Here is a 144179-nt window from a genome sequence, read left to right as displayed (position 1 = left end):
AGATGGGATGAGGAATTAAATCGCATTACACATTTTGGGGATATTAAAGGTACTGATATATATGACGCCCAAAGTAAAGGCACATCTCAGGAAATCTCAATTTCAATATGTTGCATGTTGGTTCAGTAATTTTGATATGGAGACATATGGAGCTGCAACGACTACGTTGACTAGGTCATATTGTGAGAATAGATGAGGATATCCCAGCTCAAAAGGCATATAAAAGCAAGCCAACTGATGCGTCACGCAGAAGAGGAAGGTTACGAATCCAATGGAAAGATCAAGTGGAAGACAACATCTTGGAACATGATCTTTCAAATTGGAAGAGCAAGGCTGACGTGTCTGAAAATCTCTTTTAAGCTCGGTTTATGGAATAAATGTTCTGTCACAAGCCAGCTAAGTACGCTAAGTAATATGGCGCCCAACGTGTTAGTTGACGATTCTACGGAACAAATTGCCACAGCTAATAGTTTTTAGACAGCGGATTTATTTATCACTAAAAAAATACTCGCAAGATCTATGTGCCGATCTGCGCCGATGGTGAATATCGAGCTGCAGCGACTACGTTAGCTAGTTCATGTTGTGAGAATGGATGAGGATGTCGCAGCTCAAAAGGCATATAAAAGCGAGCCAACTGATGCGTCACACAGAAGGGGAAGGCCACGAATGCAATGGAAAGATCAAGTGGAAGACAACATCTCGGAACATGGTCTTTCAAATTAGAAGAGCTTCGCACAAGAATGAGGTGTCTGGAAAACGTTTTTAAGCTCGCCTAATGGAATAAATGTTCTATCACAAGCCCGTTAAGAAAATTAGTAATATGGCGCCCAACGTTAGTTCACAATTACATAATTACAAATTAAATTGTCACAGCTAATAGTTATTAGACAGCGGATTTATTTCTCAATACTTTAGAGAGACTAGCAAATTTATTTAATTATTTTCCAGTCATTCTAATCAATCGATCTTCCAGTCAGGGAATTGCTAATGTTGTTGACCAGGTCTCCGAGCCCAAAATTTATCAAAGTAGCAACCAAGGTAGAAAAAGGCTCGACCAATCGAAATGATTTTTCGTTGGAGTTTCAAAGTGAACCACCTAACGGGGGGTATCATGCGACCTCGTGCCCATCAGCGTTCTATGGTTTGCAGTCAGGGTCCTGACTGTATAGAACGGAGCCTTGTTGATACCTGGGAGCCTCAACAATATTATTCAGGCTTAGCTGCCAAGTCCTTGGTAAGAGGCTATGCCATGGTTGACCATAATCCCTCACAAACAGCACATTCTATGGTGCCGAATTTAAGGGTAGCGATTGAGCCGTATTCACACGGATGCAGTTGAGGAAGCAATTCGAGAATATCGTGAGAATACAATCCTTGGTGACACCCGCCAAGATAGCTGCAGAAGAGCAGCAGCTACCTCGACAAATCAGAGTGGTCTTGGCACAATTGGGATCAGGATGGTGTAGCCGCCTCAATTCATATTGGGCACGAATTGACGGCCCCGTCAATAATATCTGACCGGCAACCAAACCCACGTGTCTAAAGTTGGTTTACATGAGTGGGTTACCGATACAGATCGCAGCCTTTTTGAATTTGGAGTTAGAAGCAGAACGAGATTAAGAAGAGATACACCACATATTGACAGATTCTAAATAGATAGGATTTTGGTAGGGCAAATGGTGGTGAAATGGCGCCCAACGTTAATGAACACTTATTGTATAAACATATGACAAGTAGTAGTATAGCTAGCTTAGTCCAACAAATATTAAAGTTTGTTATCTAAAATGGCGCCCAACGTTTATGAACACTTTGTGTGTGCAATAATGTAAAATACCATCAAATTTTGCAACCAACGTTGGGTTAGTGCACCCTTTTTGTGTGTGTGTAATGATTAAAAATACCTTTAAATTTTGCGCCCAACGTTGGGTCATACATCACATGCTAAGCCAAACTTTGCCAATAATTGCGACATAAACAAACCTATGCTAAATTTTAAAGTCTTTGACAAATTAATATGGGTTAACAATTTGGCGACCAACGTTAGCACTTGTAAATAAATTAAATAGGCTAGTTTAGTCCGATACTCCTGCAACTTTCTATGTCGAAACATTGACCTAACAATTTTCCAAATTAAATTACTCACAATGATGGTTGCATAAATTCCATGGCCGTGGGAGTCCAAGCACCGCGAATCAAACGTTCCAACAATTTGGTAAATCCGGCACCATTACCCTTCAATGTACCAATGATAATCATGATGATCCAGGCATTCGGATACAATTTGGCAGCATGGGTAACACCGTCGTACACTTTCTTGGCACGATAGATTTCCTTCATGGCACTGGCCACAACCTTAATCGGTAGGAATTTGCCAATTTTATAACCAATATCGAAGGGAGTATAGAAAACCATGTACCTGGGAAAACAATAAAGATTAGAATCGTGAAAATTTGAAAAAAATCTACACCACTTACCAAACAGCTGTTCCGACCAATAGCTGTGGTGTATTTTTCAGTGGCGATAATATGGGTTCGCCCAATAACGCATTGGCCACCATAGCACCGGAGAATATCACCAACATTGTCGACAGCCAACAGGCCAGAGGATGTTTACGCGAAAATGCCTGAGCATTTGCACCCAAATCTTCGCGTACTGCCAGTGCGGCTAACAGACTGTGCGCAATATCGAAGTAAGGAAACATTTTCAATTTAATGACCTGATTGGCCATATCCAAAAAGGCTTCGGGATCCATGTTGCTAGGTTTATTTGTGCGTGTTCGTTATACTCCTAAGTGTGCGTTCGTTAGCTGCTGCTAAAAAGAAATATAAAAGAGAAAAAAAAAACAAATTAGTTTAAAATAGGTTTTTAAAATGTTTTTTTTTCTTTGGCATTTGTGTAGTTCCCTTTTTTGTTTTGTTGGCATAGCGCCTAATATTCGAAACATAAAAAAACATCTGTACAAACTCATGTAATAGAAACGGAAGGGAATATTATTGTTTATAGTTTGCTGTTGAAGTGTTGAAATTGAAATTGCGGAATATTTTGAATAGGTTTGTGGTATTTCAAAAAAAGTAAATATTATTATATATAGACTTCTTCCGAACTTTGCTCCAGCGGGCAGCTGAGTTAATATCACCTTTAATGGAGAGAATGGGGAGAGAAACGAAAAACTACCAACTTCGGATAAAAAGAAGACAAACAACACCATCATTGTCAAATTATCAAAAAGTAACAAACGCTTTAGAGATATGGGTCCTCGAAGTCCGTCAAAGTATATAAAATAAATCGAGATTTTTGAAATTTTTAAAATATTGAAAATTGTTGAGAACACGAGCAAATGGCGCCCAACATCAGTGCACACATTGAAAAATTAAAATAGGCTGATAATATGGCGCCCAACGTTAGTATATATCCATACGTCAGTCTGTTTGTTAGTATATTAGACAATGTTAACAATTACTTTAAATGTGGCGCCCAACGTTAGCACAAAATTATGACTGATGAAATAATCTAGCTTAGATTAGTCCTCGATACAAAAAATTTAAAATATTAAAGTTTATTAGGGACTTGACCAAATGTCGCCCAACGTTAGTGTACACTTTTTGTGTAAACATAATCCAAGCTAGCTCAGTCCGGTCATTAATATATTGACTATGGTAAAAAATAACTTCAAACAATGTAAAAATTTCTTCAATTGTTGCGCCCAACTTTACCTCAAAATTATCTGTGTTGAAATGATATACCTTTGTTTAGTCCACGGTACATACATTCTAAAATATTTAAGGACTGTACAAAATGGCGCCCAACGTTAGTGCACACTTTTTGTATGCCATATATGTATACCAAGCTAGCTCAGTTCGATCAATAATATATTGACTATTGTAAAAAAACTTCAAATATGGAGACCAAAGACCCATCAGAAATCGAAAACCTAAACCCTACCAAATAACCAAAAATCGAACTTTTCATAAATTTTAAACTATTCAAGTTTTTTTAAGAACTGGACAAAATGGCGCCCAAGGTTAGGGCACACATATTGAATAAACATATACAAAGTTAGCTCAGTCTGGTCATTAATGTATTGGCTATTGTAAAAATACCTTCAAATGACAAATTAAAACGGGCGATAATATGGCGCCCAACGTTAATGCACGACTTTTGTATAATTATATGCCAAACTAGTTCAACTCGATCGTTAGAATATGAAACAACGTAAAAATTCCTTCAAATGTGGCGCCCAACTTGTTGAAATAATGTAGCTATGATTAGTCCACGGCACCATTTACCAGATTTTCACTCTGCGCCAAATCCTGGAAAAGACCCAAGAAAAACACATCGACACCACCTATTCGTCGAATATAAAGCCGCATTCGGCAGCCCTATCCGTTCAGAGGCGTTTAAAGTCATGTCTACGTTCGGCATTCCTGCAAAATTAATACGGCTATGCAGTATAACTTTAAGTGACATAAGGTCAGCAATTAAAGTCGGAAAGGACCTATCGGAGCCCTTCAATATCTTCTGGAAAAGGTCATACGAGACGCAAAGGTGAACAGAAATGGCACTATGTACACCAAATAACACACATCGCCTACGCCGATGACATCGATATAATGGGTCGAACATTGCGAGCGGTAATAGCCACCTTTGAACGAATTGAAAAGGAGTCTGTCAAAGTGGGTCTGGCAATAAGCGGCGAGAAGACCAAGCTGATGGTATCAACGCGCAATACGTCCAGTAGACTCGGATCAACTTAAGAACTACAGCTTCGAGGTAGTTAAAGATTTTATATACCTTGGTACCGCCATAAATAAAACGAATGACATCAGTTTTGAAATTCGGAGACGGACTGTGATGGCCAACATATGCTATTATGGTCTAAATAAGCAGTTTAGAAACAAGGCCACTTCCCGCCAGACCAAACTCACTCTTTACAGGACGCGGATACTACCCGTGCTGTTATATGGAAGCATGGGTACTTGCGTAGGCAGATGAGGCAGCTTTTGCTGTGTTTGAAAGAAAAATTCTCCGAAAGATCTATGAGCCGATCTGCGCCGACGGTGAATATCGGCATCGAATGAACCACGAGCTTTACAATTTATACGTGGACATTGACATAGTCAGTCGTTTTGAGCTGCAGCGACTACGGTGTCTAGACCATGTTCTGCGAATGAATGAGATTGCCCCAGCTCAAAAGGCATATAGAAGGGGAAGGCCACGAATTAGATGGAAAGACCAAGAAGAAAAAAGCATCTTGGAACGTGGTCTTTCAAATTGGAGGAGATGCGCACAAGACCGACGCACTCGGAAATCTTTTTTAAGCTCGGCTTATGGAACAACCGTTCTGTATGTAAAGTGTGCACTAAAGACCCAGAGTTTGGCCGACCGACAAAAATTTCGTACAATGTACTGAAGTTACTAAAATTGAATGTTTTGTGTTTTTTCTGTATTTTTATTTACGCCTGATGTTTTTGTAGTTCTGCATTTCGAGGGAATTTTCGTGCCTTTGACATGGATACCTGTCCCTTCCATAGCTCGTGTGTTAAGTTTCGAGAAAATCGGCTTAGATTTAAGTTCGTTCAATTTCATGTCAATGTTCCTTCGAAAAAGCGACGTCTGTTAGGATACATATGTAGAATATATTCAAAGTGGTGAAGGGTATCATATAGTCGGCCCAGTCCGATTTTAAAAATTTCCTTATTGGTTAGATTTGGGTAGATCAGGAACAAACCAGTTCATTGGAACTATTCCGAGAAAGGAATGGAGCAGAGGTACTATATGGAGTAATGGAACACATTAAGGAACTAGTTCCTTTTAAAAAGGGCCGAGAAGGATCGAACCGCTACGATAACTAGATTGCAGCCTTTTAAATACTTCATACAGGGTCAAAACCTTCATTCCTTGATATTTGACAAAAAAATGATTTGAAATCAGTTTCCTCGCATCGACCAAAAGGCGTTTATTTAGCTCATTTTTTAACAAATTAAACCATTCACATTATCACTTAATTTAGATGAATACCTTTGCGTCACACTTTAAAACAAAATTTGCCCACATTATATACAGCAAACATAATCATCAATAATCATGTCATTTTGTGTTCGGTATTATATAATATTTTACGGAAAATTATGTTTCAAATTTTCTCCTTATTTTAATATATTTTTGATTCTGTTTATTTATTTTTTTTTAATTGTTATTTTAAATAATTCTAATAAGAACACAAAGGGTATTCACAATGAAAGCGCCAAATCGTTTGTCAATCTTCTCTGTGTATTATTTGCACTATTGTTGTTGCTCTGCTCAACGTCATTTAGATAACGGGGGATAATGACCAGCCATGTGATGCAAATTTGTGTTATTGTGAGATAAACATTGCGAGAGAGAGAACAGAGCTATTCTCCCCATTTTTGGCGGGGGGATAAATTAGAAAAAGAGTGACAGTGTACCAAATGCAATGAGAGAGCGGGAGATTGAGAGTAAAACAAACGTAAAACAACTGAACAAAAAAACACACAGAATCCCCGTGAGGCGGCTAAGGAGCTCCAAAAATAAACACACGACAGCGGTAATGATGGCAGCAGACGAAAATTTTTCGAAAAAAAATATGAACCATTAGAAAAAAAATTGAAAATCACACAAACAAATATACATTGGAATTTTTGTATATTTTTTTTAAATTATTTATTTAACTAATTGATTAGCACAATTTTGCAATTATTGCAAAACAAAACAAAATTTTGCACAGTAATAGATTTATCACATCACAACGAAGTGTGTGTGTGTCCGTGTGTTTGCTTTTTGATAATCAAATGTCACTAGAATCATATAATTCAACACTTTTTTTCAAATCACTTATCGGTATCTTTCACTTTTAATTTTTTGTTACTTTTTTGTTGTTGTTCTTGTTTGTTTTTATAATACATATATATGTATGTATAGGCATGTAATTATTTGTTTTGTTGTTGTATATTTACTTTATTTTTGTTGTTGAAAATTGAAAATTTATTTCAAAATATTATTAGCCAACCGCAGCGCAGCAGCTCTAACAATGTTGGATTTTGAAAAGAACTGAAAAATTTGCTATGGCTATAAAGTTTTTTTTTTTTGCTTTTTTTGGCAACGAACGAGAACGAAATTAACCGCAGCAAACACGTCCGACCACGAGAGCAAAATTCACAACACAGAGACAGAGACTTTTCGAGACTGAAGAAAGAAAATCGACCGACAATTGAGACACAAAACAAATGGCCCACAGCAACGCGTTTAGCGGCAGCAACAGACGCCAGAAGCGCACAGAAGTAGAGATAAAAAAACAGAATTGTTTTAAATTTAGAATCAGCCTTTTGCTGACATAGGAAATAAAACAACAACAACACAACGAACAGACGACCGGAAAATTGTAGTTGTCAGTTGTAGTATTTGTCTGCTCTCATTTGGTGTTGCCAGATGTGTCGGCGGTGGGTGAAAGAGAACAAATGGGATTTATGATAGAAATGGGGGCATTCGAAATAAAGGGGTTTCCAAATCGGCTTAAAACTGCTTGTACATTAGAACTTTTTACCGGGTTAACCTACTTTATGTGGATTTATTTGACATATATGCAAAGGAATTGACAATTGAAACCCACTGGGTTAACGAAATCCGGTTAAATGTAAACGTACTATAAGATCAGATTTTGTTTTAGAATTTTTTTCCAGGAGTAGGTATTTTTACCCTAATTATATATATTTTTCTTTGGGAAAATTCGAGTACCGGTTTCTACGGATATAATTTATACAAAATGGGTTAAAGCGTAGGAAAATATCTCTCCATTGAGCGGTGATATGGAGGGATTATCTCAAACCATTTGGGAGATACAGTAAAAAACTGGGTTTCGGACCCTGATGTTTTTGAAAAACTCCCTATAAGTCGAACTCAAATTATAGACTACAATTTGCTCTTTCCAAAATGGTCCGATATGTGGCAGTATCTGTTGTGGATCAAAAGACAAGGTGCTTTTGAACCCTACAAGAACAAGGAAATTCTTTCTACGAGATAGAATCTCCTTTTAAGGGGACCCCCCCCATTCTCGGGGTCAGTCTGTTTGTTAGTATATTAGACAATGTTAACAATTACTTTAAATGTGGCGCCCAACGTTAGCACAAAATTATGACTGATGAAATAATCTAGCTTAGATTAGTCCTCGATACAAAAAATTTAAAATATTAAAGTTTATTAGGGACTTGACCAAATGTCGCCCAACGTTAGTGTACACTTTTTGTGTAAACATAATCCAAGCTAGCTCAGTCCGGTCATTAATATATTGACTATGGTAAAAAATAACTTCAAACAATGTAAAAATTTCTTCAATTGTTGCGCCCAACTTTACCTCAAAATTATCTGTGTTGAAATGATATACCTTTGTTTAGTCCACGGTACATACATTCTAAAATATTTAAGGACTGTACAAAATGGCGCCCAACGTTAGTGCACACTTTTTGTATGCCATATATGTATACCAAGCTAGCTCAGTTCGATCAATAATATATTGACTATTGTAAAAAAACTTCAAATATGGAGACCAAAGACCCATCAGAAATCGAAAACCTAAACCCTACCAAATAACCAAAAATCGAACTTTTCATAAATTTTAAACTATTCAAGTTTTTTTAAGAACTGGACAAAATGGCGCCCAAGGTTAGGGCACACATATTGAATAAACATATACAAAGTTAGCTCAGTCTGGTCATTAATGTATTGGCTATTGTAAAAATACCTTCAAATGACAAATTAAAACGGGCGATAATATGGCGCCCAACGTTAATGCACGACTTTTGTATAATTATATGCCAAACTAGTTCAACTCGATCGTTAGAATATGAAACAACGTAAAAATTCCTTCAAATGTGGCGCCCAACTTGTTGAAATAATGTAGCTATGATTAGTCCACGGCACCATTTACCAGATTTTCACTCTGCGCCAAATCCTGGAAAAGACCCAAGAAAAACACATCGACACCACCTATTCGTCGAATATAAAGCCGCATTCGGCAGCCCTATCCGTTCAGAGGCGTTTAAAGTCATGTCTACGTTCGGCATTCCTGCAAAATTAATACGGCTATGCAGTATAACTTTAAGTGACATAAGGTCAGCAATTAAAGTCGGAAAGGACCTATCGGAGCCCTTCAATATCTTCTGGAAAAGGTCATACGAGACGCAAAGGTGAACAGAAATGGCACTATGTACACCAAATAACACACATCGCCTACGCCGATGACATCGATATAATGGGTCGAACATTGCGAGCGGTAATAGCCACCTTTGAACGAATTGAAAAGGAGTCTGTCAAAGTGGGTCTGGCAATAAGCGGCGAGAAGACCAAGCTGATGGTATCAACGCGCAATACGTCCAGTAGACTCGGATCAACTTAAGAACTACAGCTTCGAGGTAGTTAAAGATTTTATATACCTTGGTACCGCCATAAATAAAACGAATGACATCAGTTTTGAAATTCGGAGACGGACTGTGATGGCCAACATATGCTATTATGGTCTAAATAAGCAGTTTAGAAACAAGGCCACTTCCCGCCAGACCAAACTCACTCTTTACAGGACGCGGATACTACCCGTGCTGTTATATGGAAGCATGGGTACTTGCGTAGGCAGATGAGGCAGCTTTTGCTGTGTTTGAAAGAAAAATTCTCCGAAAGATCTATGAGCCGATCTGCGCCGACGGTGAATATCGGCATCGAATGAACCACGAGCTTTACAATTTATACGTGGACATTGACATAGTCAGTCGTTTTGAGCTGCAGCGACTACGGTGTCTAGACCATGTTCTGCGAATGAATGAGATTGCCCCAGCTCAAAAGGCATATAGAAGGGGAAGGCCACGAATTAGATGGAAAGACCAAGAAGAAAAAAGCATCTTGGAACGTGGTCTTTCAAATTGGAGGAGATGCGCACAAGACCGACGCACTCGGAAATCTTTTTTAAGCTCGGCTTATGGAACAACCGTTCTGTATGTAAAGTGTGCACTAAAGACCCAGAGTTTGGCCGACCGACAAAAATTTCGTACAATGTACTGAAGTTACTAAAATTGAATGTTTTGTGTTTTTTCTGTATTTTTATTTACGCCTGATGTTTTTGTAGTTCTGCATTTCGAGGGAATTTTCGTGCCTTTGACATGGATACCTGTCCCTTCCATAGCTCGTGTGTTAAGTTTCGAGAAAATCGGCTTAGATTTAAGTTCGTTCAATTTCATGTCAATGTTCCTTCGAAAAAGCGACGTCTGTTAGGATACATATGTAGAATATATTCAAAGTGGTGAAGGGTATCATATAGTCGGCCCAGTCCGATTTTAAAAATTTCCTTATTGGTTAGATTTGGGTAGATCAGGAACAAACCAGTTCATTGGAACTATTCCGAGAAAGGAATGGAGCAGAGGTACTATATGGAGTAATGGAACACATTAAGGAACTAGTTCCTTTTAAAAAGGGCCGAGAAGGATCGAACCGCTACGATAACTAGATTGCAGCCTTTTAAATACTTCATACAGGGTCAAAACCTTCATTCCTTGATATTTGACAAAAAAATGATTTGAAATCAGTTTCCTCGCATCGACCAAAAGGCGTTTATTTAGCTCATTTTTTAACAAATTAAACCATTCACATTATCACTTAATTTAGATGAATACCTTTGCGTCACACTTTAAAACAAAATTTGCCCACATTATATACAGCAAACATAATCATCAATAATCATGTCATTTTGTGTTCGGTATTATATAATATTTTACGGAAAATTATGTTTCAAATTTTCTCCTTATTTTAATATATTTTTGATTCTGTTTATTTATTTTTTTTTAATTGTTATTTTAAATAATTCTAATAAGAACACAAAGGGTATTCACAATGAAAGCGCCAAATCGTTTGTCAATCTTCTCTGTGTATTATTTGCACTATTGTTGTTGCTCTGCTCAACGTCATTTAGATAACGGGGGATAATGACCAGCCATGTGATGCAAATTTGTGTTATTGTGAGATAAACATTGCGAGAGAGAGAACAGAGCTATTCTCCCCATTTTTGGCGGGGGGATAAATTAGAAAAAGAGTGACAGTGTACCAAATGCAATGAGAGAGCGGGAGATTGAGAGTAAAACAAACGTAAAACAACTGAACAAAAAAACACACAGAATCCCCGTGAGGCGGCTAAGGAGCTCCAAAAATAAACACACGACAGCGGTAATGATGGCAGCAGACGAAAATTTTTCGAAAAAAAATATGAACCATTAGAAAAAAAATTGAAAATCACACAAACAAATATACATTGGAATTTTTGTATATTTTTTTTAAATTATTTATTTAACTAATTGATTAGCACAATTTTGCAATTATTGCAAAACAAAACAAAATTTTGCACAGTAATAGATTTATCACATCACAACGAAGTGTGTGTGTGTCCGTGTGTTTGCTTTTTGATAATCAAATGTCACTAGAATCATATAATTCAACACTTTTTTTCAAATCACTTATCGGTATCTTTCACTTTTAATTTTTTGTTACTTTTTTGTTGTTGTTCTTGTTTGTTTTTATAATACATATATATGTATGTATAGGCATGTAATTATTTGTTTTGTTGTTGTATATTTACTTTATTTTTGTTGTTGAAAATTGAAAATTTATTTCAAAATATTATTAGCCAACCGCAGCGCAGCAGCTCTAACAATGTTGGATTTTGAAAAGAACTGAAAAATTTGCTATGGCTATAAAGTTTTTTTTTTTGCTTTTTTTGGCAACGAACGAGAACGAAATTAACCGCAGCAAACACGTCCGACCACGAGAGCAAAATTCACAACACAGAGACAGAGACTTTTCGAGACTGAAGAAAGAAAATCGACCGACAATTGAGACACAAAACAAATGGCCCACAGCAACGCGTTTAGCGGCAGCAACAGACGCCAGAAGCGCACAGAAGTAGAGATAAAAAAACAGAATTGTTTTAAATTTAGAATCAGCCTTTTGCTGACATAGGAAATAAAACAACAACAACACAACGAACAGACGACCGGAAAATTGTAGTTGTCAGTTGTAGTATTTGTCTGCTCTCATTTGGTGTTGCCAGATGTGTCGGCGGTGGGTGAAAGAGAACAAATGGGATTTATGATAGAAATGGGGGCATTCGAAATAAAGGGGTTTCCAAATCGGCTTAAAACTGCTTGTACATTAGAACTTTTTACCGGGTTAACCTACTTTATGTGGATTTATTTGACATATATGCAAAGGAATTGACAATTGAAACCCACTGGGTTAACGAAATCCGGTTAAATGTAAACGTACTATAAGATCAGATTTTGTTTTAGAATTTTTTTCCAGGAGTAGGTATTTTTACCCTAATTATATATATTTTTCTTTGGGAAAATTCGAGTACCGGTTTCTACGGATATAATTTATACAAAATGGGTTAAAGCGTAGGAAAATATCTCTCCATTGAGCGGTGATATGGAGGGATTATCTCAAACCATTTGGGAGATACAGTAAAAAACTGGGTTTCGGACCCTGATGTTTTTGAAAAACTCCCTATAAGTCGAACTCAAATTATAGACTACAATTTGCTCTTTCCAAAATGGTCCGATATGTGGCAGTATCTGTTGTGGATCAAAAGACAAGGTGCTTTTGAACCCTACAAGAACAAGGAAATTCTTTCTACGAGATAGAATCTCCTTTTAAGGGGACCCCCCCCATTCTCGGGGTCAAAAATTTTGTTGACCCCGAGAATAATTCAAATCTACACTGATTAAAGAATGTCTCTACAAAATTTCAAGTGAAAATCTCAAGAACTCTTGAAGATATATTCGATTTATTGTGTCAGCATCAAGTGACGGCTGAAGGGCTTCTCAAACTTTAAACGCGTTTTTCTCTAAACATTTTTTTGCGAATGGCGGGCACGATAACTCAAAAACTAATAATCCAATCAGTTCCAAATTTTGCAACGTTTCTCTGGGAGTGTATAGCTCTCGTATGAACTAGTATAAAATCGGCGATTTTCCAAAAATATTTTTTCAAAGGTCCACCATTTTGTTAATTTTAGAGCGAAGTCAATAATCCTAGTTCATACGAGAGCCAGACATGTACTCTTTCCAACACCGTTGGAATTTTCGGATTCCGATGTTCCATTCCAGCCTATTGAAACTCTTGAAAAATTAAAATCGAGAATAGGGGGTTCCCTTAAATAGATCTTCTCGCCATTTACTACCAGTCCCACTATGGCAGACTTCTTCTCAATTCGTTCAAAGTTGGCTGTTACCGCTCGCAATATTCGACCCATTACATCGATATCATCGGCTTAGGGGAGTAACATATGCTGTTTGGTGTACAGAGTGCCACATTTGAATATCGTATAACCTTTTCCAGCAGGATGTTAAACAGGTATTAAAGGCTTCAAGAGGTCTTTTCCGATCTTAACTGGTGAACTTGTATCAGTTAAAATTATCCTGCATAGCCGTATTTATTTTGCAAGAATGCCGAACGCATACATGGCTTCAAATGCCTCTGAGCGGATTGGGCTGTCGAATGCGGCTTTATAGTCGACGGGAATGTGTCGATGTGTTTTTCGTGGGTTTTTTCCATGATTTGGCACATTCGAATTGGCTGACATTTAGTTATTCGGATTATCAATGAGTAACATATGTATCTAACAACTAATAACACTAGTACTATTAACAAATATAGGTCCACCGTTCAGATTAGCCTCCAATAACGATTTCTCTCAAATTTCCATATTTTGAGGAGTTTCGGCACATTTTTCAGCCGAATTGGCTGCAATTTGATATTTAGGGCTCTCATGGAGTAACAAATCTCCATACTACAAATTATAAATTTTGGTTTATTTTTTAGAGTAGCCCCCATACCTCCGAACCTTTGAAATTTCGAAATTTTGAGGAGTTCGTGTACTTTTTTTCACCCGAATTGGCTGTAATTTGACAAATTGGGTTCTCAGAAGGTAACAAATCTATTTCCTAAAGATTATTAATATTGATCTAATTCAGGGTAGCCTCCATAGAGCAATACCTCTAAAATGTCAGTATTTGGGCACTTTTTGCCACCGATTTGCTTGTAATTCGATATTTAAGGTTCTCGTAGAGTAACCGATCCCCATACTAAAAATTATAAATTTTGATTTACTTTAAACGTACCTTCAAAATTTCAAGTGAATTTTCGATATTTTGAAAAGTTCGTGAACTTTTTTCAACCGAATGTAATTTGACAAATTGGGTTTTCAGAGGGTCACAAATGTATTTCCTAAAAATTATTAATATTGATCCACTTTTCAGAGTATATAACAATATAACAATACCTCCCAATTTTGGGAATTTCGGTCAAGTTATTCAATCAAATTGACTGCAATTAAGTATTTTGAGGTCTCATTGGGTAATAAATCTCCATGCCAAAAATTATCAATATTGGTCTATTTCTTAGGATAGCCCCAATATAGTACTTTTTACTACGATAACGAATTTTCCTTTATGATATCGAAGAAATTAGTAAAATCAAGTAGATTCTTGCAGTACGGGAAAAGACCATATATGTCGAAATTATTATATGTCTATATAATAATAAACAGCGAAAAAAAAAAATTACGGCGCCCAAACTGAAAATTGGCTCAGATATTCCTTCATAAATAGAGGCAGTTATCCAGTTATCCCTCGAAACTTCCTTCTACATGTTTTCCTACATTTTAGATGTAAATTGACATTAAATTTGTTTTATATATAAATATATTATGATCTTCTGTTCCCATACTGCAAGAATCTACTAATTTTTACTATTTTTCCCGATATCATAAAGGAAAAATTGTTATCGTAGTAAAAAGTTGTATCTTCTGGCAGGTTCTGGAACAGACATGTAGTCTACTTAATAATTAAAATAAATATGTACTTGTTTTCTCTTCTTTCCGACCCCCACCAAATTTCCCAAATTTATAACATCCCCTGTTGAAAATATTTCCTATTGGCAACTCTTGACAACACATATGAAAGGGTTAAATGAATGGGGAGCACATTAGATAATTGTCAAATTCTCAGTCAGATAAACTAAATCTCTCATTGAATTGTAGACAATACCGTTACAACATTACGTTTCATTGCGTGTACCAATCGTGTTTTGACAGGCAAACACACCGCAATGAATGTAGGGGGTAATCAAATGCAATCACACAAGGGAGGTAGCGATTATGTACAAATTTACCCAATTGGAGAAGGTGGGGGGAGATAATCGTTTAATAGGTTGGTTCGTTAACATTAACATGGGGAATAAGAGCGTGTTTAGACTACAAAATTCATTCGATTTTAAATGTCAATTACATAGCGTATACGTAACGCTAAAGAGAACATTAGCACTTTTTAACGGGTTAACCACATGTGAACGACTGAAGCCAATGGTCAATGAAATTAGTGGGCCATACTAATGCGGCTTCAAACCTGGCAAATCCATAATTGACCAGATTTTCACTCTGCGCCAAATACTGGAAAAGTCCTGCGAAAAATGTGTCCACCTATTCGTCGACTGTAAAGCCGCATTCGACAGTCCTATCCGTTCAGAGGTGTTTATGCCATGTCTGGCATTGGCATTCCTGCAAAATTAATACGGCTATGCAGGGTAACTCTAACTGGCACAAGAGCAGCGGTTAAAGTCGGAAAAGACCTCTCGGAGGCATTTACTACCTAACGAGGATTCAGACAAGGTGAAAGTTTGTCGTGTGATCTTTTTAACATCCTGCTGGAAAAGGTCATACGACAGTCAAGGGTGAACATAAATGGCACTCTGTACACCAATCAATACATGACATCGACATAATGGGTGGAACATTGCGAGCGGTAATAGTCACCTTTGCACAAGTTTAGAAGGAGTCTGCCAAAGTGGGTCTGATAGTAAATGCCGAGAAGAACAAGCTGATGGCATCAACGTGCAAGATGCCCCGTAGACTTGGGCCAACTGTAGAACTTGAGAATTACAGCTTCGAGGTAGTCAACGTTTTTATATACCTTGGTACCGCCAGAAATAAAACAAATGACATCAGTTTTAAAAGTCGGAGGTGAATAGTGTGGGCCAACAGATGCTACTATGGTCTAAGTAAGCAGTTTAGAAACAAGGCCACCTCCCGTCAGACTGAACTCTTCGATCTGCGTCGGCACATAGAATATCGCCGTCGAATGAACCATGAGCTGTACTACCATCTATTCTCGGATATCGATGTAGTTAGAAGTATCGAACTGCAGCGAATACGTTGGCTAGGCCATGTTCATGGCATAATTATGGAATGTAGTCTCATTTGAGAAATTAATAATGGCAACACTTTTTAATCGTACTGCAATTTTTAATTTTTACTATTTTTTCCGATATCATAAAGTAAAAATTGTTATCGTAGTAAAAAATTTTACATTCTTGCAAGTTCTGGAATAAAAAAAAATGGGAATCATGGGCTTATGACAATAACTTTCCTTTGAGTGGTGATATGGGAGATACATTCAAAAAATCGGTATTTGGATGATAGACTACAATTTGCCTTTCTAAAATGGTGTGAAATGCGGCTGTATCTATTGTGGAATCTCCATAGTGATGTTGAAGCAGCTTGATGAGCCAGGAGTACAGTACCTTGCTAAAGTTCTCAACTTGTCGATAGCCACTCTAGTAGTTTCCGATGCCTAGAAAATGGGCAAGGTGGTCCCACTACTGAAGCCAGGCAAGGATGCCGGCAATGGTGAGTCATACAGGCCGATCTCACTTTTATCGCCAGTAGCTAAGACACTTTAGCATTCGTGAATGCTACTCAGTTGCTGATCATCAAAATGGGCTCGGGAAGCAGCATAGTACAACAACAGCTTTGCACGCAATTTACACACATAGCGAAAGGACTTAAACAGAACAGACCGTGTAACGGGACAGTCATGGTGGCGCTGGACCTATCAAAGGCATTTGATACCGTCAGTCACGCCAAGCTGTTCGAGGGCGTCGAGAGAACAACCATCCAGCCAAGTTTGAAACGTTGGATCGTGAAGTACGTGTGTCGAAGGCCCGTAGAGGTAAACAGGGAGTTCCCCAAGGAGGGGTGATTTCTCCGGTACTGTTTAACCTCTACCTTTCTGGAATTCCACGCCCACCAGACGGCAAAAAGATCGTAACATATGCAGGTGATTGTACGATTATGGCGTCAGGATCTAAAATTGATGACATTTGCAAGAGGTTGAACCACTATCTCGTGGATATCGCAGACTTTTCTGGTCGAGGAATATTGAAATATCCGCCACTAAGTCAACGGCCACACTGTTTACAACAAATTTACCCAATTGGAGAAGGTGGCGGGAGATATTCGTTTAATAGGTTGGTTCGTTAACATTAACATGGGGAATAAGAGCGTGTTTAGACTACAAAATTCACTCGATTTTAAATGTCAATTACATAGCGTATACGTATCGCTAAAGAGAACATTAACACTTTTTAACGGCTTAACCACATAGTTTATGTGAACGACTAAAGCCATTGGTCAATGAAATTAGCGGGCCATACTAATGCGGCTTCAAACCTGGCAAATCCATAATTGACCAGATTTTCACTCTGCGCCAAATACTGGAAAAGTCCTGCGAAAAATGTGTCCACCTATTCGTCGACTGTAAAGCCGCATTCGACAGTCCTATCCGTTCAGAGGTGTTTATGCCATGTTTGTGCATTGGCATTCCTGCAAAATTAATACGGCTATGCAGGGTAACTCTAACTGGCACAAGAGCAGCGGTTAAAGTCCTCTCGGAGGCATTTATTACCTAACGAGGATTCAGACAAGGTGAAAGTTTGTCGTGTGATCTTTTTAACATCCTGCTGAAAAAGGTCATACAACAGTCAAGGGTGAACATAAATGGTACTCTGTACACCAATCAATACATGACATCGACATAATGGGTGGAACATTGTGAGCGGTAATAGTCACCTTTGCACAAGTTTAGAAGGAGTCTGCCAAAGTGGGTCTGATAGTAAATGCCGAGAAGAACAAGCTGATGGCATCAACGTGCAAGATGCCCCGTAGACTTGGGCCAACTGTGGATCTTGAGAATTACAGCTTCGAGGTAGTCAAAGTTTTTATATACCTTGGTACCGCCAGAAATGAACGCCGTCGAATGAACCATGAGCTGTACTACCATCTATTCTCGGATATCGATGTAGTCAGAAGTATCGAACTGCAGCGAATACGTTGGCTAGGCCATGTTCATGGCATAATTATGGAATGTAGTCTCATTTGAGAAATTAATAATGGCAACACTTTTTAATCGTACTGCAATTTTTAATTTTTACTATTTTTTCCGACATCATAAAGTAAAAATTGTTATCGTAGTAAAAAATTTTACATTCTTGCAAGTTCTGGAATAAAAAAAAATGGGAATCATGGGCTTATGACAATAACTTTCCTTTGAGTGGTGATATGGGAGATACATTCAAAAAATCGGTATTTGGATGATAGACTACAATTTGCCTTTCTAAAATGGTGTGAAATGCGGCTGTATCTATTGTGGAATCTCCATAGTGATGTTGAAGCAGCTTGATGAGCCAGGAGTACAGTACCTTGCTAAAGTCCTCAACTTGTCGATAGCCACTCTAGTAGTTCCCGATGCCTAGAAAATGGGCAAGGTGGTCCCACTACTGAAGCCAGGCAAGGATGCCGGCAATGGTGAGTTATACAGGCCGATCTCACTTTTGTCGCCAGTAGCTAAGACACTTTAGCATTCGTGAATGCTACTCAGTTGCTGATCATCAAAATGGGCTCGGGAAGCAGCATAGTACAACAACAGCTTTGCACGCAATTTACACACATAGCGAAAGGACTTAAACAGAACAGACCGTGTAACGGGACAGTCATGGTGGCGCTGGACCTATCAAAGGCATTTGATACCGTCAGTCACGCCAAGCTGTTCGAGGGCGTCGAGAGAACAACCATCCAGCCAAGTTTGAAACGTTGGATCGTGAAGTACGTGTGTCGAAGGCCCGTAGAGGTAAACAGGGAGTTCCCCAAGGAGGGGTGATTTCTCCGGTACTGTTTAACCTCTACCTTTCTGGAATTCCACGCCCACCAGACGGCAAAAAGATCGTAACATATGCAGGTGATTGTACGATTATGGCGTCAGGATCTAAAATTGATGACATTTGCAAGAGGCTGAACCACTATCTCGTGGATATCGCAGACTTTTCTGGTCGAGGAATATTGAAATATCCGCCACTAAGTCAACGGCCACACTGTTTACAACATGGACAGCGGAGATGCGGCTATCTTTGAACGTGCAGTTCGAGAGTCCACAATTCCGACCACCAATTACCCCAAGGTTCTAGGGGTCTGCGTATGCCACAACTATTTGCTATAAAGTGAGGAGCAGAAACAAGGTTCTCAAGTGGCTAGCCGGCAGAACTTGGGGAGCTGACAAAGAAACATTGTCAACAACATATGGTCTGTTCCCGTACTGCAAGAATCTACAACTTTTTACTACGATAACGAACTTTCCTTTATGATATCGAAGAAAATAGTAAGATCTAGAAGATTCTTGCAGTAAGGGAACAGACCAATATAAAGCAATATGCCGGTTTGTGGAAAACTATGCGGCGCCAGTGTGGTCCTCTAAAGTCAGTGCAACGCAGTGGAAAAGTTTTCATTCCTTTCAGAATGCCGCCCTGAGGACTGCAACAGGGTGTCTCCTCATGACTCCAATAGACCACTTACATGAGGAGACGAATATCCTTCCTGAGCGTCAACACAAGAAGATGTTGTTTGATACAATACCTGCTTGGGTGTTATAGGAGTAGCAATCCAAACCGTTACCTAATGGATAGGCACCAACCACCTAGGTATGCCAGGAAGGATCTCCATGATCTGGAGAGAGTTCCAAAGGTACAAAAGGGAGCGGATGCAGTTGAGGAAACAATTTGAGAATATCGTGTGAATACCATCCTCGGATATCACGCGCCTACGAAAGCTGCAGAAGAGCAGCAGCAACCTCGACAAACCAGAGTGGTCTTGACACATCTTAGATCGGGATTGTGTAGCCGCCTCAATTCATATTGGGCACGAATTGATGTAGAGGTCGACAATATCCACCCGGCGTGTGGTAATGGACCAAATGACACGCTACACCTATTCAAATTCTCTTCTCTTTGGATTAAACCGATACTGGTCGCACCCTTCCTGAACTTGGAGTTAGAAGCAGAACCAGATTAAGGAGAATAAGAAGAATAAGAAAATTTTTACTACGATAACACTTTTTTCCTTTATAATATCGAAGGAAATAGTAAAAACGAGCAGATTCTTGCAGTACGGGAACATACCAATACACAGCAGTACAAGCATATTCCTTTTATTTTTGGTCTGTTCCCGTACTGCAAGAATCTACTCGATTTTACTATTTTCTTCGATATCATAAAGGAAAATTCGTTATCGTAGTAAAAAATAGTAGATTCTTGCAGTACGGGAACAGACCATTTATAATTTCATTTTTAGTCTCGTTTTCATGGAGTTCAATTTGTTATATGGCCACAACACTTAACACAAATATATCGATTACATTACGATAACACATTTACAACACCAATTGTTTTTATCGAACGTCCAAAAAACGATCTATAGATACCTAATCGTTTACAGCGACACAAAACAGTTCAACGCAAAACGCCAATGAGAATTAATGTCGTTCGGATGCGCGACGTCGGATATTACGGTTTTACAACGCACAGAGTGTCAGTGAAGAATATAACATAAAAACAAATTAACGAAAATATTTACAACAACAAAAAATAAACATAAGAAACAATAAGAAGAAGACGACGACAAAGAAACAACACAATTTTGTTTTGTTGATTCGTTGAAAAATTAAATAAAAATTTTACCTTAAAGCAGATAAAAGAAGCTAAACCGGTCATTAGCTTGAAAGTCAAGTAAAGTGGCTTCTTTATTTTCGTGTAAAAGTAATAACAACAAAAACAACAACAACTACAGCAAATAAACAAAAAAGTGGTGATTTCCATCCATACAAGAAATGTTAGTAATGTAGTGTAGTGCAGTGTGTGTCTGTGTGTATGGCTAGTGCCGTTTAATTTCATGATTACCATCAAAGGTTTTGGGTCGATCATCCATCCATTTGTAAAGGCGAAGACGGTCAACATCATTCCAAAAAAGTAGAAATTTTGGAAATTCGTGAGATTGGAATGTATGGTAATAATAACAACAGCAGCAACAACAATAACGTGTGTGATACGTGCTTAAAGCCAGACATACAACAAAAAAGTGCCCAACCAACAAAAAGACTACCAAACAAGTTGGCCACAAGTCACACACAGCCAACCAACCATTCGCATCCACATCCAACCATCCATCCAGCCATCCGCATTGTGTGGTAACCTGGCCCCAAACATTTACCATCTTTTATTATTTTATTTATCTTCTTTCTTATTGTAGTTATAAGCTTTGTTTGAGTGTGTGTGTGTTTGTGCCTGACTGTGCAAGTCGCGTCTTAAGCTTTTGAAACGAAAAGAAGCTGCTGTTGTGGTCCAAAATGTTGTGTTGTGGCAACAAATGCTTAAGACAAGTAGCTGACCATAACCACCACTACCACATCATCTATAGAAACGTTTTTGAGGGAATTGTTGTTTTTGTTATTTGTATGGTCTTCCTTATGCCCAATTCTTGAGCCAAAGACATTTTGGTATTAAAAAGTAGCAACCAAAACAAAGACAACTACCGGTTAATCAATGGCAAAAAAGATATTAAAAAAAAAACAAAGGAGAAACCCACAAGAAAATAAGGAAAAATCTTAGGTCTGATCGAACTTGCTATACCCTGCACAATGAGATGGCGGCTTAACTCTAGTTTAATTAAAACGATCAGATTTTTTCTGAAATTTTTTTCCAGATGTAGATATTTTTACCCTAATTATGGAAGTATATTTTTTTACCCGTTTACCCGGTTATTTGACCTGGAAGTTCGGGTACCGGTATCCGGTTATACCCGGATCTACGGATCCGATCAATATAAAATGGGTATCATTTTAAAGCTTATAAAAATACCTTCCCACTAAGTGTTAGTGATATGATGGGGTTATCTCAAACCGTTGTTGAGATACAGTCAAACACTGGGTTTTAGACCTCAATTTTTTTTGAAAAACTACCTTTAAGTCGAACTTGGGTCCATTATGGTCCCTCTCCAATCCTGACTCAAATGATAGACCACAATTTTCTCTTACCAAAATGGTGCGATATATGACTGTATCTGTTGTGGATCCAAAAATATGGGGCATAGCCGGTGTTGGTATCTGTCCATAGGTGAAAACTGGGTTTTAGACCTCAATTTTTTTTGAAAAACTTCCTTTAAGTCGACCTTGGGTCCATTATGGTGTCTCTCCAATCCTGACTCAAATGATAGACCACAATTTGCCCTTATCAAATTGGTTCGATATAAGACAGTATCTGTTGTGGAGGTGAATGTTTAAAACAGGCACGGGCAGAGCATAAAAAATTCTGTTCTCACGCACTTGTCTTTGTGTGTGTGTCAATGGTTTTTCAATTGGTTCAGTTGAATGTGTGTGAGAGAATAGTGATACTTACTCTCGCGAGAGTGCACGCGTGCGGTGCTTCGCCCGACTGTGGTTTAAAATCCCCGGCTGAAGGCCGCCATACCCAAAAAAACTTTCTATTTAAAAAGAAGATTTTGTCATTTAGAAAGAATTTCCTTGTTTTTGTAGGGTATAGCCACATGTCGCACCATTTTGGACTTTCGACTTTAAGGGAATCCACGTCTAAAACCCAGTTATATTTCCGCAATGGTTTGAGATAACCCCACTTTTATAAGCTTTAAAATTATACCTATTTTATATTAACCGGATCCGTAGAACCGGGTATAACCGGATACCCGCACCAAATTTCCGACAGGGTAGTCGGGTACGTCCCCTAAGAAAAAAAGATATTGCCATAATTAGCGTAAAAATACCTTCCTCTGGAAACAAATTTCAGAAAAATCTGATCTTTTTACTAAACTAGAGTTGTTCCGAGATGGGTATTTAAAATATTCAAAATCGAACGGTATCTTCATTCTAAATATTGTTTCCTCTGAAAAAATCAAATGGAACAAGTCTAACTTAGAACCAGGTCGCTTTTAGATGTTTACCATATTTATCTCTAAGGACCCTGATTACAAAGATTTAATGTATTTTGTTGCGGAATTCCATATTTTCTATAATATGGGAATCCATGATTCCGTTCCGTGCCCATTATTTACCCACGCCTTTCAAAAATTTTGCTTTTTCATAGTAGGAGGGGTTTCCGAATGTTTAAGGAAATCGAGAGTTCATCCATTTGACCTAGTTTAAAACGTTTGATAATCAGTTGAGGACATATGCAAAGTTGAACACCTATGTCGAAGCCTATGTCTTCCTCCATGTGAGGGATATGAAAATATTCGCCACGAAATTTTTGTCTGCATTGTTCAACACATGAACTGTGGAGATGAAAATGCCATTGGACAGCAACCCGAACTATCCCAAAATTCTCGCTCGAGAATTTGTTTAAAATTTGCGATAATTTGAAAAGTTGAAACAAGATTCTGAAGTCGATTACGGGAACTGATGAATGAAACCTGTTGACTTAAGTTGAAAAGTAGGAAAACTATCCTCAAGTCGATTACCGGAACTGATAAGTGTAATTCTATTGACTTCATATAAGGCGATAGGTTGGTCTATGGCCAGCTATATGCGGTGAGCTTTACGGGCAGCTATATTTTTCTAGGAGATTTTAATGCAAAAATCGGAAGGGAAAATGTTTTTTGTCCCACCTTCGGAAAAATCAGCCTCCATGAAGAAACATTCTACACGTTCGATCGATAGGAGGAGCGAATATCGATTTGGACAATTACCTTGTGGCAGCCAAGCTTCGCACCCGTCCTAATTTAGCTGCAAAGGTGCGAAAAGCTGCAAATACTACAGGTAGCATAGGCCTACTCCGCTCAATTTACCCACCTGCTTGACGAAAGCACTTCTTGTCCCGATAAGAGTACAGAAGCACAATGGCACAGCCCTATCCGTTGAGAGGTGTTTAAAGCCATGTCTGCGTGTGGCATTCCTGCAACCTCTCGGAGCCCTTCAATATCGATCGAGGATCCTGCTTGAAAACGTCATACGAGATGCAAATGTGAACATAAATGGCACTGTGTACTCCAAACAGCATATGTTACTTGTCTACGCCGACGATTGTGTCAAACATTGCGAGCGGAGAACGAGTCTGCCAAAGTGGGACTGGCAGTAAGTGTTGGCCAACAAATGCTACTATAGTCTGAGTAAGCAACTCAAAAGCAAGGCCACCTCTCCCCAGACCAAACTCACACTTTACAAGACGTTGATATTACCCGTGCTGTTGTATGGATCTGAAGCATGGGTACTTGCTCAAGCAAATGAGGTAGCTCTTGGAGTGTTTGAGAGAGAAATTCTCCGTAATATCAATGGGCCGATCTGCGTCGATGGTGAATATCGCCGTCGAATGAACTATGAGCTATACCATCTATTCTCGGACATCGACATAGTCAGACGGATTGAGCTGTAGCGCGTACTTTGGCTAGGCCATCTTGTGAGAATGGATGAAGATGCCCCCAGAGTAGTTTTAGCTAAATTACGTTCTTAAATACTATGAGCTCCATCATGATATCCCGAGACAGAGAGGCGGACTGACATGGCTAAATTGACAAAGAATTTTTATTCCGATCTCATATTTACGATATGATCTCAAAAGTATTCCAAACTAAATAACACATTGAATCTACACACCACCTGATGAGTAGGTGAGTAGGGTATGAAAAAAACCCATGCCAACAAATCGAAGGAGGAGACTAACTGAAAGCCAGTAGCCAACAAACCAATATATTTAACCCTACGGTCAATAACCAAAAATGTATACGTAGATCAATAACCGTGGTACATTTGTACCCATCCAAAGATAGCTCTGTAACTCATTAAAAAATTGGACTATCGTGAGGTTTTTTGTTTTAAATTAGTCTATGCAGATCTGGTCTAGATGTAGGAACTCAAAATTATATATACATTAAAATAATATATATTTAAATCCATGCTTAAATGATAATCTATCTAAAACAATCATAGTAAATTCGTTATAGCTTTCGAATGAGTTAAGCTTTTTTAGTTATTTTTTTATTGGGATCTTATTTAGGTGTTCCTCAACCCCTCTGCAAATTTTGGTGGCCCTAGACAACATGGGACCATCAGGGCGACTCGTGGAAATCAGAAACTACCCTGGTTTTCCTTTGGTATACAGGGACTAAAACAATTATTATTGCCAATTATTCACATTTTATGAGTTTAGAAATTGTGATTGACACATTTTTAACACTATTTAATACTTTAAAACGTTATTTAATGATAATTTATATATTTACGCCAATTTAGGATTGTAATAAATCAGACTAATTCGATTATAGAAAAAGTTTCAGGCCCAATATGAAGAATAATTGGATAATTACGCACAATAATCATTGTTTTTGTCCCTGTATACTAAGGGAAACCCAGGGTAGTTTCTGACTTCCACGAGTCGCCCTGATGGCCCCACGTTGTCTAGGGCCACAAAAAATTGCAGAGGGTTTGAGGAACACCTAAGTAAGATCCCAATAAAAAAATAACTAAAAAGCTTAACCCATTCGAAAGCTATAACGAATTTACTATGATTGTTTTAGATAGATTATCATTTAACCATGGATTTAAATATATATTATTTTAATGTATATATAATTTTGAGTTCCTACATCTAGATCAGATTCGCATATACTAATTTAAAACAAAAACCCTCACGATAGTCCAATTTTTTAATGAGTTACAGAGCTATCTTTAGATGGGTACAAATGTACCACGGTTATTGATCTACGTAGGTAATAACTTCAAAAAATTGTAAAAATTATATATATGGAAAATATTTATAATTTGTTCTTCGATTATGTGTGAAAATACCTCAAGAATAATTCCTCAAAATTTGATCCAAATATCTCCATTATTAAAAATTTTACAGCATTTTTATTCAAAAAAAGGTACAAATGTACCCGGTTATTGACCGTAGGGTTAATGACGGTTTAAATTGCAGAGCAACAAATACAACATACAAAGAGGAGGTGTGCGAAACAAAGACGAATTTAATTTGGATTTATGAGGATTTATTAGCTTTGACAAGTGAATTCCAAAAATAATCGGAATTCAGAATTTTTATTTTAATTGCTGGAAATCTTTCCCCCTAAAACTTCAGTAATTAATTTACCTTTAAGTATTTGTCGTTTTTATTATTATTGGCCTGCTGATTAACATTTTGTTTTTGTATTTGGGTTTTCTTATTAGAATAAGAAAGACCAGTTGGACTGGTTCTTAACGTGGTTAACTGGTATTTCGAAGACAGTTTTTGAAATTGTTGGTGTACGTTGGTTGGTTGGCTCTGTGGTTGGTTGCTGCATGACATCGTTGACGTTGTCGTTGTTATAAATTTGGTTGGTTTGTGGTGTTAAGAATGTTCTCATTTGTTGTCGCCTGTAATACCACACCATCGCCATCACATTAAGCCATTATTTATTTCTTTTTTGTGGTACCGAAAAAACTCGTCCCCATAAACATGATATTAATTTTTGTTTTTTTTTCAGATAACAGAAAACTGTCACCTCTCTCTCGCAATTATCTCGACAATAAATCTCAGCTTGGTTCCGCTAATTGCCGTTTAATGCTCAACGGCAGTCTCGAAGAAAATTATTCTCCATGTATAAAGTTTTATATCGATTCGATAGTAAAACACAGCAAATAATTGAATATAGGTAAGTTTATTTGGATTTGCAAAATTAAATTTAAAATTCTACTAATATCGTATATCATTCATTATAGCATTATATTACACACACACACACAAACATATATTACATTTAAGAATTAATGGAATTAATTTTGAAAGAGGATATTTTGAAAGAGGTTTATCAAATCTATCATATCTATGTTTTATTTGAATCATACGTATTCTGTATGCAAGTACATTGCAACAAAAGAAAAAGCTAGAGAAGAAAAGACCCTTGTCGTACAGAGCGGACAATACAATATCGTAAGATTTTTATACCCACAGCCTTAGGGCTAATGAAGGTATATCCCTTTTGATCCGCTGAAAATGTGCCTCATCGAAATATTGGTTTTAGACCCTATGTTTCTTTGGACCAAATCCGTTTCAGAAATTTTGGGGTCGATATACAAATGTCCGTCCGTCCGTCTGTCTTGCCGGCTGTTGCACACGATAACTTTTGAAGCGATTAAACGATGTCATCCAAACTTTGCACATCTTAATATTTTTTCCAAACCTAGTTCAAGTACGAAGATGTAGAATATCCTTCTGGTACCTACCCCACAAGGGTCAACATTTTGGAATGGAATGTCCGATATGAACCCAACTTTTCACAACGTATTATCTTTACCAAGCCTAGATCATTTCCCATTGGTCCACTCCTTCTGGTACCTCCCTCACAGATGGTCATTTTCTATATTTATAAATCCAATAGCAGGCGAATGGAATGTTCGATATGAACCAAACTTTGTACAACCTATTATTTTTACCAAGCCTAGATCATTTCCGAAGATGAGACCCATCGGTCTACCTCCCCCACAAAGGGTCAAATTTTTTTATTTTTTTTTAAAACAATTTTAGCCGAATGGAATGTCCGATATGAACCAAACTTTGTACAACCTATTATCTTTACATAGCCTAGACCAAATAGAAAGATGGGACCCATTGGTCCACTCCTTCTGGTACCCCACAAAGGGTTAACATTTTCCACATTTATAAATTCAATTCCAGACGAATTGAATGTTCGATTTGAACCAAACTTTGTACAACCTATTATCTTTACATAGCCTAGATCAAATAGAAAGATGGGACCCATTGGTCCACTCCTTCTGGTACCTCCCTTATAAATGATCATTATTTTCCAAATTTATAAATCCAATTTCAGTCGAATGGAGTGTTTGATTTGAACCAAACTTTGTACAATCTATTTACTTTACCAAGCCTAGGTCAAGTAGGCAGATGGGACCCATTGGTCCTTCTGGTACCTCCCCCACAAAGGGTCAAAATTTTCCATATTTTTAAATCCAATTTCAGACGAATGTACTATCCGATTTGAACCAAACTTTGTGCAACCTATTATCTTTACAAAGCCTAGATCAAGTGGAAAGATGGGATCCATTGGTCCACTACTTCTAATACCTACCCCACAAAGGGTCTATATTTATAAATCCAATATTCGGCAATATTGGCCCAAGTTTGAGGTTAGCCTCCATATAGAGGTAACCTGCATTATTCTACATTTTAGGGGGGTTTGAGCGCAGTTTTTAACCAAGTTGATTTATTTTAATATTTTGGAATCTCGTTGGTCCCAGTTCAGGGTAGCGCCCATATGAGATTATTTGCATTATTTGGTGTTTTGGGCTAGTTTTTCAAACGAAATGGCTGTAATTTTTTTATTTTAAATTCTTATTGAGTAGAAAATCTCCCTACCAAGAATTATTAATATTGGACCAAATTTCAGAATAGCCTCAATATGGAGGTACCCTGTAATTTTTGGTGTTTTAGGGGGGTTTTTTCTATAGAAAAATGTGTCCTTATTGATCCTGAGGATTTTTTTCTATAGAAAACTGAATCCTCAGTAAACTGAAGAATTTTTTTCTATAGAAGAACAGGCCCTGAGATTTTTTTCTTTGGTAAAAAAGTCCTCAGTGAAATTGACTAACATTACTTGCTATATTTGTTTCTGTAAAAAAAATCAACACCACATTTGTTGCTATTTTTTTCTCCATGACTGTATTGTTGTAATTACATGGCTAAACGACGTATGTCATTCCATTTGACTTAGCTGGGTGACATTTGAACAAACAGCCGAATATGGTCAACGTTTAAAACTAATTAAAGCAATTACAAAATTAAAGCAGAAATGGAATTCAAATTGTAATTTTCAAACGAAGTTCTAAAAATAGAGAAAATCTGTTTTTAAAACTAAGCATTACTTGAATTTTTTATACATATATTTTTGATCAATAGTGCACATTTTGTTTTTGTGCCAACTGTCATACTAGTTTTGCAATAAAAAGCAACGAAACAAAAAAAAATGCTCTACTTGCGTTTAACCCAAAGTTTGTCGCACTGAGATTGAATTTCACATAAAATAGGCAAAAACAAAAAAAGTAAAATATTGCATATACAATTATCGATAGCTCGTGCATGGCTTGTTGTCGTATTACTTTATTCATTTCAATATTTATTTTTAAATGTGGCCGTATTTATTTTTTAGTTCACATATTGGGGGGTTAGACGGGCGACCACGTTAGCAGTTGAGCAGCAACCAGGCTCGAAAAGGCCAACACAATAGTATGAAGTCCAATAAATTGTTTTGTATGGAATAAGAGTCCTGAGGTGAAATGAGGAATTTTTTCTATAGAAAAAACATCCTCAGTTAACTGAGGACTCTTTTTTTCTATAGAAAAAACATCTTCAGTTAACTGAGGACTCTTTTTTTCTGTAGAAAAATTTCCTCATTTCACCTCAGGACTCTTTTTCCATAAACAAAAGAGTCCTTAGGTGACATCAAGTTTTTTTCTATACAAAAAACAATCCTCAGTGAACTGCGGAAAATTCCTGATGTCACCTAAGGACTCTTTTGTTTATGGAAAAAAAGAGTCCTGAGGTGAAATGAGGAATTTTTTCTATAGAAAAAAAATGTCCTGAGGTGAACCGAGGACTTTTTTTCTATAGAAAAAACATCCTCAGTTCACTGTTTCTTTTCTATAGAAAAATTTCCAAATTTCACCTCAGGACTATTTTTTCCATAAATAAAAGAGTCCTTAGGTGACATCAGGATTTTTTTTGTATACAAAAAACAATGCTCAGTGAACTCAGTTCACCTGAGGACTCTTTTCTATAGAAAAAAAATCCTCAGTTCACCTCGGGACTCTTTTTTTCTATAGAAAAAAATCCTCATTTCAGCTCAGGACTCTTCCTCAGTTCACCTGAGGAATCTTTTTTCTATAGAAAAAAAATTCCTCAGTTCACCTGAGGACTCTTTTTTCTATAGAAAAAAATCCTCAGTTCACTTGAGGACTCTTTTTTTCTATAGAAAAAATTCCTCAGTTCACCTGAGGACTCTTTTTTCTATAGAAAAAAATTCCTCAGCTCACTGAGGAATCATTTTTCTATAAAAAAAAATCCTCAGTTCACCTGAAAAATATTTTTTCCACTACTCTTTAATAAATCCACGCCTCAGTTGTCCCTTGAAAAATATTCTTTAATAAATCCACGCCTCAGTTGGCCCTTGAAAAATATTCTTTAATAAATCCACGCCTCAGTTGGCCCTTGAAAAATATTCTTTAATAAATCCACGCCTCAGTTGGCCCTTGAAAAATATTTTTTTAATAAATAAACGCCTCAGTTGGTCCTTGAAAAATATTCTTTAATAAATCCACGCCTCAGTTGGCCTTTGAAAAATATTCTTTAATAAATCCACGCCTCAGTTGGCCCTGAAAAATATTCTTTAATAAATCCACGCCTCAGTTGGCCCTTGAAAAATATTCTTTAATAAATCCACGCCTCAGTTGGCCCTTGAAAAATATTCTTTAATAAATCCACGCCTCAGTTGGCCCTTGAAAAATATTCTTTAATAAATCCACGCCTCAGTTGGCCCTTGAAAAATATTCTTTAATAAATCCACGCCTCAGTTGGCCCTTGAAAAATATTCTTTAATAAATCCACGCCTCAGTTGGCCCTTGAAAAATATTCTTTAATAAATCCACGCCTCAGTTGGCCCTTGAAAAATATTCTTTAATAAATCCACGCCTCAGTTGGCCCTTGAAAAATATTCTTTAATAAATCCACGCCTCAGTTGACCCTTGAAAAATATTCTTTAATAAATCCACGCCTCAGTTGGCCCTTGAAAAATATTCTTTAATAAATCCACGCCTCAGTTGGCCCTTGAAAAATATTCTTTAATAAATCCACGCCTCAGTTGGCCCTTGAAAAATATTCTTTAATAAATCCACGCCTCAGTTGGCCCTTGAAAAATATTCTTTAATAAATCCACGCCTCAGTTGGCCCTTGAAAAATATTCTTTAATAAATCCACGCCTCAGTTGGCCCTTGAAAAATATTCTTTAATAAATCCACGCCTCAGTTGGCCCTTGAAAAATATTCTTTAATAAATCCACGCCTCAGTTGGCCCTTGAAAAATATTCTTTAATAAATCCACGCCTCAGTTCCCTTGAAAAATATTCTTTAATAAATCCACGCCTCAGTTGGCCCTTGAAAAATATTTTTTAATAAATCCACGCCTCAGTTGCCTCAGTTGGCCATTGAAAAATATTTTTTAATAAATCCACGCCTCAGTTCACCTGAGGACTCTTTTTTCTATAGAAAAAAATTCCTCAGTTCACCTGAGGACTCTTTTTTCTATAGAAAAAAATTCCTCAGTTCACCTGAGGACTCTTTTTTCTATAGAAAAAAATTCCTCAGTTCACCTGAGGACTCTTTTTTCTATAGAAAAAATGTCTCAGTTCAACTGAGGAGTCTTTTTTTCCATAGAAAAAAATTCCTCAGTTCACTGAGGATTGTTTTTTCCATTCCTGTTGTCCTTTCCATTCCTGTTGTAAATTTCACATTTGGTCTAGGTGGATCTCTTCGACTCATCGTATGTTTTGAATGTATTCGAAACGAAGTTCTCATAAATAATGAATCATATGCTTCTCCTTTTTCCATAAATCATGTACATTTTCCAGACAATACCAATCGGCCGGCGGTGTGTCATTTCAGATTTATGGATTTGTTTCCATTCAAACATTGATTTCCGTCTTCAGCCCGCCGAAAAAAATTATGCCAGCTCATAATGACGTCAAAGATAAATATTGACAATTGTTTCTTTTTGTCTTTCTAAGGTCTACAAATATTTGGTCTGAACAAAGAAAAGACGTGTGTCATCATAATGGAGGAGCCTTTCTTTGACAGAGATCTGAAATGACATTAGAAAATCGAAATGCTATCTCCTGACATGACTCCTAGACACACCATTCCCCCAAAATAATAATAAAGTTATTACAAAAATGTCGCAAAATGCTGATGAATTTTATGTCTTGAAGAAAACGTGAATGGGATTCGAAAAAAAGAAGAAAAAAAAAAAAAAATAGAACCCAAATTGACAGTAGAACCCCCCCTCCCTTCATGTGTTCCCAAACTTCATTTGCATTCATTTGTCTTGGGACCAGAGTGGTGGAGTGTATGCATTATGTAGATGAATGCATTCCTGCACTCGGCAATTACAATTACAACAGGTTACACAACAACAAAACTAATCTAAACAACAACAACTAGTTCCTAAAACAGATAAGAGGAGGGTGGCGTACGGAGAGGGAATTGGGTATTTGGTTTGAGAGCACACAAAAACCAATAAAACCACCCAACAATAATATTTTAAATAAATATTTGACAACAACAATAACAACTATTATTACGTTTGTCGCATGCCTCTAAAGTAGTGTCGACTGTTCGACAGACAGACCGACCGACCCGACAACCGAATGTGAAAATGTGGTTTTCAGCATTCAACAGCTTGGTGTTGATTTTTTTCTTGATTTTGTCTTTGGCCTGAGCCTTGTGTTTACATTCTCTTCTCTATGAAATGTGTCACATTTTAGTTGTTGTTTTTTTCTTCTTCTTCTTCTTTCAATTCAGCGTCAGACAAAATGTCGAACTTAAGGTTGATTTGTTTAAATAAGGTGTATGTGTGTGTGTGGGCATTTATAGCACAGGTGAAAATAATAGCAAATCCCCTATATCGTGCTCAACTTAAAAAAAACAGGGAGCGGAGTAGTATAGCCGGACGGGGCCGACCATATGATATCCTACACAACTACCCCTCAAATCTAATTTTCTGTGGATTTCACCCTGGCATAATTTTCCGAATCATATCTACATTTACGCCACAAGATTCAAAATTTTGTTATTTTGCACACAAAAGTCTAGACTCATTTGAGGGTACACCCCTAGGCTATGCACCATTGTATGGGGCATGGAAACAGGTTCCAGAACCTTTTCAATCTATTCAAAATAACTAAAGTTTCATAATACTTGGAACTGAAATTAAAACTGGTTCTATAAACTCTTTTCATGCCCTATCCAATGGTGGATAGCCATGGGGGTATATCCTCGTGCATTTTCGCACAGTGTTGAAGATCTGAAAGGAGCATTTTGCAAAGTGTCTGGTATCAAATAGTGGCAATGAAGAATATACCCCAGAACAAATAAGAGATGACGATATAGATTGTATACCACCTAGCCAAGATGAGGTCTGAATGGCAATCAATCGGCTGAAAAATAATAAAGCAGCAGGAGCCGATGGATTATCAGCCGAACTATTCAATACCGGCCCTCAAAACGCTGATCAGGAGCATGCACCAGGTGATTAGTACTATTTGGCTAGAGGAATGCATGCCCAATAATTAGAATCCTCAGCATCCCGTCTCCCGTGCACAAAAGAGGAGACAAGACGATATGTGCCAACTATAGAGGAATAAGACTCCTTCGCATCGCAAATAAAGTGCTATCCAGTGTGCTGTGTGAAAGCCAATGGCCAATGAATGACATTATTGGACTACAACAACGTGGCTTCAAGCCTGGCCTATCAGCTCTTGGAGAAAAATCACTGAGCAGATTTTCGCCAAATACTGGAAAAGACAAAAAAAAAAAACTCATCGATACATTCCACCTATTCGTCGACTATAAAGCCGCATAAGTCCTATCCGCGAAAGTCCTATCCATTCAGAATCGTTTAAAGCCGTGTCTGCGTTTGACATTCCTGCAAAATTAATACGGCTATACAAGATAACTTTAACTGGCACAAAGTCAGCCGTTAAAGACGGAAAGGATCTTTCAGAGCCCCTCAATACCGAAGGAGGATTCAGACAAGGTGATAATTTGTCGTATGATTATTTTAACATCCTGCTGGAAAAGGTCAAAGGTGAACAGAAATGGCACTCTGTACACCAAACAACACATGTTGTTACTCGCTTACGCCGATGACATCGATATAATGAGTGGAACATTGCGAGCGGTAACATTCACCTATGAACAAATGGATACCAACGCGCAAGACGTGTAGATTTCAAGGCACGTCGGTCTTGTGCAATTTGAAAGACCATGTTTCGAACTGTTTCCTTCCACTTGATCTTTCCATCTAATTCGTGGCCTTCCCTTTCTACGTGATCCATCAGTTGGTTCGATTTTATATGCCTTTTGACTTGGGCATCCTCATTCATTTATACAACATAACCAAGCCAACGTAGTCGCTGCAGCTTGATACATGCGACTTTGTCGATGTCCGAGAATAGATGGTACAGCTCGTGGTTCAGTCGACGCCGATATTCACCGTCGACGCAGATCGACTCATATATCTTTCGGAAAATTTTTCTCCCAAACACTGCCTCATCTGCTTGCCCAAATACTCATGTTTCTGATTTATACAACAACAGTACGGATAGTACCGGCGTCTTGCAGAATGTGAATTTGGTCTGGCGAGAGGTGGACTTGTTCTTGAATTGCCTACTCAGACATAGGGTAGCATCTGTTGACCAACAATATGCTTCTTCGAATATCAAAAATGATGTCAACGCATATCGACCCATAGATCTTCCGGAGAATTTTTCTCTCAAACATTCCAAGAGCTGCCTCATCTGCTTGCGTAAGTAGCTATGCTTCACATCCATATAATAGCACGGGTAGTATCAGCGTCTTATAGAGTGTGAGTTTGGTCTGGCAGGAGGTGGCCTTGCTTTTGAATTGCTTACTCAGACCAAAGCAGCATCTGTTGGCAAACACTATCCTTCTCCGAATTTCAAAACCGATGTCATTAGTTTTATTTATGGCGGTACCAAGGTATATAAAATCTTCGACTAACTCGAAGTTGTAATTCTCAAGTTCCACAGTTGGTCCGAGTCTACTGGGCATCTTGTGCGTTTATGCCATCAGCTTGGTCTTATCGGCCATTTACTGCCAGACACACTTTGGCAGACTCCTTCTCAATTTGTTCAAAGGTGATTGTTACCGCTCGCATTGTTCGACCCATTATATCGATGTCATCGGCGTAGGCGAGTAACATGTGTTGTTTGGTTTACAGAGTGCTATTTCTGTTCACCTTTGACCTTTACCAGCTGGATGTTAAAATGTTCACACGACAAACTATCACCTTGTATGAATCCTCCTTCGGTATTGTAGGGCTCTGAAGGGTCCTTTCCGACTTTAACTGTTATCAGTTAAAGTTATCTTACATAGCCGTATTAATTTTGCAGGAATGCCGAACGCAGACATGGGTTTTTTGAAGACTAAGTCAAAAATACTCTTCCTAATAAAGGCCTATATGGTAACCTGATCATATTTCCAAATTACTTTGTAGGTTTTCATTAGTCTAAAAAATTTGGTTTTTTTGAGATCTTTTAGATAATATTTCTTGATGGATCAACACAAGGTGCGGGTTTTTTTAGAATAGATGGTATTCTGTAGCTGAAGAAATGAGATGGTCCCTACCTGAAATCGGGTGTCAAAAAATTTTGAAGCTTATAGTAGGCAGCAATTTTCCCAGGCAGCAAATAACCCAGTTATTTCCATGTCCGCGTATAGATTGTAAAGCTCGTGGTTCAATCGACGCCCATATTCACCGTCGACGCAGATCGGCCCATAGATCTTTCCGGGATTTTTTCTCTCAAACATTCCAAGAGCTGCCTCATCTGCTTGCGCAAGGATCCATGCTTCAGATCCATATAACAGCACGGGTAGTATCAGGGTCTTGCAGAATGTGAGTTTGGTTCTTGGAGGGTGAAAATATGATTTTAGAAAAGAAAAAAACGTTCCGTCTCATGTTTTGGTATTTTGGAGGTTTTAGCCACATTTATCCATGGCTTTAGTTTGGCATTCCAGGTTCTAGGAAGACTGAACAATAAGTTCAATAATTTTAGAAAATATATCCATGGTATGACCTAGCTCCCATATAAAAGTACCGCACAATTTTCGGATTTTTGAAGAGGTTTAGCCTCATCTTTTCATCCAAAGTGGCTGTAATTTGGAAATTCAATTCCGTGGAGGGTGAGAAGTAATTATTGATACAGGTTCATGCCCATGTCTTTCAAGAGGCCATTTGTGATTTGTCCCCGCTCCCTCCAGCAAATCCAAACGAACGGCACTATTAATTCGCCTCTTCGTAACATTGACATCAATTAATTTCGTTTTGATACTGACATTGAAATAACTTTGGTGAGAAAAAATCCGACAAGATTTTTAGAGAGAGATAAAATTTGACAGCAAAACGACAATGACGACGACAACGACTAATGACTGAAACTCGTTTAAAGTGTGTAATACCCGTTACATTTTTTTGTTCGTATGGAAGGAAGGGGGGAAGAGGAGATACCAATGGATTCAAGTTTGAATCTGATGGGGGCTATGAAAATGCTGTCTCATTGAATGTTCGGATGTTGTTGTTTTTGTTAGCATTCAATCTTGATATAGCTTATAAATAATTTAAAATAATATATTTATTATTTACAACAACAACAAATTGTTGTAAAACTTGTTGTAAAGTTATCCACCACTATAAAAGAAAGAAAACGAGGAAGGGGGAGAGGAGAGGTAGATTTTGTGGTAACACAAGCTATATAGCATTGGCAAGCAACTTCTGTGAAATCTGTCTGTCTGTCACTTGAAGTTGACAAGTTGGCTTTATTGAATGTGACATTTTCAATGTGGTTTAGAACTGTCACTCTTTTTTTTCTGTAAATAAGACAAACAAGGTCCATGTCTGAAGAATTCAAGCATGACCATAATCAATAAAATAAAACAGAGAATTGAGATGACAATCAGAGATGTAATTAGCTGTCATATTGGCTGTATAGCTGAGATTTAATATCAATTCTCACATTTAGAGAATTTATCTTCTTTATAATGACATGCAGCCTATTGCAGTTATTTTGGGTGGAATTCTAGCAGGTCAAGAGTTTCGTGAAAAACGCAGCGTAAAGGGCAACCCTGCTGACAGTAATAACATGTTATGGCGATGGAGAATTATCGGGAGAAAAGGAGAGAGGAGAAACGTATTTTCCGAAAAAAAGAAGAAAGAACAAGTAAAACGTGAGCGCGAGCAAATCGAGATGTACAGGTTTCAGAATGAAGTCCGGAAATTTTAGCAATGAGTAAAACACCAAACCGAAGACTTTGGTGCAGACACACCCTCCTGTAGAAATGAAGATGGAAACCTGGTGACAGATACAGATTGAGGATCTGGAATGTTTCTGGTATCAAATAGTGGCAATGAAGAAGATACTCCAGAACCAATCGGAGATAACGGCATAGATTGTATACCACCTATCCAAGATGAGGTCAGAATAGTAATCAGTCGACTGAAGAATAACAAAGTAGCAGGAGCCCTTTGGATTACAAGCCGAACTATTCAGGACCGGTGGTCAGACGCTGATCAGGAGCCAGCACCTACTGATTAATACAATTAGGCTAGAGGAATGCATGCCCAATGATTGGAATCCTCAGCTTTCTGTATCCCGTGCACAAAGAGGAGACAAGATGATATGTGTCAACTATAGAGGAATAAGTCTACTTCCCATCACATATAAAGTGCTATCCAGCGTACTGTGTGAAAGACTGAAGTCAATGGTCAGGGACATTATTGGACCATACCAATGCGGCTTCAGACCTGGCAAATCCAACACGAAACATATAGCCACATACGTCGACTATAAAGCCACATACGACAGTCCTATCCGTTTAGAGGTGTTTAAGCCATGTCTGCGTTCGGTATTCCTGCAAAATTAATACGGCTATACAAGATAACTTTAACTGGCACTAGGTCAATAGTTAAATTCGGAAATGACCTTTCGGAACCATTCAATACGAGGGTTCAGACAAGGTGAGAGTATGTCGTGTGATCTTTTTAACATCCTGCTAGAAAAGGTCATACGAAAGGCAGAAGTGGCAATCTAGTAACACATGTCGATTGGTCGAATGAGATATAATGGGTCAAACATTGCGAGCGGTAAAGGCCACATTTGACGAAATTGAAAAGGACTCTGCCAAAGTGTGTCTGGCAGTAAATGGCCGATAAGACCAAGCTGATGGTAACAACGCGTAAGAAGACCAGCAGACTTGGACCAACTGTGGAACTTGAAAACTACAGATTCGACATAGTCAAAGATTTTATATACCTCGGTACCCCCTTAAGTAAAATTAATAACATCAGCTTTGAAATCCGGAGAAAAATAGTGTTGGCCAACAGATGCTACTATGGTTTGAATAAGCAATTCAAGAACCAGGCCCCACCTCTTGCCAGACCAAACTTACACTCTACAAGACACTGATACTACCTGTGCTTGTGCATGGATCTGAAGCATGGGTACTTGCGCAAACAGATGAGGCAGCTCCTGGAATGTTTGAGAGAAAAATTCTCCGGAAATCTATGGGCCGATCTACGTCGATGGGGAATATCGCCGTCAAATGAACCATGAGCTATATACCATCTATAGTTAGACGGATCGAGCTGCAGGACTATGAAGGCGAGGTCATCTTGTGAGAATGGATGAAGATGCCCCAGCTTAAAATGCATATAAAAGCGAGCCAAGTGATGGTTCACGCAGAATTGAGAAGGAGTGCACCAAAATGAATCTGGCAGTAAACGACCGTTAGACCAAGCTGATGGTAACAACGCGCAAGACGTCCAGTAGACTCGGACCAAATGCGGAACTTGAGAACTATAGCTTCGAGATAGTCAAATATTTTATATAATAACATCTGCTTTGAAATCCGGCGAAGAATAGTTTTGGCCAACAGATGCTACTAAGGTCTGAGTAAGTAATTCAAGAACCAGGCCACCTCTTGCCGGACCAAACTCACACTCTACAAGACACTGATACTACCCGTGCTGTTAAATGGGTCTGAAGGGATATGCGTTGACGGTGAATGGTGCATGCTCCTGATCAGCGTCTGATCGTTGTACATAACAGTTTTCGCTTTGCGGATGTGCTCAAGAAGTCCCTTTCCATAAAATGCAAGGAAAAGGGACAGGCGTAACGAATCCGATGGAAAGATCATGTAGAAGACAGCATCTCGAAAAATTGTCTTTCAAATTGGATGAGATGCGCACAAGACTGATGCGCCTGGAAATTTCTTTTAAGCTCGGCTTATGGAACAACCGTTCTGTCATAAGGCAGCTAAGTAAGTAACAGATGATGCTATGGTCTGAGTAAGCTATTCAAAAACCAGACCACCTCTTGCCAGACCAAACTTACACTCTACAAGACACTGATACACTGGGTCTGAAGCATGGATACTTACGCAAACAGATGAGGTAGCTCTTGGAATGTTTGAGAGAAAAAATCGCCGAATGATCTTTGGGTCGATCTGCGTTGACGGTGAATGGTACATGCTCCTGATCAGCGTCTGATCGTTGTTCAGAACAGACGCAGTTTTCGTTCGATATTATTGTCTTACAGGAAATGCGATGGAAAGGGATTGGCGTAAGTAATTGCGCAGACGATTGCGCCCTGTATTATTGCAGCCAATAAACGAGGCATGAATTTGGCTGTGGATTTACGGTTAACAGGAGAATAAAATACCTCGTCTCCAGATCCACTCCAGTAGATGAGCGAATTGTTGTTGTTATCCAAGATAATTTACTACGACATGGCTGAGATAAACAAATTTTGTTAAATAACCTAGAATTAGAGTGCGTTATGGGAATTAAAGCGCGTTCCACCAAGACCTAATTAATATTTCAAAGTTTTTTCTTTTTATTTTACCGCCACCCAATCGAAGTGGTCTCACCTTAGAATACAAATCAATTCCAAATACCCATTACAATGTTTGGAAATATTTTCATGCGTTACAACAACAACCGGCAACAACAAAGCTGAGGTGGAGTATTTCAGCTTTTGGTTTTTGTTGATCATTGCCCTGCGATAAGTGATGACGCGACCATGCCAACCATTCGCAAGGTACTTTTCAATTATTCAGTACTTTTATTTTTTGTAGTTGTCGTTGTTGGTGTGGTGCTACGTTTCTTCATTAAATTTCGAATGTAAAACGAAACGTGTTTGAATTTCGTGATTTTAATTTGTGGCAACGTCATTATTATCAAAAAAGCACTGACTGCCAGGTTGACTGATACCCTACCACCACCACCATCACCACGTTCATAATCATCATCTTCCTGTTCTTCTCTTGAGTTTTTTGTTTTCAGGGTGTGTCATGGTGGCAATAAAAATATGCTCTTTACCACATTATGGAAATGATCCAAACTGTGCTCCTCCTCACCTCTTCTTCTTCTAATAATTACCTTAGTTGGCTCACAAAATATTCAACATTTAATGATGGCGGCGGCGGTGGACCCACCAACAATTGAATTCCATTTGCAGTTGCGGGTCGAACGTTTTTATTATTATTGGTTTTTATTATTTTTCTCTTCTGGCTGCAGCATCGCTATCTTCTCCATGGTATCTTCCAACATGGAACACACACCTACTACACCCCATTACCCTTCGTCCTTCCTTTCTCCCCATGGCAACAACAACAACAATTACTTGCCATTTAAAAACTGGTTAAAGATCATCAGCACTTTTTTACCTCTTCATCTTCTTCTTGCATCCCATTGCTCCGTATCTTGGAGACATAACTGACACAAAGTCAGTAGATGTTTTTTGTTGTTGTTGCTGCTGTTAAGTACAAAACGCCACTCACATCAAACCGCAAAGCCAACCAGCCAGCCATCGAAGCCACCACACTTGAAGTGCATTGGGCAACATTCCATAGGTGGTGGCTGGTTGCAACATCCCCATCCCCATTCCGATTTCCATTCCCATTTGTTTTGCAACCTTTTCTTTGAACTCCAACTCATAACTCTTGGTCGTCGTCTTCTCAATGGATACTTTGCACCCTTCCTACACCTCGCACCTCTTCCCTCCACTCCATTCATTAGCAACAATAAAAAATTGCATACCACCAGCACACCAACAACAACCACAAGGTAAAGATATGCAGATTACATGTTTGCAAGTTTTGTTTTGTTTTTTTTTTTTGCATAAAACTTTTTAAAAAAGCCGCCACACAGAAGATTGTTGGGTTACTTTAGCTACAGTGCAGACTATTCGCATAGGGTTGGTTGACTAATTTAAATATAAAACCGAAAAACTTCAAGAGCACTTTCACATAGGGAAGGTAGACAAAATTATAAAGAACTTCGGTATAGGTCTTCTACAGGCGGGATTCCTTCTTAAGGTCTTGAAAAGATTTCCTGTTAAAATCGAAAACCTTCAAGAGAACTTTTGCATAGGGAAGGCAGGAAAAATTAAAACGGACTTCGGTATATCGAAGGTCTTCTATAGAACGGATTCCTTCTAAAGATCTTGAAAAGCGTAACTTTTAGATAACCTATGGAGATCGAAGAAATAATCTATGGTGATGTAGAGGAGCTTCATAAAGCATATTCTCTATAAGGGATGTCTAGAAGGTCTTCTGTCTATAGAAAACACTTAGAGAAGATATATTGAAGCAATTAGAAAGCATTCTGCTGATTTTCGAAGGACCTTTCAAGTGTCTATTTTTGAACGAGATAAATATAAATGCTACTGGGAAAATGGGTAAGGTCCCTCTGTGGAAATATGAGGATGGCATTTCCGGAAAGGTTATCGAAAATGCTCCTAGGACAATATTTTCCTAATGCTCTAACCTATTTTGGACTTCGACAGTGGCTTAAATAAAATTCCATATGAAGAGGATATAGGTTAGATCCCACTGTAGCAAAATGGCGAGGGTTACAACTTTTTAGTATGCATTTTCGGAAAGGTATACATTTTCCAAAAGCTCTAACCTATTTTGAGTTTCCATAGTTTCATTGGAGATCGAAGATATTCTACGGTGTCTTACAAATCCATATATAAAGACTTTCAAAAGCTGGATGATCTTCAAGAGATCTTCTTCAAAAGACAGAAGGGCATTTAGAGGCTTTTTGAAGATCGAAGATCTTTTATGGTGTCACATCCTACAGGAGGACGAATCGATAGAGATGTCTTTTTGAAGATCTAAGCTCTTCTATGGTGTCACATCCTACGGGAGGACGAATCGATAGAGATGTCTACTTCCACAGAATATCATTAGAAATAATGGTTACTTAAAAGCTGCAATAGGATCTAGTTCGGGTCTTTGGGAAGAAGATCAAAAGCTCGTATATACATATGCATTTTCGGAAAGGGCATCAATTATGCTTCTATGCCAATATTTTCCAGAACCTCTAACCTATTTTGAATTTCAACAGTGGGCTTGGCTTAAATTTCATATAAAGTTAAAATCGATTAGGTTCCAATGTAGGAAAACGGCGAGGTCCTCCATAGAAGACCTGTTTATATCTAGGGTTTAAAAAGTCGTTTGCCTAATTTAGATTTTATTGAAGGAAATCTGCATATAGAATACCTATAACAGATCCTTAATCGTTAGGAGATTTATAAAAACCCTTCAGTCAGCAAGATTTGGGGCATTTTTTTTCTTACCTACTTAGCTGGCTTGTGACAAAACATCTGTTCCATAAGCCGAACTTCAAAAAAGATTTCCAGGCGCATCGGTCTTTTGCGCAGCTCATCCAATTTGAAAGACCATATTCCGAGATGTTGTCTTCTACTTGATTTTTTCATCGGATTCGCGGCCTTTCCCTTTCTGATTGAACCATCAACTGTTTCGCTTTTATACGCCTTTCGAGCTGGGGCATCCTTACCCATTCTCACAACATACGTCTGACTATGTCGATGTCCGAGAATAGATTGTACAGATCATGGTTCATTCGACGGTGATATTCACCGTCAATGCAGATCGGCCCATATATCTTACGGAGAATTTTTCTCTCAAACACTCCAAGAGCTGCCTAATCTGCTTGCGTAAGTGCCCATGCTTCAGATCCATACAACAGCACGGTTAGTATCAGCGTCTTGTAGAGTGTGAGTTTGGTCTGGCGGAAGGTGGCCTTGTTCTTGAATTGCTTACTCAGACCATAGTAGCATCTGTTGGCCAACTTTATTCTCCTCCGAAATTGAAAAATGATGTCATTAGTTTTATTTGTGGCGGAACCGAGGTATATAAAATCGTTCACTAACTCGAAGCGGTACTTTTCAAGTTCCACAGTTGGTCTGAGTCTACTGGACGTCTTGCGGGTTGATACCATCAGCTTGGTCTTCTCGCCATGTACTGCCAGAACCACTTTAGCAGACTCTTTTCCAGTTTGTTCAAAGGTGGCTGTTACCATTCGCAAAGTTTGACCCATTACGATGTCCTCGGCGTAGGCGAATAACATATGCTATTTGGTGTACAGAGTGCCATATCTGGTCACCTTTGCCTCTCGTATGACCTTTTCCAGCTGAATGTTAAACAGGTTACTCGACAAACAGTCACCTTGTCTGAATTCTCGTTCGGTATTGAAGGGCTCTTAGAGGTCCTTTTCGACTTTAACTGCTGACCCTGTACCAGTTAAAATTATCCTGCGTAGCCATATTATTTTTGCGGTAATGCCGAACGCAGATATGGCTTTAAACTCCTCTGAACGGATAGGGCTGTCGAATGTGGCTTTATAGTCGACGAATAGGTGGGATGTGTCGATGTGTTGTTCGTGTGTCTTTTCCAGGATTTGGGCAGAGTAAAAATCTGGTCAGTGGTGGGTTTGCAGGCCTAAAGCCGCATTGTTATGGTCCACTAATGTCATTGACCACTGGCTTCAGTCGTTCACACAGCACTTACTTATTCCTCTATAGTTGGCATATATCGTCTTGTCTCCTTTTTTGTGCTCGGGACACATCATGTTGAGGTTCCAATCGTTGGGCATGTATTCCTCTAGCCAAATTGTACTAATCAGTTGGTGCATGCTCCTGACCAGCATCTGACCACCGGTCTTGAATAGTTCGGCTGGTAATCCTTCGGCGCCTATTGCTTTTTTGTTATTCAGCCGATTAATTGCTATTCCGACTTCATTTCTGCTGGGTGATATACAGTCTCTCTTATTGGTTCTGAGGTATCTTCATCACCGCCACTATTTGATACCAGAAGCTTTGCAAAATGCTCCTTTTAGATCCTCAACACGCTATCTGTAACTTTCACCAGATTTTCATCTTCATCTCTATAGGAGGTTGTGCCTGCGCCAAAGCCTTCGGTTTGGTGTTTTACTCGTTGTTAAAATTTCCGGAATTTTAGAGCGGTTCTAAAAACATTATAACGGAATTCCAAAAACAGAAGACCTCACCTATCAGAGATTTTCTGGACATCGAAAATGTATTCTGTAAAAATAAGGTATCTTATTGAAAAGCGACTTTCCACTTCAACATATAGAAGGCCTTCCGGGAGTAAACTACATACAAAAGGAATATTGAAGATTCATGCAACAACTAATGACCTTCGAGATGTATTCAACCAGGACATGGATGTCTTCCAGATACAGAATCCTTCAAATATTCCCAGGAGAAAGAATTCCCTGTACCTCTTTGCTTACCCTAAGCTTTCCCCAAAAAGCTATTCCATACCTAATAACATTTCCCTGAGTGTACTGCGGCATTGTGTGATGATGACGATGATGGACCCAGTAGAGAAAACAATAATGAAAATCACCATCATTTAGTGTCTATTCCATGATGCAATTGTGAGAGCCACAAAAGCCGAAAGCCAGCCAGCCAGCCCCTCCAAAATCTATAGCAAACGTTTAACTCTTCAATAAAATGCAGTTCAATACCGTCCCCGATTGCCAACCCCCCACAGCCCTTTCCCTGATTTGTATATTGAATTTTGCATTTGTTTTGCTTTCTGTCTGCTGCTCTTCTTCTACTTCTTGTTTTTCTTTCTGTGTCGCCCCACCAGTCCAAACAATGTTCGAAAATCGATTGCCAACAATCGATGAATGATGCTGATGCACAGAGACGGTGGTGGGGTGGTGGTTGTAGTCACATTGCCTTGTTGGTAAGATGTGTACCGGCTGTTTCGGGAACACAGACGGCCGGTTACCCTTCCCATTGCCGTATATGGTTGGAATTTTCTCCTTACAAGTTATTGTTGCAACATCTTAGCATCGTCGTCGTCTTCTTCGTCAAGACTGTTTCTCATAGCCTCAGCGATATCAAGAAGAAGAAGATGTATGACTTTGTTCGATGTTTTATGGCATAAGGCTTCGACAGTTGCCTTCTTTTTGTCGTCTTCTACTTCTTCGTCTTGTAGCCGATTTGAAAATATTGATATTTTAGTTTGCAGGGATGGGGGATCTTCTATGGGATATGAAGAAACTGATGCAGAATACATATGGAAACAAGATATATTGTTCGACAGGATCTATAGCGGGTATTTTGGAAAAAGATTATGGGCCTATCGAAAATCTCTGGAAGGCCTTAGACCTATAGAAGTACCTGATATAAGGGTTTATCTACATAGATAATCTACTGAAAGCCTGTTTTCTACAGGGGTCTATTTTTACAGAAGACATTTATAGGACTTATATAAGATCTTCTGCCTATATAATGTTCTGTTGAAGGTAACCTGTATGTGGGTTATCTATAGTAGGTCCTTCATCGTTAGAAAATTCATAGAAGATATTCAGTTAGTAAAATGAAAGGTTTACTGTCTACAGAAGAAACTTCGATGGCAACCATTTATTTATAGAAAGGAAAACAATATAAGACCTTTAGAAGACCTTCCAAAAATAGTGGACCCCTTCTAAAAGAAATGTGGAAGGCCTTCGAACTATCGAGAAATGAACCCATAGTGAGGACCTCTAGAACCCCTTAAAGAGCCTCTAGAAACATTTAAAGGATCTCAAGAACTCAATTAAACATCTCAAGAATCTTAAAAGGACCTTTATAGCCTCTTGAATAACCTCTGAATCCCTTGAAGGACCCTTAGAATCCCTTGAAGGACTCTTAGAATCCCTTGAAAATCTCAAGAACATCTTGAAGGATCTTCATAGCTTCTTCAATGACCTCTGAACCCCTCGAATGACCTCTAGAATACCTTGAAGAACCCCAAGAAACCCTTGAAGGATCCCAAGGACCTCTTGAAGGACCTCAAGAACCCCTTGAAGAATATCAAGAACCCCTTAAAGGATCTCTATAACCCGTTGATCTCTATCTCTAGAACCCTTGAAAGATCTCTAGCACCCCTTGAAGGATCTCAAGAACCTTTTAAATTATTTCTACAACCCCATAGAGGACGTCAGAACACCTCGAAGGACCTCTAGAAACCTCTTGCAGCCCTTGAATGATCCCTAGAACTCATTGAGGGATCTTTATAGCCCTTTGAAGGACCTATAGGAACCCTTGAAGTACCTCTAGAATATCTACAAACCTTGAAAGACCTCAAGAAACCCTTGAAGGACATTCATATCTTCTTGAATAACCTCTGAACCCCTTGAAGAACCTCTAGAATCCCTTGAAGGACCTCTAGAATCCCTGAAGTGCCTATAGAACCATAGAATGACCTCTAGAACCATTGAAGGTCCTCTAAAAAGAATCAGTTGAATACCTTGAAGGATATCTCTTTAAAAACTTAAAGAACACATTGAAATACTTCTACAACCCCTTGAAAGTCCTCAATAACCCCTCGAAGGACCTCTAAAACCCCTAGAAGGATCTCTAGAAACCCTTGAAGGACGTCTAGAACCCCTTTAAGACTCCAAAAACGCCTTGAAACCCCTCTTTAACCCCTTTGAAGGACCTCTAGAATCCCTTGAAGGAAATTTAGAACCCCTTGAAGGATCTCATCCCCTTCCTCAATCCCTTTAAAGACTTTTATAGCGTCTTGAATAATCTCTGAACCCCTTGAACGACCTTTAGAACCCTTTGAAGGACCTCTAGAACCATTGAATGACGTCTAGAACAATTTAAGTACTTATATAACCTCTTGAAGGATCTCTAGAATCCCTTGAAATATCTCTCAAACCCCTTAAAATACTGCTACCTTTGAAAGACCTCAAGAACGCCTAGAAGAACATTTAGATCTCCTTCAAGCACTTATATAATTCCTTGAAGGTCCTTGAAGGACCTATAGAACCATTTGAAGGACCTCTAGAACCCCTAGAAGGACTTCTAGGTATTATATCCCAGAAGAAAACTTATATAGCAAATTAAAAGAGAACCTCTAGAAGACATTCTATCTATAGTAGATCTTTTGAAGTTATTTTATTGAAAGAATGTCTATTGAGGACCTCATAAAGACCTTCTGAAGAGTAAATTTTCAAGAAGATATTCTCTGAAAGGCACCTACACATAAGTCCTAGAAAATCATTTAAATAATGAAAAATATCTATGGTAGAAGTCTATATGAATTTGTATAGGAGAAATTATTCTATATACTTAAGAAATTCAAAAGGCCTTTGTATAAAAGACCTCCGGCTCTCAATATAAGACCTTTGACCTCAAAATATATTCTATCATTTTGAGACCTCTGAAAGACCCTATATATAAGACCTCTGTGAAGCCCTCAAAATGTCTAATATTTATGCGGGACGTCTAGCCACACGTCTATATGTATGGAGGACCACAAAGAGGGTTTCCATACATATAAAAGCCTTCAAGTATATTGTGGAAAATTGTATATGCGACCTCATAAAACACTCAACAAGGTTTGCTATCGATGGGACTTCGATATATGTTTTCAATGTGATATTCTATATATTCAAGACCCAGACGAACATAAATATGTAGAATCCCATTAACCATAAGGATAACCTGGTGTACTAAAGTTTGGACACCCAGTGAACAAAACGAAAAAAAAACTAAAAACAAGGAGTCCATTGTTTTAATGGTACCTGGGAGTGGAGTTGTCGTTCTCCGTCTTCAACTCAGTCGTCGTCAAGTCAATTATTTTTGCTTTATTTCCCTGGGTCGGACAAAATGATGTTGCAACATAAATAAACAGAACAAATACAAATACAACAACACTCACACACACACACCCAGCCAGATCGGCTGAGAGAGATGATAGGCGACTGCAACGAATGATAACAGCATTCCGAAACTTGGGCTTTTTCTGGGGCGAGGTAGTGGTGGCAGACTAACGACAATTGTCAGTTTATAGGTAGGTCCTCGAAGACGTTGTATCTGATTGTCGCATTGGCCAAATTTTTTTCTTTTATTTAAACTCGTTTCGCGTTCGCCTTTTTTGGTTAGTCAGTGGTTTTTTTCGTATTTGGTGACAAAAAGGCCACAAACACACTCACACACACACCAGGTCGGTATGGTCGTAAGTCGTAAATCGTGTTCCTGATTAATGTCACGTTTATGTTGAATATCCAAAAACGAGAGAAAGGAGGCGAAAACCAGCAGGAACTGCTGCTGCTGTTGGTATGGGAACAAACCACAATGACATCGTCGTATGGAATTCATTATGGTTGTCACCTATCCCAAGACTTTGGGTTTTTCTATTTGGTCTCTTTTATATAACCTCCATCTTAAGATGGAGTGTATGTGAAATGTGTTACTCCGTTGGCAACATCTCAAAATATTTGTCGGAGACCAGGGATCTGAATAAAATTATATGGTCCAATATATGACACTTCCAAAAAGTGGGTATTTTCTGGTTTTCAACTATGATGAATAGGAAATCTGACTACCAAAAATGAATAATAATGGTCCGTGTTTTGAGAAAGGCCCTACATAACGGATCCGCTTCATTTTCGGTATTTCGAAGTTATCAAGCAAATTTATCGACCGAATTAACACTAATTTGATATTTAAGACACATATGGGGAAATCATCATACTAAAAATTATTAATAGAGGTCCAGATTTTATTTTTTTTCCTTCCCACTAAAAATTATGCATATTGGTCCATATTTTGGTATAGCCCCCATATAAGTGTACCTCACATTTTTCGGTATTTTGGGGATTTCACGCACTATTTTTAACATAATTGGCGGTAATTTGATGTTTTGGGTTCTCATTAGGTAGAACATGTTCCTACAAGAAATTTTCCATGTTGGTCAATGTTTCGGTATAGGCCCCATATAGGGGTTTCTTACATTTTTCGGTATTTTGAGGATTTTCGGAACTTCCTTCAAAAAATTATCAATATCGATCTACATTTCGGTATAGTCCCCATATAGGGGTACCTCGCATTTTTCGGTATTTTGGAAATTTTAGGCCCATTTTTCAATCGAATTGGCTGTAATTTGATATTTTGGGTTCTCATTAGGTAGAACATCTTCTTACTAAAAATTATCCATATTGGTCCATGTTTTGCTATAGCCCCCATATAACAGTCCTCCTAATTTTCGTTATTTTGGGTACGTTTTTCATCTGAATTTGCTCTAATTAAATATTTAGGGTTCTCATTGGGTGGGAAATCTTCTAACAAGAAATTATCAATATCGATCCATATTTGGGTATAGCTCCCATATAACTGTCCTCCTAATTTTCGTTATTTTGGGTACGTTTTTCATCCGAATTTTCTCTAATTCAATATTTAGGGTTCTCATTGTGTAGGAAATCTTCTAACAAAAAATTATCAATATCGATCCATATTTGGGTATAGCTCCCATATAACGGTCCTCCTAATTTTCGTTATTTTGGGCGCGTTTTCCAACCGAATTGGTTCTAATTTCATATTTTGGGTTAGCATCGGATTAAGAATGTTCCTTCCAAAAATTATTAATTTTGGTCCACGTTTTGAGGTTTTCTCGCATGTTTTTCAACCGCGTTTGCTTTTATTCGAGATTTTGGGTTCTCGTAGGGTGAAAAAACCTCCAGCCAAAAATGATCAATATCGAACCACATTTCGGTATAGCCGCCATATAACGGTCCTCCTAATTTTCGTTTTTTGGGCACGTTTTCATCCCAATTTGGCTCTAATTTTATATTTTGGATTCTCCTCGAGTTAAAAATCTTCCTACCAAAAATTATCTATATCGGTCAACGTTTTGTTATAGCTCCCTTGTAATGGTATCCCCGAATCTTCCGAACATTTGGGGTTTTCACACACTTCTTTCAATCGAATTGGCTATTACCGGAAAATTTGGGTTCCCATTGGGTGGCAAATTTTCCAACAAAAAATTACCAATATCGATCCACATTTCGGTCCTCCTAATTTTCGTTATTTTGGGCACGTTTTTCATCCGAATTGGCTCTAATTTTGTATTTTGGTTCTCCTCGCATGTTTTTCAACAGAATTGGCTCTTATTCGAGATTTTGGGTTCTCTTTGGGTGGCAAATCTTCTCAACAAAAAAAAAAAAAATATCAATATCGATCCATAATTCGGTATAACCCCCATATAACGGTCCTCCCAATTTTCATTATTTTGTGCACGATTCTTAACCGAATTGGCTCTATTTTCATATTTTGGGTTCGCATCGGATTAAAAATCTTCCTACCAAAAAATTATCAATATCGGTCAATTTTTTGGTATAGGTCCTTTGTAACGATATTCCCGAATATTACGAAATTTGAGGTTTTCACACACGTTTTTAACCGAATTGGTTCTAATTCGAGATATTGGGTTCTCATTGGGTGCAAATCTTCCTACAAAAGATTATCAATATCGATCCACATTTCGGTATAGCCCCCATATATCGGTCTACCTAATTTTCGGTATTTTGAGCACGGTTTTCATCCGAATTGGCTCTAATTTCATATTTGGGGTTCGCATCGGATTAAAAATCTTCTTACCAACATTGATCCATTTTGGTCCACGTTTTGGCATAGCTCACTTTTAACGGTATCCCCGAATAATCCGAACCTTGAGGGTCTCTCGCATGTTTTTCAACCGCGTTTGCTCTTATTCGAGATTTTGGGTTCTCGTAGGGTGAAAAAACCCCCAGCCGAAAATTTTCAATATCGAACCGCATTTCGGTATAGCCGCCATATAACGGTCCTTCTAATATTCGTTATTTTCTTCAGGGTTTTCATCCGAATTGGCTCTAATTTTATATTTTGGGTTCTCCTCGATTAAAAAATCCTCCCACCAAAAATTATCAATATCGGTTCAGGTTTTGGTATAGCTCCCTTGTAATGGTATCCCCGAAACTTCCGAACTTTGAGGTTTTCAAACATGGCTTTCAACCTAATTGGCTATTATTGGAGATTTTCGGTTATCATTAGGTGGCAAATTTTCCAACAAAAAATTATCAATATCGATCCATATTTCGGTATAGCCCCCATATAACGGTCCTCTCAATTTTCGTTATTTTGGGCACGATTTTCATCCGAATTGGCTCTAATTTCATATTTTGGGTTCGCATCGGACTAAAAATCTTCCTACCCAAAATTATCAATATCGGACAATTTTTTGGTGTAGGTCCCTTGTAATGATATTCTGAAATTCGAGGTTTTCACACACGTTTCAAACGAATTGGTTCTAATTCGAGATGTTGGGTTCTCATTGGGTGGCAAATCTTCTTACAAAAAATTATCAATATAGATCCACATTTCGCTATAGCCCCCATGTACGTTCCTCCTAATTTTCGTTATTTTGGGCACGTTTTTTATTCGAATTGACTTTAATTTGATATTTTTGGTTCGCATCGGATTAAAAATTTTCCTACTAAAAATTATCAATATCGGTCCACGTTTTGGTATAGCTCCCTTGCAACGATATTCTCGAATATTCCGAACTTTGAGGTTTTCAGACATGTTTTTTCAACCGAATTGGATCTAATTCGAGATTTTGGGTTCTCGATCTTTGTATATCCATACTTTGCTAGAAAAAATGAGGAGCTGAGGTTCACTCAAAAGGCTAATATTTTGATATCTATCGCCATCTATTAACCAATTATAATTTCCCACAAATAATCCCAAAATAGTCAGCTGAACACTATCTCAATTTTAGCACAAACTACTCCCTCCCTCTACATAATATCACACATTCCAGTTTATCTTTTTATATCAAAATTTTGGTTTTTGAAAATTTTTAATTTTTCCCCAATTTTTTTCTCATTTTTTTATTTTTTCAATTGAAATTCTTAAAAAAAAACTCTAGTTGTGATGGCATCACGTAACAGTAAAAATTCTGGTATGCGTCTATTATGGATACCAGGTGGCGGTCGCAAAGGTCATACCAAGGGACGTTTCGATTCAACAAATAAACGAATTTCCTATTCGACCCGACAGAAAAAGAGTGAAGTTTGGTCGCTGGGTGGCAGTAAGGCCCAAAATGAGTTGTTAAATGCGTAAGTCAGTTATGTACTAATTAAATTTGATTGCAAGGGGTCTAAACGATTTATTCTCAAAAAATTTCCAAAAAAACATAACCTATAGCTATGGTGTGGGTTTGTTTCTCTTCACACACTTCACACTTCAATTTTCACACACCTCCACTGCCACTCTTCTTTGGTACTTGGGACCCGACACATGCTGTGTTGCCCACACAACAAATTGCACGCACAATCACAATTTCACTTCACATTTCAAGATCACTTCAAGTGTCATCTAAACCACAAATCTACCATTTACCAACCAATGAATCTCCATTCCTAACCCCATTTCATATGAATTTGTTTTCACAGCCTATTTTACTTACCCGGCTGCAAAAGTCGTGCATTCAAATTGCTTTATAAAACACAACAACAACAAACACAATTTCATTAATACTCATTTAATGATACTTATTTAACCAACAAAAACAACAACAAAGCGATTCTCATACTCTCGATAGTCATTCATCCATCCAACCATGGAAACCACAGTGGTACCAGAGATTTTTTTGTAATTTTTTTGGCATACCCAAAATTATTATACCTCTACCTCTAGTGATACTGTCATGTATATATGTATACAATTCAAGAATGTCATAATTTTGATTCTAAACCTGAATTTTATACTTTTAATACCTTTACGACATATTTTACATTTTCGACAATCATCTTAAATTATCTTCATATTAATTCTACAACCATTTTTGTTACAAGTTTAGTAATTTTAACAGATGTTATAATTTTTAGACAATAATATGACGTTTACCACATTTTTTATATTTTCGCTTTTTACAGAAAAATAATGTAATTTTAATTGTACAACCATTTTTGGTACATTTTTATGAACTTTTGTTTATGCATTTAACTGACTTTTACGACATATTTTACATTTTTATGACGTTTACAACATTTTTTTACATTAACAAATATTATCATAAAATATTATACAACCACTTTTGGTACATTTTTACTAATTTTAATACATTTTATACTATTTGGATGATTATATGACATTTACGACATTTTTTACATTTTCGACAATCATCGCAAAATATCATAATTTTAATTCTACAGACATTTTGCTAGATTTGTATTAATTGCTATGGGTTTTATACTTTTTAGACAGGTTTATGACGTTTACGACATTTTTTTACATTTTTCGCTATCGCCTTAATTCTGCAGCCATTCTTGGAATGTTTTTATTTATTGCTATGAATTTTGAACTTTTTAGACAGGTTTACGACGTTTACGACACTTTTACAATAACGCTTATGATTGAAAAGTATTGTAATTTTTATTCTGCAGCCATTCTTGGTACATTTGTATTATTTGCTATGAATGTTATACTTTTTAGACAAGTTTATGACATTTACGTTTTATTCTGCAGCCATTCTTGGTACATTTGTATTATTTGCTATGAATGTTATACTTTTTAGACAGGTTTATGACATTTACGACAAATTTTACATGATCAACAATCATCGAAAAATATCTTATTTTTAATGCTATATTCATTCATGGTACATTTTAATTAATTTATGTGAATTTTATACTTTTTAGACAGGTTTATGACGTTTACGACATTTTTTACATCTTTCGCTATCATCATAAAATTTTGTAATTTTAATTCTGCAGCCATTCTTGGAATGTTTTTATTTATTGCTATGGATTTTAAACTTTTTAGACAGGTTTACGACATTTTTTACATTTCCCCTTATGAAAGGATAATATTGTAATTTTTATTCTTCAGCCATTTTTGAAACAAATTTTAATATTGAACGCATTTTGTACTTTTTATACAATTTTATATTTTTACGACATAATTTACACTTTCGAAAATTATCGAAAAATATCATAATTTTAAATATTTATTATTTGTCATGAATTTTATACTTCTTAGACAGGTTTATGACGTTTACGACATTTTTACATTTTCGTCAATCATAGTAAAATATTGTAATTTTTATTATACATTAATTTTTTTGTACTTTTTTACTAATTAAAATACATTTTTATTATACTGTAATTTTTTGTACTTTTTTGGTAATTAAAAAACATTTTTTACGTTTTCGACAATTTCGTGTCGTTTACGATATTTTTTACATTTTCCACTATCATCGTAAAACATTGTAATTTTAATTCTGCAGTCATTCCTTGTACAGTTTTATGGATTGCTCTGAATTTTATACATTTTAGACACTTTTACGACTTTTACGACATTTTTTACATTTTCGATTATACATTCAAATTTCCACAAATTTGAACCCATAACAAATTTCGATACATTTTTAAAAATATTAACATGTTTTATACTTATTATACTAGTTTATGACGTTTACGACAATTTTTTACATTTTCTACATTTACCCGATACTGTCAAAAATTATTAACAGTTTCTTGGAATTTGAAACCACTATGCCACTCCCCCAAACTAACGTCTACAGTTGTGATCAAGTTCAGTTATTCAACTGAGCTGCAATTGTGTCGACAAGTGTGTGTGTGTGTGTGTGTGTGCGTATATGCATGTGTGGGGTCCATGATGTGTCTGCTATGACCCCATTATCTATCCAACCACAAATCAATTTGTAAATCTTTTAATTTTCATACTTATTTTATTACGCATAATAATATTTCAAAATATTACAAGACCATCATATTTAACAAAATTGTTTATTATTCGTTCAGGTTCAAGAACCGCACAGTGGTCTGGGGTTTACTATTATATTTTTTTCATGGTTATAGCACAGCACACAGGTATTAGGTATTATAGCAGAAAAATCCACAGGTATTTTTTCAAGGCCCATCAAAGGCATGTAAAAAATATTTCTTAAGGTCCGTGATTTTTTTAAAAAAATATTTTTTAAGGTCCACTAGAGGCGTGGATATATATATATATATATATATATATTTTTTATGGTTCCCCAGAGGCGTAGATTTTTTAGAGAATACTTTCTCATGGTCCTTCAAGGCGTGGATTTTTTAAAGAATATTTTTTCATGGTCCTTCAAGGCGTGGATTTTTTTAAGGAATATTTTTTCAGGGTCTTCCGAGGCGTTGATTTTTTAAAGAATATTTTTTCATGGTCCTTCAAGGCGTGGATTTTTTAAAGAATATTTTTTCATGGTCCTTCAAGGCTTGGATTTTTTAAAGAATATTTTTTTAGGGTCCTTCAAGGCTTGGATTTTTTAAAGAATATTTTTTCAGGGTCCTTCAAGGCGAGGATTTCTAAAGAATATTTTTTCATGGTCCTTCAAGGCGTGGTGGATTTTTTAAAGAATATTTTTTCAGGGTCTTCCAAGGCATGGTGGATTTTTATTAAAGAATATTTTTTCATGGTCCTTCAAGGCGTGGATTTTTTAAAGAATATTTTTTCATGGTCCTTCAAGGCGTGGATTTTTTAAAGAATATTTTTTCAGGGTCCTTCAAGGCTTGGATGTTTTAAAGAATATTTTTTCAGGGTCCTTCAAGGCTTGGATTTTTTAATGAATATTTTTTCAGGGTCCTTCAAGGCGTGGATTTTTTAAAGAATATTTTTTCATGGTCCTTCAAGGCGTCGATTTTTTAAAGAATATTTTTTCATGGTCCTTCAAGGCGTGTTGGATTTTTTAAAGAATATTTTTTCATGGTCCTTCAAGGCGTGGATTTTTTAAAAATATATTTTTTATGGTTCCCCAGAGGCGTAGATTTTTTAAAGAATATTTTTTCATGGTCCTTCAAGGCGTGGTTTTTTTAAAGAATATTTTTTCATGGTCCTTCAAGGCGTGGATTTTTTAAAGAATATTTTTTCATGGTCCTTCAAGGCGTGGATTTTTTAAAGAATATTTTTTCATGGTCCTTCAAGGCGTGGTGGATTTTTTAAAGAATATTTTTTCATGGTCCTTCAAGGCGTGGTGGATTTTTTAAAGAATATTTTTTCATGGTCCTTCAAGGCGTGGTGGATTTTTTAAAGAATATTTTTTCATGGTCCTTCAAGGCGTGGATTTTTTAAAGAATATTTTTTCATGGTCCTTCAAGGCGTGGATTTTTTAAAGAATATTTTTTCATGGTCCTTCAAGGCGTGGATTTTTTAAAGAATATTTTTTCATGGTCTTCCAAGGCGTGGATTTTGTTTGTAACAGGCAAAAGGAATCGAGATAGACACATGGTTCTTTTTGAGAATATGCATAGAATCACTTTCTGAGTCGATTTATACATGTCCATCTGTCCGTCCGTCCATTTATTTTTGTGAGCAAAGTACAGGTCGCATTTATGATCCGATTTGGATGAAATTTGGCACAGCCATTTTGTTTGACCCAAGGACGAAGCCTATTGAATTGAAGAAAATCAGTTCAGATTTAGATATAGCTCCCATATATAGTTTCGTCCGATTTTAGGTAAACCTTGCACCAAACTTTCAATATTTTTCCAATTGAAAAAAAATTTTGCACAGCGTACTGAATTAGGTCCTGATTGACGTATGCGACGTTTTGTGGAAATCGAAGATTTGTGGGAATCAGATTTAGATATAGCCCCATATATAGTTCCGTCCGATTTTAGGTAAACCTTGCACCAAACGTTCAATATTTTTCCGATTGAAAAACAATTTTGCACAGCGTACTGAGTTAGATGTGTGCGACGTTTTGTGGAAATCGGATTTGAGATTTAGATATAGCCCCATATATAGTTCCGTCCGATTTTAGGTAAACCTTGCACCAAACGTTCAATATTTTTCCGATTGAAAAACAATTTTGCACAGCGTACTGAGTTAGGTCCTGATTGATGTATGCGAAGTTTTGTGAAAATCGGTTCAGATTTAGATATAGCTCCCATATATAGTTTCGTCCGATTTTAGGCAAATTGTGCACCAAACTCGCAAAGTTTGTCCGATTGAGAACAAATTTTGCACAGCGTACTAGATTAAGTCCAGTTTGATGTGTGCGAAGTTTTGTGGAATCGGTTCAGATTTAGATATAGTTCTCATATATAGTTTCGTCCGATTTTTGGTAAATGGTGCACCAAACTTTACATATTTTTTTCGATTGAGACAAAATTTTGCAGATCGTATTAAAATAGGTCCACATTGATGTATACGAAAATCAGTTTGTGAAAATCGGTTCAGATGCACCAAATTCCCAAGGATTGTCCGATTGATACAAAATTTTGCACGTATTGAGATAGGTCCTTATTAATATATACGACGTTTTGTGAAAATAGGTTCAGATTTTGATAGGGCTCCCATATATAGTTTCTTCTGGTTTTTTGGTAAATGGTGCACCGAGGTGCCGACGTCTGTTCCATATACACGAGATAAAATTGTGAACAGCGCCCTGTGCTGCAGCATACCAAACGGTATAAGCCACGGTTGCTCTATTAGGTCCAGATTTACATATAGCTCTACATACATTATTTTGCTCGATTTGATACAAATGGTACCCAAAAGAATCCGATTGACATTGAGTATTAAAGTGGTGAAGGGTATCATATAGTCGGCCCCGTCCGACTTTTGAACATTTCTTACTGGTTTTGTTTGTGTTTTACCCGACCCATCCTAATATTGCTTACCTATTTTGTCGTATAAATTACACGCTTTAAAACATGTTAAATAACTCATTATTCCATTATGTAAATTGGTTTAATTTTATATATGAACATAGACCACCCCACCCACTCCCCCGCTCGCGCTCCGCATGTTTAACGCTAATTCAAGTGTGTAAAATAAACGTGTTTAGGTTGTTAAAATTTATTAGTTTTGAAAAAAATAAGCTTTCATGGTTATTAGGGTGTAATAAATAAACGATAAAATAAATAAAAATAAATAAATTATAATAAAAAATAAATTATAAAAAAATAAAAGTAGTATTTTTATTCAAATATATATTTTTATTGTTTTCACAACTTTTCAAAATTTATTTTACAAGGAAAATATTTTGAAAAAATACGCATTCAATACAAAAACTCAAATAACTTCATTATATCATTGCTACAATAACATCACCTTTGTCTTTTGTATTATTTATTATTTAATACGAAATTGAATTTTCACATCATTCTCTCTTTTGTCGTTACACTCTAATGTAAATCGATTTAAGCTCTGGAGCTCTCTCTCTCTCTGTCGCTCACTCTATCTTTCTCTTAATAGTTTTGATGATCATTTATCTTTCTCAGTATTTGTCTTTTCTTCGTTTTTTCTTAGTTCGCCGACAAAGCTTACCCAATTACAAGTTTTTTTGTTTTATCAAAATTAACCTACATTTTTGCCGAACACAGCAATTCCATTAAAAAACATTACAAACAAATGACAAGCTTCAAATCATATCGAATTTTACAATAAAACATGTGTGCGTGTGTGTGTTTATTTATTGCTATTTGTTGTTGTGTGACATTCGTTGTTAATTTATAGTTTATATTGTTGTGTTGTCCGGTTTTTATTTCTGAATAGTAGTTGATTTAATAAAAAATAGGAAGAGATAGATCCAAAATAGACTCCGGATCTATATAAGATCTTCCATCTATAGTAGAGGCCCATCTAAAGAATAGGATATATATTTGTGAGAGACTAGAGTATTCGGAGCTATGAGTTTGGATTATTTGAAAAATATTTTTTTAAGACTAGCAATTATATATGGGGATTTTTTATGCAATATTTTAAAATTTTTTTCAGGGTCTTTCAAGGTTTGGATTTTTCAATGAATATTTTTCAGAGACCTTGAAGGCATGGATTTTTAAAGAATTTTTTCAGGTTCCTTGAAGGCGTGGATTTTTAAAGAATTTTTTCAGGTTCCTTGAAGGCGTGGATTTTTTAAAGAATATTTTGCCGAGATCTGACCGATCGAAAGGCATGGATTTTTATAGAATATTTTTCCAAGGTCTGACCTGTGAAGGCGTAAATTTTTAAAGAATATTTTTTTTTCAGGTTCTTTCAAGTCTTGAATTTTTTAAAGAATATATTTTCAGGGTCTTTCAAGGCTTGAATTTTCTTAAGGATATTTTTTCAGGGGTTTTCAGGGCGTGATTTTGTAAAGAATATTTTTCAGGATCTCTAAAAGCATGTATTTTTTAAAGAATATTTTTCAGGATTTTCAAGGCGTGGTTTTTTTAAGAATATTTTTCAAAGTCTTTGAAGGCGTGAATTTTTTAAAGAATGTTTTTCAAAGTCTTTGAAGGCGTGGATTTTTTAAAGAATATTTTTTCCTGGCATTTCAAGTCGTGAATATTTTTTCATGACCTTTCAAGGCGTGAATATTTTTTGAAGGCGTGGATTTTTTAAAGAATATTTTTTCCTGGCCTTTGAAATCGTGGATTTTTTAAAGAATATTTTTTCCTGGCCTTTCAAATCGTGGATTTTTTAAAGAATATTTTTTCATGACATTTCAAGGCGTGAATATTTTTTTCAGCACTTTTTCAAGGCCTGGACATTTCAAAGAATATTTGGAGGGTCTTTCAAGGCGTGGAGTTTTTAATGAATATTTTTCAGGGTATTTCATGGCCTGGATATTTCAAAGAATATTTGGAGGGCCTTTCAAGGCGTGGAGTTTTTAATGAATATTTTTTCAGGGTATTTCAAGGCGTAGATATTTTAAAGAATATGTTCTCATATTTTTTCAAGGCGTATTTATTTTAAAGAATATTTTTCAAGGTTTTTTTAAAAGTTTTTTTTTAAAGAATACTTTTTTATTGCCTTTCAAGGCATGAATATTTTTTCAGGTGTTTTTCACGGCCTTTCAAGACGTGAATATTTTTCAGGGGTTTTTCAAGGCCTGGATATTTCAAAGAATATTTGCAGGGTCTTTCAAGACGTGGGTATTTTAAAGAATATTTTTCCGGGTTTAATGACTATTTTTTCAGTGCCTTTTCGAAAGAATATTTTTTTCAGTGTATTTTAAGGATTGGATTTTTTAAAGAACAGTTTTAGGATCTTTCAAGAATATTTTTTCAGCGTCTTTTTAAGAATGTGTTTTTCAAGAATACTTTTTCTCGGTCTTTCAAGGGTTCGATTATCTTAAAGAATATTGTCAGGGCTCTTCAGGTGAGCATTTTTTTAAAAAATATGTTTTTCGAAGTCTTTCAAGGCATTGAGTTTGTAAAGAATATTTTTTCCAGGGTCCTTCAAGGCTTGGATTTGTTAAAGAATACATGTACTGGCCTTTTAAGTCGTGGATTTGTTAAAGAATATTTTTCTTGGCCTTTTACGTCGTAAATTTTTTTCAAACCCTTTTTTTAAGAATATTTTTTCAGGGTCTTTTACGTTGTGATTTTTTTTCAAAAAATATTTTTTCAGCGTATTTCAAAATGTGAACGAATATTTAGAGGTGTTGTAAACTGAACGAAGTGTACCTTTTTGTGTAGAAAAACATTCTTAAAGGTCTGGGGACTAGATTTGTTTTAATATTCCTCTTGCCCTGAGGACTACTTTTTTCTATAGCAAAAAATGCCTAAGGACCTGAAGAATATTTTTTCTATAGACAAAATTCTTCAGGGATTGAGGACTACTTTTTTCTTTAGAAAAACATCTCCAAGGCCTGAGTATTACTTTTTTCTATAGCAAAAAATTCCTCAGGGTGTTGGGCATATAATATTTTATCGTTACTTCTGGTGATGTCGTTTCCTTGAATGAAAGGCAGTTCTTTTCTCTTTGGCGTCTTTATTGAGAGTGATCATCTTTTTCTACTTTACTGTGAACGAAAGATCCCTTCAACACATGAAGTAGTTACAACACATGTGCGTGCAATTACTCTTCTAATTTCTTATTAATGACCTTATGTGTGTGTGTGTTGCCAGAACGTAACACATACGTATGCATATATATCTCCAATACGGGGCCTGAGGACTATTTTTTCCTATAGAAAAATTTCTCAGGGCCTGAGGACCTCTTTTTTCTACATAGTCTATATTATAGTCTATATAAAAAAAAATCCACAGTGCCCGAGGACCTCTTTTTTCTATATAAAAAACCTCGGGGACAGAGGACCAATTTTTTCTATGGAAACAATTCCTCAGATACAAGGGAATATTTTTTCTATGAAAAAATCCTCCTTTCTATAGAAATAAAATTCTAATTTTTTATAGAAAATGCTCAGGGCCTGAGAACTACTTTTGTTCTTTAGAAAAAAATTCCTCAGGACCTGATGACTAATCTTTTCTATATAAAAAATCCTCAGGGCCTGAAAATAATCCTCAGAGCCTTAGGACTACTTTTTTCTATAGAAAAAATTTCTCTTTTTCAATAAAAAATCCTCAGGGCCTGAGAACGAATTTTGTTCTATAAAATAAATTCTCAGGGCCTGATGACTACTCTTTTTTATATAAAAAAATCCTCTAGGCCTGAGACCACTTTTTTCAGAGCCAGAAGAAAATAGAAATAAAAATTCTCTTTTTCTATAAAAAAAAATCCTAAGGGCCTGAGAACGAATTTTGTTCTATAAAATAAATTCTCAGGTCCTGATGACTACTCTTTTTTATATAAAAAAATCCTCTGGGCCTGAGACTATTTTTTTCTATAGAAACAAACTTTTTCTTATAGAAAAATTTCTCAGGGATTGAGGACCTCTTTTTCTATAGAAAAAAATCTTCAGAGAATAGAAAAAAAATTCTCTTTTTCTATAAAAAAAAAATCCTAAGGGCCTGAGAACGAATTTTGTTCTATAAAATAAATTCTCAGGTCCTGATGACTACTCTTTTTTATATAAAAAAATCCTCTGGGCCTGAGACTATTTTTTTCTATAGAAACAAACTTTTTCTTATAGAAAAATTTCTCAGGGCCTGAGGACCTCTTTTTCTATAGAAAAAAATCTTCAGAGTCTGGTGTCTATAAATTTCTTTATACTGCTTATAGGAAAAATCCTCAAAACCTCTTGACTACATTTTTTAAAGAAAAATTTTTGCTCACTACTTGTTTTATACAAACATCATTCTTTAGGGACTGTTTTCTATCAAATAAAAATACTCTTTGCATCAGGACTATATATAACAAAAATCTCAGTACCTCCGGACAATTTTTTCCATAAAAATCAGGATGGGCTATTATAATATTTGTTTTTGTTCTTTGGATTAAAAAGATATTCAATATTCCCCTGACTTCAATATAATCTGGCATCTCTGTTCCCTCCATATTTTGTATTGTTTATCAAATCAAGTAATATGACCCAGCTATAGACGAGGGATCATTAATATTGCAGATTTTGCAAAAGTTGACAGTTTTGATATTTTTTATATCAATATGTTGAGGAGAGTTTTTTTAAGAAGACCAGTTTGGCAAAAAAGAAAGAAAAAACATCTTAATATTCATCCAATCATTGATCCAAGAAATAATTTTGTAAACAACATAAATATAAATAATTAACAATACATGTTTGTCGTCGGTCGGTATCGAAAGCTGCCCTTCTCCTCAAATCATCCCCACCCTCCCCCTTTAAATTGGCATCAATATCAACTTCTTTGCCTCCAACAGCAACATCATCAAATAAAATGACATTGTTGTCATTTATTTATTTTTATACAATAATTTTGTTATTGTTGTTGCTGCTGCTGTTATTGTTGTTATTATTAATATTGTTTATTCAAGCTTTGTTGCTATAACATTTCAATTCACTCGCTAGCTTGCCGTCCATATGATATCCATCCACATTTGGAGGAAAAATGTGACGTCCGGCCATCACCTAAAATCAGTATTCAACCAACGACGGGCTTCTCTCTTTAAGTGTTCGCGTGTGTTTTCCCCTGATTCGATCGCTTGATCATAGAAAACAAAAATTACATATTAGGGATTTCCTTTTGATCGGTTATAAAATCTTGTTCGGAAATATTTCAAAATGAAAATGTTCTTCCACCATTGTCTGTAATATTCGATTTTTGTTCGCATGGAGGTGGTTTTCCGTCAACATTTTTTTATGTCATTGTCGCCACTTGATATTAAACTGACTAACTGCCTCTCGCCAATCGGAATGTTTAATATTATCTATATATTTGTTGGAATTACATCAATTTGCTGGTACTATTTCATTAATCAACAACGTCAACAACGGCGTTTAACATGGAGGTGTGTATGTGTGAAGTGTCGTGTTAAATCTCTCTCTCCATGGCTCAAAACCTTAATTTGCTAAATCATGGAGATATTCATTTAAAAAGTATTCAAATTAAAAAGCTTTAATGATGTCTTAATTCGAAACAAATCATAGAAAAGTGTTTTTTGTTCTGTAGATTTGTATTGTGTCTGTTTGTGTGTGTGTGTTATTATGATCAAACACCTACTCAATTGGAATTTGAGAAAACAATGCCAATGAGTTTCAATCCAGGTTTCGAAAACAAATTAATTTACATATCGTTCTTTATTGGATTGTATCCACATTTGATCGAAAATCGATGTAAATAAAATTTTTAACATTTGAAAACATAATAAAACCCGTAAGGAAAGTTCAAAATTCGGACGGGGCCGGCCACTTTAGGTACATACAAGAGATACTCATATTTACAATATCAATGAATGGGACGAAATTAACTGCGTGAAGTATATAGATATTTGAACGAAAACCCCCACACATACCAATCTGAAATTTATGAAATATTGAACGTCAATCATCGAGCAAAATATGTATAAGATCTATATATAAATGGTCGTATTTGAGCAACCGTGGCATCCATCATTTGGTGTGCTGCAACACAGTGCGCTATCCAATATTTATCTCGACACAAAGTCCAATACACTAATTAGTCCTAAGCGTACAAACTTTCATAAAATCGGATGAAAATATATATGGAAGTTTTTATCTTCAATCCAATACGCTATGGAATATTTTATGTTAAGGGAACCACCCCCCCTTCTCGATTTTAATTTTTTAAGACTTTCAAAGGGCTAGTAATTCAATACCAATGCTCGTTAAGGTTTGTAACTTTGCATATATATCGAGCCATATTCGCCAAAAAACGTAACCCTCAATTTGAAATTTTACAGGAGAAGGTTTGGTTTTAGTAAATTCAGATTTAATAGAGCTATTATTTTGAAATTTAGAACTATCGTTTTGTTACAAACTAGTATTGTTTTAAGCTATAATTCAAAATTTCAAAATAATAGCTTTTTTAAATCTGAATTTATTAAAACAAAACCTTCTCCTGTAAAATTTCAAATTGAGGGTTACGTTTTTTTTTTTTGGCGAATATGGCACGATATATTTGAAGATTTAAAATAGAGGAAAAATAATTTACAAAAAAATTTTGTTATTGTTTTGTTGTTGTTTTTTGTAATTAAAGAAAAGTCCTTATTTTTGATGGCGGGCATGATAACTCCTCACTGGAACATCGGAATCCGAAAATTCCAACGGTACACGTCTGGCTCTCGTATGAACTAGGATTATTGACTTCGCTCTAAAATTAACAAAATGGTGGACCTTTGAAAAAATATTTTTGGAAAATCGGCGATTTTTTACCAAAAACCAAGTTAAAAAATAAGGAAGATCTTTACCGATTGGCTTTATCCTAGTTCATACGATAGCTATACACTCACAGAGAAACGTGTAAAAATTTGAAATGGATTGGGTTATTAGTTTTTGAGTAATCGTGCCCGCCATTCACAAAAAAAAATTTTAGAGAAAAACGCGTTTTAAGTTTGAGAAGCCCTTCAGCCGTCACTTGATGCTGACTCAATAAATCGGCTATATCTTCAAGAGTTCTTGAGATTTTCACTTGAAATTTTGTAGGGACATTCATTAATTAGTGTAGATTCGAATTATATCAAATCTATATCAAAGGCTCCTTCATTAGCAAAATTTTGTCTCAATCAAACAAACATTGGGGTTTGGTGTACCATTTACATAGAATCGGACGAAACTATATATGGGAGCTATATGTAAATCTGAACCGATTTTAACAGAACTTCATTGTGTCAACCTGTATTATTTTCAATACGCAACGCAAAATTTTGTCCCGATCGGACCAATATTGGCAATATGGAGCTCCATTTACATAAAATTATGTTATGTGGGAGTGTGAACCGATCCCAACAAAACTTGGCATGCATCAATATAGACCTAATTCAGTTCTCTGCGCAAAATGTTGTCTCAATCGGACCAATATTTGCAGTAGGGTGCTCCATTTACATAAAATCTGACGAAACTATATATGGGAGCTATATCTAAATCTGAACCGATTTCAACAAAACTTGGCATATACCAATCTAGACCTAATTCCATAATCTGTGCATAATTTTGTCTCAATCGGACAAATATTGACAGTTTGGTGCACCACTTACATAAAATCGGACGAAACACTTAGCATACACCAATCTGTACCTAGCAATCTGTGCAAAATGTTGTCTAAATCGGACCAATATTGGGAGTTTGATACACCATTAACTTAAAATCCGACGATGCTATATATGAGAGCTGTATCGCAATCTGAACCAATTTCAATAAAACTTAGCATACATCAATCTGGACCTACTTCAGTAAGCTGTGCAAAATTTTATCTCAATTGGACAAATATTGACAGTTTGGTGCACCATTTACATAAAATCAGACGAAACTATATATGGGAGCTATATCTAAATCTGAACCGATTTTCTCCAATTTCGTCCTTGGGCCAAATAAGTGACATGTGCCAAATTTCATCCAAATCGGATCATAAATCCGACATAAATGTTCACAAAAATACATACAGAATGTGATTCTTCATATTCTCAAAAGGAACCATGGGTCTATCTCGTTTCCTTTTGCCTGTTACAAACATATGCACAAAGACATAATACCCTGTACCACGGGGTATAAATAGTACTAGTGTGGTGTATACTTTTAGGCGGCGGTAATGATTTAATATCCTTAGTTATTCTAAACAATTAAGAATATTGTTGAAATTAATATAAAATTCCACATAGGGCCCATATAGTTTCATTGAAAAAAAAATCAAAAAGAAAAATTAAATTAAAACATTTTTATGTGTACATGTAAAATTCGTAAATAGATGCATACTTTTAGCCGGCCACATTTTTTATTTGCTTTTAAAAATAAATATGTATAATATGAATCGGCTTATGTGTGTTGGTTCCATATTCCCAAAAATGTTCAAAATGGTGGTGCATACTTTTAGGCAAACATACGTTTCTATTGCAACAAATTCCCAGGGCCTGAGAGCTAATGTGTTTAATCAAGAAAAATATTTATTAACTGCTGCATTTAAGCGGTCACATTTCTTCTCAAGAGAAAAAAATCCTGACAGCTATTATTTTTCTTCAAAGAATATTTTAGGCGGTCAGATGTTTTTCTCAATTCAAATCTGAGGACTTGTTTTTATCTAAAAAATAATTTACAAAAAATCTAGGAGCCTGACAGCAATTATTTTTCATCAAAGAATATTTTTTAGGCGGCCAGATTTTTTTCTCAATAGAAAAAAACAATATAGGAAAAGAATTTCATTCAAACCTGAGGACTTGTTTTTATCTAAAAAAATAATAATTTACAAACAGATGCTTTTGTTTAGGCGGCCAAATTTTTTTCTTAATAATCATACAAAAATTAATCTGTGGATCCATTTCTAAACGACCATAAGGTCCTGGTGCTCAATTAATAGGTAATATAATTTCAAAAATAGTATTCATCTATATCTAAATGTATGTGTCCGCTTATATGCATGTGTGTCTATATATTCAAACATTTTCTGGTGCATACTTTTAGGCGACCATACGTTCAATTTGCATAGGAAAAAAGCAAATCTTCAGTGGAATAAATTTCGTAAGGTTGGAAGAATATTTTTTTCCTCGAAAACAAATCCCTGAGACAATTTTTTCTAAAGAAAAAATCCCCACATCTTGTAGACTACTTCTTCTATGGAAGGCGGTCACATTTTTTTCCCCCAATAGAAAACAATTATAGAAACTTGAGGGCTGTGTATTTTTAGAGAAAAGTCTAATATATGTTTTCTTCAAAACAATCCTCTTTTAAGAATGTCCACCTTTTCTATAAATGTCTACCTACTCTATACTTTTTAGAGAAAAAATCGCCAGGACTAAGAACTACTTATTTATAAAAATCGTCAGGCCCACACAACTAATTGTGCAGGACATGAGAACAACTTTCTAAACAAAATGATTAGATCTTAAGAAAAAGGAACTTGCTCAAGGACTGAAGGCTATTTTTTATTTTTAGAGAAAAAAAATCGTCGGAATTCTTACTACTTTTCATAAAAAATACACAGCCGGAGGACTAGTTTTTCTTTATAGAAAAAATTTCTCAGAAATCATACATATTTGCTTAAACATTCCTCGGGATTGAGGTGACTTTTTTTTTATAAAAAAAGTAAAAAGTCCTATTTTTGTTTATAGAAAAAAAATCTCGCATCTTGTAAACATTATTTTTAGAGAAAAAATTCCCATTTTTTCGAAAATAAAAAAGATTTTGTTCTTTTTAAAAAACTCGGACCTGAGAATTATTATAATTCGGGGCCTAAGAACAATTTTTTTAACATAAAACTATTCTAAGATATTTCAGAGAATCTGAACTATTTGCTTTATTTGAAAAAAAAACGTCCAGTCTAATAGCTTATTTTTGTATAAAAAATACCCAGACCCTGAGATCTACTCGTTTTCTTAGAAAAAATATTTCTTTACATCATGAAGCCGTGAGTTCATTTTTTAAGAACAGAAAGTTCGAGTCTGAGAACTTTCTGTAAAATATCCTCAGGGTGTGAGGGCATTTTTTTTTACAGAAAATATTATTTTATAAAAACAAAAAACAAATGAATCTCATGCGAATCATCGCGCAGGAGCAAAATGGTTCGGCAAATAATTCACCAATTAAAAAGAAAAATCATCATCGAAAAAAGGACAGAAAATATACTGTCTAGAGCCAATGGAATTTTGTCTATAGAAAGAAATGTTTTTAGGTACATCGACTTTTTTCTATAGAACAAATGGGAACATTTTACAAATTATCCGATACCCTTCCAATGTAGCAAGTGTAATTTTTACATTTAACCCATTTTTAATTTTTAACGGTACGATCGTGATGCTATGCATAAATATGTTATTTAAAATTTCAAATATGATCCGCACCCTGTCTTTAATTTCAATAACTCTCTCTCAGTTTACGTTTTTTCAAATTGTTTGTTGTTTTTGTTTTGCTGATGCCTTTTCGTTGAACTTTAAATCCCAGACCAAAACAAAAAAATATTTCACTCGCAACTTGCAAATATTATCATTAATAACCAGAAATGTGTTGAAGCAACAACCTGTCGTGTTTTGTTTTGTTATTTGTTACTGCTATTATTAACGCGAATACGGAATTTACACAAATTTTTATTAGTCATCATCTATCTCTTTGGGTCGTAAATTGTGAAGACAGTTTGGTGGTCATCGAAAAAATGTCGGTTTAATTTTTGAGGACAGAGATTTTATTAAAAAAAACGTAAAGTGAAAAAAAAAGAAATCTATTTCAAGCCTGACATCATCTGTCCATACAGCCATGGGGAAAAAGAAACGTAAATCACGCAAAAAGTTCGTTCGTTTCGTCATGTTGTAATTATTGTAAAAATCTCAGCATGTCAATATAAAATTTTTGTTTTGCTCTAATTTTGTGTGTGTTTGTATTTTCTGTTTAGCGGAATAGAGTTCCGCTTCATACAGTTAAAGAGTGACGTCAGTAAAGATCAAAGCACTCAACACAATTTCAATTCATTCATTCATTCATTCATTTATTTTTTTATTTCGACATTCATTCAGTGTCACGTAAACAAAGTCTGGCTCAGAAAACATTCTTGAACGCTTTTTTCTCATTCTCTCTTTTTGTGTTTTGTTTTCATTGCAGAGAACCCGATGTTTCATTACTGGATGGTCCTTCGACTTCTGGTATTGCCAGCATAGCTTGTGCCACAGCGGTTGGAAGTTCCGCAGCCGTTATAGCCAAAAACTCCACTTCAACATTTCCGTCCAATGAGGGAGCCACAGCAGCCGCTGAATGTTTAACGGATGCCTCAACAAGTGATTCATCACAACAACAACAACAAGACAACAATAATCAAACATCTCCCACAACCCCGAATAGTACCGCATCAACAGCTCAGCTAATATCACCGCCATTATCGCCTTTAATCCATACGGATCAATTCGAACAAATTGACTCAGATACCGAATCATCCAATATGCCGGCAAAATCTCATCAACCAATACCGGTCATAGTTACCACCACAACAACGGCTCAAATAATGGATGTAAGTTCCACAAATTCCGTCTTTTTTGCTCTATTACTAATCGTATTTTTTTTCTCTCCTTTTTCCAGGAAAATCGCTATTCCATATTGGGCAAAGACATAACCACAAATGAATTTGATATTTATACATTGCCATCACCGCCCAACAAAGATGCCACCCACAATTCCATAGAGAATTTGAATAGTTCGTCTGGTACGACAGCATCACAAAAATCGCCATCAGGATCTCCAATACATAAAAAAGAGTCTATTATAACAACAACAGCAATAACAAATGAATCTCATAATGCGAATAATCATGCACCACAACAGCAGGAGCAAAATGGTTCTGTAAATAGTTCACCAATTAAAAAGAAACATCATCATCGAAATCATAATAATAATCAGGTAAGAAATTAGAGGACATAAGCCAACCTTTTTGATAGGATGGATAGCTTTGATAGGATAGCTTTTAAAGAACTCTTATATACATATTAGACTTTCTAAAGACCATCCGCAGGCTGAAGATCTATTAATAGCCTTTAAAAACAGTATACTTTCTTAAGGCATTTAGAAGACAGATGATCTTCCAAAGGCAGATGACCTCTCGAAGGTCGTCCATAAACATAAAGAGTCCTAAATACTCTTGAATTTTTATTTATTTATTACTCAATACCAAAGTTCGAAGACCTTATTTAGCATATTTTAAGTATATTTTATTTAAAAGAATTTCTAAAAATTTGTTTGACCTTTTAAAGGTTCTCTATAGACAAAAGACCTTCCAAAGGACTTCGATGGACATAATTGATTATAGAAATTATATAGGGAGTCTTTATATACGAGCTGAAGCTGGGAGTCTTTATAGACGAGCTGAAGCTGGGAGTCTTTATAGACGAGCTGAAGTCGGGAGTCTTTATAGGCGAGTTGAACGGCAGTCTTTACAAACGAGCTGAACGGGAGTTTTTTGGTAGACGAGTCTTTATAGACGAGCTGAATCTGCAGATGACGAGCTGAAGAGAGTCTCTATAGACGTCTTTATAAACATAGGGTGATGTAGGTTGTCTTTTAGACGAGCTGTAGGGGCGCCTATAGACGAGATGTTTTGTTGCCTAGGTGGACGACGCAGTGCTACTGATTTCCGGTAAATTTCCGTCAAGCATTTCGAAGCTTATACAAAAAGCCTTATAGACGCTGTCACGTTGGGCAAAGACTAACGGCCTTGACGTTGATTCAACAAAAACAGAACTGGTAATGTTCACTAGGAATCTTAGCTCGGCCTCTTTGTTCCACCAACACTGGATGGGGTGCAGCTTCAGCTGGTAAACAAAAACAGAACTGGCAATGTTCACTAGGAATCTTAGCTCTGCCTCTTTGCTCCACCAACCATGGCGTACAACGCTGTTGTTGTACTGTGTTGCTTACGGAATCCATGTTGATGATCCGCAACTGGATAGCTTTCTCTAATGCTGGGGAGGAGTAAAGCCTCAAGGGTCTTCGCTACTGGCGACAAAAGTGAAATCGGCCTGTAAGATTCACCTTTGCTGGCATCCTTGCCCAGCTTCAGTAGCGGGACCACCCTGCCCATTGTCCAGGCTTCGGAGACGACGTGGGTGGCTATCGACAAGTTGAGGACGTTGTGCAAGTACTCGACTCCTGGCTCGTCCAGCTGCTTTAGCATACACTTAGATATTCCGTCAGGGCCCAACGTTTTAGATGTCTTCACGTTACGGATGACACATGCAACATCACCCATCGTAAACTGTGGTAGTACCTCCTCGGCTGGAAGAGACTTTATACGACAAAGTATTCTTCTCTTCGCCCTGTCGCTCTCGGGATGCTCGACAAACTGTCGGTTAAAATAACTTGCGCATCTCTTGGGATCAGTCACAGTTTCGTTGTTACCAGGTTTTTATCCTTCTTACCAGGGTTCGAGAGCGACTAACCGTTGCCCACAGCTTACTTACTCCGGTACCAATGTTGAAACTCTTCAGGTGCTCCAGCCATTTATTCCTCTTGTGCTCCGCAACTAATCTGTTGACCTCCAACGTAAGTTCCCTGACCCTGGGATCTGCTGGGTTAGATCGACGGAGCTCATCACGCTCGTTTGCTAGACCAACTGCTTCTGCTGGGAAATTAGTTCTCATTTCTGGTATTCGACTAGCAGGTTAGGTTAGGTTAGGTTTGGGATGTACGGCTGTTGTAACAACCGTCCACTCGGAGACTATGTCCATTGTGATCATCCATTATTTATAGGTGTACCTATAAAGAGAAAGAAGAAAAGATAGTGGAAGAGTAGAGAGAGAGGTAGTCAGAATAGGAGGGAGCGGAAGCGGAAGAGACATTATTTTAGCCAAGTCAATTTTTTGACAAAGCCTAGAATTAGGTTAGGGTCTATTTTGGAGAAGAAGACTAGATTATCAATTTCATAACATCCAAACTGTTTATGTCTTCTGCTGATCAGCGATGGACATTTGCAAAGGATGTGCTCAATTGTTTCCACTTCTTCTTCATTCTCACATAGACGACAGTAATCCTCTCCACTGGAGTCCCACTTAGAAGTGAGAGATCTGACTTTGCAGTGACCAGTAATGATCCCCACAACGATCTTAATCTCCCTCTTGTTGTGATCCAGCAGCGAAGACGTTCTTTTATGAGAGAATTCTGGCCAGATAGATTTAGAGATTCTGCATGCAGGTTCCCTTAGCCATCTGTTGCCGACTACCTCACAATAGAACGCGCGGATTCTGCCAATGAAATAGCTAATAGGGGGTTTCACAGATCTCTCAATCAGAAGACTGGACGACTGTGACCCCCCTCGAGCAAGCTCGTCGGCTATCTCATTCCCTTCAATATCGTTATGTCCTGGAACCCAGCATAACCCAACTATTTGACGTATATCATTCAGAGCGGTCTTACAATCATGAACTGCTTTCGAGTTTATAGTATGCGACTTCACCGCTTTCAGGGCCGCCTGACTATCTACGTAAATAGTCACCGGTCCTGTAAAGTCTGTATTAAGTGCTTTTACTATCTCGGCCGCTTTCGTGATTGCAAGAATCTCTGCTTGAAAAACGCTACAATCATTGTTGAGTTTATATGAGTTTCGTATACCTAATTCCCTGCAGTAGACGCCTGCGCCAGTGCCTTCTTCCATCTTGGACCCGTCTGTGAAGATTGACAGACCTGGCAGAGGTAGGGAGCCACTAGTCCAGGATTCCCTGTTAGGAAATTCGACTTTAATGTCATTAAAATCCCTGTGGGGGGGAATATAATCACTGATATGACTATCCCCCCTAAAAAGGTCATTACTTGGCGTTATGTTTAGAATGCTGGCATGACCATAGTTCCGCGATTTCAAGGCATCTGTTTCCCGGAGTCTCAGGGCACACCTAGCAGCCTGGAATTTGATCAGAATGTCCAATGGTTGGAGATTCAAGATTGCGTTCAAGGCTGCTTGTGGTGTGCTTCTTAATGCTCCAGTGATCAGAATTGAAGCCGATCGCTGTACTAAGCTCAGTCTTGTCAGCAGCTTCTTTTTATTCACCCCCTGCCACCAGACAAGACATCCATAGGTAAGTATGGGTAAGACAATCGTCGTATACAGCCAGTGTATAATTCCGGGTCTCAATCCCCAACTCTTGCCTATGGAGTTCTTGCATGAATAGAGTGCCATCAATCCCTTCTTAGAGCGTTCCTCGACATTCCTATTCCACAGTAACTTGCGGTCTAGGACAGTGCCAAGATATTTAGCTTCATCAGAGAGGGTTAATGTCACTCCACCAAGTGATGGCAGACGGAAACTAGGAACTTTGTATTTCCTAGTGAAGAGTACCAGTTCGGTTTTTGTGGGGTTTACACCAAGACCTTTGGTGCAAGCCCAATTTGACAGGGTTGAAAGAGCACCCTCCAGGATGTCTGATATTGTCGTAATAAACTTACCCCCAACCAACAAGACTACATCATCGGCATAGGCTACAACCTTTATCCTGAGATGATTGAATTTCATAAGTATCTCATTTATCACCAGAAGCCACAAAAGGGGGGAAAGAACTCCACCCTGAGGTGTGCCTCTGTTGACAGATTTCCTCACGGAACTCTCTCCTAGGGATGAGTTGATAATTCTGCTTTCCAGCATTCTATCAATCCATTCCGTAAGGAGTGAGGGGATACCTATGTCTACGAGAGCAGAATGGATTGCCTCTAGCTTCACATTGTTGAAAGCTCCTTCGATGTCGAGGAATGCTGCCAACGTGTAGCCAGAGGACTCCATATTCTTCTCGATGTATCCAACCACCTCATGCAGAGCTGTATCCACTGATCTGCCCTTGATATAGGCATGTTGGGATTTACTAAGTTTATTACGGTCAATGGTATCTCTAATTTCTGAGTCTAGTAACCTTTCTAAAGTTTTTAGTAGAAAGGAAGAAAGACTAATCGGTCTATAGTCTTTAGGTACCGTATGACTCGGCTTCCCGGCTTTCGGGATGAAGGTCACGGTAACCTCTTTCCATAGACTGGGTATGTACGACAAAAGTAAACAAGCCCTAAAAATGTCCTGCAGATATGATATTATCCGTTCATCTGCGTGTTGCAGCATGGCCGGTGTTATACCATCTGGACCAGGAGATTTGTAGGGTTGAAAACTATTTATCGCCCATATCATTTTTGGGTATCTTATAGTGTCTTCTATCATCTTCTCCTCTTCCCTCGTCCGAACTGTAGGCTGATGCACACACTGCGCATCTTCCCTATAGTCCTTACAACCAGGAAAGTGGGTTGATGATAGAAGATCAAGAGTCTCACTGCCAGAGTTTGTCCACGTTCCATCACTTCGCTTAATACTTCCTATGGATTTTGGATCCTTAGAGAGTACTCTGCGGAATCTGGCCGCTTCGTTGACTCCTTCGATCGACTCGCTATAGCAGACCCAAGACTCACGTTTAGCTTTCTTGATTTCGCCCTTGTACTTATTGAATTGTCTTTTATAGACATCCCAATCTGTACTGAGCTTTGTCTTACTAGCTCTATTATAAGCTTTCCTTGCAGCCTTCCGCAAGGTTGCAAGGTCCTGTGACCACCATACCGGCTGAGATTTCTTCCCAGGGTATGTCAGGGGACAAGATGCCTCATAGCTCTTCAGAAGAGTGGCCGTGACATTTTTCACAGCTAATTCAACATCCTCAACCGTTTTGAGATCATTACGATCCCGAAAAGAGGCTGCTGTTTTAGCTTTGAATTTGTCCCAGTTCGTCTTCCGAGGATTCCTATAAGGTTTCTGTTTAACTCTAGAGGTAGGAATCTGGAAGGATATGAGTCTATGATCCGAAAAGGAACATTTCTCAGACACCTCCCAGTTTACGACCCCAGAGTCGTCCATATTTGTGAGGGTTATATCGATGACTTCACCTCTCACCCTATTTACAAAAGTTGGTGTATTGCCTCTATTACAAATTCTAAGATTATAGCTAAGTATAAACTCGAAGATGGACTCACCTCTTGTGTTTGTGTTGCTGCTTCCCCAATAGAAGTGATGTGCGTTGGCGTCACATCCCAAGACGAGGTCACCAACTCTACTCATCTCCTCCAATAGGCGGCATACAACAGTGCCGGGTGGGTCAGGAGCTTCGTAGGGAAGATAGACGGCAGAGACTATCAGTGGCTTCGTGGTACCTCTGTCTAGTCTTGCTGTCGTCATATCTCCATTGCTGAAATTAGAAAGAAGCATTAAATTTAACTCCTTTTTAGCAAGAATACACGTTCTCACCTTCTCTCCATTGGAGGTAGACAAAAGCGTGTATTTGGTGTCGCCCAGTCCAGTCACCTTACCTTTGTACAGGTAAGGTTCCTGGATGAGCGCCACGTCGATGTTTGAGGAAGAAAGGGTGAGTAGCAGTTCAGCAGCTGCTGCTTTACAGTGATGCAGATTTATCTGGATCACGTTAAGCGCTTGCTGCTGCCTGCCTATTGTTTTGGAGTGGTGAGACGGAAACAAAGTTTCCCCATTCCATAAACAAGCTCACCCTTGTTCTTCCTCAAGTACTCCTCTCCCGCAGAATCGGTAGCGACTACACCGCCGTTCCTTTCAAACGAGGCGAGGATTCTCCACCTCCTCGTCTGAAGGCCGTCGTTCTGCTTCTCCAATAACCTCAGTGTCTTCTCCAGCCCCTTGAAAGGTTTTGGGATAAACACCGAGGTTACCATACCGCTCGGTATCTCTTGAACCGCTACGGCCGCCAGACGACCACCCTCCCAAAGGGGGTCCAGGCTGTTGATTGTCTTCTTAAGAAAATCTGAAGTCTTCTTAGTGCGACAATCAACAACCTTTACTCCTTTGTAAGAGGAGGTCAGGCCAAACCGCAGGCTCTCACGATCAACCTCGTCGGACAGGAAGAGGTCCTTCAGATAGCTGTCGACCAGCTCCCATCTCTCCTCACTGATAAACCCGTCAGGGTCAGCTCGGTCGATGATCGCTACCCGCAGATCTTCCGGAACCTCTTTTGGATCAGCAGAGTCGCTTTGCTTAGTTGTAGGTGTCTGGGCTACCTGCTTCGAGACAGCGTGTTTGGTTTTCACCCCACAATCGCTGCTCTTGGCAGGTTTCTCCTTCGACGCTACCACCGAAGCAAAGGAAGCAGAGCTCTGTACGGCCGACGACTGCGTGGGCCTCTTTGCAGCAGGTTGTTGCTCCTCCGAGGACCTCATTCTCTTGACAGCCGTGGGCTGTGGCCGAGATTTGGCACCCGGGGTAGCAGCTACCGCAGAGGTATGCCCAGCAGACGCAGGCACCTGCTTCGCGTCCGCTACCTTCTGCTTGACCACTGACGACTGCCCAATTGTCACCGCCTTGGCTGTCAGCTTTGGCAATTCGGCAGAAGGTGGATTGACAGAGGGCGGTTGTGCCTTATCGGTCTTCTTGGAGGCCTTTTTGCGGGCTCTCTTTCGGGCCGACTTCGACAGTCCCCTGCCTTCTGTCTTTGTGGATTCTGATGTCTGAGACGTCTCAGTACTCAGTTTACCCTTTGGGGGTGCTGAGGGCTTAGACGTCTCAGGCATCAGCTTCCTGGATGTACCGGGGCCATCAGCAGGTTTCTCCTTCTTAGAAGGGACTACCGCCGTGGTCTTAGTACTGGGTCGGGGGATCCTGTCAATCAAGAAGTCCCTCTCAATGTCATCAGGATAGTTCCTGGGGAACTTCCTAATGAGTTTGAGGTTCCTCTTGATTAACAGGAACTCCTTACCCGTGATGGAGTCGCTGTCCCGTCCAATGTACCGTTTGCAGAAATTTACTGCTCTCCGATACATTTTCTTGGCAGCGATCTCCTTAGCGTCAGCTTGTCTATCAGATAATGGTACCGATGAATCATCCATCTTAACGACGGGAGCCTCATCGGTGCCAGCATCTGCTTCGACAGCCAACTGCCTTAGAAGCCTCGCGACGTCACTGCAGGCCGTGGAGGTTGAGTCAACGTCTTCAACCTCGCCAGGGTTTGCCTCATTAGTCAGCCGAGGGGACCCTCCTTGCTTCAGGGGAGACATCATGGTTTCTACCGTGCTTATCACCGTGGTTCTAATAACGGTGGTTTCCATAATGTCATCCTCGTCCGACAAGAGAGAGTCATCCCAGAGCTGATTTGGGATGCTCTCCTGACTGAGGCGGAAGGAGCCGGTTTCCTCTAGAAGGTCGAGGAGAAGATTCGACTGCCTCTCCAGGCTCGCATTTACGTCATCGAGAGATGGACAGGTGGCTAAAGATAGGTCCAGGGGAATTGCTTGGGTCGTCAACACTTTGGGGGAATTATTGATGTCTGACCTTGTAGAGTTCGGGACTGAGGGTGCCAAGGCAGCCACACCAACATCAGTCGAAGATTCGCATTCATTGTTTTGTTTTTTGGGGGGGGGGGGGTATTAAAAATTGGCTCCATAGAAAGTGCTGTTTGTGAGGATTTGAGGTCGACCATGGCATAGCCTCTTACCATGGCAAGGACTTGGCAACTAAGCCTGAAACACTTGTTGAGGCGCCCAGGTATCAACAAGGCTCCGTTCTAATACAGTCGGTACCCTGACTGCAAACCGACTAGCAAGTATAAATTTAGCAGCTGCAGCGGTAATGATGCCTCGGAATTTCCTTTCTGCTACCCGTACGTCAGAAGGAATTGAAAGGTCTCTGGTTGGTGAACTCTCTGAATCCTTACCAGTTGGCTTTTCTATGGTTATGGGCGGTCTGCTAATGGAGACGATTATGGGGAGGTGGTCTGAACCAAGAGAAATTATGGGCAGCCAGCTGACGGGGTTTTGTTCAATACCGGCACCCAAAACAGAAAAACAATACAAACATATATAACTGGGTGGGCAGCCGCTGGCGGAGATGAATCGGGTCAATCCGCTATCGTAGAACCCGCTGCTGTGGGATTGGTGGACCTCTTGTTCGGTGGCACTGCCTACGCTATAAGTCGACATCCAGCAAACTAGATAATGTACAAAGAGCAGCCTCGATGCTTATAACTGGAGCCGCGAGGAGCACTCCCCAAGCAGCTCTCAACGCAATGCTGAACATAAGCCTCTGGGTTTAGCATTAAGAGTCGCGCCATAAGGCTGCATGAACAGAATCTTTGGCGAAGTTGTGCCTATGGGCATGGACCAACGTGGAAAACAAAGCGACTATATATCACCAGTCCTGAGATTTGATGATGTAGATGTCGTTATTCCTCAGTAGAGACGACTGGAACCGTAGTAACCCTCCACTGGACGGACGGTCGGTCTTTTTATACAGACGTTTCCAAGATGGAAGAAGGTACTTTATCTGGCGTCTACTTTGAAAGGCTAGACCTTGAGCTTACCCCTGGATAGCAACTGAAGTGTTTTCCTAGCTGAAATCTTTGCGATTTGGAAGGCAGCAGAATTAATAAAAAGTTTGGTGCTGACTATAGGGAACATACCAAAAAGTGGGTATATACCGATAATTCTACAAACCGATTTATGTAAACCATTATGTACACCAAACACAAACTTCAGCAATTTTTAATGGAGATTTTTCCTAAAATCTGCAAGATCCAAAAAGTGGACTGACACTGATAACGCATGGTAGAGTATAAAATCCTCAAACTACTGTAATTTAGATTACAAAGTTATATGAGGCTATGCCAAATTTCAACGAATTCGGTTAAAAAAACGCTCTCAAGAACCTCAAAATATCGAAAATTGCAGGTACCCTTATATGGGGACTACCCGAAAAAATTGATCTCTATTTATAATTTTCTGTGGAGAGATTTACTACCCAATAATAACTGAAATTACTAAATTACAGCCAATTCGGTGAAAAAATCCGGTCAAAACCCCCCAAAAACTGGAAATTGGGAGGTACCCTTATATGGGGGCTACCAGAAAAAGTGGACCTATATTTATAATTTTTAGTGGGGAAATTTGGTACCCAATAAGAACCCAATGTACCAAATTTCAACGAATTCGGTTGAAACCCGCGCTCAAGAACCCTAAAATACCGAAAATTGGGGGGTACCCTTATATGGGTGCTACCCGAAAAAATTGACCTATATTTATAATTTTTAGTATAGAGACTTGCTACCCAATAAGAACTCAAAGTACCGAATTTCAGCGAATTCGGTTGAAAACCGCGCTCAAGAACCCTAAAATACCGCAAAATTGGGGGGTACCCTCATATGGGGCTACCAAATTTCCCCACTATAATTTTTAGTGGGGAAATTTGGTACCCAATAAGAACCCAATGTACCGAATTTCAGCGAATTCGGTTGAAAAACGCGCTCAAGAACCTCAAAATACCAAAAATTGGGGGTTACCCTTATATGGGAGCTATGCCTAAACGTGGACCGATAAAGTCCATCTTCGAACTTGACCTGCCTGCAGACAAAGGACGACTCTATGCAAATTTTTGGCGATCTATCTCAATTCGTTTCGACGCTAGAGTGATTACAACAGACAGGCGGACATGGCTATATCGTCATAGAATTTTACGCTGATCAAGAATATATATACTTTATAGGGTCGGAAATGATTATTTCGATGTGTTACAAACAGAAAAACAAAATTAATATACCCTCCATACTATGGTGGAGGGTATAATAATAACGACTGTAATTCGACCATATAATTATTTTATTATATTGTCCATAAAAATGTCTGGGGAATTTAAAATTTTATGAGGAGTTATAATTTTTTATTGTTTTAAAATCCCCAAGAAATTACTCTGATTTTTTTTATTGTGCTAATAAAACTATTATTGAAAATTAATTAATAAACCATAACAATTCTTGATATCTGCTAAATAAAACTATAAACAAAATAGTGATAAACAACTTTAAACGCCTCTGAGTGTTAATTATAATTAACACTTTTCTAAACCTTTTTTTATTTTTTGTTGCTGTCTTGGCTATTTTACAGGGTGATGTTAATTCCATTGAAAGTATAACAGAAGATACAACAAGCGATAAAATTCCAAGCGCTGATTTAGATTGGATCGATTCAGCGATACAAGATCGTAACGATCGTGTATTCCTAACCAAAACGAAAAAGAAAAAGAAGAATAAACTTGCAGCGAAGGGCAAGGGTTTGGATCAATTGGATGGTGTGCCCGCGGCCACCAAGGAGGATACAAAAAGCGAGGCAGCCGAAGATGATGAGAAGGTGGTCAAGTGTTTGTATTACACCTTGATGTGTTGTGATTGTACGCTACAATAGAAAACAAAACAAAAACACAATAGAAATAGAACAATAAAACAAAACAAACAATGCATTTATATTTACCATAAAATATATAATTTGATTTTGTTTTTTTTTTTTACAAACAAAACATTAATAAATATGTTTTGATTTTGATTATAATTTAATTTATGTAAAATGCACACACACACATAAAAACACTTTTTTATAAAGAATTTTTATATTGTAATTTAATTTAATTTCGTTAAAAAAATATTCCATGAAAAAAAAATTAATGAAAATGAAATGACTGAAAATTTAATAAAAAAAAACTTTATAAAAGCAAGAAATTGAAATCAAAACTATTTAAGATAATAAATAACAAACGAACGAATATTATATATATGTATTAAAAAAAAAAAACAAATTTGATACTTTTTGAGTCTGTGAAAAACAATAGAAATAGAATTTAACAACATCTAGTATTTCAATATTCCATTAATAAACCGAGAAACATGCCAATCACATTTTTTCTATACAAAAATATGCCAATTATATAAGAGGATTTATTTAATATATATATGTAAACTTAATAATAACACGATGTACTCTAATGTCTGAAACCTTAAATATGTATGTATATATATTTTTTTGTAAATGACCGAGCCCAAAATGTAGTTTTGAAATGTGTCCACGGAAAAAAATGGGGTTATGTATCAGTATAGATTATTTGCATTAGATTTTTTAGGCGAACAAATTGTGGAGTTTTTTTTAGAAGAGTCAAAAAAAGTCTTTATGGAAAAGACAAAACTATAGACAAACTGAAGACAAGGTGTGGTTATAGGCGAGCCGAAGGGAGACTTTTTAGACGAGCTGAAGGGAGTTTTTTAGACCAGTTGAAGGTAGTCTTTTTAGACGAGCTGAAGTGAGTCTTTATAGTCGAGCTGAAGGGAGTCTTTATAGACGAGCTGAAGGGAGTCTTTATAGACGAGCTGAAGGGAGTCTTTATAGACGAGCTGAAGGGAGTCTTTATAGACGAGCTGAAGGGAGTCTTTATAGACGAGCCGAAGCAGAGACTTTAGAGGCGAGATGAAGTAGAGTATTTATGGAAGAACTGGAAGATGTCTTTATAACCACCTAAAGGAAGTCTATATTACGAGCTGAACGGGAGTCTCTATAGACGAGCTGAAGGGAGTCTTTATAGACGAGCTGATTGGAGTCTTTATAGACGAGCTGAGTTTTTTAGACCAGTTGAAGGGAGTCTTTATAGACGAGCTGAACGGGAGTCTTTATAGACCAGTTGAAGGGAGTCTTTATAGACGAGATGAAGTTGGGAGTCTTTATAGCCGAGCTGAAGCTGGGAGTCTTTATAGAAGAGCTGAAGCAGGGAGTCTTTATAGACGAGCTGAAGTTAGTCTTTATAGAGGAGGTGTACGGAAGTATTTATAGAGGAGCTGAACGGGAGTCTTTATAGACGAGTTGAAGGGAGTCTTTATGGACGAGTTGAAGGAAGTCTTTATAGACGAGCTGAAGGAAGTCTTTATAGACGAGCTGAAGCTGGGAGTCTTTATAGACGAGCTGAAGCTGGGAGTCTTTATAGACGAGCTGAACGGGAGTCTTTATAGACGAACTGAAGCAGAGACTCTAGAGGCCAGCTGAAGTAGAGTCATTATGGAAGAACTGAAAGATATCTTTATAACGAGCTAAACGAGGTCTATATTACTAGATTAAGGGAGTCTCTATAGACAGGCTGAATGCATTCTTTATAGTCAGATGATATGCATCTTTAAAGACAAGCTTAATTGAAGCCTTATAGATGAACTGACGAGAGTATTTATGGGCAGACTGAGGAGAGATTCAATAGCCAGCTAAACGGAGTCTTTATAGACAAGTTGAAGACAGTATTTTTTAGACGAGCAGAAGGGGGTCTTTCTAAGACGAGCTAAATGCAGTCTTTATACACAAACTTATGGACGTCTTTATAGATAATCAGAAGGAAATTAAATACGACGATCTGAAGGTAGTCTTTATAGGCAAGCTGATGGTATTCTTAAAAGATGAATTAAAGGGATTATTTATAGACGAGCAAAGGTCGCTGTAGGACGTTTTAAGGGATATGCTAAATGAAGTCTGTAGACGAGCTGAATTGAGATTATGTAAGTGAGTCTTTATAGGCGAGCTGAAAGGAGTTTGTATAGGGGAGCTGAAGATGGAGGTTTTTACAGACGAACTGAGCTGCTAGTACTTAAAGATAACCAGAAAGTAGTTCGTTTAGACGATAAAAAGTAATCGTATAGATATACAAACCCAGATAACAGTTTTTAAATATTAATCGAATGTATTGAAGCGAGTCGTTTTTAGAGGTTTTATTTTTGGTACGGTAATTTTTGCAGAAGTCATAAGAGGATTACTTGTAGAAGAAGTCTGAAATTACTAAATAATAGAGAGAATGAAATACTCAATTTGTTTGTGTAGAACACATTTGTAAAATTTCAACTCTGCAATATCTACATTTTATGGGTTATGTCTCTAATACAGGCATTTGGACACTTGTAACAACATCGTGTGTAGAATGAAACCGATAATTCCTAACAACAAAATATATTAAAAAAAAACAATACACAATATTTGAATTGAAAAACAACAACAATAATTACTATTAAAAAAAAAACAACTAAATAAAAATAGCACAAAAAAGATCTACTAAAAACCAACTGAGCAATTTTTTTATACATTATTTAGGGGAAACAATAACATACAATTTTTTATAAATATATACATCAAATAATAATAATACATATTGACTATGGTAGTTTATATATATACAAAATAAATAATAACTATAATTTATATAAAATGTCCATAACCATTTGTATGTAAAAGATATATACATGAAATCTAATCTCATCATCCTAATTAAAATATTTTTAAATGAAATATCCATCCTGAATGAACGATTTTATAAATAATAGTTTTTTTATGATTGAAACTTTTCCCATTGGGAAATAGTTCAACAAATAGTTTATAGGATTTTTTTGTATTTAATATTTTTATACATTTGTATATCAAAATATATATACTTAATATATTAACAACAAATAACTATGAATGCAGCTACTACTTTAAATGAAAACTAAATTCAATAAAAGAAAGAAGAAGAAAAAAACGAAAGAAACAAAAACCGAAGGAATTTAAATTGTTTTATTTTTATTTAGGCGTGACAAAAAATCTCAATAAATGATTCTCTGTTTAATTCAAAAAATCCACGACTTAAAAAAATGAATTTAAAAAATCCACGCCTTAAAAATTTAATTAAAAAATGCACGCATTAAAAATTTAATTTAAAAAATCCACGCCTTAAAAAAATAATTAAAAAATTCACGCCTTAAAAAAATTAATTAAAAAATACACGCCTAAAAAATTGAATTTAAAAAATCCACGCCTTAAAAAATTGAATTTAAAAAATCCACGCCTTAAAAAATTGAATTAAAAAAATCCACGCCTTAAAAAATTGAATTTAAAAAAAAATCCACGCCTTAAAATTGAATTTAAAAAAAAAAATCCACGCCTTAAAAAATTGAATTTAAAAAAAAAATCCACGCCTTAAAATTGAATTTAAAAAATCCACGCCTTAAAAAATTGAATTTAAAAAATCCACGCCTTAAAATTGAATTTAAAAAATCCACGCCTTAAAAAATTGAATTTAAAAAATCCACGCCTTAAAAAAATAATTAAAAAACTCCACGCCTTAAAAAATCCACGCCTTAAAAAATTGAATTTAAAAAATCCGCGCCTTATAAAATTGAATTTAAAAAATCCACGCCTTAAAAAATTGAATTTAAAAAATCCACGCCTAAAAATTGAATTTAAAAAATCCACGCCTTATAAAATTGAATTTAAAAAATCCACGCCTTAAAAAATTGAATTTAAAAATCCTCGCCTTAAAATTGAATTTAAAAAATTCACGCCTTAAAAAATGTAATTAAGAAATCTACGCCTAAAAAATTTAATTTAAAAAATCAATGCCTTAAAAATTTTAATTTAAAAAATCCACGCCTTATATAATGCCAAAACCAGAAAAATGCTCATGTGTTGCCAGATTGTTTGCTTAGTGTACCATGGACACTAAGCAAATGCGAAATTATGAGCATACTTTTTTTTTGCACCAATAAAACATATTTTCATTTGTGTTTCTTTAAAAAAAGTTATACAAATTTATTTCTTATACAAAATATTGCAACATAAACATAAAACACACTTATTTAGATATCTTACAAACTATAATAGAATTCTTTATGATCTAAATATAAGGCAATACCAATCCATAGCAGAGTATTCCAAACGGCTTCCAATAGTAAGAGGAAATGAGTATTCATAGCACCAATACGCCAGTGCCAGGGTAACATTTTATGCATAACCGTATGACCGACATACATAATGATGGCATTCATGCCGCATGCTTCAAATGGATAGCCGGTCCACCAATGCCGTACATCAATAATGTAATACAATAAACTGAGGAGCGTAAAAGCCAAGGCAGTGGTAACACAAACAAATGAGAGTGACCTAGTAGGTGGAGATTTCAAATGAATTTTATTTGAAATCGAATATTATTATATTATTTTTAAATAATTACCATAAATTCTTATTGATAGGTATTATTCCCGACTCTTTGGAGAATTCACTTAAAATTGCTGTGAGAATGGTTAAAAACATGGACCAAAGTAACCAGCGTGTTATGCGTGCTCTCCAATCGGTGTGTATTAGTATTATGACACCCGTTAGAACGCCAAAGAGGACTTGGACAATTGTCAGCAAGCAACCTAGAAAGAGAATGTAGATTTAAATGAATAATTTTTTTTTCTATAAAAAAAACTTCCAAAATTAAATTATATTTGAGGATATACATAGCATAGAAAATACAGGTCGCATTTATTATCCGAATGTCATGAAATTGAGGCTAGAATGACGTGTATAAAGTATCGTTGAAATCGGTTCAGATTTCGATATAGCTCCCATATACATATATTCCCGTCCGATTTCATTGAAATTGTTCAGCAAATAGCCAACGTTTTTCCGATTGTGACGAAATTTTGCAGATCGCATTGAAGTAGGTCTAAAATTCCCCCATCGCCTTCGGGGAGCAGAGATGAATGCTAACGGACGCGTCCACAGGTTGCAGATAGTGCCCAAGCCCAATACTATTCATTGGGTAACTTCGAATACCAAATAAACAGTCGCGGACAATCAGCCGAGTGCCTATGAACCCTGAGCTGACGAGGCGAGAATGGCGCCCCTAAATAACCATCTTAAAAGTCTGGGTCACCACCTCTTAAAGTGGCCCTCTGACGTTGGGGTGTCATGCGACCTCGTGTCCATCAGCGTTCTATGGTTCGCAGTCAGGGTCCTGGGCGCCTCAACAAGTTATTCAGGCTTAGTTGCCAAGTCGTTGAAATGGTAAGAGGCTATGCCATGGTTGACCTCAATCCCACTCTAAAAGCACATTCTAGTCCTGTTACTCTCGACGACGTGAAAGAAAGCCTGGAGAGGCAGACGGATCTTCTCCTCAACTTATTAGAGGAAACCGGCTACTTCCGCCATAGTCAGGAGAGCATCCCGAATGAACTCTGGGATGACTCACCCTTGTCGGACGAGGACGGTGACAAACACGGTAGCTACCTGGTGTCTCCTCCCAAGCAAGGTGAGTCTTCCCAGATGATGAGTAGGGGTGTAAACCCTAACGAGGTTGAGGATCCGAACTCCATCTCCATGGCCTGTAGTGTCGTCGCGAAACTTCTCAGGCAATTGGCTGTCGAAGCGGAGACTGGTACAGATGAGACTCCCGTCGTTAAAATGGATGAATCATCAGTATCAGTAACTGCAAGGCAAGTCAATGCCAAGGAGATCGCTGCCAAGAAGATGTACCGGATAGCGGTTAACTACTGCAACCGATTCATCAGACGGTTGATCAAGAGGAACCTCAAATTCATCCGGAAGTTCTCCAGGAACTATCCGAATGATATTGCGAGGGACTTCTTGATTGAAAGGATTCCTAGACCTACTAGGAAGACTACCACGGTAGTCCCTTCAAAGAAGAAGACTATCGGAGTTCCGAGTACACCTAGGAGGCTGGTGTCTGAGACGTCTAAGCCCTCAGTAACTGAGTACTGAGACGTCTCAGACACCAGCATCCACGAATACGGAGGGTAAATCGGCTCAGATTTATTTATTTTTTATTTTGGTCGATTGCGCCTTAACCTTTGTCCGATAGAAAGAAATTTTGTTCCGATATATGTATAATTCCCAAGTTCATGAATCTATACGATTTATATGAAATTTTGCTTTCATTGCCGATTGACTTGTGTACAGATTGATTGAAGTAGGATATCATATGACCCGGACTCGTCCGATTTTTCTCATTTCCTTACTGTTTGAATATTTTGTCCCTTGGTCATAAGAACAATTTTGTTTTATATACCAAAATTTTATCGACCACTAAACCTGTTTACGAAAAAATTATCCTCTTTTACTACATTATTTTATCTATAAAATCCCTATTAGGAATTCGATTTTTTGTCTTTGCAATTAAGATCCCTTCTTACCAAATATTCCCTCCGGATCAAATGGCTTTGAATCGTATATATATTTAGCTGTGGGATGTTTATATATATGAGAATTGCCCAAAATCTGTAAATCTATGTAGCCAGTGGCACCACCAATACAATCCGGATAGGCGGCATTGGAATGTTGACCGCCAGGACCCAAATAACCCCTAAAAATATATAAAAAGCAAAATATTAAATATATAAATCTATTAGTATATGGCTCAAACTAGATGTAAACCTACTTGGGACAATTGGGTACATTCAATCCAAAAACAATAGACAAATGTACAATGACCAAAATCAATGCAACCACAAGTTCTCCTTTGAAGGTTATAATATCATATAGGGCACGTTTCCAAGTGACCTAAAAAGTGACGAAAAATTTCAATTAGTTTAATTCAATTTTAGAACACAACAAACACACACTTGGGGCTCAATACGATCCGTTTGCGTCAACAGTGTGTGGACGATGCCACATATCAGATATGCTATGCCGAAGCGTTGCAGAACACCCATTATTCGCAAACTTTCCAAATTCGGACCATTTATGGAGTTCAAACAAAGGCCAATGGAGAATAATTTTATGGATCTCTGAAAAAATAAATAATTCGAAATTAATTTAGACCTATTGAAGACATTCATTTTTATGTATTGGAACAGTAAGACCCTCATGAAAAGTCTAAATGAAGGTGGCCTTGAAAGTTTGCTATCTTCTGTACTCACCCATATTATCCTTAAACAAATTTGCATTTTTGTGGTGCCTCGGGACAACTGTGATTTTACAGAAATCGGTATGCAGACACCCATGATCCATAGGAATGATGGAAATACAACATCGGCCAAATGTAAACCATTCCATGGGGCATGCTCAATCCACCAATAATCGCCACCACCACTATTTACGAAAATCATCAAAACAATTGCCATCCTGAAAGAGAAGAGGGATTAAAATAGGAACTCTGAAAATAAATTTAAATACTTTTTTAAATAGAAGCAGTAAGGAATGTTCAAAAATCGGACGGGGCCGACTATATGATACCCTTCACCACAATGGGTACATACAAGAGGCGCTAATATATACAATATCCTGTAGATAGAAATATATATATGTACTTTGTACTATATATGTACTTTGGTACTTTGAAAATCGAAGGAATATATATATATATATATATATATATATGCATCTAAATCTGAACCGATTTTCACGAAACATAACACGCATTACTCTGGACTAAATTCAGTACGCTATTCCAAATTTCGTGCAAATCGAAGAAAATGTAGGGGCTTTCGTACACTATTTACATAAAATCGTACGGAAATATGTATGGGAGCTATATCTAAATCTGACGGGGCCGACTATATGATACCCTTCACCACAATGGGTACATACAAGATGCGCTAATATATACAATATCCTGTAGATAGAAATATATATATATGTACTTTGGTGATCCAATAACAGAAAATCGAAGGAATATATATATATATATGCATCTAAATCTGAACCGATTTTCACGAAACATAACACGCATTACTCTGGACTAAATTCAGTACGCTATTCCAAATTTCGTGCAAATCGAAGAAAATGTAGGGGCTTTCGTACACTATTTACATAAAATCGTACGGAAATATGTATGGGAGCTATATCTAAATCTGAACCGTTTTTCACGAAACTTAACACACATTACTTTCGACTCAATTCAGTACGCTATGCCAAATTTGGTGCAAATCGAATGACATTTAGGGGCTTTCGTAAACTATTTACATAAAATCGGACGAAAATATGTCTAGGAGCTATATCTAAATCTGAACCGATTTTCACGAATCATAACTCACATCATTCTAGACTGAATTCAGTGTGCCAAGCCAAATTTCGTGCAAATCAAAAGATATATATGGACTTTGGTACAGCATTTACATTAAATCGGACGAAAATATATGTGGGAGCTATATCCAAATCTGAACCGATTTTCACGAAACTTAACACACAATAATCTGGACTCAATTCAGTACGCTATGTCAAATTTCGTGCTAATCGAAGGAAATGTAGGGGCTTTCGTACACTATTTACATAAAATCGGACGAAAATATATATGAGACCTATATCAAAATCTGAACCGATTTTCACGAAACTCAACACACACCATTCTAGACTGAATTCAATGTGCTATGCCAAATTTTGTGCAAATCGAAAGATTTAAAAGGTCTTTTGTACACCATTTACATAAAATCGGACGAAAATATATATGGGAGCTATATCTAAATCTGAACCGACATTTAACACACATCATTCTTGACGAACGCTATGCCAGTACGCTATGCCAAACTTCGTGCAAATCGAAGAAAATGTAGGGGCTTTCGTACACTATGTTAGTATGGTATGTATGGGAGCTATATCTAAATCTGAACCGATTTTTACGAAATTTACCACACATCACTCTAGACTCAATTCAGACGCTATGCCAAATTTGGTGCAAATCGAAGGAAATTTAGGGGCTTTCGTAAACTATTTACATAAAATCGAACGAAAATATATATGGGAGCTATATTTAAATCTGAATCGATTTTTCCCAATTTCAATAGGGTTCGTCCTTGGGCCTAATAAGTGAGCTTTGCCAAATTTCATCCAAATCGGATCATAAATGCGACCTGCACTTTGTTTACAATTTAACGTGGACAGACGGACGGACGGACATGTATAAATCGACTTAGAAAGTGATTCTATGCATATTCTCAAAAGAAACCATGCACAAAGACATAATACCCTGTACCACAGTGTGGTGAAGGGTATAAAAATTGGAAGCTTAAAACCTGTCGATTTTTTTCTAAAAAAATCTTGAGTAATTTATGTTCTATAAAAAACGAGCTTCATTTTTAAGTTCAGTTCCTGAGGACCAGAGTATTTTTTCTATAGAAACAAAACGAACTGCAGTCACTGAGGCATTTTCTAAACCTCAAAACACAATTCCTATAGAATAAAATTGAACCTCAATTCCTGAAAAACGTTAAGTTCCTGAGGGGAAGAGAACCTAAGTTATTGAAATGTTCTTTCTATGGAAAAGAAATATCGATATTTAGTTCACAAGGAATTTCCTTCTATAAATATAAAAATTGAACCTCAGTTCCTGATGTTTTTTCCTATAAGAAATTGGTTCAATTGCGTTCTTTGTATCGACTTTGTTTGTGAAATATTTCTTACCCCCGAAATACATCCAAACTTCGCATACGATTACGCGACGTCGGCTGGGTAGTGGGCGAAGGTGGGGTATTATCCAAAATTTCATCCTCGTAACGATATGAACGCCAGGCACACAGTCCTATTTTTAAAACAGTCAATACCAATGACACCAATACGAATACAGATAGCAGTGCTGTAATAAAAAAAAATAATAATAACAAAGAGCAAAAAAATGGCATATAAATTATACATCGATTGGAAAGCGGTTCAGTGACCAATTATTTTATTATAAATCTAATTTTATCGCTCCCCGTCTTTTTTTAACATTGTAAACTTACAGTAATTGACATTCACGCCGTCTTTATCGATCTCCAATCGACAGGTACCATCCACATTTACAGTCAGATTATATACACCGAATTCCTTTAAGTTTCTTTGCTCGAATTCACATAAAGCGCTTCTGTAATAAGGAAGAAGAAGAACGAATGTTTGATGAGTGATTCAAGGGGTAATTTGTATGTAAATAAATATTATGTAATAAATATTGTAAGAATTTTTACTATACTAAAAAATAATTGTCATATAGAAAAGGCCGAACCTCAAATTATGAGGATTTTTTTCTTACACTTTAAAATCGAATCTATGTTTAAATGGATCCTTTTCTTTTCTACAGAAAAAAAAATCGGGAACCTATATAAAAATCGAACTTCAGTTTCTGAGGATGTTTTTCTAAAGAAAAACTCGAATTTTTTCCTCAGAACTCAGTTTCTGTGGAAATGTTTTCTATAAAAAAATCAAACCATAGTTCTATAAAAACAAATTGAACCATCAGTTTCTGAGGTATGAATGAATCAAGCAAACATAATTAATTTGTTTAGATAGAAACAAATCGATTGATGTTACTTAGGTTAGGTTTGGGGATGTCCAGTCACTTATGAGGCTGCAGCACTTAGATACCGTTAGGTCCGTTGTGATCATCCACGAGAAGAAAATATATAAGGAGAGATCTATATTGGATAGAAGATTGGGGAACTAAAGAGAGATGAGAAACATACAGAAAGATATAAGAAGGTAAGTTTGGAATAATGTCGAAGGCTATAGAGATAAGACAGAAGATATATTACGTGTCAAGGTTGCACTTTAATTATGCTGTAGATTAGAACAGGTTCGGTTGTTGAGAAGAAGCTAAGACCCGGTGGAAAATGAGCACCCACTAGTCTGTGCCGCCTGTAAGCCAGGGTTGGACAGTGACACAGAAGATGCTCAATTGTCTCCGTCTTCTCCTCGTCAACACAGAGTCTACAGATATTGCAATGATAAGTAATGATTCCTGTCATTACTCTTATTTCAGCTTTGCTCAGGTTCAACAGTGAGTGAGTCCACTTGGCAGACAGAGTCGGCCAAATGGATCTTGACACATTGCACATAGGTTCGTTGTGCCAAAGTTCATAGGGTCTTTCGCGAAGAACGCCTCAAAGTTCCGGTAAAGATGACATATGGGTGGTTTGATTTAGTCATCAATTGCTAGATTGGGATCCTCGTCTAGCTAATTCGTCTGCTCTTTCATTACCCAAGATGTCACGGTGTCCTGGTACCCAACACAGACGATAGCTGTAAGTAAGTTCTTCCAAAGCTGTTCTACACTTGAGGACTGCCTCAGATTTGATATAACACGATTTGGTGGCTTTAAGAGCCGCTTGACCATCCACGAAGATAGTCACCGGTTAAACGACCTCTGCATCCAGAGTTTTTATCAATTTCGGTACCTTTCAAATCGCGAAGATTTCACCTTGGAAAACACTACAGTTGCAATCCAGCTTGTAGGTTAACTCAAGGCCTAGCTTTTCAAAGTAAACGCCCGCCCCTGTACCTTCTTCCATATTGGATCCGTCTGTATAGAAAGCCAGACCGTCCACAGGAGGGATAAAATGTTACTTACTCATTGCTAAAAGCATAACGTCCCACATCATTATCGAATATTTTAAATTTTAATGGGTGTGCCACATTTAGTGTTGTTGTAACGTCTACATAGTTGGCATCACCATTGGCCAGGTGCTGTGGCACAGCTTTCACCTTTGTATAGGGACACTGTAACAACAAAAAGAAATTTAAATTAACGCCATTATTTTGAATATAAAAATAACTCGGCGAACAACTTACCGTATAACACTCCTCGGATAGAGTGTACAAATATGTGACGGTATTATACAAGCTTTTGGGTATTAGGTAAGCTTCGTCAACTTTTAATTTACGCATATCAAGACCACGCCAGGTGGGTTCAACATATTCCGTAAATTCGGACATGATGTGAAAACTGAAATGAAACAATAAAAAAAAGAAATGAGAGAGAAATGCATTAGTATGTAAATTTTGAAAAAAAAACGACAGACAGTAACTCAAAGCTATTTAATTTGGAAAATGTAAATCTTCGAACATGTTCGAATGAAAACTGAAAGAATTAATTAAAAAAAAATGTTTTCTTTGAAACAATGGTGTTCATAAGTTACACCGGTTTTGGGAAGAAGATTATTTGTAATTAAAAAGTATTACGGGAGATTTCGATAATACCATTTTCAATGAAGGATTTTCATAGAAACTTGTTTAACGTTTGTTGTTGTGATTTTGTTTATAATTCTCATTTAAGTTTTATCGGTCATTGAAACCGGCGTGTTCATCAAGTTTTTTGTTTTCAAAACAAGAACAACTTGTGCTTATGTTTTGTTTATTTATTTAATTAATAGCAAATGGGCGTATATACAGTGGCTCAAAAATATTTTATTGCACCAAAAGAAATCAAGAGGAATTGGAGGCGGAGTATCCATTTTTTTTCATAAAAAATGTGAAAAAGTGTTCAGGGCCTGAGGAAAAATTGTTTCTATGGAAACAAATGTTTATGAGCGTTTTTACAGTGGCTCCAAAAATGAAATATATAAACAGAAGATAATATGTTTTCAATTTGTGAGATTAAATACATTAAATTGTCCAAAAAATTTGTTACCGGTTTTTGGTGATTATTTTAAGGGTACCTGTCTTAATAACTGAAATTAAATTTGTTGAACCTAAACCTTTGTTTATGAGATACTTGACGTAACACTGCCAAAATATTGAAAATAGGTTAACCAAATCCCAATTTAACGTCATTTATTTTGAAAACTTCGCCTAGAACCATCTATGTATACTTAAAGGTTAGTTTTGTCAACATAATTTTTTTTACCCATCAAGAACTTCGAATCCCAAATTACACCTACTACGGTTGGCCTTCAACATTTTTAAAATGATGCTGGAAATTAGTCTGCGAAGATATTTTTTGCTGATTATTTCCCGCACCATGAAACCGAAATGCCACATAAAAACCACTTTGGTTGTATAGGACTATGCCAAAAGTTGGACGTATATTGAACCCGGAATGCCAAACTACAATCACTAAGTTTGGAAAATCCGGACCATTCGAATCAAAATACCTGGAGACGACACCTCTGTATGGGGCCTATATCAAATATTGAATATTTTCTACGAAGATTTTTTTCTACCGTCCACTTTGGTTGAAAACGGGACGTACCGTTATATGAGAGCTAGTCAAAACATGGACCAGTGATGTTTGGCCATAATTGCGGCCTCTGGATCAGCTAGATAAACCGACAAAAATTAAGTATTTGGTCCATTTCATCCCCTTAATATTAACCGATCTTTACCAAAATAGGGGTCTTCATTGGGCAGAACCCATCCTACATGCAAAATTTCATGAAGATTGGTCCATAACTGTGGATGCATCATGTTTACAAATTATAATGGACAGACGGACGGACACACATGTCTAGATCGACTACAGCTAGTCGAGATATGACGATCGGTATACTTAAAAGTGGGTCTATGACCAATATTTCGCGGCGTTACAAACTCTTGGGGCTGCACAAAGCTATAATACCCTGACAACATAGTTGTGTAGGGTATAAAAAATGACTAACATTAGACGTAACCTTTCAAAATTTGGACCTTTATTGGAAATCTGACCTATACAAAAAAGTTTTTCGCCATACCCAAACCAGGAATGCTGAAAAATAGCAACTTTGAAAATTTCATTAAAATTTTTTAAAACATCAAAAGAGGGGCAGGGTGTACCTTTATATAAAGGCTAGTTAAAACGTGGACCAATATTATAAATTCTATGCGAAGATTTTTTCCACCGCCCACGATTGAACGTGTCCTTTGCATGGGGACCTATGTCAAAAGTTGGCCTATTATAAAGAACTTTCTGCAAAGATTTGAATCCACCACCAAATCGGAATAAAATGCAACATCTATTGGAATATATGCTTCAAAGTATTTAAAAATGTGGCGAGACCTCTATTTGGATCGATTATGTTTTGCGGCCTCCACAATCCTGAAATAACCAATTATAACCACTTCAGAGAAAAAGGCGACGGGGTACCGTTAAACGTCGATTATATCAAAACGTGGACCGACATCGCAATATATAAGATGTAGATTTTATACCCAGGATATTTGATATCTGAAATGAGTTATATTGGTATTTGTTATGACATAGCCCCCAATATAAGTGTGTTTCCATTATTAACTTGTTTGGTAACACTTTTAAACGAAATGACTTTTTAATTTGATATTTTGGATGTTTATTGGGTGACACATCTTCCACCAAAAATTATCAATGTCGGTCCCGGTAGAGGTGGAACGAAATTGGATATTTCAATATGGTCTTCATATAATGTTAACACCAAATTATGCGGATTTTAGACATACTTATCGATCGAGTTAGTTCTAATTTTATAATTAAAGTTTTCGTGGGATTTCAAAGTTATTCTACGAAAAATTATAAATATCGGTCGATCTTTGGGTTATCACACATTTAATAATCTAAAAATCTATTTTATTTTTAGATATTTTCATTTTCCAACTTATGTTGGAGCCGGCCGAAACGAACCGGTTTTGATACGGCAAAAATGTGCCTCATAGAAATATTTTACACGCCATGTTTCTCCGGACCAAATACGTTTCAGAAAATTTAGAATCGATATGCAAATGTACGTCCGTCTGTCTGCAGCGCACTATAACTCTCCAAATGTGTAAGCAATTTCATCCAAACTTTGCACATTGTAGTATTTCTTTCAAACATAAATCAAGTTTGAATATGGGGAATATCGGGGGAATATATATGTATGTAACAATCTTGAAGATGGAACCCGTTGGTCCACTCCTTGAAAATTTATTAATCCGATATAAAGTTATGGAATAATTCGATTTAATCCGAACATTGCAAATCGCAATATTTGTTTTTCCAAACTAACATTAAATTTTTACTAATTTGTTTCGTAGAATCGGATATACGCGGTAGCCGTATACGATCTTCCGGGTACGTCGCCCAAGAAAAGTCATATTTCCATAATTAGGGTAAAAATGCCTGCCTCTGAAAATATTAAAAAAAATGTATTTGAAAGCTCTGCACCAATATCTGTCCTGATGCATCTTCCACATAAATTTTACCTTGCTTTTCACTTTTTAATGATTTCTTTTTCGCGTTTTTCAATTATTGCATTGAGCCACTGTAATCAAATAATAATCATTTTAACTGCAAGTGTGTCTGGCTCTGTTTATTTCCTTTCAAGTTCCACTTACATTTGTTGTCTTTGTTGTTGCTGTTGTCCAAAGCGTAATTATTCGAGAAGTTAATGCCAAACACAATTTAGGAAACTTTTTTTGCTTGATTTTGTTAATATTCCATTGGTGTTTGTTGTTGTATTGTTGTTTTATTTTATAAACATAATATTGCTTTTATTTTAATATCGAACAAAATGTGAATAAAAAATATCACTGAACAAAATATTTTCACTTTTTTTTGTTGTCTACCGCCCCACTTGAACCCGCAATTTTTGTTTTTGTTTACGCGCAACGACAGTTAATAAACGAATGACAGCCGAACGTCAACTGTGTTGTGGTGGAGCTGTTTGTTTTGGAAATTAAATGGGAGGAGAGCGAGCCCCCCAAATTGTCATGCATTGCATTGAAGAGAACGGGAATAGAGAGAGCGCGCGAGTACATTTGTTGATTGCGGCACAGTGGATTGTTACAGCAATGGAAATAATAATAGGGAGGAAGTTTTAAAAATCTATTTTTCTTAGATTTTGAACTCTACAAGACTAACGAAAAATCGGTGCAGAGCTGTAGCATGAAAAAATAACTAATGGTACAAAATGTTTTTTCTCCAAAAATTTGTGAAAAAAGTTTCAAAAATTAATTCACAGCCGAAAAAAATAACCAGTATGATACCAACTTCCACGAAAATCTAATATTTGGCGATTCTATATTGAACAATATTTCGAGATATTTACACTCTCTTGATCGATTATAGGTCAACACCTCCACCTCTCGAGGTGAGTATTTACGCAATGAAATAAAAACTAGGTCACTTTAGGTTTTGGTTCATTTCATCCTCGGAATATTGACCGATCACCATCTTCACATTCTGCGGTTCTATATTGAACAATATTTCGAGATATTTACACTCTCTTCATCGATTATAGGTCAGCACCTCCACCTCTCGAGGTGAGTATTTACGTAATAAAATAAAAATTAGGTCATTTTAGGTTTTGGTTAATTTCATCCTCGGAATATTGACCGATCACCATGTTAACAGCTGTTCTAAGCATTCGGTCAGATCCCCCTCAAATATGTGAGGTTCGGTATATTATAATGACCTCTAGAGAAAATAGAAACTCGGTTCATTACACCTCCTAATTATATTTTCAACATCACCGAAAATTATAGGTGTCGTCCTTGACCAAAAGCAGAAATTCATGTAAAATTTCAAAGCGATCAACGCAACAGTTCCGCCCTCCATTGTTGTAATAAATAGTAATACCTAGCAATATTATAACACACAGACACCTTTAAATATTTAGACGTAACTCTCACATCCGAGTACATACAGCCAAAGGTCAACCATTCCTCTTGGATATAATATCAACTTCTCGGGTCTATGTCCTTCAGGAATAAAAATGACAAATTTTGTCATTTTCACAAACAAGTCTGGGTTCATTTGACCCGCATATTCTGTGGGCAGATTACCTTCCTGTTATAAAATTTCGTGGTATTCTAGAGCGACCTGAAAAACAGACAAAAATAGAGTTTTTGTTCCATTTCATCCTCTAAATAGTAACGGATCATTATAAAAAACAGTAGGGGTCTTATTTAGCCACAACCCATGATACATGCAAAATTAATGAAATACATTCCTTAGATTCTGGCAGAATTCACTCTCGTATACGAGCAATGGAAGCAAGGAAGCAGGTCCAAGGATCAAATTGAGCGTCTTATAGATTCAGTGCCTCATAGGTGTGCTGCCGCAATCAAAAGGTATGGTTATGCTGTCGTTCACTATTTAAATTTAATTATTTAGTGGAAAAAATTACTTTAGTTTTGACCAATTGGGCCGAGTTAACTATTCATATATTACACCCATCCGTATTCATGAATGGTTAAGGGCATCAACGGCGAAAATGTTCTACAGAGTCAGCATAAAAAGGTAACTCGTCATGTTCGGTACGTTAAAAATTCATAGTTCAATTTTTTTACTTTTTACTTCGTTCGTTTACTCAATAATTTGTACAAATTATTAAAAAATCTTATTCGTTTACCCAAAAGTCAAGTAAAAGAGATTGCATTGAGAGAGCAGATTTAACAGTTGTGTTACTGAGTATTTGCAAATCCTTACAGCAAAATTTATTCAGTAAGAATTTTCTTGTAGCATCAGCTGATATTTAATCAGCTGTTATGTTTTGTAAACAAACAACAAAATTGTTCTCAAGCAAATAGATTGTTTTCAGAATTTTATATGGATTTTGTATTATTAAACATAAAAATGGATGAAGAAAATAAAAGGTTTTAAAAACAACATAGATTTTCCGCTTGTTATCCATTTTTCTAATAAAAATTGTTTGTTGTTGTAATCAGCTGTGTCGATACAACCTTTTTACTGAATGTTGTTCGTTAAGTTTTTGCAATTTTCTTCCTTGAAAACGAAAGATTCGTATTTTAAGGTACGTTTAGATTTACGAAATGCACTCGACCTCAAATGTCAATTCCATTGCTTATACGTCAAATATAATCCACTGGATTTGTGAATAGGATTAACGTGACGTATACGCAATGGAATTGACATTTGAGATCGAGGGATTTAGCAGTCTAAACGTAGCCTTACTCTCTGCAAATTCTTACTGAGTAAATAGGTTCGTTCGTTTACTCAATAATTTGTACGAATTTGTACAAATTATTACAAAATGTTGTTCGTTTACCCAAAAGTCCAGTAAAAGAGAGTGAATTGAGAGAGCAGATTTGACAGTTGTGTTACTGAGTATTTGCAAATTCTTACAAGGAAAATTTACTCAGTAAGAATTTTCTTGTACCATCAGCTGATATTTAATCAGCTGTTTTGTTATGTTTTGTAAACAAACAAAAAATTGTTCTCAAGAAAATTGATTGTTTTTTGAATTTTATTTTGATTTTGTATCATTAAATACCAAAATGGATGAAGAAAACGCAAGTATTTAAAAATAAGGTAATACAAGAGTAATTGGCGAACGATTTTTTAGGTTCCAAATCCAAACAAAAAAGTGTGTATCCCTAACATGTCTGGAACACCATCACAACCAACCCTTTTAAATGTTTGTGGGGAACAAACAACATCAATTTTGCGCTTGTTATCCATTTTTCTAATAAAAATGCTGTTTTTAGTTTGCGCCAATTTGTTTGTTGTTTTAATCAGCTGTGTCGAAACAATCTTTTTACTGGATGTTGTTCGTTTACTTTTTGCAGTTTTCTCTCTTGAGAAGGAAAAATTCGTATTTACTCTCTGCAAATTCTTACTGAGTAAATATTACTGGAAAAGTAAACGAACGAACCTAATGTTACTGGGAAATAAACGAAGGAACTTCAAATTAGTGAAACAAACCACTGTGCATATATGCAAAACAAAAACATCTCTTAGCGTACACTCTCTCTCTCTCTCACACACTTTCCCATGTTGTGTGGTATCAGCTGATTTTGACAATAACTAATGTGGACAAATTCAGATACATTCCACAAGTTGTTACACTTAGGCCTCGATTAACATCAAGGTTAGGGCACTGTCGCGGAATATTTATCACATGTATTCCTGAGGGATTTAATTTCAAAGATATGTTGTTTTTTGTGAGATTTGGGAATTCGCCGGGAACCTTATACTTGCCATAAATTTTTAAATTTACTAGTAGTACAAAGTCCTCTTCATTGCTATCACAGAGGCGTGATGAGACCAAACTTACTATAAGAGGTCAGTCCTGGATCAGCCCTCTCACCTCCAATTGGAAGGTGAGAGGGCTGATCCAGCCTTTATTATGAAATTCTGAAATATCGAGCTATAGTTAATCAGGTGGGAAATGTGCTCCAAATACGGAATATGCCGAAACTTAAGGGGACCCCCATCTCCGTTTCAAAGAATTTAATTTTGTATTTTAATTTAATTCGAACTTACACTAAATCAAGAATGTTTCTATGACATTTCATGTGAAAATCTCATCAACTCTTAAAGATATGGCCGATTTATTATGCTAGCATCAAGTGACGGCAAGAGGGCTTCTCAAACTTTAAACGCATTTTTCTCCAAACAGGGTTTTTGCAAATGGCGGGCACGATAACTCAAAAACCAATAATCCGATCGATTCCAAATTTTGGTACGTTTATCTGTGCGTGTCCGCCATTTTGTTGATTTTTGATCACCATTGGAATTTTCGAATTCTGATGTTTCAGTGAGGAGTTATCATGCCAGCCATCAAAATAAGGACTTTTCTTTAATAACAACAAGATTTTTGTAAATTATTTCTCTTTTTTTTAATCTTCAAATATATGTCTGGAAAGTTACAAACCTTAACAAGCTTTGGTATTAATTTACCACCCCATTGAAAATCTTGAAAATTTAAAATCGAGAATGGGGGGTTCACTTATGCCAATATTTATACTTTTTGGTAAGGAGATTTTCTACCCAATGAAAATTCAAAATACTTAATTACAGCCAATCTAGTTGAAAAACTTACCCAAACTTTCCAAAATGCCGAAATTTGGGAGTGTCGATTGCTTATTTTTGCAAGGAAGATCTGCTCCCAATGAAAATCCAATATACCAAATTTTATTCCATTTTTATTAAAAAAAAAACCATAACTAACCAAAATTTTTGAGTTACTGTTGTGATATTGCGAGCTCCATCGTGATTTCAACAGACAGACATGGCTAAAGTGATATGGAATTTTATTCCCATCAAGAATAAGAACTTCGAAGGGTCTCCAGTGAATATTTCGAATTAAGCTTAATCGAATTATTAGATTGAATTTTGGTTATTGACTTGTAGATAGGACATTGTTATTGATCGATTTTGTTATTTTTTTGAAATTTCTTACCTTTGAATATCGTTAGAAATCACAGTATATGTCTAAATATGCATATTTTTCTTTCGGTTTTTAATTTGTTTAATATTAATTGTTTGTTATTGTAATATTTATTGTATACATGTATATATCTCGTATTAAATATTATCGAGTTTCGATTTAATTCCTCAATTAATTATTTCCTTATTTATAATACAAATACAACATCTAAAAAAATTTGTTATTTAGGATTATTATTGTGTATATTTCTATATATAGTATGTAAAACATTGATACATACAGAACATCATACAAATATGAATGAAATATACACTGATTTTGTATAAGCATGCACATAGTAATGTTAAGATTTAATAACGATTTAGTTTTGTTACAATTCAAGAGTTTACATCATAAATAGGAAGCTTCCTCTTATTTGTATTGATTTATATAATTTATAAATGTACCTTTTTATATGGTGTTTTTTATTTATTATTTATTTATTTAATACTTTTTTCGCTCATGGATTTTTATGTTGTGTATTTGAATATATATACAACAAAATTTTCACAGAACTATTTATAAAAAAATAACAAATATATGCGAAAAGATTTATGACAGAAACGCACTTATAAAAAAATCCAAATTACAGCCAATTCAGTTGAAAAACGTGTTTCAAAACGGGTTTCAATTGTCAATTCCTTTGCATATATGTCAAATAAATCCTCATAAAGTAGGTTAACACGGTAAAAAGTTCTAATGCCGTTTAAGGGAACCCCCCCCCCCCCCCATTCTCAATTTTAATTTTTCAAGATTTTCAATGGGCTGGTAAATGAATATAAATGCTTGTTAAGGTTTGTAACTTTGCACATATATATTTGAAGATTTAAAAGAGAAGAAAAATAATTTACAAAAAATGTTTGTTATTGTTTTGTTGTTGTTTTTTGTAATTAAAGAAAAGTCCTTATTTTTGATGGCGGGCATGATAACTCCTCACTGGAACATCGGAATCCGAAAATTCCAACGGTGTTAGAAAGAGTACATGTCTGGCTCTCGTATAAACTAGGATTATTGACTTCGCTCTAAATTTAACAAAATGGTGGACCTTTGAAAAAATATTTTTGGAAAATCGCCGCTTATTTAACAAAAACCAAGTTAAAAAATAAGGAAGATCTTCACCGATTGGCTTTATCCTAGTTCATACGAGAGCTATACACTCCCAGAGAAACGTTGCAAAATTTGAAACCGATTGGATTATTAGTTTTTGAGTTATCGTGCCCGCCATTCGCAAAAAAATGTTTAGAGAAAAACGCGTTTTAAGTTTGAGAAGCCCTTCAGCCGTCACTTGATGCTGACACAATAAATCGGCTATATCTTCAAGAGTTCTTGAGATTTCCACTTGAAATTTTGTAGAGACATTCTTTAATCAGTGTAGATTCAAATTATATCAACAAAAATTTTGACCCCGAGAATGGGGGGGGTCCCCTTAAGTCAAAATTGATCATTTTTGGTAAGAATATTTTCTACGCAATGGGTGTACAAAAATTTTTAATTTTTGGTAGGAGAATCCGTAGTACTTAATTACAAGCAATTCGGTATAAAATCTCGACCAAACTTCCAAAAATATCGAAGTTGACCAATATTAATAATTTTTTGGTAAGGAGGTTTTTCTCTCCAATGCGAATCCATAATACTGAATTACAGCTAATTTTGTTGAAAGAGAGAGACTAAACCGAATATTTAGGGGTGCCGTTATATCGGGGCTATTTTAAACAAGTGAAAAAGCGTTAAGTTCGGACGGGCCGAACTTTGGATACCCTTCGCAACAGGTATACTGACTGATACTTGAAATGAAAAAATAGTGAACATACTAAAAAGTTAATCTATACCGATAATTCTACAAACTGTACACCAAATACACATTTCAGCAATTTTTAATGAAAAAACCCCAAAGTGTGGACTGATACTAATAATGCATGGTAGAATATACAACCCTCAAACTTCTGCAATTTAGATTACAAAATTAGATTACATACTGTGAAAATTAGCAAATATTTCAGGTTATAGTTATATGAGGGCTATGCCTAATTAATGACCGACATATGTCAATTTCGAACCCAATATTTTAGTTTTGTTTCCTTCAGGAAATATAATTATATGAGGGAAATGCCTAAATGCTGGCCGATATATTTCATTATCGTCAGGTTAGAGTTTTTTTTTATCACGACTACTATGGTAGAATACGCCTACATGCGGACAACCCCAACACACGGAACTAATCAGCTAACTATTTTAATATAAGAAGGGGGTTATATGGGAACTACCCCTAAAAGGGGGGCGAACATTTATAATTTTTGGTAGGAAGATTTGCTACCATATGCGATATTTATAATTTTTAGTGGAGAAATTGGTATCTAATAAATACCCATTTTACCAAATTTCAGCAAATTCGGTTTAAAAACGCGAATAAACCCCCAAAAATACTGTAAATGGGGGAACCGTTATATGGGGTCTACCAGAAAAAGTAGACCGATGTTTATAATTTTTAGTGGAGACATTTGGTACCCAAAAATAACTCAATATACCAAATTTCAGCGAATTCGGTTGAAAGCCGCGCTCAAGAACCCCAAAATACCGTAAATTGGGGGTACCGTTATATGGGAGCTACCAGGAAAAGTGGAACGATATTTATAATTTTTAGTGGAGAAATTTGGGACCCAAAAATAACTCAATTTACCAAATTTCAGCGAATTTGGGTGAAGAACGCGCTCAAGAATCCCAAGATACTAAAAATTGTGGTTGTTCTTATGTGGGGCCTTCCCAAAAAATGGACATATATTTAAAATTTTTAGTGGATAAATTTGGTTAAGAACCCATTGTACCAAATTTCAGCGAATTCGGTTTAAAAACTCGCTTTAAACCCCCCAAAATACCGCAAATTTGAGTGTATCGTTATATGGAGGCTACCAGAAAAAATGGGCCGTATTTTACATTTTTAGTGGAGACTTTTGGTACCCAAAAATAACTCAATATACCAAATTTCAGCGAATTGGGGTGTACCGTTATATGGGGGCTACCAGAAAAATGGGCCGTATTTTTCATTTTTAGTGGAGACTTTTGGTACCCAAAAATGTCTCAATATACCAAATTTCAGCGAATTCGGTTGAAAAGCGCGCTCAAGAACCCCAAAATATCGAAAATTGGGCGGTACCCTTATATGGGGGCTATGCCTAAACGTGAACCGATATAGCCCATCTTCAAATTTGACCTGTCGGCAGACAAAAGACTCTATGCAAAATGTTGGCGATCTATCTCAATTCCTTCAGAAGATATCGTGAACATGCGGAATTTCTAAGCATTATCGTAAAGATTGCGAGCACTTTTACTATTACAGGCGGATAGGCATGTTTATACTGACATAGAATTTTATTCTGATCTGATAGTATATTAAATTTATGGGGTCTCGGCCGAATATTTCGATGTGTTGCAAACGAAATGACATATTTAATTTGTCAATAATATTTTCGATATTCGTTATTTTGATGATGCTGGGTATACTCGTTTTTTATCAATATTTTCAGGAAAGAACTTTCACCAACAGCCAACCTTTTACAACAAAAACATGTTCAACTATAGCCAATTTGATTGGCCAGGATCATAAAAATACGGGAAATCAAAAATGTGCCCATGTTGAAATTTTATTTTGAAGAGCTCTTATAATCAATAATAATATGTGCGAAATCCCAGGTTGTTAAATGTGCGGTCAGGAGCTTCAGAATACCGAAATACCAATTTTATTGTTATGAGGTCTTATACCAATTAAAAAAAAAAAACAAATATTCGAAACTGCAACCAATTTGATTGGCAATTAGGACCTAAAAAATCCCACAAATGGTGCATATTTGTGAGCCCATATTTCTGATATTCAATACCAAACATCCTTGGAATATTATACAGTGATTGATTTAAAGAGGACAGGAAGTAACTCATTTTGACTTCATATTCATTTAAATGACTAAAGTTCGTGGATATCTGTTTTTTTATCATAATCTACGTCACATTTCAAATTTGTCTGCCGAATGAAGCGTCATTAAGTGTATTATGGCTGATAACATAGTCTATTTAATAAGATGTATGAAGAATCTAAATTAATTATTATAAGCCTTGAAATAGTTTGATAAGAATTTTTGTATGTTGTTTTTGTTGTATTTTCGTCATACATATGAGATTTGAAATATAAATAGCATGTTGGTATTTTAATTCTATAAGAAAAAAGTAGTTTTTAGAATCTTAAATAATGGAGATTTAAAACGTTTTGAAGTGTTCAATTATGAGCAACGATGTAATTGTCTTGGGAATGAAATTCATTTCTTTTCTTCACCTTAGTAGTGGGGATGTTGTTATCTAAGAAATTTTCCCAATCGGTGAAGCAACCGAAGGGGTCAAAGAATAAAAGATTAACAATAATTTTCAAGGATTTAACCATGTCTGTTTTTTGTAATAGTGCCAACTGCCGTTAGAAAGCTGAATTTTTGTCTATAGTTGTGTCAAGATCAAAGACAGAAATATCAGTTTAAATTTACGAAATTTACGAAGATCAAGTAAAAACGATGTTTAGATCGACCGGCTCGAACTTTTTATACTTTACATTATGAGGTTTACATTTAGAATATCTAAAATATCTAGAACATACCGAAAAAAGACTCGAGAAAAAAATGTTTTATATTCTCAAAATAGCGAATAGTGGGCTATACCAAAATGGGGATCGATATTGATAATTTTTGGTAATGAGATTTGAAACGTAATGAGAATATAAAAACAATAATCCAATTCGGTTGAAAAACGTGTCCAAAATACGGAACATTGGGGGGAACAGTTATATGGGGCTACCCAGAAACTTTGGTCAATAGAAACTAAATTAAAAAAGTACAGTCAATTGGTGGAAACGCATGTCCAAAATACCGCATATAGGGGGATACAATTATATGGGGGCTATATGAAAACGTGGATAATGAGAACCCAACATACTAAATTTGAGTCAGTTCGGTACAATAACGTGACGCAAAAATTCAAAATATCTAATATTGAAGATACCGTTATATAGGGATTATATCAAAAAGTGCACCGATGTTTATAATTTTTGATAAGAAGATTTCCCACCAAAGAGAGAAACCAAAATATCTAATTAGAGCCAATTCGATTGAAATACATGTCTGAAATTTTAAAAATACGGAATATTTGGGGGTACCGTTATATGGAACTATACCGAAGCTTGGACTGATATTTGCCATTTTCAATACTAAACATCCTAGGAATAATATAAAAGTATTTGCAAGAGTGCATAGCTCTATCGTGATTCCAACATGCAGACAGACGGACTGGAATAAATCGACCGGGCATTTTCTGATTTGTGAATGTTTGGAGGTATTGTATACGGAATTGTAAATTTTTAGGTAAAGGTGAAGTGTATAACTTTGTGGTAGAGGAGATAAAAAGATCCAATTTAATTTGTTTTAACCTCAAGCCTTTTCAGGATGAAGATCCACCATTATTGCAGTTAAAAAATCTTACAAATTTTTGCAACTTTCTACAGAAAGAACGGGCACTTGGATAAATTCTCAATTTCTCTTGCACACCTAAATTTTAGGAAAAAATTTCAGCACTATATCACCTTAATTTGTCAGTCAACACTAAAATTATCATGATAGTAATAAAAAAAATAATTATATATACACAATTAAATAAAATTTCTATCAGTATATAAAAAAAAATATTACGATTATTCCAATCCACATAGTTTATCCTTTATTGAGTGTTTCTTTTTTCCACGTTTCATCTAAATCGTCTTCACATCTTATTCTCACATTGATCACCCTCCCTCCTCACACGCACATAAAATTCAGCTACTATTCAAAATATTTTAAATAAAATCTCATCGTATCATCTTAACCGAAATTACAACATGAATTTGTCTTTTTCGCCGTCTTATAGAATGCTTTACTTTGCATTGATAAATTCTCCGATTTTGCTACCATATCATCGAGTTTTTCACCACGCTCCAGTACAGCTTCAATGGTATTTTTCAAAATGATTTTCGTCTCATCCAAGTCATTTTGCATTTTCGTTAAGGCATCAGCTTCCTTGGGATCTTGATATTTGGCTAGATATGATGGTAGTATACTGAAATCTATACTACTCTCGGTACCGGTTTGCCATTGATCCGTTGATATTTTGGCAGCAAATTCGTCTAAGATTTTGGTAATTAATGTGTGTGCCACTCTTTGGGGATATTCGTGATCGGCAATTAGAACACCAGCCAGATTATCTGTTCTCACATAGACATGACACATATAAACATCTTGTTTGACCGATTGGCGCATAGCCTGTTGTGTGCGTTCGACCAGGGTTTTTGAGGCAAAACTAAAACAAAAAAACAAACGGGGGTTTAGGGAAATTGATGATTCATGGGATTTTTCAATTATTGTCCTTTTTCGCAATAGTAATGCATACACATTCGAACGCCCACATCATCCCCCGCCCGCACCTTCTCTCTTTTACTTACGTCATAAACTCCTGTACCGCTGTCCTTTGGAAAAATGAAAATGATTGCAAATCATATGTGGACTTGAGCAATCTCGCTTCGGGGCTACCCTTATAGAAAACACTTAAGGCGAATAGTTTAACCATTTCTCTGCTTCCTCCTTAGAGATTTTACGTTTTTACAAGTTTAGTTTTTGTGGGTTGGGAGTTTCCGTTTCAATTATTTACGTGTATGTTTTTGTATGTATTTATGCAAAGATTTCAATACTGGTGGGTTCAATTTGTATTCGAATTATTCTCTGATACGTGTTTAAATGTGTAGTCGAGTTTTCAAATCCCTGATAGCTGTTTTTTTTACACGAAAATATGTTTTATTTTTAATAAATTTCTAAAAAAAGTGACACTGATGCGATTTTGCTAGAGTTGGGTAGTTCATTGGAACTATTCCGAGAAAGGAACGAACGGAACTAGTTCCAGTTCTTTAATTAATATAATTCCTTTCTCTGATCCAGTTCCTTTTTTGAACTATTTGAAGCAAAGGAACTATAAAGAGCAAAGGAACTATATGGAGCAAAGGAACTATTTGGAGCATAGCAACTATAAAGAGCAAAGGAACTATATGGAGCAAAGGAACTATATATGGAAAAACGAAAAAAAGAATGATGAAAGAGAGAGATTCAAAAGAACTATGTAGGAGTCGGAACTATATGGAGCAAAGAAATTGTATGGACTAAAGGAATTATATGGAGCAAAGGTACTATATGGATCAAAGGAACTATATATGGAAAAACGAAAAAAATAATAAAAGAGAGAGAGAGAGAGAGATTCAAAAGAACAGTGGGAAGCCTCCAAGACTCCAGCCTTCATAAAATTCGCTTGTTAATCGTCGTTCTGCCAAGACTCAAGCGACGTCGTACGCAAACCTTCGCCAACAAATGGTCTGTTCCAGTACTTTTTATACCCTCCACCATAGTATGGAGGGTATATTAATTATTAATTTTGTCATTCCGTTTGTAACTCATCGAAATATTCATTTCCGACCCTATAAAGTATATATATTCTTGATCAGGGTAAAATTCTAAGACGATCTAGCCATGTCCGTCCGTCTGTTGTAATCACGCTATCTTCTGAAGGAATTGAGATAGGGTGCTGAAATTTTGCATAGGGTTGTCTTTTGTCTGCAGGCAGGTCAAGTTCGAAGATGGGATATATCGGTTCACGTTTAGGCATAGCTCCCATATAAGGGTACCCCCCAATTTTCGGTATTTTGGGGTTCTTGAGCGCGTTTTTCAAGCGAATTTGTAGTAAATGTATCCACAAAAAATTATAAATATAGTTCCACTTTTTCTTGTAGCCCCCATATAACGGTACCTCCTAATTTTCAGTATTTTTTGGGTTTTTATCGTATTTTTCACCGAATTGGCTGTAATTTAGTATTTTGAGTTCTTAGCAGGTACCAAATCTCTCCATAAAAAAATTTAAATATAGGTCGATTTTTTCGGGTACCCCCCAATTTCGGTATTTTGGGGTTCTTGAGCGCGCTTTTCAACCGAATTCGCTGCAATTTTGTACATTGGGTTCATATTGCGTACCAAATATCTCTACTAAAAATTATAAATATCGGCCCACTTTTTCTGGTAGCCCCCATATAAGGGCACCCCAAATTTTCGGTATTTTGAGGTTCTTAAGCGCGATTTTCAACCGAATTCGCTGAAATTTGGTACAGTGGGTTAATATTGGGTACCAAATATCTCTATTTAAAATTATAAATATCGGTCCACTTTTTCATTTCAAATACCTGTCAGTATACCTGTGGTGGAGGGTATCCAAAGTACGGCCCGGCCGAACTTAACGCTTTTTCACTTGTTTAATAGTAAAGCTAGTAAAAGGGAAACATTTCAAGTCTCAGAGTTCAAAATAATTTGAAAAGTTCGGGAACGCAAATCTAGTAAATATGCCAGGAACGGTTTTCGAGTAAAAAGTTGAAAAACTTGTAAAATTAGTAGGTTCTTTTAGGTTTTGGAACGGAGCTAAAATAAAAACGACGACTGAAAAAATTGAAAAACGTTCCACCTGCTAACGAATGGGAGGAGAAGACAAAATGGCCGATAAAGATGAACTCAAAATGGTATAACCGAAAGTTTACGAATGAGGTGGGATAGAGACTAAATGGAAACCGTGTTGTTTACGAATGAGGTTTAGGCAAATTATGATTAGGGATAAGTAAATCGACTTTCGATTAATCGACTTTTTGTATTGAAAAGTCTAATGCCATGTACAGACGAGCGTTGTTCCCTCTCTCATTCGTGGTTCGACTCTTAATTATGAAGTAATTACATAGTTCAAAGGAACTACATTAAGGAACTAGTTGCTTTTTAAAAAAGAAACGAGAATGATCGATCCGCGTGAACTAGATTGCCCAACTCTAGATTTTGCCCACTCTCTCTCAATAGATTGACTTTAGGCGACCCAATGAAAGAGAGAGTCAATTACTATCGATTTAAGTGTTATCGATAGTATCATGTTCAGGGGTAATCGAAGGCGGCGTATATGACGTTATTCATGAAGTAATTGAAAAATACTTTAAATGTAAAATTTAGCAACAAATTTATAATAAATAAATGAAGCAAAATGCAATAATTGTAATTAAAAATAAAATATATATAAAACTCCGAAGATGGAAAGACTTTGAAAAAAATATTCATTAAAAAAACATGCATTTAAATGTGGAAGTCCTTCAAAAAATATTCTTTAAAAAACATGCCTATAAATGAGGAAGTCTTTCTAAAAATATTCTTTAAAAATCCACGCCTATAAATGAGGAAGTCTTTCTAAAAATATTCTTTAAAAATCCACGCCTATAAATGAGGAAGTCCTTCAAAAAATATTCTTTAAAAAATCCACGCCTATAAATGAGGAAGTCCTTCAAAAATATTATTTAAAAAATCCACGCCTATAAATGAGGAAGTCTTTGAAAAAATATTCTTTAAAAATCCACGCCTATAAATGAGGAAGTCTTTGAAAAAATATTCTTTAAAAAATCCACGCCTATAAATGAGGAAGTCTTTGAAAAAATATTCTTTAAAAATCCACGCCTATAAATGAGGAAGTCCTTGAAAAAATATTCTTTAAAAAATCCACGCCTAAAATATTGGAAGTCTTTAAAAAAATATTCTTTAAAAAATCCACGCCTAAAATATTGGAAGTCTTTAAAAAAATATTCTTTAAAAAATCCACGCCTAAAATATTGGAAGTCTTTAAAAAAATATTCTTTAAAAAATCCACGCCTAAAATATTGGAAGTCTTTAAAAAAATATTCTTTAAAAAATCCACGCCTAAAATATTGGAAGTCTTTAAAAAAAATATTCTTTAAAAAATCCACGCCTAAAATATTGGAAGTCCTTCAAAAATTATTCTTTAATAATTCACGCCTAGAATTGAGGAAGTCCTTCAAAAATTCTTCTTTAAAAAATCCAATCCTAGAATTGAGGAAGTCCTTCAAAAATTCTTCTTTAAAAAATCCACTCCTATAAATGAGGAAGTCCTTCAAAAAATATTCGTTAATAATTCACGCCTAGAATTGAAGAAGTCCTTCAGAAAATATTCTTTAAAAAATCCACGCCTAAAATGCTAGAGGTTGCTCTAAAAAAATATTCTTTAAAAATCCACGCCTAAAATGCTGTAGGTTGCTCTAAAAAAAATATTCTTTAAAAATCCACGCCCAAAATGCTGTAGGTTGCTCTAAAAATATTCTTTAAAAATCCACGCCTAAAATGCTGGAGGTTGCTCTAAAAATATTCTTTAAAAAATCCACGCCTAAAATGCTAGAGGTTGCTCTAAAAATATTCTTTAAAAAATCCACGCCTAAAATGTTAAAGGTTGCTCTAAAAATATTCTTTAAAAATCCACGCCTTAAATGCTGGAGGTGGCTCTAAAAATATTCTTTAAAGATCCACACAAAAAACAAAGAATATCTCGAAAAAATCTTCTTTTAAAATTTTATTAAAAAATAATTTATTTTTAGTAACGCCATTGATTATTATAATAAGGATCATTACTGTAGCCGCGACCTCCACCACTAGAGGACGCTGCGGACGAAGAGGAAGAAACCGTCGAGTTACCTCTAAAACCAAAACCACCTGAAGAAGACGATGATGAAGCTGAGGATAATGTACTTCCAAATGGTGTAGCTGCTGCCGCCGATGATGATGCTGCTGCCGCTGAACTAGCCACTGATCCCAGATGGTTATTACCAAAACGATTCGAATTGTGTCCAAATATTGGACGATGTGGATTCAAACTTTCCTGTTTCATGGAATGATGATGGGAGAACACTTCACCGCGAACATTATTCCAATCTCCACGACCATTCGATTGTTGATTGACATTCTGATAATTATTTATATTGATAACTGGGGAGTTATTCTCCCCGTGTAGACCATGTCCATAAAGCTTCGAATGTATATTATCACGGATGTTGTGTAAAAGTACACCACCATAACATTGTTCCAGCAGGATGAGGTTTAGGCATAGTAGAAACTGAAAATAAAATAAGGAAATCAAAAATTAAAAACATTATCGATAGAATATAACGCGAGGAGCTGATTGTGTTTCGATAATTGAAATTTATTTGATTGCAATCATGATAATAAGGTGATATATCAAAACTAAAACATCTGTTTTTTATTCGACCATCTGTTAAATTTTAGCTTGCAATATTTTTTTATTGTTGGCAACACTTTGAATGTTAATCGGACAATCAGCTGTGCTAAATGGAGTACCCATTTATTGTGCAATGTAACGAATAAACCGCGGGAAAAAATCTGTCATGCAACAAACTTTGCAATTTTTTTCAGAACGCATAATACGGGCTTATCTACTTACCAATCTCATGATGATGTGACTTCTTTAACTTCGTCTGTAGTACTGCTACATAACCTCTAAATGTTAATATCTTTTATACCCAGTTTGTTCCTCATTAACAGGTAGTAACAGATTAGCACAATATTACTAGTTTTCACAATCTTACCATGAGGTACCTGTAAATTCCGCATTAGCAGATGTTCACAAGGCGGACTTACTAATTATTGGAGATTTCCGAGAAAAGTCATTAGAAAACCCTAAAGAATTTATAATAACTTCTACTTCCATGGAAAATCCATAGTAATAAGGAATAGATGCTGTCCATTTGTTATAAGGAGGATAAGCCAAAAATACTAAAATCGTTTGCTGTTTCATAAAAAGAATTTTTATAAGTAATATTACAAGGTTCCCCAAAATATCTTCTAAATGATATTCGAAATATCTTCTTCTTAGCTGGCTTGTTACAGAACGGTTGTTCCATAAGCCGAGCTTATGAAAAATTTCCAAGCGCTTCGGTCTTGTGTGCAAGTCCACCAATTTGGAAGACCACGTTCCATGATGTTGTTTTCTACTTGGATGTTCCATCTAATTCGTGGCCTTCCCCTTCTACGGGAACCATCAGTAGGCTCGTTTTTATATACCTTTTAGCTGGGGCACTCTCATCCATCCGCACAACATGGCCTAGCGACCGTAGTTGCTGCAGCTCAATACGACTGACTATGTCGATGTTCGCGTATAAATTATAAAGCTCGTGGTTCATTCGACGCCGATATTCACTGTCGACGTGAAGAATTTTTCTTTCAAACACCCCAAGAGCTGCCTCATCTGCTTGCGCAAGTACCCATGTTTCAGATCCATATAATAGCACGGGTAGTATCAGCGTCTTGTAAAGTGTGAGTTTGGTCTGGCGGGACGTGTCCTTGTTTCTAAACTGCTTACTTAGACCATAGTAGCATCTTTTGGCCATCACAATTCTTCTCCGAATTTCGAAACCGATGCCATTCGTTTTATTTATGGCGGTACCAAGGTATATAAAGTCTTTGACTACCTCGAAGCTGTACTTCTCAAGTTCCACAGTTGGTCCGAGCCTATTGGACGTCTTGCGCGTTGATACCATCAGCTTGGTCTTCTCGCCGTTTACTGCCAGACCCACTTTGGCAGACTCTTTTTCAATTTGTTCAACGGTGGCTGTTTCCGCTCGCCATTTTCCAACCATTATATCGATGTCATCGGCGTAGGCGAGTAACTGGTGTTGTTTGGTGTACAGAGTGCCATTTCTGTTCACCTTTGCGTCTCGTATGACCTTTTCCAGCAAGATGTTAAAAAGATCACACGACAAACTATCACCTTGTCTGAATCCGCGTTCGGTATTGAAGGGCTCCGATAGGTCCTTTCCTATTCAAGAAATATTCTTTAAAAAAACACGCCTTTCGATACTGAAGTCTCTCAAGAAATTTTCTTTAAAAATCCACGCCTTTAGATCCTGAAGTGCCTGAAGAAATATTCTTTTACAATCTACGCCTTTAGATCCTGAAGTCTCTCAAAAAATAATTATTAAAAATCCACTCTTAGAGATCTAGAAGTCAATATGTCAGATAACCCTTATTCATATTGAAATAATAATTCGTAGATTCGTATTTTAGTTCTAATATTTATTCATCATAATTATAATAGTTTTTAGTTTTTCTTTTTCTTAAAATATTTGTTTAACAAATATTTAGTTTTTTTTTCTTTCTCAATAACGCCATGGTCTGCCATAGTAGGGATCTTCCATGTAACCGCTGCCACCACTGCTGCTAGACGATGATGCCGATGAAGATGACGATGCACTGCCTCCATAGCCAGAATTGACAACAGAAGATGATGCAGCTGCTGCAGAAGATGCCGAACTACCAAACGGAGATGCGGCTGAAGATGCTGCTGCCGAGGAACTAGCCGCCGATGATGATGATCCAATTCGAGTATTTCCAAAGATATTGGGATCATGATGTTGACCGAATTTGGGACGATGATGGTTGTAACTTTCATGTGTCACTGAATGATGATGGGTGTAGCCGCCTTCACCACGACCATAACTCCAGCCACCACCACGGCTGTGATGCTTTGAATGATGTCTTCCTCCGCCATTCATGGCAGATTGTTGATCAACATTTTGAAAGTTGTTGACATTTATAATGGGGGAGTTGTTGCTCTCGCCCTGTAGACCCTCGCCGTAGTATTTGGAATGTGGTCCATCACGAATATTGTGTAAAAGTAAACCGCCATAACATTGTGACACGAGCGCAATGGTGGCTATACAAATTGTAAACTGCAAAGGATATTCAAAATTAATTTGATTCTGAATTTGTAGAGGTTTTTTAAAACTTACCGCTCTCATGTCTGTTGTTAACTGATGTTTGTATCTGCTAGGAAGTTCTTCGTAACACTGATGCATAATCTAGATATGCCATCGGGTTTTATATTCGTTATACAGGTAGTAAATGGCGAATGCAAGGTTGAATAGTATTTTTGGGTTTTCTTAAGCTTCTCTTTGCTAAGTACCTGGGAATATCGCCTGTTCACACCATCCGCATAATTTATGGTGCATTTCTGGGAATCAAGTACATTATAATTTTCAAAGAAATTTTCAATTGTTTTTATTTCGGTTTAGTAAAATAATCTTTGGGACAAAAATATTCTTTAAAAGTGAGTCAATTTGACAGATTTCAAATATCATAACATAAATGGGAGTTTGTCTATAGATCCCATTTTCAGATTAAAAAAGTTGTACGATGATATTGCGATGTTCTCATTATAAGATACTAGCATATGTCCGCAACTTCGTTAGCGAATGTAAGAAATATTTAATAATGTATTAACATATTATTTTATTTGTAGATAAAACTGCATATGTCTGAAAAAACAATCCACACATTAATATCGACCATAAATTAAATTTGAGTACCATTTAGTAATCATGATTCGAGCTCTAAAGGTTCACCCAAATCCAAATTTTAACATATTTTCCAGTTAGCACACATTATTTCTATAAGTACCCTCCTAAACCAATGATTCCAAATTCAAATTTCAGATTCCAACTCTATTAATTCACCCACAATTGAAATTGTACCGAATTTAGTAGTAGAAATTCCAAAACTTCCTATTTAACCCAAACCTACTCCCCGACAGTGATTTTAAATCCAAGTTTCAGAATTCCAACTCCATAGGTTCATCCACAATTTAAATTGTACCAAATTTTGTACACAGTAGTATGAATTTCCAAAATTTCCTACTTAACCCAAACCAACACCCCACAGTTACCCTAAATCTAAGATTCAGGATTCAAACTCTATTGGTTCACCCTCAATTCAAATTGTACCGAATTTTGTACACATTAGTTCAAATTTCCAAAACTTCCTACATACCCCATTTTTCAGGATTCAAACTCTATCAGTTCACTCACAACTCAAATTGTACCAAATTTAGTACACAGTAGTACCAATTTCCAAAACATTCTACATACCCCAATCCTACCCCCCAAACTGATCCTAAATCCAAGTTTGAGGATTCCAAATTTATCGGTTCACCAAAAATTCAAATTGTACCAAATTTAGTACCAATTATTACCCATAAGTATTATTTTCGTAAAATGAATCCTGACCCCAATCCCACACCCCTACAGTGATCCTGACTCCAAATTTCATTGTTCCCGCTCTATAGGATCACCCAATTCCTAGCTGTACCGATTATAGTACGATTTAGTACTTTTCGTACACATAAGTAACAAATTTCCAAAACTACTTTCATATCCAAATCCTACACTTCGACGGTAATATTAATTTCAAATTCCAGGATTCCAGCTCGATGTGTACCTCCAAATCAAACAAGTACCAAATATAGTACCATATAGTACTTTTCGTACACATGAGTACACGCTTTCAAAACTCTCCTCATATCGACCCTAATTCTCAACTTTAATTTGCATTCCAAATTTCAAGATTTTAGCAATCCATTCACATGCTACGAAATATTACCAAATTTAGTACATTTCAGTACTTTTCCGATATTTATAGTTCGAATTTCCAAAAAGGCCTTTGCTACATCTATTCTACACTACATCAGTGACCCTCAATCCAAATTTCAGATTTCTAGCTCTACTGGTTCGCCAAATACAAATGATACCATATTCCAAAAACCCAGCCTTATCTGTCACCTTTGGACCAAGGGTGACCCTCACCCAAAATTTCAAGATTCTAGCTTCAGCCGTTTCGTCTGGGCGTTGATGAATCGTTAAATCAGTCAATCACTTTACTCTTTTATTAGTATAGATTTATAAATTTTCAAAACACTCTCTTATGGAGGAGGTATCAGTAGGAGATTCCCACCTCCGAACACTCTATAGTTTTAGTAAAAATATTAGGTTATGCAGGGAAAGTACTAGAAGCAGTTGTCTGATATTCGGACATGATGTAGGCTTGGAAGAAATATTACAATATGCAAAGTTTGGATTAAAGCTACAACCAGCCGGACAGGCACTTTATCCTTAAGACTGCGTGAATAAAATTTGAGTTTATGTGTCGTTTTATGCCTTTTGGGATAATACATTTTTTATTTAAATTGAATTGGAAGAGTTTTCCCCATATCCGTAAATCTAGTGTTAGAGGTCTTGAAATTTGTGAAAAAATATTCCTTAAAAATCCACGCTTTAAGGTCATGAAGACTCTCAAGAAATATTCTTTGAAAGTCCCAAAAAAATATTATTTTAAACCACCGTTTAGTGACTTGGAGTCTCCCTAAAAAATATATTCGTTAAAAGCTTCTTTTGCTGATATTGAAGTCCTTCAAAAATATTCTTTAAAAGCTCCTTTTACTGATATTGAAGTTCTTCAAAAATTATTCTTTAAAATCCTATTCTTTAAAATTCAATTCTTTAAAAATCTTGAAAGCTCTAAGAAAATATTCTTTAAAAATCCACGCTTAAAAGTCTTGAAAACTCTAAAAAAATATTCTTTAAAAGTCCACGCTCAGAAGTCTTGAAAGCTCTAAAAAATATTCTTTAAAAATCCACACATAAAAGTCTTGAAAGCTCAAAGAAAATATTCTTTAAAAATCCACTTATAAATCTTGAAAGCTCTAAAAAATATTCTTTAAAATCCAAGCTTAGAAATCTTGAAAGCTCTAAGAAAATATTCTTTAAAAATCCACGCTTAAAAGTCTTGAAAGCTCTAAAAAATATTCTTTAAAAATCCACGTTTATAAGTCTTGAAAGCTCTAAGAAAATATTCTTTAAAAATCCACACTTAAAAGTCTTGAAAGCTCTAAAAATATTCTTTACAAATCCACGCTTAAAACTCTTGAAAGCTCTAAAAAATAGTCTTTAAAAATCCACGCTTAGAAATCTTGAAAGCTCTAAGAAAATATTCTTTAAAAATCCACGCTTAAAAGTCTTGAAAGCTCTAAAAATATGAAAGGGTAAATACATATATCCGGATTTAAGTATTGACCTCTTAATATGATAAATAAAATGTATTATGGAAATATTTTTCGAAAATTTGTACTAAAAAAACCAGTAAGGAAAGTAGTAAAGTCGGACGGGCCGACTATATGATACCCTTCACCACTTTGGGTATATTGTACATATGTATCCTAACAAATGCATGTCTATGTTCCCTCTTTTTCCAACCTATCCTAACTTTAATTTCAGTCGAGCAGATTTAGAGCGGTCTGCGTAACAAGGGGAAAATTTATGGAAAACGATTTATAGCAAAATTGATACACGCTATTCGGTATGCCGCGTTGTTAAAACTATAATCTATATGTGGGAGCTATATCTAAATCTGAACAGATTTTCACGAAAATTAAAACACATTTTTCTAGACTTAATTCAGTACGCTATGCCAAATTTTGTGCAAATTGAGAGATATATGTAGGGACTTTGGTGCAGAATTTACATAAAAACGGACGAAAATATAAATGGGAGATATGTCGAAATCTAAACCGATTTTCCCGAAACACACCACTCATCATTCTAGACACAATTCAGTACGCTATGCCAAATTTCGTGCAAATCGAAGTATATATAGAGACTTTGGTACACCATTTACCTTAAATCGGACGAAAATATATATGGGAGCTATATCGAAATCTGAACCGATTTTCACAAAATTTAACACACATCGTTCTAGACTTAATTCAGTACGCTATGCCATATTTCGTACAAATCGAAAGATATATAGGGACTTTGGTACACCATTTACCATACGTCGGGCGAAACTATATATGGGAGCTATATCTAAATCTGAATCGATTTTCACAAAATTTAACACACATCATTCTAGACTTAATTCAGTACGCTATGCCAAATTTCGTGCAAATCGAAGTATATATAGCGACTTTGGTACACCATTTACCTTAAATCGGACGAAAATATATATGGGAGCTATATCCAAATCTAAACCGATTTTCAGGAAACTTGGCACACATCATTCTAGACCTAAGTTATTACGCTATGCCAAATTTCGTGCAAATCGAAAGATATATAGGGACTTTGGTACACTATTTACCGTAAATCGGACGAAAATATATATGGGAGCAATATCCAAATCTGAACCGATTTTTTAGGAAACTTGACACACATCATTCTAGATCTAATTCATTACGCTGTAGCAAATTTCGTGCAAATCGAAAGATATATAGGGACCGTTTACATTAAATCGAATGAAAATATATATGGGAGCTATATCTAAATCTGAACCGATTTTTCCAAATTTCAATAGGGTTCGTCCTTGGGCCAAATATGTGATCTCTGCCAAATTCGGATTATAAATGCGACCTGTACTTTGTTTACAATTTAACATCGACAGACGGACGGACATGCATAAATATATTTTCTACAATTTGCTCTAAAAATATTCTTTAAAAGTCCACCCCTAAAATTCTGAAGGTTGGTCTAAAAATATTCTTTAAAAATGCACGCCTCAAATTCTGAAGGTTGCTCTTAAAATATTCTTTAAAAATCCACCCCTAAAATGCTGGAAATCTTTGAAAGACTGTTCTTTAAAAATCCTCTCCTATACTATTGGATGTCTGAAAGTTCCTCCAAAATATTTTTAAAAGATTCCCGCTTCAAGATCGTTAGCCAACGTAACATTTAATGTTTACGATATGGAGATTAACCCTGGTAATTTTGTATATGAGAATATTTATCTGCTACGTGTCTATTAAAAATTAGTTGTAATAAAAAATTTATCCCGAAGTATTTTATATTTCTACCTGAATGTTCAAATATTTCCTGGAACATGAAAAATCCTCTGTTCGGACGAACATTTATTCCTATATTGATACCTTAAGACGACCTTCAAATTTACCGCCTACCTGTTGTGTATTTAAAATGCCTTCAATCTGCAGATCCAACATCAGTGTTCTCAGCGAAGTCATAGAGCATTCTCATCGCAATACCGAACGTAACATGAAAGTGGTAAGAACAAAAAATCCGCCCATAATTATTTAGAGAAAATAAAAAATGTCTTCCTCTTCCGCAGTTATTTTTCATAATTTCTTTAGCCGTGGTCTTATCCCACTGTAACGGTGGTCTAATTCTCAATAATGTTCCCAGCATGTTTGGTTCCGATCCCCTGTCTTCGAATTCGCCGATTATCTACATTAACAAATATCAAAATAGCCATTATCCCCGTAATCCACAAATCTATGGAGAATATCAGCTGAGCACTGCAACTACAAATCGCGAACACAGTCGTGGTGATCATGGTTCATTATACGATTACGATCAGCAACAACAGCTCTATGGTTCTCAAAATTATATCAACACCAATATCAAAGGTGGTGGTCTGAAATATGGTTACGGCAGTTCCAATTCACTGAAGGAAGAAACCTATCATCATCGACATGCCGTGCCAATGTTTGATGGAGATGCTACAATTTCCGAACACAGCGATGAGGGGATTTATTTTAATGATGGGGTTAAACCCTAGTTTAGAAGAATAAGCGATTGAATTTGTATAACAAATTAGAAGTAGAAATAAAAAAAAAAATAAAATTAAATTTGACAGATTATTTAAGGAATATTTTTTGAGGAACTTTGAGATTTTTAGGCCTTGAGTTTTAGAGAATATTTTTGATAGTCCTCAAGACCTCTATGTGTGGATTTTTTAAGGATATTTCTTCCGAGGATTTTTAAAGAATATTTCTATGGAGATATCAAGATATTTTTAGAGCAACCTCCAGCATTTTAGGCGCGGATTTTTAAAGAATATTTTTACAGCAACCTCCAGCATTTTAGGCGTGGATTTTTAAAGAATATTTTTTTAGAGCAACCTCCAGCATTTTAGGCGTGGATTTTTAAAGACAATATTTTTTGAGCAACATTCAGCATTTTAGGCCTGGATTTTAAAGACAATATTTTTAGACCAACCTCCAGCATTTTAGGCCTGGATTTTTAAAGAATATTTTTAGAGCAACCTCCAGCATTTTAGGCGTGGATTTTTAAAGAATATTTTTTTAGAGCAACCTCCAGCATTTTAGGCGTGGATTTTTAAAGAATATTTTTAAGGTAACCTCCAGCATTTTAGGCGTGGATTTTTAAAGAATATTTTTAAGGTAACCTCCAGCATTTTAGGCGTGGATTTTTAAAGAATATTTTTAGAGCAACCTCCAGCATTTTAGGCGTGGATTTTAAAGAATATTTTTAGACCAACCTCCAGCATTTTAGGCGTGGATTTTTAAAGAATATTTTTAGAGCAACCTCCAGCATTTTAGGCGTGGATTTTTAAAGACAATATTTTTAGAGCAACCTCCAGCATTTTAGGCGTGGATTTTTAAAGAATATTTTTAGAGCAACCTCCAGCATTTTAGGCGTGGATTTTTAAAGAATATTTTTTTTTTGAGCAACCTCCAGCATTTTAGGCGTGGATTTTTAAAGAATATTTTTAGAGCAACCTCCAGCATTTTAGGCGTGGATTTTTAAAGAAAAATATTTTTAGAGCAACCTCCAGCATTTTAGGCGTGGATTTTTAAAGAAAAATATTTTTAGAGCAACCTCCAGCATTTTAGGCGTGGATTTTTAAAGAATATTTTTAGAGCAACCTCCAGCATTTTAGGCGTGGATTTTTAAAGAATATTTTTAGAGCAACCTCCAGCATTTTAGGCGTGGATTTTTAAAGACAATATTTTTAGAGCAACCTCCAGCATTTTAGGCGTGGATTTTTAAAGAATATTTTTAGAGCAACCTCCAGCATTTTAGGCGTGGATTTTTAAAAAAATATTTTTTTCAGATCGACCTCCAGCATTTTAGGCATGGATTTTTAAAGAATATTTTTAGAGCAACCTCCAGCATTTTAGGCGTGGATTTTTAAAGAATATTTTTAGAGCAACCTCCAGCATTTTAGGCGTGGATTTTTAAAGAATATTTTTCAGATCAACCTCCAGCATTTTAGGCGTGGATTTTTAAAGAATATTTTTAGAGCAACCTACAGCATTTTAGGCGTGGATTTTTAAAGACAATATTTTTAGAGCAACCTCCAGCATTTTAGGCGTGGATTTTTAAAGAATATTTTTAGAGCAACCTCCAGCATTTTAGGCGTGGATTTTTAAAGAATATTTTTAGAGCAACCTCCAGCATTTTAGGCGTGGATTTTTAAAGAATATTTTTAGAGCAACCTCCAGCATTTTAGGCGTGGATTTTTAAAGAATATTTTTAGAGCAACCTACAGCATTTTAGGCGTGGATTTTTAAACAATATTTTTAGAGCAACCTCTAGCATTTTAGGCGTGGATTTTTAAAGAATATTTTTAGAGCAACCTCCAGCATTTTAGGCGTGGATTTTTAAAGAATATTTTTAGAGCAACCTCCAGCATTTTAGGCGTGGATTTTTAAAGAATATTTTTAGAGCAACCTCCAGCATTTTAGGCGTGGATTTTTAAAGAATATTTTTAGAGCAACCTCCAGCATTTTAGGCGTGGATTTTTAAAGAATATTTTTTTTGAGCAACCTCCAGCATTTTAGGCGTGGATTTTTAAAGAATATTTTTAGAGCAACCTCCAGCATTTTAGGCGTGGATTTTTAAAGAATATTTTTAGAGCAACCTCCAGCATTTTAGGCGTGGATTTTTAAAGAATATTTTTAGAGCAACCTCCAGCATTTTAGGCGTGGATTTTTAAAGAATATTTTTAGAGCAACCTCCAGCATTTTAGGCGTGGATTTTTAAAGAAAAATATTTTTAGAGCAACCTCCAGCATTTTAGGCGTGGATTTTTAAAGAATATTTTTAGAGCAACCTCCAGCATTTTAGGCGTGGATTTTTAAAGAATATTTTTAGAGCAACCTCCAGCATTTTAGGCGTGGATTTTTAAAGAATATTTTTTGAGCAACCTCCAGCATTTTAGGCGTGGATTTTTAAACAATATTTTTAGAGCAACCTCCAGCATTTTAGGCGTGGATTTTTAAAGAATATTTTTAGAGCAACCTCCAGCATTTTAGGCGTGGATTTTTAAAGAAAAATATTTTTCATTCCAATAATATTTTCGCATTTGAAATAGAAAACATTTTCAAATAAATGTATGCACACACAAGGCTAATTATATACTGAATAAATTAGGACATGCAATCAAATCTCTTCATTGTTTTGGCATGCATATTCTTTTGTTTCAAAGAGTGATTGGTAAGCGAAGGATGCCCGCAGAACGGCGAAACATGCAGCATCATCATCCATTTCAATTTAAGTGTAAACTAATAACGATTTGCCACAATTGGAAAAATCTACAAAATCTTCAATTCACTTACACCACCACAAATACACTGATATATATATATATATATATTTATATAACTACATTATTGCAAAACCAAAATAAAAACAAGGAAAACATATCCTTAAATTCCGATTACATGTAGTGCAGGAACGCATAAACACGTATCTATGTGTGGGTGTATGTACGTGGTGGGTGGGTGTATGCCATTAATTATGTCATAATTTACTTGGAAGTAATCCTAGCAACCTGCATGTCGGATACTTTTTAAAATACTACTATGTATATATAGCCTTGTACCTGTTCACTAAACTTGCACACATGACCAACTTCGCTACAGCCTTATCTGTAATCCTAGCTACAGCTGCTTGTGCCTTGCTTACATTGGAAATCGTGCATGCTATACTTCTTCTTCTTTTTATTCTTTTGAAAAGATTTGAATTTCTTAAACATGTTTCAGAAATAAGAAACCAAATTGGACTAATTAGTACACAAGCGTGGCATAATTTTGAAGTCGAAGAAAAAATTAACTAAAATTTTTAAATAAAAAAACATTAACTAAAATAATAATAAATGTTTGAAATGAAGGAGATTAGGATTTAAAGATCTGTTAAAAATAAAACATATCAAAAATTCGAGTACTGCAAAAAAAAAAGAAAACAAATTAAATGTTTGAAAGTCCCTGAAGAAGGCCAAATTTTAAAGAAGTGAAAATCATTATAAAAGATTAAAGATCTGCGAAAGTATTCTTTAAAAATCCAAATAAAATTTTTAAAAAAATATTCCATAAAAATCCGCACATATTGGGTGCGACCTGTATGAGGGTGTAATGTCATAATATGGACCTTTTTTTGAACCATCCAAGAACCCGGAATGAAAATGATACTAAAAACCCTAAACAAAGACGTCCTTAAGTTCGGACGACCTTCACTTCGAGATGGACATTAAAAATATCTAAAATCGAAACCAATTTCGTAAAAAGCGCGCCCTTAAAACCCTAAAAATGGGATGCACCCGAAACTTGGATCAATATGATCACTTTTGGAAAAGCGGATATTGTACAAAATGAGAATTTAAAATACTAAATTACAGATAATTTGGCTAAAAAAAATTGACCAAACTGCCCCTGCACTAGGACAGTACAGACACTCCGTTATAGCCAGAACCTCCGCATATAGCTAGATCCTACAGTAGGCGTGTAATCTGTGTAACTACAGCTGCCAGTAGAGCAGTTGTGCTAATGTTCCGCTATCCCATTACTCCCTGGATAGAAACCGCATATAAAGTCTACTGCTCTATTGCAGGATGTCCAAGGTTCCTGGAGGATTAGCTCGATGTGTACATATATTACAATTGATTAATTTTTCCATCAGAATTATTGTTGCCGTCTAACTTCGATGGATGTGTATGACTTCAATTATTCCTCAAGAACTCGGTCATCTTCTCTTCGGCTCCCCCCGCTACTTTTTGTGACTTACTACTCTCCAATCCTTCTCAATCTTTTGAGTAAACAGCTTTGGGTACGTCTTGGTCAGACTTGTCATTAAAAACCTCTTCAAGCTTACCGCAAGGAGAGTCGCTTCTTCGTTATCCCATCACTCTCTCTGGTATCATAGTTTCACAGGATGGGATTACCTTTGCTTAAGATATTCGGTCTGATTCAAAATTACTGATTGAGTATCCAATTTTTTTCTATACTATACTTTTTATGCTGTATATTGTGTCTGATGTCGATACACTGGCTTTAAGTAGTATGTATATAGTCTCCAAAGATCTACTTGGTGTTGTCCACATAGTCCCACATATACCTAGGCAGTATGTTCTCTGGACTTTCTGTAGTGATTTTTCTACATTACATTTTTTTCCAATGCTGACCACCAAACTACAATTGTTGATCGAAGACGATCTTATACATGCAGTGTATCATCTTTGGATTGAAACCACATTTAGAGCTTACGGCTCATCTGCAGGATGACTAAGGTTCCTGGATTAGCCTGATGTGTATATTACATTTGATTAATTTTTCCATCAGAACTATTGATGCAGTCCCACATCGATGGAGGTTTATGACCTCGATCAATTGCCCTCTAGTAAACGAGCCTCTGTCATCTTCTCCTCGTATCTCTTTGCTAATTTTTGTGACTTTCTAATCTCCAATCCTTCCCAATATTGAAATAGACAGCTTTGGAAACGTTTTGGCCAGACTTGCCATTGAAATCATCTCCAAGCTTACCGCAAGTAGAGTCCCTTTTTCGTTCTTCTTATTTCTGTGTAAAATTTCCCAGTTTTTCACCAGCAGTGTCTTGTTATGCTCGAACCTTGAATTACTGACGAATGCCTTTGCCTTTTGAAATTAACAAATGCTTATTTCCCTTACCTGCTTTGTCAATTATGGAGACTATACTTGCAACTAGTTTTCTCAGGAGTTCTATGCTCTTTAATGACTCAAATTCTAGAATTAGATATTCCCTTTTAAATTCGCAGCTATCCAGATCGATGGGGTTCCCCCCTCTCATTCAACATGTGCTCCATGATCATATTGTTGACCATATCCATCACCTCATATTGGTCTCCTTTTTAATTTCCATGATCACTGCATAGCAGAGCTCGTCTCGTTAGCGCATTTTGTTATTCATTGGCGGTTCCTTATTAATTATTGCTGTCTTCTTCGCAACTATCCAGATCAATGGGTCCCACCTCTTGCAACATGTGCTCCATGATCTTATTATTGACCGTATCCATCACCTCCTTATAGGACTTTTTTTTTAATTTCGAGGATGCACTATTCCCGTCGTTCACTGCTGAGCAGAGCTCTTCTCTATAGCGCCTCATGTCACCATTTGGCGACTCTTTACTTATTACTGCTGTCTTCTTCCACTTTCATAAAGGCCGGTTGGTCTTTTTGGGGTTTCCCAGTATTTACGGAAGTTTTCGACAATATTTGAAACTAGTTTTCTCAGGACTTCTATGCTCTTTGATGACTCAAATTCTAGAATTAGATATTCCCCTTTGAATTCGCAGTTATCTAGATCGATAGGGTCCCCCTCTTGTAACATGGGTTCCATTATTGTCCGTATCCATCACCTTTATTATTGTCCGTATCCATTACCCTCTTATTAGTCTCCTTTTTTAATTACCCAGATGCACTATTCTAGTCGATCGCGGCATAGCAGACCTCTTCTCTATAGCACCTCATGTCATCCTTTTGCGACTCCTTATAAATCACTGCCGCCTTCTTCCACTTTCATAAATGCCGGTTGGTCTTTTTGGGATTCCCAGTATTTACGGAAGATTTCGAAAATATTTCCTACTAGTTTTCTTTGGACTTCTATGCTCGTTGATGACTCAAATTCTAGAATTAGATATTCCCCTTTGAATTCGCAGCTATCCAGATCAGTGGGGACCCATTCTTGCAACATGTGATCCATGGTTATTATTGGCCGTATCCATCACTTCCTTATTGTTTTTTTTCTTTTTAATTTTTTAGGATCACTGCATAGCAGAGCTCGTCTCGTTAGCGCCTCTTGTCATCCATTGGCGGCTCCTTATTAATTATTGCTGTCCTCTCCCACTTTCGTAAAGGCCGGTGGCTACTACTTTTCTCAGGACTTCTATGCTCTTTGATGAATCAATTTCTAGAATTAGATATTCCCTTTTTAAATTCGAAACTATCCAGATCAATGGGTTCTCTCTTGCAACATGTGCTCAATAATCTTATTATTGACCGTATCCATTAACTCCGTATTGGTCTTCTTTTCTAATTTCCCCGATGCACTATTCCCGTCGATCACTGCATAGCAGAGCTCTTATCTACAGCACGTTATGACATCCTTTAGAGGCTTCTTACTAATTATCACAGTCTTCTTCCACTTTCTTAAAGGTTGGTCTTTTTCGGTTTCCCAGTCTTTACGGAATATTTCGATGCAGAGCTGATATTCTTGATGCGGTCTCGTTCCATATTTGCCCTTCCTTAAAGTTAAATGCTTGTTTCGAACACTTGCACTTATTTACAATTTTATTATTTGCTTACAATTTCACCATTTAATAACTTGCATTTTTTTCCTCCATTCATGCCTAGAGGCTTATGTTTTTCGTCCTCTTCTTTTTCATTTCTAATTCAATGCAAGGATTACATATTTGAAGAGGATTTTACAACATTTAATCAGCTTTGACACCTAATTTTTAAAAGAGAAGAATGTGAATTCCTTTTCATAACCTCTAAAGCTATTACAAATGAATGTAAAAAGTAAAAGTTTGCCAGAATGTTTTGAAAGGATTTTAAATTTCTGTTGTTGTGTGCTCAAAACATGAATTATACATGTGTTATATATTTTAGGTTATAATTTGTAATTGGGAGGTCAAGGTTTGGAATCCTAGTGGAGGAGAAAAAATTAATTTAAATTGGTTTTCGAAAAAGCAAGTAGCCCAACCACTGCACAAAAATCAAGGAGGCATTGTTTCTAGTCAACGATAGATGTCAGTCCCATCATCTAGGTTTTCATATATTTCATAGTGATTTTCGAATATTTCTAAAAAGAGTTATGAGGATAACATATAATAAGGATGGCGAAGATAACCCGCCACCCAGTGGAAATTCACAACACTAAATAAGCAAGGACGTCAACCACTGCACAAAATTCAAGTAGTCGTCGTTTCTAGTCAACGATAGATGGTAGTCCCATCATCTAGGACGTCATATATTTCACAGTGATTTTCGAATATTTTTAAAAAGAGTTTTACATCCCCTTTAGATGGAATGCTTCCGTGTGGCTACCTTACATTATAATTACCAACATCGGCATCAAGATCAGCATATGGGGATAATACAAAATAGGGATGGTAGGATATTGGGCATCACCCAAAGGAAAATCGCAACACTAAATAAGCTAGGGATCAAGCTCAACACATGAGGATAACACAAAATAGGGATGGCAGGAGATTGCGCGCAACTCAGTTGAAATTCATAACACTAAATAAGCAAGGACGCCAACCACTGCACATAATTCAAGTAGTCGTCGTTTCTAGTCAACGATAGATGTCAGTCCCATCATATAGGACATCAGGAAAGTCACAACACTAAATAAGCAAGACATCAAACTCAACATATGAGGATGGCACAACATTGGGATGACAGCAGATTGCGCACCACTCAGTTCTATCTAGTCCCATCATCTAGGAGATCATATGTTTTAAAGTGATAACTTAGGTCAGAGATGTACGGTTGTTACTAACAATCGTCCACTCGGAGACTATTGTCCATTGTGATCATGAGGCTACAACAAAATAGAGTTGGCTGGAGATAGCGCGCCACCAAGAGGGAAATCACAAAACTAAATATGTTAAGGCGCCAACCACTGCATAAATTCAAGTATACGACGTTTCTAGTCAACGATAGATGTCCCAACATCTAAGAAATCAGTCCCATCATCTAGGAAATCATAGTGAATGTAATGTTCGAATTTTTGAAAAATAAAGTTTTAAATCCTTGAGCGTTCTAATAATCAACCTTGTAATTAACATCAACACATGAGAATAGCGAACATTAGGGATGGCAGGAGATATTACGCCACCTTGAGGAAAATGGCAACACCAAGTAGGAATGGACTCCAAACATTGAACAATATTCAGAAGTTGTTTCTAGTTAACGATAGATGGCAGCTCCCATTACCAACAATAGGCTAAAGCAGACGACCAATCATCTTCTTACCACAAAAATCGCGGTATAAACAGAAAAAAGTTAAGTGCTTTGGAAACTTCCATCTCTGTTATGAGCACATATTAAATTTTGTTTCGATTTGGCAACTCCTTCATATAAAAAAGGTGTTCAAAAATGGCGCATACGCATTTTTATACCCTACACAACTATGTTGTCAGGGTATTATAGCTTTGTGCAGCCCCAAATGTTTGTAACGCCGCGAAATATTGGTCCTAGACCCACCTTTAAGTATACCGATCGTCATATCTCGACTAGCTGAGTCGATCTAGACATGTGTGTCCGTCCGTCCGTCTGTCCATAATAATTTGTAAACACAAATTTTGCATGTAGGATGGGTTCTGGCCAATGAAGATCCCTATTGTTTTTGGAAAAGATCGGTTAATATTTAGGGGATGAAATGGACCAAAAACATAATTTTTGTCGATTTTTCTGGTCGCTCCAGAGGCCGCAATTATGGCCCAAACACCGTGAATTTTTGCATGGAGAAGGGGATCGGGCCGGAGAATAAGCATGCATGTTTTGATAAAGATCGGTCAATATTTAGCGGGTCAAATGGACCCTGACTTTTGTGTGAAAAATTACAAAATTTGTATTCTATGGCATATATATTTACTCCTGGAGGATGTAGACCCCAGGAGTTGATAGCATATCCAAGAGGAGTGGTTGGCCTTTAAATTGATACCAAATATAGTGATGTATCTACTCAGATGTGGGAGTTACAGTCAAATATTTACAGGGGCTTACGTATTCAGATATTATTTAGTAACCCATTACCACTTTAGAGGGGGGAATATCGCGCTGATGGCTTTGAAATTTTTCATGAAGTTCCAGTTATGGTCAAGAACAACGCCTACAATTTTCGGTGATGATCAGATTAAAATTTTGGGATGAAATGGACCGAAAGCTTAATTTTTTGTGTGTTTTCGAGTCGAGTATAATCCGAAAATCACAACACAACCCACCGTGAAGGTAATCTGAACAAGTAATTAGAAGGACTGTACTGAATATTCGAAAAAAGTAAGGAAGAGGTCTTGTTGACCTCTAATCGGACAAGAGGGGGCAAATATCACGAAATATTACTCAGACTCGGAATAAACATCCTCAGAAAGTTAGAGTTCGTGGTAGTTGTGTAGGGTATCGTATGGTCGGCCCCGTCCGACTATACTGCTCCGCTCACTGGTTTGCAATAGATAAATTAGAAATGCGTGCTTTCATTGTAAAAAAATGCGGATGCATCTTTTTTTAACGCCTTTTTCTTTATGCAGGAGTTGCCAGATCGAAACAAAATTTCACATGTGTTCATAGAGAATTTTCAAAACACTTAACTTTTTTCTGTTTATACCTCGTTTTTTGTGCCAGTCTAAAAACTTTCCGAACTGTCCTAGTATATTACAAGAGGAGTAACTGCCTTTACCGAAAATAACATGTTTGATTTATCCTCTATTTGGAACAACCGAAAAACGTTGACCCAATTAAATTGACCCACTGAAACATGAATATGTCAAAAAAATGGGCATAATGGAATAAAAATTCAAAAATTGTCTGAGATAGAATGTCCTGAGTTAAAAAAACGGATAAGCAAATAGAAAAAAATGAATTTGTTGGTTTTTTAGGAACACCCTACCATGGAAGGTTTGGTTAATTTAGTTTAGTATAATATCTTGTCGATCGGCCAGACGCATAAGCATATTTGATGGACCCTTCTGTATATGAAGCGATTTACTCAATTACCCATACACATTTCATTCGGCAATCATTGGAAGTTTTAATATCATATAGAGACATTGGTGATAGATAGAAATAATAGAGAGGAAATCTGAAAAAATACCAAAGGGATGCATTTTAGGCAGCTAAATTCAAATTGCAGCTAAGTACAAGGCAGCTAAATCAAAACTACTGTACACGGTATTCTAGGCTCAATTCCATAGGCTGTGTAATATTTCGTCTCAATCTCACAAATGTTGTGTATTGGTACACAATTGTTATGATAACGATCGAAAATTTATAAAGGAGCTATATCTGAAAATCTGAATCGATTTATAGCAAACTTGACATCCACCATTCTATACCTAAATCGAAGTTCGATAAGCATTGAACGAAGTTCGATAAGCATTGAGTATTTGATATAACATTACAGTCATATAGGCTCCAAAATACGGAAAAATTGTCAGGATCAGGGATGGTCCGTGTGACGAATTTTTAGGTTTTCGACTGTCAAAAAGATGTAAACGTCGAAAACGTCATATACCTATATAAAATGTAATAAATGTAGTAAACGTCATTTATTTCAATATTATCAGCATATACATATATTTTCAAGAATATATATTATTTTTACATATATCTGACTATTCCTTAGTAGAACTGATAAAAATTTCTAAATTTTTTTTGAGAAGAAAATTTTGAAATTTTATTTTAATTTGAATAAATCATGCGTAATTTCCAAATTGATTACTGGAAATAGCTATTTTGTCAAAAACCTAATGGATTTGGGTTGGTTTCCGACGTTTCTGACGTATGTATTATACGTGGGAAATGTATGTCATTTACGTCACTGTTTCTGACAGGCCATCTCTGGTCAGGACCTTTATTTGTGAGCTACATATGACAAAATATCGGCTTATATTGAAAATATTCTGCTAAAATCCACTCCATAGTTGCCAATTTCAGGATTCCAGTCCGTACTTAGTATACATAAGTACGAATTTCCAAAATTTCTTACATAACCCAATCCTACACTCCAACAGTAATCTTAATTCCAAATTTAAGCTTCAACTAAATTGTATCAAATTTAGTACCATTTAGTACATAACAACCTACCTCAATAATACAAAAGAAATCATATTTCCCAATTTCAGTATTCCAGCCTAGGGATACGTAGTCGAGGGCAAAAGTCGACTTTTAGACTTTTCGATTTTTGCCTCTGACCAAAAAGTCGATTTTTAGACTTTTCGATTTTTGCCTTTGTCTAAAAAGTCGACTTTTCGATCTATCGATTTTGTCAAAACTGTTCAAAATCGATTTTCGACTTTTACTCACTTCCCCAAAATCGACTAAAAATTTGATTTTTTATATGAATTATTATGAACAGTTAATGTAAAGTTCCGTAAAGTGCTATTTTTGGGCAATTTGAGCTTTGTGATAAGAAACCAAGTATTTATGAAGAAAATCGAAAGTCCATCTTGAAAAGTCGACTTTGCGATTTTCTCATAGATCAAAAGTCGACTTCGACTTTTAGACTTTTCAATACAAAAAGTCGATTAATCGATTAGTCGAAAGTCGATTTACTTATCCCTATTCCAGCCTGATCGATTGACCCACATCGAAAACTTCCTTCGTATCCCAACAGTGATCATAACTCCAAAATTTCATGATTCCTGTTTTATTGGTTCGCCCAAAATTCACATTGTACGCAATTTAGTACCATTGTGCACTAAATGGTACTAAATTGCCTACAATGTAAGTTTTTGTATGTATGAGGTATGAATTTGATCCACACTGTCTATATCCTAATATATCATTCAAATTAAATTAAAGTTAGATTATGGGAAAAATAGGTCCACTCCTTCTGGTAACTCCCCTATAAAATTTTCAAAATTGACCTGACAATTTCATAATATCTCACGAACGGACTATCCGATTTGAATTAAAATTTTGCACAACCTAATATTTTAACCATGACTGTATATTGTTAAAAGATGGGACTTATCGGACCACTCCTTCATATACCTCACCCACAAAGAGGGTCAACATGTTGAAAACTTTACATCTCATATGAACCGATTTGCACATCGAAATATATTTTTACCATACTTACAATGAGTCCGAAGATGTGACATGTAGGTTTACTCCTTTTGGTACCTCCCGCACAGTTCCAATTTTTATATCCTCTACCATAGTATGGAGGGTACATTAATTTTGTTTTTTTTTTCGTTTGCAACTCTATATTCTCTATGGCGATTTAAGCATGTTGGTCCGTCTGTTGTAATCATTCTAACCTCTAAACGAAATTTTGCATAGAGTCGTCCTTTGTCTGCAGGTAGGTCAAGTTCGAAGATGGGCTATATCTGTCTATGTTAAGCATAGCTCCCATTTGGGTTCTTCAAACGAATTCGCTGTAATTTTGTTCATTGGGTTCTTATTGGGTACCAAATTTTTCCACTAAAAATTATAAATATAGTTTAAGTTTTTCGGGTAGTCCCCATATAAGGATACCCACAAATTTTCGGTATTTTGGGGTTCTTGAGCGCTTTTTTCAACCGAATTGGCTATAATTTAGTACTTTGGGTTCTTATTAGGTAGCAAATCCCTCATTAAAAAATTATAACCAGTGAGCGGAGCAGTATAGTCGGACGGGGCCGACCATACGATACCCTACACAACTACCACGGAACTCAAATTTTCTGCGGATATTTATTCCGAGCCTGGGCAATATTTCGTGATATTTGCACCCTCTTGCCCGATAGAGGTAAACAGCACCTCTTCCTCACACTGACATATTACGAGTATTCAGTACAGCTATTGTCAAGATTTCCTTCACCACGGGTTGTGTTTTGATGTTCGGCTTTCATTTGGGGTCTATAGATCGACTCGAAAATAAAACAAAAAATTAAGTTTTCGGTGCACTTCATTCCAAAATTAGTATCTGATCATCACCGAAATTTAGAGGCGTTGTCCTTGACCATACCCGGAACCTCATGGAACATTTAAAAGCGATCAGCGATATAGTTCCGCTCTCTAGAGTGATAATGGGTTACTAAATAATATACGAATACGGAGATACTTGTAAATATTTAGGTGTAACTCTCACATCCGAGCACATACAATAATATAATTGGTCTTAATTTAAAGGTCAACCACTCCTCTTGGATATAATATCAACTTCCCGGGTCTATGTCCTTCAGTGGTAAATATATATGCTATAGAATAAAAATTTTGTCATTTTTCACACAAAAGTCAGGGTCCATTTGACCCGCTAAATATTGACCGACCTTTATCAAAACAGGCATGCTTATTCTTTGGCCCGACCCCCTTCTCCATGCAAAATTTCACGATGTTCGGGCCATTATTGCGGCCTGTGGAGCGACCAGAAAAACCGACAAAAATTTAGTATTTGGTCCATTTCATCCCCAAAATATTAACCGATCTTTCCCAAAAACAATAGGGGTCTTCATTGGCCAGAACCCATCCTACATGCAAAATTTCGTGAAGATTGGTCCATAACTGTGGCCTGTATCGTGTTTACAAATTATAATGGACAGACGGACGGACGGACGGACACACATGTCTAGATCGACTCAGCTAGTCGAGATATGACGATCGGTATACTTAAAGGTGGGTCTAGGACCAATATTTCGCGGCGTTACAAACTTTTGGGGCTGCACAAAGCTATAATACCCTGACAACATAGTTGTGTAGGGTATAAAAATTATAAATATAGGTCAATTCTTTCGGGTAGTCCCCATATAAGAGTACCCCTACTTTTCGGTATTTTTGGATTCTTGAACGCGTTTTTTAACCGAATTCCGAATGGTTTGGTCTAAGACTCTGTTGTAAACATTCTACCTGTGGATTATATCGTAAAGGAAGGTATTGTGATGAAAAAATATTAGTTCCGAAATTGAACTATATATGTCCTCAATTAGGCATAGCACCTCATATTGAACCATCAGCTTACACCCAACCCCCCGAAATAAAACCTGTGTACATTGTTATGGCCTCAAATAACTGTGCCCTCTAAATTACAGTATTTTGGGGATGTCGTCCATATGGATCCACTTTTTGGGGTTGTAATGAGAAATTTCCTTTAAAAACTACTGAAATTTGTATTTGCTGTACATTCTGGTTTAAATAAATCGGTTTGTAGAATTGTCGGTATAGGTCCACTTTTTGGTATGTTCAATATATTTTCATTTCAATACTGAGAGGCAGTATCCAATGTTCGACCCGGCCGAACTAAACCCTTTTTCACTTGTATTTTTTTGTAATTTTGTTAATCCAATATCAAGGGGATTGAATGTCCGATTTGATCCAAATTTGGCAAATTGTAATAGTTATAATCAAACCTAGATTAGTTCCGCAAATTATAGGCTGAGGGCGTATATCTGTCAGAAAATCGACGGTCACTTTTTTACATGTTCGAAAAGAAAATTCTCCACCCCATGATGCAGAGCTTCAAAAGTTCGTTGCGGACCGAATTTAGTGCTATATTTACATATTCGATATTTACATATTCGAAGTTGTGAAGCACTCCAAGACGAAGTTGAAGAATGCACTGCGATGTATATTAATATGGCGCATTGTCCTTGGCGCTGTTTCAAGAAGTTGAGGATGTCACAATGTTTGTGTGTGTGTATGTGTGACTAAAAATACTTGACGAATTTATCCTTTTCATATCAAATTTCATATGCAGACGAAAGTTACGGGAAATAATGACGGAAATAGGATGAAGAGGTTTAAACAAATTTTTTTTTCAGGGATACTAAAGTCACTATCAAAGAAGAGGTAACAAATTTGATGGATGTTAGACGAAGTGTGTTACACGAATTTTGTAAAATTCCCGCAATTTCTCCAGAAAACCATGTCTTATGACAACTAAACAATAATGATCATTAGCTTAGTCAGCTAATTATCCCCATAATTGTCGGAATATTCGTAATGATGAAAATGATGCTAATGCCAATACCAATTATTCCACAACTTTCGTTCTCTCGTTCTTCTTCTTTGGAAAGTTATTCGTATACAAATTTCGGATAAAGTATGTCAGGTTGTGTGTTGGTGAGTGTTTACAACATTTGTGTAAGTTTCCAAAATTAAGTTTCTTTTAAATTTTGTTTCCTCGAAGCAGGACGAGTTGTAAAGAAAGGCGGAGGTGAAGTATTTAAAAATTTCTAGTTTTTCACATTGAATTGCAAATTTATGATAATGGGTGTGATGGTGGTACTGCGGCTGCTACAACCGAATTATGAAATGCCAGAAGACGAAGTATTCGAGGCGATGCAAGGATCTAAAAACTCGTACTTATCTAAACGAAAGTTGGTTGTTGTTGTTGAGACATAACTAATATTCTTCTATTGTAGTTCATTGTGTTGGAACAATTATAATGAACTAGAAGTTTTTATTTTTTTTTTGGAAATTTAATACAGTTTCATACACCTAAAGAAATTTTGGGAGGATGTTATAAGAAAACAATTGAAAATGCGTTAAGTTCGGCCGGGCCGAACCTTTGGATACCCTCCACCATAGATATATTGACAGATACTTGAAATTAAAATAAAGGGAACATACCAAAAAGTGGACCTATACCGACATTTTTACAAACCGATTATGTAAATCATAATGTACACCAAATACAAATTTCCGCATATGGGAATGGGGGGTGTATACACTTTGATACAGTGAAAATGTGCCTCATCGAAATATTGGTTCCAGACCCCATGGACCAAATCCGTTTCAGAAAATTTTGATTTTCTCCAAACTTTGCGTACTTTATTATTTCTTCCAAACTTAGTTCAAGTTCGAATTTGGGGAAAATCGGTCTACTCCTTCTGGTACGTCCAACACAGGGGCAAATCGGATAACTATTTCAATATAAAAACCAGTAAGAAAGTAGTAAAGTCGGACGGGGCCGACTATATGATACCCTTCACCACTATGGGTATATTAATCAGGACTATTAACATGAAATTGTATGAAATAAAATATGCGATATTTATCTAAATGTGAATCTACATAGATCTATCCATAAAGTATGTAAATCGACTTCAAACAAATATAAATAGGTCATCCGTTGGGCTATGTCTGTACTTCTAGAAAACGCAACTATATAATTTTATGGTCAATTTTGTACGATGTGCAAACTTTGATGTCAATCTGACTAACATGAGGGGTTTGATGCCCAATTTACTTGAAATCGGGCGAAAATATATATGGTGCGTCAATTACTTAAAATCAATCTATAATAAAAGGGGCTATGTCTATCTAAATCTGGACCGATTTTCACGAAACTTGGCAGACATCATTCTAGACCTAATTGATTAGGCTGTACCAAATATATCTCGAAAGATATATAGTGATTTTGGGGCACCATTTACATGAAATCGGACGAAGCTATATATGGGAGCTATATCTAAATCAGGACCGATTTTCATGAAACTTGGCAGACATCACTCTAGGCTTAATTCAGTACGTTATGCCAAATTTTGTGGAAATCAAAAGATATATAGGGACTTTGGGCACCATTTACATGAAATCGGACGAAACTATATATGGGAGCTATATCTAAATCAGGACCGATTTTCATGAAACTTGGCAGACATCACTCTAGGCTTAATTCAGTACGTTATGCCAAATTTCGTGCAAATCAAAAGATATATAGGGACTTTGGGGTACCATTTACATGAAATCGGACGAAACTATATATGGGAGCTATATCTAAATCTTGACCTATTTTCGCGAAACTTGGCAGACATCATTCTAGACTCAATTCAGTACGTTATGCCAAAATTCGTGCAAATCGAAAGATATTTAGCGACTTTGGTGGACCATTTGAATCAAATCGGACGAAACTATATATGGGAGCTATATCTAATTCTGGACCGATTTTCTCCAAACTTGGCAGACATCACTTTAGGCTTAATTCAGTACGTTATGCCAAATTTCGTGCAAATCAAAAGATATATAGGGACTTTGGGGCACCATTTATATGAAATCGGACGAAACTATATATGGGAGCTATATCTAAATCTGGACCGATTTTCACGAAACTTGGCAGACATCATTCTAGGCTTAATTCAGTACGTTATGCCAAAATTCGTGCAAATCGAAAGATATTTAGCGACTTTGGTGGACCATTTGAATCAAATCGGACGAAACTATATATGGGAGCTATATCTAAATCTGGACCGATTTTCTCCAAACTTGGCAGAATTCACTCTAGGCTTAATTCAGTACGTTATACCAAATTTCGTGCAAATCAAAAGATATATAGGGACTTTGGGGCACCATTTACATGAAATCGGACGAAACTATATATGGGAGCTATATCTAAATCTGGACCGATTTTCACGAAACTTGGCAGACATCATTCTAGATCTAAATGATTAGGCTGTACCAAATTTCGTGCAAATCGAAAGATATATAGGGACCGTTTACATTAAATCGGTGGGAGCTATATCTAAATCTGAACCGATTTTTCCCAATTTCAATAGGGTTCGTCCTTGGGCCGAATAAGTGACCTATGCCAAATTTCATCCAATTCGGATCATAAATGCGACCCGTACTTTGTTTATAATTTAACATGGACAGACAGACAGACGGACGGACATGCATAAATCGACTCAGAAAGTGATTCTATGCATATTCTCAAAAGGAACCATGGGTCTATCTCGATCATTTTTGCCTGTTACAAACATATGCACAAAGACATAATACCCTGTACCACAGTGTGGTGAAGGGTATAATGAGGGTTATGTGGGTACTACCCCAAAAAGAGGGCAAATATTAATAATTTTTAGTGGGAGATTTTTTACCATATACGACTACAAAATTACCAAATTGCAGCAAATTCGGTTGAAAAACACACACAAGAACCCCAAAATACCGAAATACCCTTATATGGGGGCTATCCGAAAAAAAATGGACCTATATTCGTAATTTTTTGTGGAGAAATTTGGTACCTGTTAAGAACTCAAAATACTAAATTACAGGCAATTCGGCGAAAAAATACGATCAAAATCCCCAAAATACTGAAAATTATGAGGTACCGTTATATGGGGGGTACCAGAAAAAGTGGACCGATATTTATAATTTTTAGTGGAGATATTTGCTACCCAATAAGAACCCAAGGTATACAATTTCAGCGTATTCGATTAAAAAACGGGCTCAAGAACCCCAAAATACCGAAAACTGGGGGTACCTTTATATGGGAGCTATCCGAAAAAATGGACCTATATCCATATTTTTTTGTGGAGAGATTTATTATCTGTTATGAACTCAAAATACTAAATTACAGCTAATTCGGCGGAAAAATACGATAAAAACCGCCAAAATACTGAAAATTAGGAGGTACCGTTATATGGGAGCTACCAGAAAAAGTGGACCTATGTTTATAATTTTTTGTGGAGACATTTGGTACCCAATAAGAACCCAATGTAGCAAATTTCAGCGAATTCGGTTGAAAAACGCGCTCAAGATCCCCAAAATACCGAAAATGGGGGGGTACCCTTATATGGGAACTATGCCTAAACGTGGACCGATATATCCCATCTTCGAACTTGACCTGCCTGCAGAAAAAAAGACGACTCTATGCAAAATTTTGGCGATCTATCTTAATTCGTTTAGACGCTAGAGTGATTACAACAGACGGACAGGCGGACATGGCTATATCGTCATAGAATTTTACCCTGATCAAGAATATATAAACTTTATAGAGTCGGAAATGATTATTTCTATGAGTTACAAATGGAAAAACAAAATTAATATACCCTCCATACTATGGTGGAGGGTATAAAAATATATCAAACACCCTCAACACTATGACATAGATTCAAAATACCTTAACTCGGTTACCAGCCGAACTATTCAAGACCGGTGGTCAGATGCTGGTTAGGAGCATGCACCAGCTCATTTGTACAATTTGGTTAGAGGAATGCATGTCCAATGATTGGAAGCTCAGCATCCTGTGTGCCGTGCAAAAAAAAAAAGAGACAGCACAATATGTGCCAACTATAGAGGAATTAGTCTCCTTCCCATCGCGTATAAAGTGCTACCCAGCGTGCTGTGTGAACGACTGAAGCAAATGGTCAATGACATTATTTGTCCATACCAATGCGGCTTCAGGCCTGGCAAATCCACCATTGACTAGATATTCACTCTGCGCCAGATCCTGGAAAAACAAAACCACTAAAAACACATCGACACATTCCACCTATTCGTCGACTATAAAGCCGCATTCGACAGCCATATCCGTTCAGAAGTGTTTGGCATTCCTTCAAAATTAATTACGGCTATTCAGGATAACATTAACTTGTGCAATGTCAGCAATTAAAGTAGGAAAGGACCTCTCGGAGCCCTTCAATACCGAACGAGGATTCAAACAACGTGACAGTTTTTTGTGTGACCTGTTCAACATCCTGCTGGAAAATGTCATACGAAATGCAAATGTGAACAGAAATGCTCTGTGTACACCAAACAGCATATGTTACGACATCGACATAATGGATCGAACAGTGCGAGCGGTAATAGCCACCTTTGAACGAATTGAGAAGGAGTCTGCCAAAGTGGGACTGGCCGTAAATGGCGAAAAGACCAAGCTGATGGTATTAACGCGCAAGACGTCCAGTAGACTCAGACCAACTGTGGAACTTGAAAACTACAGCTTCAAAATAGTGAACGATTTGATATACCTCGGTACCGCCATAAACAAAACAAACAACATCAGCTGTGAAATCCGGAGGAGAATAGTGTTGGCCAACAGATGCTACTATGGTCTGAGTAAGCAACTCAAAAGCAAGGCCACCTCTCGTCACACCAAACTCACACTCTACAAGACGCTGATATTACCAGTGCTGTTGTATGAATCTGACGCATGGGTACTTGCGCAAGCAGATGAGACAGCTCTTGTAGTGTTTGCAAGAAAATTGTTTTTCTATGGGCCGATCTGCGTCGATGGTGAATATCTCATTCTCAGACATTGACATAGTCAGACGGATCGAGCTGCAGCGACTACTTTGGCTAGGCCATCTTGTGAGAATGGATGAAGATGCCCCAGCTCAAAAGGCATATAAAAGCGAGCCAAGTGAGCTAATTAAGGAACATTTGGTATGCTGCAGAACAGTGCGCTGTCCAAAATTGTATCTCGTGCATATGGAACAGACGTAGGTTCCTCGATGCACCATTTACATAAAATCAGAATAAAATATATATGGGAGATAATAATAAATTTAAACCCATTTTTTGGAACTCATCTGTGGCAAATTTCGAAATTTCGCAAAAAAAATCGAATAAAAAATAGGGTTTGGAAAAATATTAATATAAATAGGGTTTGGAAATAAATATATAAAATCGGACCGAACTATATATGGGAGGTATATCTAAATCTCAAACGATTTCAACAAAATATCACGGACATCAAACTGGAGTGCGTCAGTGCGCTGTGCAAAATTTTGTTTCAATCGGACAAATATTGGTTGGAAAGTAACTAAAATACATAAACAGGGATCCAACTGTAATTGGATGATATTTAACAAGTGAAAAAGCGTTAAGTTCGGCCGGGCCGAACTTTGGATACCCTCCACCATGGATATACTGACAGGTACTAGAAATGAAAATAAAGGGAGCATACCAAAAAGTGGACCTATACCGACATGTCTAAAAACGGATTATGTATACCATAATGTAAACCATAATACAAATTTCAGAAAATTTTAATTGATAATTCAAAATCGAAGATGGAGAATATCGGTCCACTTCTTCTGAAACCTCCACATAGGGGCTAGATCTAAATGCGGCTATAGTTCATTATCGAACCTTACGTTCTAATTGTTTATCTCTCTATCCTCCGCAGGTGAAATGATTACAAAAGAGCCTTACAACCAAACTCAAAACGCGGAACAAATCAGATAACTATTTTAATATAAAAAAGGGGGTTATATCGGGGTTTATATAGCGAATATTAAACATTTTTGGTAGAGAGATTTGTTACCATATACGACTACAAATTACCAAATTGCAGCAAATTCGGTTGAAAAATGCGCTCAAGAACCCCCAAATACCGAAAATTGGGGGTATTCTTATATGGGGGCTATCCGAAAAAATGACCTATATTCATAATTTTTGGTGGAGAGATTTGGAACCTATTAAGAACCCAATGTGCCAAATTTCAGCGAATTCGGTTGAAAACCGCGCTCAAGAACCTTAAAATTCCGAAAATTGGGGGTACCGTTATATGGGGGGTACCAGAAAAAATTGACCTATATTTATTATTGGGGGGTACCAGAAAAAATTGACCTATATTTATTATTTTTAGTAGGGAGATTTGCTTCCCAACAAAAGCTCAAAGTACCAAATTTCAGCGAATTCGGTTGAAAAAAACGCTCAGGAACCTCAAAATACCGAAAATTGGGGGGTACCCTTATATGGGAGCTATGCCTAAACGTGGACCGATATATCCCATCTTCGAACTTGAGCTGCCTGCAGACAAAAGACAACTTTGTGCAAAATTTCAGCACCCTATCTCAATTCCTTCAGAAGATAGCGTGATTACAACAGACGGACGGACAGACGGACAGAATTTTACCCTGATCAAGAATATATATACTTTATAGGGTCGGAAATGAATATTTCGATGTGTTACAAACGGAATGACAAAAAAATTAATATACCCTCCATACTATGGTGGAGGGTATAAAAATATGACCCTATGGAGAACATGCAATGTCAAAATTCTAATGAAATCCTTAAAATATGTTTTTCACTCTTTCAAAATTAAAGTCACTTTGGTAAAAAATGTAAAAAAATCTTTAAAATACCGAAAATTGGGTTGGGCTTTTTTCTGGGGCAATGTCAAAACATGGGGAATATATTGAACAGTTTCTGCCTAGATGACGTCTGATTTAACGAATTATCCACGTCCAGACGCAACGGATGAAGCTAGAATCTTGAAATTTTAGGTGAGGGTCACTCTAGGCCCAAAGGTGTCAGATAAGGCTGGGTTTTTGGAAATTCCTACTAGAACGGTACGAAAAGTACTAAATTTGGTATCATTTGTATTTAGCGAACCAGTAGAGCTAGAACTCTGAAATTTGGATTGAGGATCACTGATGGAGTGTAGAATAGATGTAGCAAAGGGCTTTTTGGAAATTCGAACTATAAGTATCCGAAAAATACTGAAATGTACTAAATTTGGTACAATTTCGTAGCATGTGAATGGATTGGGTTAAAAACTTGAAATTTGGAATGCAAATTAAGGTTGTGAAGTAGGGTCGATATGAGGAGAGTTTGGAAAGTGTGTACTTATGTGTACGAAAAGTAATATATGGTACTATATTTGGTACAAATTTGATTTGGAGGTACAAATCGAGCTGGAATCCTGAAAATTGAACGTACATTAGGATATGTACGTACTTTTGTTTTACTTATATGTACGAAAAGTACTAAATCGTACTATGATTGGTACAATTTGGATTTATGTGAACCGATAGAGCTTGAACAATGAAATTTGGAGTTAGGATCATTGTAGGGATGTAGGATTAGGGTCAGGATTCAGTTTAACAAATTAATACTTATGGGTACTAAATGGTACTAAATTTGGTACAATTTGAATTTTAGGTGAACCAATAGAGCTAAAATCATAAAATATGGAGTCAGGATCACTGTGGAGGTGTAAGATTGAAATATGTAGGAAGTTTTAGAAATTTGTACTAATGTGTACTAAATTTGGTACACTTTAAATTGTGGGTGAAGCGATAGAGTTGAAATCATTAACTTTTGATTTAGGGTCACTGTTGAGGTGTAGATTTGGGGTATGTAGGAAGTTTTGGAAATTGGTACTACTGGGTACTAAATTTAGTACAATTTGAATTGTCAGTGAACCGATAGTGTTAGAATCCTGAAACTTGGATTTAGAATGACTGTGGGAGTTTAGGTTTGGGGTAGGAAGGAGGTTTTGCAAACAAGTACTACTGTGTACTAAATTTGGTACAATTTGAATTGCGGTTTGTAGGTTTTGGTTAAGTAGGAAGTTTTGGAAATTCGTACTAAATTTGGTACAATTTGAATTGTGGGTCAACCGATAAAGTTGGAGTCCTAAAACTTGGCCTCACTGTCGGGGTGTAGGATTGGAGTATTTAGGAAGTTTTGGAAATTAGTACTACTGTGTATTAAATTTTGTGCAATTTAAATTGTGGGTGAACTCAAATTTAATTCATGTTCGATATTAATGTGTGGATTGTTTTTTTTTTCTGACATATGCTGTTTTCTATTAAAGTAAAATAATATGTTAATACATGTTTAAATATTTCCTACATTCGCTAAAGAAGTTTCGGGCATATGCTAGTGCTTAATAAATTCATATACGGTGCATAAAATACTAATCCACGCTTGTGATCCTTAAAAAAATATTCTTTAAAATAAATCCACTCTTACCCTGGTCCTTGAAAAATAATCTTTAAAATAAATCCACTCTTACCCTGGTCCTTAAAAAATATTCTTTAAAAATCTACGCCTAAAATGCTGGATGTTGCTCTAAAAATATTGTTTAAAAATCCACGCCCAAAATGCTGGAGGTTGCTCTAAAAATATTTTTTAAAAATCCTTGTGATCCTTGGAAAATATTCTCTAAAACAACCCTGCTCCGTGAAAAAAAAATATTTTTTTTTAAATCTGGGTCTTTAAAAATAAGCTTTAAAAAAGCCGCTCTTACCCTTTAAAAATATGCTTTAAAAATCTTCGCTTCTGTTAAACCTTGAAAAAATATATTTAAAAAATCCACGCCTCTGTTAAACATTGAAAAAATATTATACTGGTCCTTGAAAAAAATATTGTCTCAAAATCCACGTTTATACGGGTCCTTGAAAAAATATTCTATAAAAATCAACGCTTATCCTGAACATATTCTTTAAAAATTCTGGGCCTTAAAAAAAATATTCTTTAAAAAATCCTGGTCCCTGAAGAAAATATCTTCCATTTTTCGAGTGTTTTTTCATTGTCCGCATTATGATTCAATTTAAATTGCATTTTGAAAGTCAAAAGTGAGCTCGTCATAATACAAAGTGTAAAGTGGAATGTGTGTGTGTGTGTGTGTTTGTATGTCTATGTTTGCGTATAATCGATGTTTTGACCCAAAACTTAAGTTCGGCTAACAAACTTTAATTTTATTAAAGAGTTGGCCAATTTTGTTGCTAACTATGATGATGATCATCATTAGGGTTCCTCATAGTAGTCTTCCTCGAGCCAGTTGGTGCCATTAAAAACAATGTCAACTACACATTTTCTATTATTAATAGAAAATTCGAAAACAG

General features: G+C 36.3%; 4 protein-coding genes across 4 annotated transcripts in view; 1 reads left to right on the top strand and 3 right to left on the bottom strand.

Annotated features, from left to right (window-relative positions):
- Positions 1–2758, bottom strand: part of LOC133321754 (trimeric intracellular cation channel type 1B.1) — a 3169-nt gene extending 411 nt beyond the window's left edge. Inside the window, exons 1-2 of the mRNA XM_061530832.1 lie at positions 2475–2758; positions 2144–2416 (exon numbers count right to left, since the gene is read on the bottom strand). Coding sequence (XP_061386816.1) covers positions 2144–2416; positions 2475–2752 — 551 coding nt within the window. The 5' untranslated portion in view covers positions 2753–2758. The remainder of the gene's footprint in view (positions 1–2143; positions 2417–2474) is intronic.
- Positions 2759–26744: 23986 nt separating this feature from the next.
- Positions 26745–80144, top strand: LOC133321756 (integrator complex subunit 6 homolog). Its single transcript, XM_061530834.1, has 5 exons — positions 26745–26845; positions 52077–52266; positions 69054–69456; positions 69525–69842; positions 79848–80144. The coding sequence occupies exons 2-5, from the start codon at positions 52082–52084 to the stop codon at positions 80142–80144; spliced, it is 1203 nt and encodes a 400-aa protein (XP_061386818.1). The 5' UTR covers positions 26745–26845; positions 52077–52081.
- Positions 80145–84371: 4227 nt separating this feature from the next.
- LOC133321755 (heparan-alpha-glucosaminide N-acetyltransferase) lies at positions 84372–92198 on the bottom strand. The gene is made up of 10 exons (XM_061530833.1): positions 92052–92198; positions 91831–91979; positions 90230–90351; positions 89913–90084; positions 87434–87638; positions 87137–87301; positions 86953–87074; positions 86708–86877; positions 84742–84928; positions 84372–84671 (listed from the first exon to the last, which is right to left on the bottom strand). Exons 1-10 carry the CDS (start codon positions 92193–92195, stop codon positions 84377–84379), a joined length of 1731 nt encoding a protein of 576 aa, XP_061386817.1. The 5' UTR covers positions 92196–92198; the 3' UTR covers positions 84372–84376.
- A 14047-nt stretch (positions 92199–106245) lies between these two features.
- On the bottom strand, positions 106246–106989 carry LOC133321757 (synaptobrevin homolog YKT6-like). The gene is made up of 2 exons (XM_061530835.1): positions 106863–106989; positions 106246–106720 (listed from the first exon to the last, which is right to left on the bottom strand). The coding sequence occupies exons 1-2, from the start codon at positions 106985–106987 to the stop codon at positions 106246–106248; spliced, it is 600 nt and encodes a 199-aa protein (XP_061386819.1). The 5' UTR covers positions 106988–106989.
- Between the last annotated feature and the right edge of the window lie 37190 nt (positions 106990–144179).

Source organism: Musca vetustissima, unplaced genomic scaffold (assembly GCF_032173495.1).
Source record: "Musca vetustissima isolate MV318-11 ecotype Yass unplaced genomic scaffold, APGP_CSIRO_Mvet_v1 utg3658, whole genome shotgun sequence".
In the NCBI taxonomy this organism is placed as follows: domain Eukaryota; kingdom Metazoa; phylum Arthropoda; class Insecta; order Diptera; family Muscidae; genus Musca; species Musca vetustissima.
This window is presented reverse-complemented; position numbering and strand designations above follow the sequence as displayed.

Bases quoted from the DNA above. Each gene is read 5' to 3' on its own strand.
- LOC133321756 (XM_061530834.1), top strand. From the start codon at position 52,082: ATGGCATCACGTAACAGTAAAAATTCTGGTATGCGTCTATTATGGATA. The intron at 69,457-69,524 runs GTAAGTTCCACA...TCCTTTTTCCAG, and splicing joins CAACGGCTCAAATAATGGAT to GAAAATCGCTATTCCATATT. The intron at 69,843-79,847 runs GTAAGAAATTAG...GCTATTTTACAG, and splicing joins GAAATCATAATAATAATCAG to GGTGATGTTAATTCCATTGA.
- LOC133321755 (XM_061530833.1), bottom strand. From the start codon at position 92,195: ATGTCCGAATTTACGGAATATGTTGAACCCACCTGGCGTGGTCTTGAT. The intron at 90,352-91,830 runs GTAAGTAACATT...TCCTTATTACAG, and splicing joins CGTTATGCTTTTAGCAATGA to AAGCGCTTTATGTGAATTCG. The intron at 84,929-86,707 runs GTAAGAAGGGAT...TTCTCTTTCTAG, and splicing joins TGATCCGGAGGGAATATTTG to GTTGCTTGCTGACAATTGTC.
- LOC133321757 (XM_061530835.1), bottom strand. From the start codon at position 106,987: ATGGTTAAACTATTCGCCTTAAGTGTTTTCTATAAGGGTAGCCCCGAA. The intron at 106,721-106,862 runs GTAAGTAAAAGA...TTTTTGTTTTAG, and splicing joins GCGGTACAGGAGTTTATGAC to TTTTGCCTCAAAAACCCTGG.